Raw genomic sequence first — 112,368 nt, 5'->3', positions numbered from 1 at the left:
GATGGAAATTGCACAGCACTGATGTGTAAATAATGCACAATCACTTAGTAACTCTGACTGCTACTTATGAAACAGAGAACGTGCCAGGAAGAGCCTGACAATAATGCTCAAAGTAAGTTTCTACATGAACATGTACAGCTTCCAGCACCCATTACAAAGGCAGTATGACAATTTGGGAATGGTTTTTTGATGATTCCTTCACCTCTCCTGTCCTCACTCATCACAAGGGGTTTTTTGCAAAAAAAAAAAAAAATGGATGAGAGCTTCCATTGCAGGATGTTCAAATACTGAACTTTTCAGTTGCTGGAGGGAAAATTCACATAAAATGTGAGTCCTCTTTACGTGCAACTGAAAACAAGTACATACACAGTCTAATTTATTTATAAAATCTCAGAAATGGGCATGTGCTGCTGTCGATGAATCTAAAAGAACAGCTGGCTCAAGCTGCATGTTGTGGATTGAAATACTAATTAATGTTTTTCTAAAGGCTATATCTCATACTGAAATTCACCCCAGGACTAGGGAAAAAAGATATTCACAGCAAGAGGTTGAGCATTGCCAGTGTTTATATGCTACTGAAACTTCACTCAAAAGCAGCACAAATTTACCCCAAGCTCTTCCTCTGCTTCCACACCCCTAAATGGCTCTTTGCAATAGACTACAGTGTTCGTATTTGGGGCAAAACAATTGTAAATACAGAAGCCAGTAGGCAACTAGTGTTTTCTATATCCTGATATTTTATCTATTGCCTCTCTGCTCTGGTAATTGCCATAGTGTTGGCAGTGGAGGGACCCCCAGGTAATTCTGCCTAGCAGGAGCATGAAAAACTGTGTTGTCTCCAAGAGGGGCCACATACTGGGGAGTTCTTCTTCAGACCCTCTTGCTTTGGTAAGCAAAATTAACCAGATCTTGTGAAATCTGGATAAAATAAATCCTCTACATATTTTTCCAATTACAGAGGACATGAAAATTCCTTTACTTTCTCTTTGATTTCCACGGATTAACTGGGGGGGACTTAGTTGAAGGCCTAGGTCTTTCTCCAGCTGAGAGCAGTGTTTTGGTCTGTATTTCAGCCCCTGGCCTCTGAGGCACCAGGACTCCTGCCGTCCTGGCAAGTTGCTCCAAAATAAAATAATGCTGTGGCTTTGGTAGCCTCCCATTTAGCTTTTTATTGCCTCACTGGTGAAGTGTCCCTTCCTTGCCATTTGTGGAGGGAGCTTTGACAGCCTCTCTCTCACAGTGTGTTAATAAGACCAAAGGAAGATCTTTCCACAGTACAGAACCCAGAGTTTTGTCCCTGTCTGACATTCTGTCTAAAGAAATTGATGAAGGAATTAAATCTTTCAGGAAGCATCTGAAATATATGTGATATTTGTGTTTGAAGGTGATGTATGTTCATCTCTGAATAGGGAAAACTAGTTCCCATCCAGTGCATTCAGAATGGATAAACAAGTTGTCATGCATAATTTTAATGGTGAAAATAACTTTCTATGGGTGACAGAATGAAGATAAATGCATTTAATATGAAATCCTGGTTTATATATATGGACGTATAGGCTACATTTCTCATACATGATAGTGTAATTTCTAAAGCATTTTTAAGGTTTTTATAGCTCCAAAAAAGAATTCACCAGACCATGTGGAAACTCTCCCCTTCCTTTAAGTGAAGCCTTAAGGCTTAGTACATGGGCAAAAGAGGCAGCTGCTGAAGGCAGGAACCTGACAGGGACAGCTAAAACCCCACAAGAGGCAGCCACTGCCACCTTTGCCTTCAAGAAGAGGAATTGGTAAGGGTTTCGGCTGTGTGGGGCAAGGCTGCTCTGGTGGGGGGCAGAGGCAGCTCTGCCCCATTCTTCAGTGGGAGCTGTATCAGGAAATGTTTACTGCAAGGAAACAGAAGTTCAGCTCTTTCTGGTCTGTCAAGAAGACTTGGTCCAGTCTTGTGCTATCCTGACTCGTGTGAAGTTGAACCTCTGTGGAGGATGTGAGTCTGTGTTTCTAACATTACACTCAGCTCTCAGCTGAGCTCCTCTGGTGTGGTGGGGGAAGCAAATAAAAGCACAAAAAAGGGGCTAAAATATATTTGGAATCTGCTGCCTGATTTCAGTGGCCATGATAGCTGCACGGTGCCATGCTGGAGGCAGCCTTTTTCTCAATCAAAACACAACAAAAGGGACCAACTCTCAATATTAGCACTGTAATTTCATTTCTTACGGGTATTCTACTATCTGAAGCAAAAGCCCAGCTCTGCCAGGGGGCTCTTGCATGGTTTTGACTAATATAAACAAGAATTCAGATGTGATTCTTTGCAAGCTGATCCCATAGTGTATTTACCTAAGCCATTCTCTTCTGGGGGTAGCTTGATGACACACTTCAAGCACAAGAATCACTAAACTAGATTTAGTCATGCATACTTGAGTCACAGTCTTGTGTTACTTAATTTAGTACAGGCCATTAAATATTTTTACCTCTGTACTAGGGTCAGGGTAGGAGAACTAATCAAGAGAGATTCATGGAGGCTTTATGTGTCATACGAAGTACTCAAGCTAATCTTCCACACTCAAACTTACTCCTCAGCACATGTGACTGAGAGAAAAATACACAGAGGTCACGCATTTAATGTATGTACACATGTATTTACATGTGAGTTTGCTGAGACAAGTGTGCATGTGTGCAAGGGAAATATTAAACATTAAAACCATCTTCATTTCAAAGCAAAGCCTTTCAAGGTGAGAACAAAGATGTTCAAGGTGACAGCCAGAGCAGAGGCACAGAATCCCCAGCCTGGTCTGACCTGAAGATGTTTTGTTGATACACCATAGAAGTATTGCAGTGGCACAAAATACTGCTTAGTTCAGCATGGCTACCTTGGAGCAGGATATGCTTGTTGGGGTTTCAAAGCACATGGTTTTTTAATATATTAAGCGATAGTTACACTGGTGGAAACATCCTTGCTACACAGAGGCTTGAAGTAAAAAGACACATTTGGCACAATCATTTTGGAAATCTTAATCTATTTATCCTCTTTAGTATTCATCTTGTTAAACATGTACAGCACTAGATAAATTGGTGCTACTTAAATATTTATCAAATGTCTCCCTGCATGTTTAAATAGCAAGCAGGCAGCCAGTTATAAACATCAAGGTTTTTTTATCATTCCTCCAGGATCATCTACATTTCTTCTTTGCCCCTCGAAGGCTCAGCATCACAGTCAGCCCAGCGCCACAGAGCAGGGAGAAGCCGGGCAGGGTCTGACAGGCTGTGCTGAAGAGGGAGCAGAGCCCGGAACCCCTCGGGGCTGAGCCCCAGGTCCCTGGCACAGCAGTGCATCCCCTGCGTGAGGCTGCAGGGCTGCTGCTGTGCTCGGCCTCCTCGCACGGTTACCCGGTGCTCTGTGGGGCACCACGCAAGCATTTCAGCACATTTTTATTCGGAACAAGTTTTGTTTACCCCCATGATTCCAAATCTCATGGTGGCTTCAAGCTGTTGTATTATCACAACCTTTTTCTGCAAATAAGGTTTAAAAGCCTGGTTTGCATCATTCTCAGGAAGCTTAGAAGCAGAACGAAAAGAAGACAACTATTTTAATATGAATTACAAAATCATAGCAACAACCGTGAACACAATCTTGTCCCACCCCCCTTTTTTACTGGTGACTGCTACATGTTAGCAGTGCTGAAATTTGTGCCAGGTGCACACAAGGAATTGCAATTAGAATTTGCTTCCAGCCACGTTTCACACAGCACCAGTGCCAGCCAAGCACAAACATGCATTCCACTGCCAGGCACTAGAAGGGGAAATCGAAGCAAAGAGTCCTGAGCAGACCAGGGCACGGTACAGACCTGGCTTCTGACACCAACACTGGATGTCCTACAGGTTCACTGGGCCCAGCACTGTTTGTTTCAACCGCATGAGTGATTCCAGGGCCAGAGGCCAACCACTGACATCCTGCGCTGCAATAGCGTCTTCCCCTGAGGAGGCACGCACTTCACAAGCATCTTTGATTCGCTTTTACAGACAAGGAAATCAGTGAAAAGAGAGGTTATAAGAACTGTCTGACATATGTATTAAAAGTTGGGGACAAACGAACCAACAAAATCAAACCTCTCTTACTCCTAGTTTTGTGCTATTCCCAAAAAACAATGTTTAACCCTGCTCCATGTGCAACCAAGAATACTGATGGTGTGTGATTCTTTTCATTGTACTCAACAGGACGTTTAGAATCAATGGTTCAGTGACAATATTTGAAGTTGTTTCAAGTAGAGTTTTTGGGGACCCAATTCTGTGCCTTCCAAAACTTTCCTCAATCCTACAGACAAATAAGTGGAGGTTGTCCTTATAAAATATGCAACTGATGCCAATTTCAGAGACAACAGCAAGCATTTTAGAGAGAGAATTATTCAAAATAGTCTTTAGAAACTGGGAAAGTTCTAAATCAAATATATGAAATCAAATAAAGCAAAGTGAAAAGGAGGGGAAAAAAAATCAAACGCACACCCAAAAAAACCCCAACCCTGAAAATACAGGCCTTACCAGCAGTATTGCATAAGAGATTCTGGATATTGCAGGGACCAATACACACACTGAGTAAGTGCCTACCAAGAGGCAGATTCATCCGTGCATGAAGAAGAGGCTCTTTATGATGTGGGATGTTGTTATGTTGCTTTCGTCAGGAAAGGAGCTCTCAACTGGAGGAGCATGTTTACACAGGGAAACTATATGTTTTAAAGGACACATGCAAATTGGAGAGAGGTCACAAGACAGAAATGACAACATGACTCTTAGGATAGCTTTGAAGAACTGGGCTTTGATCCAGAAGCCAGAAGACCAGGCAAAAGACATGATAACATGTTTCAGTGCATGTTCCAGTATTTCAAACACTGTTACAAAAACGACAATCAATTATTCCCCATGTCCACTGAGGGAAGAATGAACAGAAATTAACCTAATTTTCAGCAAAGAATATTTAGGTTAAATATTACAAAAATTTTCTTATTATGAGCATAATTAAGTGTTGGACCAGACTGCCTGAGGGACACAGTCTGAGGCACTGACTTCAAGGGAGGTGCTGGAATGCAGTTTGGACAAGTGTCTTAGGATGTTCTGGGAAGACTTTGCAGCTGGGAGAGGGAACTGGGGCCTTCCCACTCTGTTTCTCTACACCTGTGGTATTTCTCCTGTTGTGAGATCCACTGTTCCAATGAAATGTAATATTCTTGACACTACTATCTGTCTTAATAGCCATCTGGTCTTCATAGCAGCTTCTGGAGTGAAAGAGAGAGGCTACAAGTTTGCTCCAGCTGATTAAATAATTCAATTGATAAGACTGAATAAAAGTGCTCTAGAGAAATTATTTTGGTCACAAATAAGTTCAAAATTACTTCATACTATGATCAAAGCACTGCTAAATCTGTGCTAAATCTCTTCCTGCCCACCAAGAAGAGCTGACATTCTGCAGGTTTGAAATACAGCAACTGAGGCAGCTTGGATACAAAGGTTAACCTAGACAGATTAATATGAGCTTGTATAAAGCTCTTAATGCTATTGCAAATGCTAATAGTGACTGACATTATAGGGTTTCCTGGGACTGATTAAGAAAGACAGAACTATTTGCAATAAAAGTCAGTTTATCTAACAAGAAGAGCAAGAATTCCTTAACTATCCAGCAATTTAACCAGTTGTGATCTCATTTAACAGAAAAATCGTTTCTAAACATGGCATTTATCTGTGTGATTTCCCAAGACACTGTACTGTACCATACAGTGCTCTTCAAAAAAGGGCTGCAGAAGCACTGCTGAAATATATGTTAGCAGAAAGCTGTGAAAAAAGACAAGTTTTATTTTAACCATTTTGCCAGCCAGTAAAGTGAACTGCAGCAAGTGCAGTGTTTTCCTCAAGGTGAGAAAGAGGGGGACAGACAGACTCATAGTGAGGGGCTTTAGATTCTCAATGTCCATCCCCATGTCTGTTGTTCCAAGCCCCGGGATGGACAGCTCCTGGTTAAGCAGTAAATGATCCTCAGCAGTCTTCAGCACACAGGTGCTCTATGGAAATGCTTTTGAAGCTTTTCAGCCATGCACATTTCTCCTTTTTATTTTGGCCAAACACATAATTTTCCCTTTTCTGTTTTTTTTTTTCTTTTTAGTGAAGTAACAAATGCGAGACTATTGTGAATCTGGCAAAGGCATAACAGGAATTCTGAGAACCTCAGGGAGCTGGGCCATTTCACTGAGAGATATCTTAGCTCACAAATAGAACAGCAGCCCCTGATAGTATTGCAAATCCTTGCTTCAGCAGCAAAAATATCTTGGGGTTTTTTTCCCCTCTTAAAGAAAGGGAGAAAATAATATACTTTAAATCTTTAAGTGCCTCTGCCAAGAAGTTTAGATGAGATGATCCTTGAGGTTCCTTCCAACCTGGTATTCTATGATTCTGTGATTTAAGCTTCCAATTATAGAATACTATCTCCCCTCCTCCATCACAGAAGAACCTCAATGTTAAAAAAAACATTAAGCATCTCAGTAAAAAGCAAAAGACAAGATACTTACAGAAAAGAAATATCAAAATGACTATAATATAAACAAAATTAGACTGGAAATTCAACTGGAAGAATTTTTCAAGTTTATGTGGTATTCTGTGTCATTAAGTATAAACTAATAACATTTGATATATACCAGAATTAAAATTTGGCCGACAGCTAAACACACATATATCTCCTCTTGTTGAGTTCAGTGTAAACTGTATTCATTCCCATCCCAGGGAATGCTTCCTAGTATTTCTGGGAATTTTTGTAGATTCATATAAGCAGGAAATATTTTTGATGTGATCTGTCTGCTCTTTCTTTGGCAACTCTTGGGCAGAATTACTATGCACAAGTTTTTATAACATTTTGCTGGGTTTTGCTCTGTGTATTGAGATATTCTGCAAACTACTTAAATCCAATTACAAAACCACTGCACTGTGCATGTTTCATAATATGAAACAGCTGCTGAAGAAAGCTCAAAACACATCTCATGTGCACTTTTTCATTACATGCTTTTACTGTACCAACTCTCAGCTCATACAGAATGTATAAACTAATACATTTTACTGCAGTGAATTGTGGATTACTTTTTATAGGATGATTGCTTCTACAACTACAGCACAAATTGGGAATTTATTTATTTCCTTTCTACAAATAGCAGAGGGTAACAACTACAAATCTGCAAAAGCAAATATTCAAGCCTGTACAGAGGCAAATGCTCGGGTGAGCAAGGTGAAACAGAAACAGAGAAAGCTTAACCAAAACATGGTGAAAATTACTATCACTTGGCCTATGCCCCTAATTCCCTTTTAAGGCCTTTCTGTGACTGCCTCATCAAATGGGCAGAATGAAATGCAGAGGAATTTAATGAAGTATCCATTTAGTGAGAGAAATGGCAACAGGAGTTTGCAATCCAAGCTCTAAGCTATTAGACCTCAGACCTTCAAATATCTGTAACTCAATGTCCAGGGAATTAAAGAGCAGAAAGACTGCCACAATATGAGTGAGGCTCAGATTTATAGATAAAGCATTAGAATAATAAATAATGGCTTCCAGATTTGTCAAAAGGCCTTTTCTACCTTAGCAGCTGTGGAGGATTTGCAGGCTTCATATGTTGAAGAGAATACTGCTGATTTCTAGTTGGAATTGGCTCCAAAATCCCTATCTTTTATCTGTCATGTCCACTTTGGACCACTGCCTGTCCCAAGTACAGACCCTCTTTTTTAAAACTTCTTTTATTATTTAACATGTTTTTTTCTAATACATAATTCAGAAAAAAAGAGAAAAACATAGAAGTCCTACCTGGCAAGATTCAAGAATGGTGCTACACTATCATAATATCTTCAGTTTGTCAAAGGAAAAGACTAAATAATCTCATAAAGGTCAAATGGCACCAAACAGTGTTGGGCCAAGATGTAGAGGTTAGACTTGAAGACTTCATATCACCACTGAGTTGTACCACACCTTATTCTTTGGTATTGCCTGGTACTCTGGAGCCACTACACTGGTCATCACTATTGTGAGGCTGTTTGAAAGAGTGAAAAATAAACTGGAAAATTAAACTAGACTACCGAGGTCAAGGCTAAAATTTTAGTCTTTAATAATGAGAGAAGATGTTCAGACATTTCAGAGTACACCAAAGTCTACTCTAATCTGAAACCCAGGTACATCTTCCCAGGAGTCTGCCATACCTGCTAGCTTAGTATTGAAACTAGTATGAGTCTTCAGGGATTTGTGTATGTTGTGAATATGAATCACATGCAAGGGAATCAGAACAGTCCTCTCAGTCTTAAAAGAAAAAAAACCTATAAATCAAGGAGCTTATTAAACAACACCTGACCACAGAATGCAGTGCAGACCGAAGAGTGCAGGATTTGACGCAGTCCCTTTTATGAAAGCAGGTGATGAGCAAACCTAATGAAAGTTAGTCTTTGTTTTGCTCAGATTATGTGTGCAATGTCTGTTTTCTGTGTATATGCAGGCCTCTAATCCCAGGCCAAAGGGTGCAGACTGCAGGATGTACTCAGGTGAACAAACTTCACCCCCAGACTTCACTATTCCTCGAACTGTACCAGTCTGGAGACTCATGTGGACTCATACTTATGGAACCAGAGACTGGGCACTTGAGTAAAGAGCAAACAAGCATAACAACATGGATGCGCCCCTGCTGTACTCATCAGCTCAACTGTGAACTCAAGCAGAGAAGGATGGAAGCTGTAGCCTGCAGCAGGGCAGAACCAAGAGGCACTCTGTGGCTCTTGGAGCATGAGGCTGATTCTTGCTCTGCTGCCTGCACAAATGCAGCTGTGTTACCTCTTAACTCAGGCTCATTTTAAGATTACAGATTAACTTTAAAGCGACAAACCTCAGGTGTCCTCCAACATATGTGTTCATATATTCAATACTTACGATATGAAAATCATTTGATATTCTAACATGCAGAAAGATGAAGGAACAGGGTTAAAGCTTTTCTTTTTTATATCTTACATGCTTCAACAGTAGAAATACTTCACAATTTCTTGGTCTCTTATAGCTTATCAACAGGAAGGTAAAATACAGGAAATAATAAATTAATGAGAACATCAGGGAAAGAAAGACCCAAGCTTCACAAAATTCTGAAAATACCTTCCTTGAAAAAAAAAATTAATTACATTATAGGGAAAAAATGTCAATTTGCTTGGATCATGTTATCATCAGGCCTGTAGTCTTTTGCTCAGCCATAATGAACGGTTTTATATCAAACTGGAGAAGACCAAGGAGGGAGCTGGAGCTGTGAGGCAGCAAATGGGAGAAGCTGCACTTCTATGTTGTGTGGTAATAGCTTGTGGGTAGCAGGCTGCTATCCCAACTGTTCAGTGGAAATTGGAAGCTTGGCATGGGGAAGGACAGAAATGTTGGGGGGATTTTTAAGTGTGGAGGTGAACCTGAGGAGAGGGAGGGAAAAGTTCATCACCTAAACCATAAAACCTCAACAATGATAAAAATTGCTCTCTACTCACACTGTAAGAACCTTAGGGATCAGGTACTCAGCACGTGTCTGTGAAGGGCTTATAAAACCCAGGCCTGTGCTACCCTGCTAATAAATTTACAGCTAAGGTATATTCTGTATTAGATAAACTGTTACACCTCATATAGTTCATTTGAGGAGACTTGCACTAGGTGTAAAGTTAATAATAGAAACTAGAGCAAAGGGGTCCTGTCAGGTTAATCCTGCAATGTATGTTGTTTATGAGCTCAATACAAGATGCTGTAGGTGGTGGTGTCATTCTCCCTGAAAACATAATGAACGGATGCCTCCCTTTCTAGTGTTTTGTTGTGTTACAGATTATTTTATACTGATATTAAAAATAACCTTCTACCAATCTTCTTTACTAACGTCAGACAGAATTTACTACAGAGCAAGCAGACAAAAGAAGGTCACTGCAGCAGTTAAGCTCCTGAGGTAGGATTATGTTTTGTGGAAAGCATGGGATAGTCACCCTGTGCTGAGGGGGCTTCTGCTTGTCAGAGGGTCACAGAGATGAAAACTGATCTCTTTTTTTCCTGACAAGTGACTATCCAGATCAATGACTTTGCTTCTGTGATAGCTTTCATGTGTGTACTTGGTTTGGCTGATTAAATATTTCTGTAGTGTTCTTTTCTTACTGACATACAGATACTTTTATTGGATTCAAAGTTTGTGGAAACCATGTATTACAGCACCTCTCACCTCTTCCCAAGCAGTCCATCTCAGGTCCTGGCTTTCAGAAGAAATTTACAAATGCATTCATTAAAAAATAAGCAAAATAAGCAAGCCACAAGAGTGGAGAAGAATCTATCAGTTCTCATCTCTGGCTGTCCATGACAGTAGCCTGAGCATTGTCTAGGCTTGTGCTGTCCCACATACAGCTGCTGGCCACTAGCACCATCTGCTCTGATGAGTTCATTAGCCAGGACTCAACTTTGTGACTGTGCCTGTGCCTGTGGGACCCAGCCCATCTGAAGCGTGTATGTCCCCCACAAGATACCAGTATATCAGAAGAAACAGGTGTACTGGTAGCCAGTGCTTAACTGGTCACAAGCAAGGGATTACCCGTATTGAGAACAGATGTCTCCCACGGCAGTACCCTCCTTTCTGAAGGGGAAGGCACCAAACCATGTGTTCAAGTTTGGTAAACAGGAGCATCCTGATTTAAAGTCTCTTTTTCTATCAGGTGCAATTACACATGTACAGGAGATTTTCAGGACTTCATCTGAAAGTGTTTATTTAAAGCCATAAGTTGCATTCTAACAAACTGAAATGCCCTTGGTGATACGGCCATGTCAGCTATCAGACAACTCAGTACATACAGTTCCCACAGAAAGAACCTTGGAGATGCTGACCAGGACCTTTCGTCACCTGAGCAGTGTGAGGTGCTGAAGCTGGAACCAAAATCTGGAGTGATAGTTGGCCATTGCTCCCCAACCTATTACCAAACTCAGAAGCAAGCCAGGCACTTGAAAAGAATGTGGAAATGTGGGGAACAGCATGGAATGAAGTTGCAGAAAATCTTGCCTTGCTGGAGCCAAAGACATTTTGATTTTCTTTTGGGTTACTAATTTTGTTCTAGTGTCGAAAAGACATGTACCTTTCCCATTTTTGTTTCAAGCATTCCTGACTTTGTAGTTTATCACGATGCCAAAAGTCAAAGCTTGCAAGTAGAAATAAAACACAGAAATGATGGAAAAACAGAATGAGTCTGGGGGGGGAGGGGGGGTGGGGGCTGGTGGTGGGGGGGTGGGAGCGGAGCTCATAGAAGAAGATACAAGCTCCAAGTACATGCATCATGTAATCCCAGTCATTTTGTATCTTTGCTTAGCTGTGAAATCTGTTATAGCAACTACTACTGGTTTGTTTCCTCAGATGAAAAACAGCGACTATAATTTTTAAGTTCCCTGACGAGTTGACATGCAGATCTATCACAGTCACAAGAAAGGGGCACAACAGAGTGTAATGGCAAGACAGGTGTAGCTGACGAAACATCAACTCTCTGAAGGCGTCCTAAAGTGATATAAATCTCCCATTTAAATGAAGGCAATCCTTACTGAAATCATATCCTAAACTGACATGAATCAAAGGTCTACAATGAAAAGTCACATTGTTTTCTAAGCCTGAGAATTAATGTGAGTAACATTGTCCATTTCATTATTTTATTTTTCCTTGGGAGTAGGAAATTAAGCAAATACATGTCAAGAGTATAGCACACAGCAGTCATACTGTTTCCCACCATTTTTATGGATTCCAATAATTCTTTCAAATTTTACATGTTTTGTGTCTAATACAGCAACATGTTCTTCCTGCTTGCTCTAACCCCAGTTCTCTACTCTCACAGAGCCTGCAGAGCCTGGGTGAGCCTGTCTCCAGCCTCAAGGAGTTCACAGCTTGGAGTTCAGGTTGTGAACTCACACAGCCTGTAATCCTTTAAGCCTCGCATCCCACAGAAGAATTAAGGATGAGGAAGGCTGCAGCTGTGGATGCCAGAGAGGGGAGAAACAGTGACGATGGGGAGCTGAGCAGGAGGGCATGGGCTATGCAGGTAGCTGGTGAGTGCTGCTGGGCAGTATTCACTAATTGGGAGGGCTGGCAGAATTCAAAGGGCTAAGCCAGCCCAGAAGGGAAGGGTGGCATTGAGTGGCAGGAGGGAGGGCAGAGCTAGGCAGGGTGCACCATGGCAGAGGAGAAGGAAGGACTCAGGGGTTGTAACCCACAGAAAGCAGAGCAAAGTGGGCAGGCATCGGGCTAATGGGTAGAGATGGTAAGAGGGATAGATACATAGACTGGTTCAATTTTGGGATGCTGGCAGAATGCTGGATGCTGGCGCTCTGCCATGTTCTTGGCTAAGGGTATGTAAATCACTTTCCTCCATAGGCCTAGTGCATGGAAGGCATGCTGCTCCTCTCCCACACTTCCGTGCACCCTTCTCTCCCTAAACAAACATCCAGAAGAAGACTAAACACAATGTAAGAGGTTTAAGAGGTTTTATACCCTGTGCTTTTTCTTTTTGGGAGGTGGAAAGTTTGGAGTTATGATTTAAAACCTCTTCAGGCGATACTACACCTAGCTTGTCTCCAGCTAACAAAAAAGGCTATTTATCTAATAGACCTTTAATCACAAGCTCTACTTAAAAATCAATAACATGATACAACCATTATAGTTAAGCTCTAAATCTCATGTATCTTCCTGTTATCTGAGGATTTTCCTCTGAGATAACAGAGACAATTGATAAGCAGCCAGATTTTCAAATTCTCACCACAGAGTATGGGCCACATTTTTTCATTCAGCTGTTCCTGTTTTGGATGTTTATAGCAGGTTTTTGGAGGCCTTATCATCTACTGTCCTGTGATTTGAAAGACTGCTTCCTCATTTATGTGAGAAATTACGGGTTCAGCTGCCTTGGGAACCTGACCACAGCTCTGAGTGCTGCAATCATTTAAAAGTTTTGGCCATAAAGAACAGCTAGAAGACATCCTGATTAAATTTAGCCCGATCGCCCTAATAAGGCACAAAGGACCACAGAGAGAAGATGATGTATTCCCTCAAGGACAAGTTTTCTTGATGCTCTCTGAGCTTGCTAAGACTCCACACTGTTTTTGCACATTGTGCCTCTCTAATGTGACTGTTCCACATGCAGGCAAACCACAGACCAGCACATCCTTCGCCATGCCCACAGGAGTGGGCAGCTAAGTAAGCCCAGGCACAGCTGTGATTTGGACGCAGGGACACAAGGAGAGAGGGAAAGGGCAGCAAACTGGTGCAGTATTTCCCACTTTACAGTTGTCTGCCTCTACCTGATGTGCAGATAGCAGAGAATAAACATCAAGGAAAGGTCACCAGCTGCTTGGAGTGGTTTCAGGTCAGACACATGCTTGGGGTTGCTAGCAATGTATCTGGAGGCAGCTGAAGAGGTCATGCTTCCATTTACCATCTCACAGTGACAAGCTCTTAACTAGGTGCTACTCAGACAACACATTTTCAGTACCTAATACAATATAAATTGTCTTAATTCAGTCACTTCCAGACACCTTAGGCACCTTTATTTCAGGCTAGATCCAACAGTAGAGAGAAGCTCAGATATGACTGGAAAGCTTTCTTATACTGATAGCAACATCCATGAAAATAAACAGGAGATCTGTCATCCATGGATAATACTAATCATAAAATAGGTATTAGCTTAGTCTGCTGAAGAAATACCTCCATTAGCAGTATTGGTCTTAACTCAGGTTCAATTTTTCTCTGAAAGCTAGTGTCTTTTCCTGTAACTCTAGTTTCATGTCCTTGTTTATGCAAATTACAGGCATTTCTCATCCAGAAGTACTGTGGTAGCCTACCATAAATGGTAGAAAACCTATAACTTGTATAAATTAGTAACTCAAGAGAATAATCTAAACGTCTTTGGCTCCAACAAGTCAAGATTTTCTGCAGCTTTGTTCCACGCTCTTCTCCTCTGCATTCCCACATTTTCTTCAAGTCCCTACAGACTATTCCACCCTTGCAGATATCTATCACTGTAGCCATATGCCTTCTCTCTGCATTTTAAAGTCAGTCAGCTAGTCACTGAGGTCAGAAGGACTTGGCCTTTCTGGTTTAACCCTGAATGGAAGCAAGGGAATCAAATCACCATATTGTCTCATTAACAATTAACTCATTAGTGTTGCACACTCATGACCCATTATTTGGAAGGACTATTCTCATGTATTTAGAACAAGTTTCATCCGAACCTTAAGACAGGAACTGTAATTCTCTTTTTCAGACTATCTGACTAATTTAAGACATTGGTCCATCTGTCAAGGTGTTCTGTTTTCCCCAAGGCTACTGTGTTGTCCCTCTCTGACATATGGCTTAGGGTGCCTATGACAACTACAACAAGAACTTGGACAAGAGCCTTTCTCTGAGCTCTGTACCACTCCATTTTGGGTTGTGCCTTTACATATCCTCCTGCTGAACAAGCCAAGATTAGGTCTGGTCAGGATAACTGTTCTATGTGCAGCCAGAGTGGCAGCTTGTTCTTTGATGTACATTGCTGGCAAATGCCCTGAGCTGAAATACGGGTAGACTTCAGCAACACCAAATACCACCTTGTGGGAAAACTGTTCGATGTTTGGCCAGGCTTAAATTAGCAGTGCAGAGTGCTGCCATAGCTCTAGTCTTGATATGTTTCTACCTGCAAAAAGGAGACTAACTGCTTTCTCCATCAGTTTTTTTACAGATTTCCAAGGAACCAGCATAACCTTGGATATTCAGCAAAAATTCTTGCTTTATCTTGCAATGCATTTGTGATGCTGAATAACAGAGGGTGTAGTAACAGAGGCAAGAATCATGTTTGTATTTTAATATTGCAATAGAGGAACTACATTAATACACCAAAGTTGCAAATAAAAATCAAAAGCACAAAAAATCTGCACAACGCAGAAGGAAAGCACAGCAGCCTTTGAAAGTGTATGTTACTGTACTGCAACCTGTAAGAAAAACACTTCTCATTTTACTAATAAATCCCTGGCCTTCGGGAACAGGGAACACTTAGGAATATAGATAACAGCCCTAAAGAACATGCCAAACCCATCAGGAAATAAGGACACCCCTCGAGAGGAGTAAAACAGGATTTTTTTTTTTCAAAAGCTAATGGGGTAAGTAAGTCATCCTGATGGGAAAAGCAAACCCGCCTGACCTCGAACCAACCCCCAGAGGAAGTGACCAAGGGAAGATGGCACGGCCACGTCTGGGACGGCGAGGAGGGATGTGCCTCGGCGGAGCCCAGCCACGGGTCCCGGCGTGGCGGAGGCCCCTCCCGGCCGGAAAAGGGCAGGAGCTAGCCCGGGATGCAACAGGTCGGCGATCGCCGCGCACTCGCAGGGGTGCGGGTTCAGCCCGAGCCGCTCGGCCGTGTTGGACCAGCCACGGCACAGAGCATCTCCCTATCTCCAGCTCCTCTCGCCCAGCACATCCCGCCGGGGTTAAACCCCCTCACGCTCCTCCTCTTCCTCCCCCCTCCATCCCGGCCTGTCGGGGTGGTCCTGCAGCCCCGGCCCGGGGCAGAGCCCGCCCTCCGTAATCCATGCGCGGGCGGCACCGCCACCACAGCAGCCGCGGCGCTCTGAGGCGGAGCGGGCGGTGCTGTGCTGGCCTCCGGCTCGCTGTCCCCGCTCGACCGGTCAGTGCTGCGGGCGGGGGGGTACGTGAGGAGGGGTCCCGGGGCAGCTTCGCCGGGGCCGTGGGGGGCAGCAGGCGGGGATAAGGCTCCTCCGCCTTCTCCTGCTGCGGGCGGGAGAAGGTCCTGGGCGGGAGAGCGCGGCCCCTTCCCTCGCGGGAGGAGAGGGTCGGCGGAGCTCCGTGGGAAGCTGGGTGAGGGGGGCGGGTGGCCGTCGAGGGAGGCGGGTGCCCGGGGGAATGGGGCTGCCCGCGGAAGAGATCCCGGTGTGCTCAGTAGGCGCTGGGGAGAGCGACCTGTGGGAGCGGCGCGATGGAGGCGCCCTGAGAGCGCGGGGTGAGGCGGGGGCAGAGGGGCGGCCGGAGGGCAGATCAGTGCTGAGGAAAGCCGGGGAGCGGGATGGCGGGAGGGACGGGTTTGGCCGCGGAAAGGGGGCTGCGGCACGGGGGGAGGATGCGGCTGGTCCGCGGGGAGCCAGGGCGGGCCCGCCCGCCGAGCAGAGCGGGGCGGCGGGCACGGGGTGCGCGTTCTCTCCCCGGGGGCCGTGTGTGGCAGCGGCGCCTGGGGAGAGGTCGGGGACGGACAGCTGTGAGCCACCGGCAGATGAACAGAGAGCAGCGGTGGGAGCTGCGCGGGGAGAGCCCCGGAGATCTCCGGGGAGAGGGGAAGCCGCTCCACGGGGAGGAGGAGGAGGAGGAGGAGGAGGGCGGGCGCTGAGGGCACCTGCCCGGGGCGAGGATGGGGGAGGCGGGCAGTGGGGCCTGAGCAGTCTCGGGTAGGCGGACGGGGACGGGGCTGGGGCTGTGCTGTCCTCGAAATCGGCTCGTCAGGGGCGGTGGGGGTAGGGAGGCGAACCCCAGCCCGGGCTCTGCGGTGGATGTGAGCGGGGAGAGGGCCCGTGCGCTCCTGCCGGCTCCCCGCTCGGCACGGCAGCGCTGCGGCGTATGCCGCCCGCCTCGGAGGAGTTCCCTGAGGCGGTGCTGCCGGTGGCTGCTCGCTGTGCACCTGGGCAGACCGCGCCAGCCCACAGGGGCTGGCCAAAGGTTTTGCTCAGCAGAGGGGAGCTGTGGAGTGAGCTGCGGACCTCATCCGAGAGCTGGGGAGAAGGGGCAGTTGTGGTAGTAAACATGGGCTGTGTCTTCCGCACACACATGCAGAGGAGCCGCTGAAGAAACTACCACATCGGTCGGTATTCCCGCAGAGGCAGAGCTGCGGTACCCGCGCTCCTCTGCAGTTTGCAGATAAGGACTAGGCAGCGTGTTAGAGGAAGAGGTCTCTACAGTTCAAGTAATTGGAAAGAAGGTGAAGGAAAGGCTTGGTCTCAGCTGCTAGTGGGAAACGTGCGTCGTGTTGCAGTACCTAGGTGTTGGGACATGTACAGACTGCTCATCGGTATACATTTGCCAAAAGCTGCCTGTTTATGGGCTGGACTTACTGTGTCTTAAAATGTTCTATGTGATGCTGAAAAGTAATTTAACAAGGAATGCTCTATGAATACTGGGGTAAATGCACCACTTAAAATCAAGTTAAATAAATTATTTTGTTTGGTTAGTGAAAATGTACTTTAAATATTTAGGCACTCAGCTGAAAATCAGACCTGCTTATGCTTGGGGGAAGGTATCTCACCTGGAATTTTTACAGGTGTGTTTCTGCTTGCAGATGGCTGTGACTTGTAAAACAGAAGGATTTTTTGATGTTGCTTTTTAAGTTTATTAATTTTGAAATTAGTAAGAAGCTGCTCAAAGCAAACTGGATTCTGAATATCCAGTTTTTCCTGACCTGAGCACATACTCGTTTTGAATATATAGCAGGCAAGTCAGATGGGTACCAGGGCTGCCTTATGTGGAAGATGCTATTTGTTTAGTTTTTCTCAGTGCTGCCAAGCTCTATTCTGCAGTCCCTAGTGCTTATTAGGTTTATTTGCTTCTTAATCCTCCTGTGGCAACAGGTTGTAATTGTTGGTACGCTTAGGGCAGATTTTGTAACAGAAAACTGTACCTTTTTAACCTACCGGTATCTAACTTGGCTTGCTGTATGGGGTCTCTGGAATGGGAAGGTGGTGGTCTGAGTTTGGTTTTTTATGCATACTTAGGAGTTTCAGTCTGCCTGTAAATGTGTTCTTGTGGCTGTTCTAATTTCTCTTCTGGTGATTGCTGGCACTGGTGCAAGGGGATGGTGGACTTGGATTTTCAAATGTGTAATTGGAAAAATGTAACAAATGTACTCAGAACCTTTGTGTGGGCTTCCTATGGACAACTGCGTCTACCACCATCCCAGCCCATCCTGGTTCACTGCCAGCAGGCTCCCCCATTGAGCTGTAGCAGTCTAGCCTCTGGTTGATTGAATTTCAGTTCACGGGGTTAATCATCGTTGCATCGCTGCACTGCAGTGTTGTATTTGCATGGGTTGCAGTGTTTAAACAGAAGGAGGCCAGTCCCATTGGAACAAAGACCTGGACATCATGCTGCCTCTGAGTTCTGTTATTCAGAGCTGATGTATCATGGAAGCTGCTGAACTAAAGCATCTATCTCTCGTTTCCTCTTCCCTTGTTAAACTTAAAGCAGAGGTTGGTTTTGGAAAGTATTTTTAATAACAGGATAAGATATATCTGAGATGATAATGCTGCTGCAGATTTGGGTGATGGTGTTCTCCACAGGTAGTGTTTAAAACCCCAGGAGTTATGCTTAGTGACTTGTATGTATAGAATATTAGTGTCAACCACAGAATAAAATGCAAAGCTTGAGTCTTAAAAATGGACATTTGCAAACCACACACATAGAATAATGAAAATCTTTAATTCATTTTAACTTGTTAAGTACTTCACAGGGTGTGTAGTAATGAAATTGGTAGCTTATTTGATAATTGCTGTAAGCATTTCAAAGTTTCACACAGCTTCTTTTCATTCACTGTTTACTTGAACTTGGGGAGAGTTGTACTGGCAGTTCCTGTAACTCATTGACTGCAGTGATGCCACACTGTGTCTGAGGAAATGAGATGGCCACATGCTGCAATGAAGATTAGCATAAACTGCTATTCAGTTCTCTTTATTTGTGTCACTCCTGTGTATGTCATTCTTGCAGTTCTCAGAATTACAGATTTCATGGATAGATTTTTCCTCTTTAATGCTGTTTGTCTAGCATATTTAACTACAAATATGCTCCCAGCTAAGTTTCTTTTAGATATTAAGAAAAGGAGAACTGCTTGGAGCTTTTTACATCTGAGTTATTTTTAGGTAGGTTGAATACATATTAGATGCTAAGAGGCATGTTAAGTTACAGGTTTAATAGTGTTTCTGCAAGTTCCTGATTATTATTATTATTAATGTAACCCTGAAAATATTAGTGTTTTATGTAGTATAGAGAAGAACTGGTGTCAATCTGGAGGAATTGTCCAGTAAGATTGTATATACCATGTTTACTATGATATATTTGCCAGCAAAGAGAGAGGAAGAACATGTGGTCATAATTCTGCAGATCCTTTGATTTGCAGGAAACTCACCTGAATTTTATAAAAGCTTGACTGAAAACTATGTCGAGTTGGAGACTTACATTTCTCCACTTAGCAGAATATTGGGTTTTTTTGCAGCACACGGAGTGTCCTTGCAATTTCAGTAGTGTCCTTGTCTTAAAACTGCCCACTTTGTCTTGGTTAATACATGACTACTTATTTATGGCAGGTGTAGTGATTGTTTTCCTATATTGGGAGAACATTTTAACAGTGTTTTATTTGCCTGTTTGTGCAATAAGATAGACTTTAAATTGTCTTAAATTTTACCAAAAAAAGTTGTGTGTACTTTTGTACTAGTTTGAAAACAAACCAGTGGGAGGCACCAAGTCAGAATAACAATTTAATGGGGAAATTAAAGAAAAGGAAAAAAAAATAAATAAGAGAACACTGGTTCAGACTGACAGAGTCAAGATACATCCTGACTCCCTGTTTTAGCAGTCTGGTAGAATGGTGGCTGCAGTCCTCTGAAGCGGTGATACTGTAGAAAAGGGTCTGCTCTTCCTCAGGAGTTCCAGTGGTGGCCGTGTAGCTCCTGTCCTCTGGAAATCCAGTGGAATGGCGTCTCTGGTGTTCAGCATCTCAGATTATATCCACGATGGGATGCTTGGTTCCTCCCTCTGGGTGGAGCATCTCACAATGGGGTAATGGGTCATGAGGCCAAGTGTTGATTAGGCTCATTAACAGAAGATGGTCCGGAGGGAGTTATCTCTGAGTCATGCGGCAGGACAATGATGGGCCATTAACAGAAAGATAGTCTGGGGGGAGGAGGCAAGGAGACACTGCCCCACCTGATTTCAACAGCTCATGAGGATGGTAATAGAATACACTGCAACCCAGGACAACTTTATACTAGACTAGAGAGAGGGCAGAAATAGATAACAGAGCACACTACAGAGAGCTTTGCCTTAAGACACCAGTTAGAGAAGTCATCTTCTTCTCAATTTCATCTTTCACAACCACACCTAACATTTCCCTGAAATGGATGCTTTTGTATCAGTTTCCTTAACTTTTGGAATCAAGGCTCAGTTAGCATGTGTGAGCTTTTTCTCCTGACTCACTGAAATGTTGCAACTGTACTTCAGAAATCTCTAGAAAACTAAACCTGACTTAGAAAATTGTTCAAAGCCCTTTTTAAGGAGAACAAATTGAACTGTTGCCTTTGAGCCCCTAAAATCAAGAGCCAAACAAGGTTAAGGTGATAAAAAGTGGTTACTGTTTAATCAACATCCCTCCAGGTGCACAGCACACCAACATTCATGCTGAAAATGTGTCAAAAATGCACACGTGATAGAGGGCTTTTACACTTTTGTAAGTTCAGCAAATTAGCATAGTTGACAAGAATCCCCAATTAGAAGAACAGTTAATGAAGTCATTTCCCCTCTTGGTTTGATCCCCTCTGAAGCCCCCCCTTCCTTGCTACTAGCTCTACCTTTTTTTTGTCTAAAACATGAGAAAATGTCTTGGGAAGGTGGCTCGGTCTTGCTTCCCAGAAGAAGCAAGGTTAGAACAGGCCTTCGGGAATTTGTCTAATAGGAAAAGTACTGGATTTAGCTAGGAAACTATGTAACTATACAATAAAAGTCCACAGAGTTATGAATATATATGAAGAATATATATAAAAGCAAAAAGTATTTTGGCATCAGAGCAGTAGTGTATCAAACTTGCACAATTTTCACTGTTGTGTCATAAAGGCAAAATAATTTTTTTTTCACCTAGTTGTGGTCTTGTCATATTTTATGCTGTAGAGTTTCTGGAGATTTGATAATAAAATGCAGCCTAAGCAGTTTTCACTCTCTGACCATTTCTGTGTCCAGCCTCAGAGCAAGATGTGCATATGATAAAATTTCACTTAAAAGTATGTTTTAGGCTGAAGAAAACTAGTCTTAGTAAAAAATTAAAGGAGGAAAATTAATATTTTGGATCTGAACTTTGTTTTTCTTTCATTAATCTTTAACAGAACATTCTTTTCCAGATAGGGAAATAATCACGGTATTATGTGTTCTAAATTACTGTGTGCTTGTGTTAAGCATATTTCAGAGTGGTTGCTAACATCACCTTTTTGAATAAGGGTTGGATAATTGTGCTAATCACAGCATTATTACTGTTCCTTCTTCTTGGTTTTCACAAGCCATGAGGAGGAAAGACAGGTTCGAGTGTTCCCTCTTAACTCATTTGAACAGTGGAGAAACAAAACTGTCTCTAGGTCTTTGATCTGATCTGGTATTCCTTTATTCCATATTTTTGTTGATCTATCTTTTGAGTGCAGCACAGACTACTAAACAAGCTTACAATGTGATTTTGACTTCTTGCAAAGTACTGGTTTTCAGAAAGGTAGCTAGTGTTTTACCAGAGACTGTAAAGCATGGGAGAGATTTAAGTCTCACTATAGGTTTTAAGTCTTCTGTCTTCAGCATCTCTTTGACCTGGAAGTACCTTGGAAGTCAAGGTATTGGTGTAGCATTGGACTGACTGAAGCCATGAGGTGTTTGTGTTATTTTGCTGTCGTTCCTTGCCAGTGAATGGTCTGAACACCAAGGTGGAGACGGAAAGCATTTCTCTTGAGTAGTGCTGCTGAAAAGGGCAGCAGAGGCCCAGCTGTGCTTGGGAAAGGCAGTTGGTGCTTGGTGCTCCCCAGCTGGAAGTGGTGTCTTGTCATGAGCAGTGAGTTCCCGCACAGCCCAGTCAGTGGCTCTCTGGGGGATCACCAAAGGCATCCCAAAGAGAAGCTGGCCCGGTGGCTGGGAAAGTCGGTGTGGTGCTCACTGGCACGCTCATCAAGTGTGTGCAGCTTCCAAAATCAGAGAAGGGCAGCAGCTTTTCTGTTGCCTTCTATTTGGTTGGTTTCGGTCTGTTTCCTCAGAGGCTGCTATTGCACGCTGAAGTGGAGGAGTCTTACCTGGGTTCTTGTAGATCAAGATGTGGTCGCTTGATTTGTTGGAAGCCCAGGGGTGTGTCTGTTGACATTTCTTAAGTAGTGGTAGATCAGGCTCCTGTGATTTTGTAGATTCAGAATGTTCTTAAACATGTATAACCATCCAAAGTTATCTTAATGACAGTCAGCTTTAGCAAGCTGTAAATAAAAATTGTTGACTTCTTCAATTCCTAAGGAGAGCCTTGAGATAGCTTGAATTAATAGAAGGTAATTGCTGACACCCATTGTCATCTGTCAAGAGGGTGATGTTTTGTTGATTTGGGTTTTTTGGGGTTTTTTTGTTTTGTTTTGGTAACTTCAATGATACATTATTTTTTCCTCAATCTTGGAAGACAGTTAAGAGTATCTACGATTGCAGGTTTTGCTAAAAGGTGTAGATTAAAGAATACAGAGTATGACTTGTAATAATTGTCATCGACTATAGAACCATCAGGTGGTAATTAAAAGCATTGTGTAATTGTTGTGACATGACATATTGTACTTAGTCAGAAGTGCAGTTCATACACTGCTTCTTTAGTTTTGTTTCCCTTGGAGCTGTACCGAAGTTCTGCTTTGTTTTTGAAAACTCACTGACCTGGAACTGTGCATAATTGTTTTTTCCACCTCTTTCAAGTACAGTGTATGTAGTATAACATAGTCTTCGCAAACCTCAGCAGTTTTTTCTTTCCTGTCCTATCTGGCTCACTTTTGCAACTGTTGATATGTTCAATTTCCAGAGAAGATTGCAGGTTGTCTTGCACTTTGCTATTTGCTTGCACACACCTTAATGAGCTGTTTCTTTTTTTTTGCCAGAGATGGTGCGCTGAGTCATTTCCACAAGAGGCTGCTGTACCACTCGGAAGTAAAAATACATTTAAGAATTGAAGGTGTGAGAGTGTACCAGCATTCTCCTGGTTAGAAAGCTACCCCCCAAGTGAATGTTTGGAAGATTTCTAGACTTGGTCGGACAAATATCTCTACCTCCAGTTTTATGAATACTGCTCGCTATGGCAGTGGAACTCTGTTTGCTGCTGCTGCTGTTTTGTGGAAGTACTATTTCAGAGGTACAGCCTATATACAAACCACCTCCTGGAACTTTGGATTTTGGATTTGTACCAGCCAAGACGTATGATACGGGTGCATACCATGAACCTGGGGCAATAGGAATTTTGTTTAAAATAGTACATGCATTCCTGTACTTAGTGCAGCCAAATTCTTTTCCTCAAGGTAAGCAGATAAACTACTTTTGTTTAAAATACAGATTTGCTATTGATGTGTTCACCCTATTGTAGATACCAAGGCCATAATTAGGAAGTAAATTATATGAAGGACTTTGTAAGTAGCATGTGTTACGGCTAGGAAATGTGTACAGTTCTGTGTAAAATAATATTTTTCTGCTAAGCATAATGGGGAGGAGGTTGTTAATGAAAATGAAATGTTGGTGAAATTTCACGGAACTTTGCTTACATATCTCAAAGCTGTCACTGATGCATTTGAGGCTTGTCTTCTTAACTGAAACAGCATGAGATAGAAGTAGGGGATAAGCTGCTTTGTATTTAACGTTAAATCCATAAGGGACAGCTCTCTGAGTTTTGCATATTGTGATAAACAGGTGGTTACAATATTATAAGATTTAGCACAGGAAATTTGAAATAAATTTCATTTGTTTCCACATATGTGCATCCATGGTCAAGTTTTATGTAAGGGCAGTTCCATTACCGAGCCTTGTGTAGCTTCTTGTTCCTCTAAAAGCTGTCAGGTTAAGACTTGAAACTGCACTTGTTTTAATGAGACTTTTTTTTTTCCATTCATTTCCTACTAAGCTGTTCCTTCTAAAGGAAAACTTAAGATGTTGGAGAAGTATGTGCAACCTTATTGAGGTTTCATTGATTAAAAGGTGCTTTTGGAAATAGTGTTTTTGTGGATGTGGTAGTTTTATCAACTTAACTTTTCAACATGCTTTTTGTTTCATTTAGCTCTTAAAAGTGCTAATGTGTTGGTATAATACTGGCATTTAAGTTATATCAAGGTGAACCTTGAATTAAATCTAAGAAGGACTTCGGTTTTTCACTGATTCCTTTTGGAATATAGCAACATATAAAACCTGTATAAAAGGTGTTTATATTATTTTGTAATACAGCTTTCAATTTATTCGCTTAAACTTTTAGGAATACAAAGCCTTAAATTCTTTAGTCTGGTTGGTCACATGCATGTATATCTGTGAACTGCTGTTTGCTTGGATTTTTGACATTTCTTTGTGCATCTCTGACATAACTATAGAAGAATGAGCTCAACTGAACTTGAATGAATGAATTCTATTTAGACAAGTGCTCAGAGTCCCAGGGGTTAACCAGCAGAATATCCTGGCCTGTTTTCCTGCAGGATCTGTCTTCTGAGGAAGTCTTACACAAGGTGTAATGAGGGCAGCTGCATGAAGGTGACAGTAATCTCACCTTTGGGAAGCACTGTTTCCGGATACCTCTGCTTCTTTTGCCTCTTTGCTTCTGTTAAACATGTGGGTGAACTATTTGCATCTCTGTGAGACCTGATGGTGAGGATTGCCATCTGCATGCAGCTCCTTAAAGCAGGCCTCCACTCTGCCTGAAGCCCTGCTTGAATATTTTGTTCTCTTACGATTGTGGAAACTTGATTTCACTGAGACGGTTACTGTGTTTGTATATTACCAAGAATTTGGTCTGTAATCTTGTATGTCAGAATTAATGTCCTGTGTCCTAAGCATGTGAATAATTAGTGAGTATAGACTTTATGATCAAGGTTATTGTCCTGTGGGACTGCTCTTAATAAGTTCTACGTCAAGTAGGTATTGTGAACTCCAGCATTAAAGAAGACATCCAAAAGTAAATTAGCTTGTAAATGTTCTTAGCTTGTAAGCTTTGAACATCTCATACTTCTTCTTACTTCCTTGAAGATACTTTTTGCCAAATCGGTTCTTTTCAGAGCTTTGGCTTTGTTTTTTGCATTAGGTGAAGTCGTGTTCCCATGGCCCCTCATACTTCACTGCGAAATACAGATTTGATGGATCATGTCGGTTTGAGTCATACTGTTTAATTGGCTAATCCCCATAATCTCTTTTGCCATATGCTGTTCTATTTTCACATTCAGCGTATTAATGGTGTATTTACATATTTAAAATGGTTGTTTTGTTTGGTTTGGTTTTTTAAATTCCGGCTTGAAATAGAGTTAATTCTGATTCAGAGATGAAAATAAGCGTAATGACAAATGGGCACAGAAAGCAAGCCTTTTGATGTTTCTATTTCAAACTTCATCATTCTAATGGGACTGGTGCTCCAGAAGAGTTAGCTCCAGGTTGATGCCCCAGTGTATTGCATATAACCACAACATAGAAAAGTATCATTTGTGTGCAAGCCTTGGCAGCAATCACTTAGACCTTTGATCTTAGTAGTCCTGTATTTTTTCTAATACTTGGAAGTACTCAATGTTCAGTTTTCTAATCTATTAGTACTCTTAGCTGGGAGGAAAAGAAGTCATAGGATTGTCTAATTGCATATAGATATTCCTGCCTTTGCAAGTCATCTTGCAATAGTGCTCTGATGGTGCTGAATATGTTACAAGATAACATTCATACTCCTTCAGTCTAAAGTATGCCTTTTAGGAAGAAAGCCAGTGTGAGCTTTATACTGCTACGATAAAACAAAATAGGAAGTACATGAGAGTCTTTGGGAAACGTTATTCTTAATTTCATGCTGCTAAGTCTCAACAGTTGAAAGGGATCACTTCATTTAATGAAAAAAATCAGTCAAGAAACATTTTATAAGATGGTTTGCTTTTAGTTACATCTAGATAAGTAATTATTTATTCCCTTCTAAATTTGTTCATGCCATCAAGTTTGTGGAAGTACAACTTTTAAGTTTAGATTTAATATGTAAGTTATTAATTGGATTAAATACAGTTCTTACGTAAAGTACTGTAACAGAACCAGGGCAAGGAACTGTAACACCTTAAGTTTTTTTAAATTGCTGAATCTTTTAAGACCAGCACTGTGCTCCTTGGATATGGCAAGAACCTAGCTCAGAAGAAATGAATTAGGATATCTGATTGCAGTGCTTCAGTGAGTCTAAATAGATTCTGCTTTCAATGCCACCAGTCAAATATGTACTGCTGGAAATGGGAGTGAGTTTACTTAAGTGTAAACTTATTCAGGGAAGCAGCCTCCACTTCGAGTTAATGATAACACTGGAGAGGAAAAGACTGGTCACTGGTCTGCTACCTGAGGCTCAGCAGGTCACTTCAATCTCAGTGTGCCTTTGTTCCTCCATGGTAATGATTGCGCTGCTACTCCTTTTGTTGAGGACTGTTTAAGACAGAGGCATCGTTTTCTTTCTTGTTAATAATACCACTTAAAATAAAGAGATGATAATAGGAAAATTATAGTTGCTTCTATTACTTATCTAAGAAAGAGGACATCTAACAAAATAAATAATCAGTTTTTCTTATGTAGAAATTGTCATAAGCTGCAGCATTGATTTATTTATAAAGTTGTCACTTCATGGTTGTGAGGTGGTGCTTGTCGTCTTTTGTGTTGGAAACCTTCAGATGTGAACTTGGTATGGACAGGACATGGTCAGTATGATGCTGTGGCTGCTATGAATTATCATAGTTTTGTCTTTGTTCCCATGGAAACAGTTGTTAGTTGCAGTAAGAGGATGTTAATCTGAGATTCCAGTTGCCAGCAGGATGTGCCCAACAAGTCTTCGGCTTCACAGCTAGTGTCTTGTAACAGAAATATGAGGAGTTCACAAAGGAAAGAAGCTGGGAATAATAAAGCTCCTGCTCCTATTTTTAGGTGAAATGAGACAAAAACTTACAAGCCTGTTTACCTTACCCTACGGTACCTGAACATACTGCAGGACAACTTAACTAGTAAAGTTACAACTGCTTTTCTCCAGCTTCTGACTTACATTGTAGGTAAGCGTTTCTGCTGAAGTGGGAGTACAACTTTTACATAAAAATCAACTGTTGAATGCAGGTACTTTCTGGGCAAAAGATAGTATGAAGAGTTAAATGTACTGTTTGCTATGGGGAACACAAATGAGCTGATTTTTAGATCTGGACTACATCTTTCAAATCTTTCTGACTGTGGAATCTTGCTTGCTGAACAGTTTAATCAGACTGAAGGTCAGAACTTGAATATTTTAATATCACATCCTGTGTCTGACCCATTTTGGTCTTTCTTTCTCCTCATCTAGTCAGCCTTTAAAGCAGCTGCAGATTGTGAAGTTCAGCAAGTTAGTCTTGTGTTATCTCAGTAATAAAGCACGTGAGTGTATTCAGCAATTAAATTATTCCCAGATATTTCAAAGAAGAAACTTGTAACTTGATCTGAAAATAAACTGTATCTGTAGTTAGTATAGCTGTAATAGAAAATGCACAGGAAAACCCTGTTGTTTTGGGTAGGTTTGATGAGCTCCTAGGATACTGACTTTTGAAATTTACTGGCTGTGTTGAGTGTGAGGTTCTAAAGCAAGTAATCAAAACACTTTATCACCCCCTCACTTAAACTCAGTAAGGCAGAATTACTTTTTGTGTGTGTGTGTGAAGCTAGATTCTCTGCCTATTAGTCTTCCACAGCTCCCCTACAAAAACAAATGCATGTGTCTGGATCTTGGAAATAAGCTCAGTTATATATAGTTAGTAGTGCCCTTTTATTTTTAAACTTAAGATTTTCCCAGGAAGGTTAGGCATGTCTGCATGAGGTTAAAGGACGGTGCTGCGGCTCTGACTCTGCAGGTGCTGCAGTCCAGCACCATAAAATTTTGCACAGGTACCTGTAGCCATTATGATGTTTCATAAAAACATAAATTAGGATATCCTTTTTTCCAGTTGTGTGAAGTTTCAGTTTTTGTTTGGATGTGTTATACTGCTTTTTTGAGCTAGTGTTTGATAGCTACCCCCCATGCATGTGGGTTAGTTTTCTTGAAGCTTACATCCTGGAGCTGGGTTGGGAGCCCAGGTAGAACTGTGCAGGAACTGAGAAGAGGGAAAGAGCAGTATCAACCCATTAGTAAGTTAGCTGTTAGATTGGCTAATTTCTGTTGTCAAGTGACAGTCAGTGCCTTCACCACATCCCTCTGGTGTTTTTCCACAGCTGTGAGTAGAGCTGTAGTGTGAATTTAGAATAGTGGCTGAAGTGTGTATATCAAAAATGCAGGTGTGACAGGTACACTGCAAAATGCAGTGACAGGTGTTATACACAGTGGTGGTGGGGAACTGGGATAGCAGTGCTCCTTTGCTTGGTAATATGGTGTATACACTGAAAGAAATTTCTTGTGTGTAATGTTGGAAATACAGGGGAAGATGGAGCAGCAGGAAGATATGAGATAATTTAGCCTCTTCTTTTCTCTGCCCACTCATATACATTTAAGGAAATAGTGTTTAAAAAAATCACTGCTCATTTCATGTTGGGAACTTAAGAGCTGCTCTGCTTGATGACATGCCCATGTAAATGAGGAACAGCCTGAGAACATTTCTGAAGCAGATTTAAGTCTGGCTTTTTAATTTTCTTAGGCACCAGAAAAGTAATTCTTTTTCCCCTGATTTATTCAAAATGGCAGGCTAACAGATTGCTTATCAAAAGGACTTTCTGCTGGCAGGGAGGAGATAGGTTTTAGGGAGGGGAGGCTTACATAGATTATCTACTAGAGGCTATCACAGAAAACTACAGTTGCAAATGTTAAGGCTTCTCTGATGTCTTCCTGCCCACTTCTTTTGGATTACATCAACAAAGAATCTCTTTTGCAGACAGGTATTATGTGGAAAATACAGAAGTAATTTTTAAATCAGTGTTGCTTAGCTGATCATCTGCAATTCTTGGTCTTTATGCTCATCTGGAATCCTTTCTCTAGAGTATCCTCAGTGCTTGCCCTGATCTGGTATAATACTGCCTGCCAGCTGTGCCTAGGTGAAAAAACATACTTTGACAGCAATTGGAAAACATCAGTTCAACTTTACAATTTTAACACTGTTAGGACAGAAGGGAGAAACTGACAAAAACAAACCTCAGGTAGAATTTGAGGGCATTGGATTACTTTCCATGGAAAGGGCACTTCAAAGTGGCATTAGCACAGATGGCTGTGGTAATTCCTGCAGGGTACTTCAGACAGCCATGCCTCTTGGAGTTTCATAATAATCATAAATTAAATAGGCTTACATTTGTGCGGTATTAAGACAGCTCATATCTGCCAACTCTAAACTGCCTTCTCCCCCTTCCAAATGAGATGACTACATGATGTCTGTGGGAACATCTCTGGCAAGTGAGTTGAGCATATTTGGTATGGAGTACTGAGGAACTCAGGAAACCTGCTGATAGTTACAGCATGGACAGTCCTTAAAACTGTCCTGACCATGTTCTGTTTGCCTGGGGATGTTAGAGGGAGACAAAAGGTATAACCAGAGAGCTGATGAGCGGCATTCCCTGCTTCAGGGCACAGGGGATAAGTTCTGGATGCAACTAAATCCAGAGGTGCTGGCTACGAGGAAGGGAAGGGTGTGAGTACCGTATGGTATTGTGAGTGAACATGGCCTTGTTTGTTTGTCATTCTAAGTAAAGAGTCTTCATTGGTGGGGTTTGCATATTTTTAAAGAAAAAAAGCAAAGTTACCGTGTTCTAGAAATGCATATATTTAGATAATTACCATTACTGTACTTTTAGTACCACTAAAAGCATGATAGCTTGTTTGAGACTTGCAGAGCATATCTGCACCATCTTCTATAGTGAGAGGTGGTGTGGAAGGTATCTTTTCAGCTTTATACCGGCTAGCGCTTGTATTTCAATGCCTTAGAAAGCCTCGAGCAGCCTTGAGAGGTAGCAAGGGCGATCTAGCACTTTAGTAGCTCTAGAATCGGTACCTGAATCAGCTGCAGAGCAAATACCATCAGCAGAAGCAAAGAGGGAGAAATATAGCTCCCTGCTCGCTCAATTCCCTGCAGTTAGAAGCCTTCAAATGAGACAGACGACTAGAGATGTTTACAGGAAAGTAGCTGAGCTGAGAGAGGGCGTTTGTCTCCCCTCGACCATCTTTATTAGGAGAAGGGGAAAGGGGCGGACTGGGGGCGGACCCGGGGTGAGCGGCCAATCAGACACTGCTGAAGAGTCTGAGTTACATTTGACTTTGCCCGCGCTTGGAACAAAGGAGCTCAGAGCACATGTCTTTGGGAGGGGGGAGGGGAAGATCAGAACAGGCAGCAACAAGGTGGGACAGAACAGCTTTTGGATCAGCCATATTGTCTGGTAATGTGCACCTTGGGTGAACCTCTTCGAAAATTACCAGCAACTGCAAACATCTTATGGGTTTTCAGGCAACTCTGCTGAGGCACCATCCTTTTCTCAGCTTAGCAGTGGTTACTACTTTGCTGTCCATCCTGCCTCTTCAGTTAATTTTTACAGGCTATCCACATAGTGCTGAACCTCATTCTCATTTCTAACTTGTAGCTCTGGAACTGATGGGGAGAGAGACGGGGGGAGATGTCACTGAACTTACTGGAATTATGTTTTCACAACCTTCTAAGGGACTTCTCAGGTCTTTCATCATCTTGGCTGTTATGGAGCATTTTGAGTTAATTATGTGAAATACTGTACAGAGACTGCCTGCTATTGGAAAAGCAGTCATTTGAGCCGCTCTTTTCTTTGTTACAGACCATCATAATAAGATAGCACAGCCTAGCCCTCTTATGTTTGTCTGATAATTTGCTTAGGTGGTTGTTCACAGAAAAACAAACTCCTAAGTCTTGTTCAGTGATGGCTTTTTCTTGAATGATGTCAGCTGAAGTAAGGACAGCTTGATAGATCTTTGCAACAGATCTTTCCACAGTCCTTGTAGTCAATGCTTCATTACATTGAAAATGATGACAGTCAGTATTTTTTCCTCTCCTTTTTCTCACTATTGTTTTTGCCTCTCAAGATGGTCTGTGTAACTTTCAGATCTTAACCGAAGTGGTGTCTTTTCCAAGTGAATACGCAATATTCAAAAATTGCTGGAACAAAATAAATGTGTAAGTATTAATTTCAGTGGGTTTTGTAATCCTTTTAACAATATTAAATTTTTCCATACATGTATTAAAGCTTTTGAGTATACTTCTTCCTTTTTCCAAATTGAGTTACCTACATGTTAGAAGAGAAACCAGGTGCCACAAATGTCAGCCAGTGTACTGCACCCACCAGACTGCGTTAAGTGGCCTCCCAAACTTGGACTTTGGCTAAGAAGTTCCTGACAATATCCCTGGCAATGGGATCGTTCCGGTGGGTGCAGTATAGCACTGCAGCAAGCTCACTCCTTTCACCCGCGCAGCTGTAAGGCACGGATTCACACACACACATTCAAGCCGGATAGCTCACGCGTTATCAGAAGCAAAGAGTCAGGAGGGCTCTCCCGTATGGTATTTCACGGATGATGGTTTATTGCATCCTGCTGCCAAGGGAGACCAGAGGCGAAAGAGACCGACCCGTTCAGGGTCCAGGGTTTTTGTACTGGAGCGGGCGAGCATCAGGAACCAATGATCTGAGGGCACGGGGGCGGTACAAAGGCGGGACTAGGGAGAGGGAGCCAATGGGGAAGCTCTGGAGGCGTGGAGGGTAGCGAGCCATTCAAGCAGACCAAGTATATACATTTTAGTGTAAGCCTGCTGGTTATAAAAAAAAGCCCCACAAACCTACTTTGATACCATTTTTCAATAATCACATAGATTTCTTACCTAAAAACACTTGTGTGATTAAATTATGAGTTGTATTGCATCATAACGTAGTTAGGATCTTTCTTTTGACTGAAAATATACCAAATTATTTTATTTTGGTGAACTTTAAAATGTGATTACAGTTGTGAATGTGAATATTGTTACTACTATTAAGTATTGCTTTTGCTGTTTAACTCAGCTGAAAGATGCCTGGCTGTACCTGTACTGAATAAATCCAAGCATCAGGCCTAATTAGCTGTCTTCAGAGTAGCAACCATTACTTTTGCTTTAATTTTTGAGTGAGCCAGTGGTCCCTGTAGTACTTTGAACCAATGTGTATGCCCCAGTTATCAAACATACATGGAAAGTTGTGGCCCTTGCAAAAATGGGGAAGCAGAGGAAGGGAATTCTGAGGAGTCTCAGGGAAGCTGCCAGAATGACAGTCACTGAGGTAATCTGGTCAGCAGGGCTCCAGCATGTCATTCCCAATTAGTTATCTGTGTTCATATTTCCAATAATCCAAGTTATGCAAGAGAGGATTTTCTGTGCTTTCCTCAGTTTACAGCAACTCCTGAGGAGATAAAGGAAGAGGAAAAATGGTGCTCATACGGTCTATTTACTGCTTTGATCAAAGTTACAAGTCCAGTATGTCTACACAACCCAATCTATCAAGAAGCTGCTCAGCCTGTGCAGTGTGCTAAACCAGACAAACGTACAGTGCAGCAAGTTAAATCTTTGCTTGTAATCTGTTGTAAATCCTTACCAGATGGTGGCCTAGGGAGAGCTTGAGGTAGCTACTGCCAACAAAGCAAGTGGCAAAAAATAGCTGTCGTGGCAGAAACAGTGTGCTACAGAAGTTCTGTTGCCTTCAGAAAAAGACAGAATGCAGTTTTCTGTGTGGAATACCTCTTCAAAGCTTTCGACTTCATTTTGTGTCTGCATGATGCATGCAAATTCATTGCAGCCTCCTAAGGAAGGATTTTTCTAAAGGCTTCTCTGTCTTTTTTCTTCTTCCAAAACTTCAGCAAGAACAGAACTTTCTTTGTACTGAGGAACAACTAGAAAGCCCCTGCAAAGCTTGTTTTCAAAGAAGTTTTTCTTTCCATGCATCCTGTAACGGTCGATATTGTGGCTATTTCTTTTTTTCTTCAAACATTTTCCTTGGCCAGGCTCTTTAATGTTGTCAGTGCATGTCAATGGAAAGCAGAATGTGCCTAAACAGAAAATGTGGCTGCACTAAAGAGTAACCTCAAGGTAATAACCTCAAGTTTGGGGCAGCTCTAAGGTGTGAAGATTTTCTGTGGAAGACTTCAATTACCTGTTTGGTCTTCCTGACTAATAGCTTCCATTTTTGGAAAGTGGGGAACATTTTTGTGTTCAGAACGAAGTTCATTGACTGTTAGTCTTATCTGATCCACTGCTGTATAATTTATTTCTTCAGTGGCCCAATGTTATTTCCTGTGAGGAAGGGTGGGACTCTCCTTAATTTCACGTTCTAGTTACCTTGGAAGCTGTTGCTGCTGTGCAATTCGTTGTCTTCAGCAGTTCCACCATGCTCAGTCCTACCTGTGCTCTAGCTAAAGCTCTCCCTGTTAGGCCACTCCTGCAGTTTCAGCCCTGCTTATGGCTGTTCATCTCTTCATTATCTGCTTCATATTGCATCTCTGCTGCCTGCTCTCTCTCACGTTGTCCCGCACTGCATGCAGTATAATCTAAGGTGCATTTCTAGGTGGTCTGGTAGCTTGTCCTTTCAATTATAAATAAAGCAGCATATGCTTTACCGGTCTGCCGAGACCTTAAAAATGTATTTACTGTGTTTTTGCTTGTGTCATATTGTGTGTTGTTGGATTTTGTGACAGCCAGAGTGTTGTAGGATAACAACATGTAATTAAAGAATGCAGTCAAAGAATGGGAATGGACAGTGATCCTGCTGATGAGAGGACACTGTATACAGAAGGCAGAAGAGGGTGACAAGACAGATTGCCAAAGCAGATGAGAAGGTAAAATACTTAAGCAGTTTAGTATGTATTTGTTGGGTTTTGACCTCCATTCAATCAAGTTATTCTGGGTATTGTGGAATAATACTTTCTATGGCTTTGTTTTGCAGGTCAGTGGTGAGGTACAGCAGCAAAGTTCCTTTCTTACTTGCCTTTTTTTCTTGTCCAGAAGGCATGGTGATTTTTTGCTCATTATTCTTTAATGCACGTGAATAGACAGGTGGTTGAACAGAGAATTTCCTTTCACCACATCTGTAATGGAAATAGGTGATCTTGTGTGTGGGCTACAGAAGCAAGGGAAGATCAGTGTGTTGTTCAGGAGCTGTGCTCAAAGGCAAGAGGGTCGGAATGGCCTCTTGCAAGGAACGGGAGGGTGGAAGCGGAATCAACCTGATGTTCCCAGTAACTCAATGGGGAAAAAAAAAAAGTTAATTGTATAGAGAGAGACCTTGCCTAAAAAGAGGGGGGAGAAATTATCTAAGGAGGCTGGGTGTTTCTTAGTTAAGGACAAGGGCTGTGTCCCAGGTCTGTCTGAGGAAAATATTGTGAAGAGGGGAGTGAAGCTTTGCAATCTGAAGTTGGAAAGGAATAGTCTAGACTATATGAGTGAATGCCTGGATTAGATTCCTTTTCTGTGGACCAAAGTGATCTCTTATTGTGTGGGAATTGGGAAGATCTCCTTGTCTATGAGACTTCCCACTTGTCCTACAGAGTGAGTTTTCTTCCTGCTCTGCACAGACAGGACAGAGCACATGGGATGAGCAGTGTGTCAGGGCCCTCCCTCTCTGCAGTCACCAACTGTGCATGATGGATTCTTCAGCCATCAGCATTCCTGAGCTCTCACCTTGCTCTGCAGTGGAACCAGAGAGAAGCGATGCTGTGGGATTTAGAACAGCAAGAGTGAGCAGAGCCGTAATGGAGGTAGGGACAGTAAAGGGGACCAAAGGTATCCTTGGGTTACTTTATGAAGGAGACCTCTTCAGTGGGAGCCAAATCTGACCCTGGTAGAGGCTATTGGCTTGAGGCTTTGGGGAAGCAACCAAAGCTCCACTCAAGTCAAAGCAAGTATTCTAAAATGTCAATAAACTGAACTTGCCATAAAACTTGCTTTAAGATACTTGGAAGGTTTTTGTCTCTGTTGAGTCTGAAAGGCTTTCCTGGTTTTCTTGGCTTTGTGGGAGATATTCATTAGTGTGACTCATAATTAGGAAAACAAACAAGTTTGAAGTAATTTTAATTCATTCATTTCAGACTAATTGACCTATATTCAGAGAAGTTCTGAACTGTTCAGTGTGGATGTAGTCCATTGACTCTATTTATTACAGATGAACAGGAATGGACCGAAATACTGTTTTATACATGAGAATGAGATAGCAATAAAGTAGTTACTAATTGATCATTGGTATTATCTATGTAATTCTCCCCTGTTGTTCAGAAAAAATCTCCTTTTAGTGCAGTATGAGTGCTTCAGTCATGGTTCTTATTGACTTGTTTGAAGACCTTTCAGAATAGAAGCCTAATACATTATATTATGCATAAAAAGACATTAATTTCTGGCATAATTTGATTAATGCTGGAGATGCACTACAGCTGAACTGGCTCAATAGAATTTTTTGAGTGAAGTGGAAGCATAGCATTCCCAAAGGTTTTACTCCAACTATTTTCCTGTCGGCTAGATTTGAAAAGCTTCCTTGGCAGAAGAATTTGTAATTAATTTATGTTGGTACTTAATAGACAGACAGCTTATTTTAAAATCTCTATTATTTTTGCTACCCCTTTCTGTAGACCAATTCTAAGAAGCACACTTAGTGATAACCTCATTTTCTTGCCAGAGTAATGAGATATTGAGTGTATATACACAGTACTCTTGCAATTCAGGAGTTAGTGATTATGTTTTCTTAACTGGAGATCCTCAGAGGTACTTAATATTTCTTCACAAATTGCATTGGTAAATTAACAGTTCATCTGGCTAGTTAGATTTACTAGGGCAGATGGCACTTCGCATGTGTGATGAGAGCAGGAAGGAGTCAGCAAAGCAGTGGTGTGATTAGCCGTGTGAATGAGCCTCACAAGGTAAATCTCTTTAACCCCAATGATGAAATGTGTTCTGTGCTAAAGCCGAGGATTACTGGTCCTGTGAAACAACGTGTACTGGTCAAGCCAAGATTTCAGAAGTAATCCAGTTAATTTGAAAATAAAGGACACCACTTTTTATGACACCTTCCTAACACCTTTATATTTGAGACAGAAATCAGCCTCAAGATGGTACTTTGCCAATAATGAAAGAGAGGGTTGTGTGGTGTTACCTGAATTCAATTGTAAATAAAAGCTTATTTGAATGCTAGAGATGAGATGTTCTAGCTAGGGAGGAAAGATGCTTCATAGAAGCAGACCAGAATCCCAGGCGGAATAAAATGTGAGCTGAGCTGTCTTTTCATTGTGCTACAGTGAGCAGTGTTGCCACATGTAGCTCCTGTTTACACAGCACCAGGCACAGGATGTTCCCCCATTTAACCCTTAAGCTCTGCAGTAGTAACTGTGATTGCCATCAACGTGCAGTAAAACCTGTAGAATCGCAACGGTTTGGGTTGGAAGTGACCTTCAAAGATCGTCTAGTCCAACCCTCCTGCAATGAGTAGGCAGGTTTTTCACCAAGGCCTGTTTTTACCTACAGATATGTGAGTAACTGCAGGCACTCTCACTTCAGTTCTAACTAAATTTGTTTTTTTTAAATGGGAATATATACAGCTTCCACATTTCATTTGAAATTAATAAACTGGGGATACATCTAATCATGTTGGTATTGAAAGCTATTGAAATAATAAATTTGTGGTAAAGACTGGTCAATCACTGTGTGCTGCTTGGTTAGAAAAACACCCTGAAGCATCATGTTACTTCTGAAAAATCATTGCAAAGTAATTTTAGTGAATCTTTATTCAGCAGGGCAGTCTCACATTCTGGAAAATTAAGGGAAAAAATGGACTGTGTAGCAGCCATTGTGTTGTGCATGAAACCTGTATTGTTCTTACTATTAAATTTAATCAGTCCATGTGGGAACCTTTTGTACCTATTTTCAGGCTTTCTTGTTTATTGTTAAACCTAAAGGTGTTTTACCTTGTGATAAACCACCTTTAAAGTCTAAATTTCAAAAAAAGTTATGAAGTGCTATTTTCTGCATAAGTTTGTCATAGTATATTTAGATTGACTTCTGTAATATTTTTTTTACTCACAGACTATAAAATATGGAAACAGTATAAATAAAACTGTGAATCAGCAACACTGAGCAATTTAAGCCTATCACAAGCAATCAGAGCAAGTTTTGGGTTGTTTTGGTTTGATTGTTTTAGTATTGTCTCTTCTACTTGGAGATACTCAGAATCTGACTGGCTGTGGCCCTGGGTAGCCTGTGGGGGGTCGGTCACTGGCCTGAGCTGGAAGGTTGGACTGGATGATCTCAAGGGGAACCTTCTGATCTCAACCATTCTGTTTCTCTTGAGTAGTTACTTTTATATGCATAATTTATGCCTACAGAGGGCCATAAATATTTGTGTGTGTGTGTTTATACACGTATGTAAAACTTAATGTAACATGTTAGCGAATTTTTTTTTTAATGTTTAACTTATTATGGGACGAGATGCTCAACTAGGAGAATGGGTAAAAGCATTCAATTTTTATTTAACAGGAAAAGCTAATGCTTTTAAGATTTTTCTTGTACCAATTCCCAACAGTAGGAAATGTATCAAAGGACATTTTTGTCAATAATAAAGTCTTGCTTTCTTAAATGCTTCCTGGCAGTGTTTTCACTACTGCACTAAATAATTTACAACAGAAAGTCATTATGATTGTCGGATAACTTTAGAATAATTCACATTGGAGGGGACCTTCAGACATCATCAAGTCCAACTGTTTTCCAAAGCAAAATGAACCTCGAAGTTAGGAGCAGCCTAGAAATGAGAGGGGGTTGTTCGGGGCTCTTCTGGTTCCCTTCAGAGCAGCATCAAGGAGAGTGATGCCACAGCATCCTGGGCAGTTGGCTCCTGCATCTGATCACCTGCACACAGTCTGTGCTGCTTCATGCACTGAGGATCACAAAAGCTTTTCTTTATTATTCCATCATATCACATTCTGATTGAAGCTGGTCAAAGTTTCTCATCAGTGGCTGCTACACAATGCTAAATAGCTGAATCAATATGTAAACAAGAGAGTTGTTTTCTCTCTTTTCCTATATGCTGAAAGCCATCTAGCTGTAAAAAAAAAATTACTGCATTTATTATTTCATGCAGCCATATTTCTTAAATTTACTTATGTAGTATAGATGTCAACAGGAAGAAAAAAATGTCACCTCTGCTGAAGAAGAAAAAATTGTCCAACAACCAGTGTGAATTACACTGCTGGGGTTTGTGCAGTTTTGCCTCACCTGGCTTTGTATCTCCTTGTTGCTGAAACTTCCGGAGAAACACAGATGCTGCCTGGGATGGTCTCAATGCAGGGAGGACTTGGCTGGTGCCAGCGTGCGAGATGTTTTAGAGTTGCAGCAGTGGATCAGTTGTGTGTTGCTCATACAGTGGTGTGTGCCCTTTCTTTCAGCAGTCTCATGACTCCCAAGATGCAGAGCGTGAAAGGAATTGCAGGGATCATAGCTCTTTTGAGCTTCCCAGGTGCTTATTCTGCATATGTTTTGGTTTTATTTCTCTTATTGTGGGATTCAGCCTTATCTTGTACTTTATATATGGTCTTTCCAAATTGAGGTTACCTCAGCATAGAGTCCTTGCTTACTTACTACCAGCACTCTGTGAGTGTTTTGGAATGTACTCCCCAACCAAGGAATGATTTGTGGCTTGGCACTTCAGTGATGCATTAACAGATTTTTACTTTTTAATTGGCAGTCTTGCTAGCTGCAGCTCCCTTGCAGGGACTACCTGCCTTAAAGCAGCAGTTGGTGCTTTGCTGTTGTGTGTTTTCTTTCCATGGATACAGTTTTCTGTGAGGAGCTCCTCAGGATCTCTTCAATCAGTCAAGTCCATGTTCCCACTGTGGGATGTTGAGGAGGGAGAACTAACGGGCACTGCTTGCTTAGGAATTTGTTTTCCTGAGCCATGTGTGGGGTGAGAGAGGAGTGAGATCACAGCCCCTGTGAGCTCCTTGAATATACTTCACAAGTGCTACGATAAATTCTGAGAGGCCTTAAATTTTTGGGAGGAGAGCAGTCAGTTTTCACACCTTCAGGTCCTTTATGGATCCCCAGGTTGGATAGCTTACTGGAGGTTTTTATCAACTTCGTTCATTTGCACATGGGAGACTAAAAACAAGGCAATAGTAGGATGAACTTCAGCTCTGTGGGAGTGTGGGGGGTAGAGTTCCTCCTTGAGCTCTTTGAGGTGTAGAGTGCTCCTTCCTAATGTGCTTTCTCTTCATCAGAGGAGACCAGAAGCTCAGTCAGTTATTTCTCCCAAATGTCCAAACGCTGTTGCTTTTACACAGCCTAGCATGGAGCATGCCCTGGGCCACTGGTGCTTCTCTGAGGCAGAGGGTCTGCAGAGCTGGTGGTGCCTCGCTCCTTCAGGTGCAGGGTGTCACAGCAGTGACCAGGAGCCACAGTTGCCGGCTTAGTTCCCATAGGGTTGCCAAAGCCTTAGTTATGGTAGGCTGGTGATGTCCCAAGAAGGGGATCCATTTGTTGCAGCTGCCAGGGTTTACTGAAGGTGGCACTAGTTGTGTTAAATTCCTACTCTTTTTTTAGAGATTGCTGTATTTTTTTTTATATTGTGAGTAAGTTAGTATGAGTGTTGGATCGATGCACAGTAAATAGTAACATGTTAGGCTTTCTGATTTGTTTTGGTGGTGTTACGTACTCACTGTTGATCCAGAGATCAAAAAAGAAAATATAAAAATAGAAAGGGGAAAAAAGATTGGGATAATGTTGGCAAGATAATGTCTTCTTTGTACCCTTCAATCAAGAAGTCATCATTGGCATGCTTGTTTTGTGCATTATGTATCTGATGCTCTGTTTATGTCTATATATTTATGCGCTTATGTACTTGGCATAAATGGGAAGCAAAGCTGATAGCCAAAACATTGTCCAAGTAATTGATACATTTGTGATGAACTTTTAATAATGATTTTATGGTGCAGAGGATGACCTCAGCAAAACCTTCACTGTATTTCAGTGGCAACTGATTAATTGATAGACAACCTGGCTATATTCTTGTGAACTCATAAAACGCAGTTGAGGAGAGATGTTGTTAGTAGACAGATTTATGGGGACACTTACATACTTGCCTATGCTGTTGATTTCTGTTCTTAATTTCATCTTGTCTACCTAATGGTAGAATTCATACTGTTCTCTTTCCTCCCCCTTTTGTAAATTATGTTGTTTAAAACTGTGGAATATTCTTGCTTATTTTCAGATCTCATCAGAAAACTAGCACAGCAGCAGTTTGGAAATTCACAGGGCGATTATCAAAAGGTAAATTGTCTATGTGTATCTGCATAAAATAATGAAAACTATGACTTTGAAATTCGTGTTTTTTTCTAAACCAGGAATTAGTATTTTAAAACTGTATGAACAGGATACAAACAGGAAATTTTTGAATAACAAGTATGACATTTTCATGAAAAATGTGGGACCAATTACAAAGAAAATTCCACAAACCACTGTTAAGAAACTATTCATAGTTAAGGATGACTTAAAAATTCCAGCTGTAATGTGATTGTTGCACAAAGATTGAAGACACTTTGTATTGAAAAATACTGCTTTTATTTTAAAAACTTACGGAGAACTATTACTGCTTAGCTCTCATGTAAGCTTCAGCTATTGTTCTCAAAAAGGTGAATTTATATTATAAATATGCTATTTATATATTAGTAAGTAGATGGAATGGAATGTGCATCTGAGTTTTGGGCTGTTCTGGAGCACAGTGTTCCACTTTCAAATCAGGAGCTGAGTTTCTGCAGTAGGAATTTAACTGTGCCCAGGCAATGGACAAGTTGCTTCAAATGAGCGACTTGCTTTTGGTCCCTGCAGTATGGTGTACCTGTCAGGAGGATGAGTGTGGTACTTGCACACAGACACTGAGCTACTGCTGTCAATCAGAATAGCCTTACTGGTGCTTCCATGTCTTCCCAGTAACAAGCCTGTTTCTCCAGTAGCTTGATAAGTTCTGCATGACATCCTGATGGAGGGGTTATGTGTGTGTTGTTATGCTGCATCAAGTGACTCTTGCTGATCCCACCTGCTTGATGGGGCTCTAGAGAGTGGTGCATCACAGATTGTTCCTGCATACCCAGGGAAGAATGTAAGATAGGGCTTGGATGGGAGAGTCTCAGAACAAAAGTGTTAGACTCTAGGGGGTATCCCTGACCACAAGCAGAGTATTTAGTAACTAGTACATGAGTCATGAGAAATCTGAGACTAGTCCTGTGTAGGGGATGTGATTATAGGGTAGCAGTTAAAATATTAGGAGTTCTTAAGAAGCAGGACAGATACAGGCCAGTATCAGTCCAAATTCTGACCTGAATACGGTACAAAACTCTGAAACAAATTTGGAAAATGAAAATATATCAGGACAAGTAGAGGGTACTTCAGAAGACAGAAACATCAGCCAGAGTCAACTGTGAAACAGCCAGCATGACTATAGATGTGCCCCTGGAAGAATTTCCAATGGAGATAGGGAAGTGTGAATACCGCTAAAGGGTGTGGATAAGTAGTTAGAAATGTTTGCCTGTGGTTTTGATCACTCAAATTCAGGGAGAATGAATTCAGACTAGGATGAGTTCAGGAAGTGTCCATTAGGGTGATCTGGGAAACCTGCGGGTCTTCAGAGGAAAATGGAAGAGTTTGTTTAGCTTGGGAAAAGAGTTGATAAGGGGTGTGATTAGTCTTTTAAAATATATACGGAGAGGAAGCGCCAGGAAGAAGGTTCTGCTTCTTGGGCAAAAGATAGTTCTGGCACAGAAGCAAGGGGGCTGGAAATGGACATGTGCAAAGAAGACTTGCTCACACCAAGCACTGAGAACGGCCCTTCAGTAGCAGGAGCAGGAAATCTGCTACTCCTATTTATCCTGTTAAATTTCTACTGTCATTCCTCTGTATCACTTTTTAAACCTATTTGTAGAATGTGTTAGTGACCCAGGAGGCCCTTCCCACTTCTGTGCTGTGTGTCCTAGTGTTCCCAGTTGGACTCTAACCATGAACATCTCCCTGTGCCCTGCCAGGGGCAGCAGTGTGCCAGAACAGTCCAGCAGCTGAGCCGTGCCTGCTCAGGGGAGCCAGCTCGCTGCTGCTGCCATTGCTTTGCTTCTGCTGGGTGGCTGCGTGCTTGAAACATCATGATTCAAAATCATATTTGGTACCAGATTCTTAAGGGAGGGGAAGCATTATCTTTCCATTAATACAGAAGAAAATATGATTTTGAACATTTTAAGTAATATTGTACAGTAGAGGTTTCAAAAGGATGTGTGTGATGCTGATTAAAAAAATCGATAAAACTTGAAAATTTCTGATTCTCACACATCAGACTTTGGGCTGAGGGGTCTTGCCAGCTTTAGCTCATCTGCTTCTCTTCCAGTTAGGAGAAAGGGGAAAGCACTATCAGCTGTGAACTTGGCATGCAGACATGAAGGGGAAAACACAAGAAATTAATTTTCTACTGTGGAAACAAAGGGGAAATTGAGTTCTTCTGGAATTCTGTCATTGAATATTTAGTTTTCAGTGTTTTTCTGGTTTTACAGATAAGAAGATAGGTAAGAACTGTTAAATAGATTTATTCCGTCTTTCTTGAATGCCTTTTCTTTTTTTCTTTTGAATAATTTAAATGGAACCTCTACGTGGTTAATTAAACATTGAGGGTGAATATTTTGTGTAATGTGTTAAGATCCCAAAAGTGCTACTGGACCTACTAAAATAAAATAAGCACTGAGAAGAAAAAGTTAGTCAAGAATATCACATCAGTTATGACAGGGGGAATTCATGAAGAAATCACCAAACCACAAAGTAATGCAATCTCTGGCCTTCTGTGAGGTATACTGGGAATTATATGAAATAGATGCTCAGTGTGGAGGTAACTGGTCTGTCATTGTTTTAAGATGGAAGGATTTGTTGGACAAATCCTGGATTCCTTTCACTCACCAAGGATACCAGAAAATAGCTGCTATGTGTTTTATTGTAAATATTTTTCCATAATTATTTAATGGTGCTTCTGTGCATTATTTTACTTTCGTGGCTTGTTTGTTATTGTTTCTGTGTTGTTAATTGTTATGGTCTAGTCATGGTTAATTATTCATTATTCATGGGATTTGTTTTTTGTGCATGCTGCCTGTGTATTATACACATTCTCCATTTGTTTTGACTTCCGCAGCCAGAAAATGTTGTCCTGACTCTTCAGGTAACGTCTTATGGTAGATGTACAGCTTTGAAAAGAAACTAACCATGTCTGCACTGCTTCTGTTAAAACATCCATAACCATTTTTAATGTTACTTTAAATACTGTTTTTCCATCTAACCTATCTTAAAATAATGTATGCTGTCATATAATTTTTGAAGTGTTCAGCTAGCTAGAAAAAACCCCAGTAACTCTTCCGCAAAATCCAGCCAAATTCTTCTTTCAAGCATGTAGTTCATATTCTTCAGAAGGAAGCACAGGTTTTAACCAGCAGTTAAAAATAATAATTAAAAGAATAGTTTTCATCCTAGAATTGGTAATTAGGGCAGAAATTTGCAGCTCTACTAATGGTGATAGTTGCTGTATTTGGCTCAGTTGGTAATTAGGGCTTGTGAAGAAGGGCATCAGCAAAGCTGGAACTAGAGCATGATTGGATACCTTGTGAGAAATTGTAACTTACTTTGCAGGACAGTTACACAGCCTCAATTTCATCCTTTTGGTGCCAAGCTGCCCTTGTGCTGGTGGATCTGTAAAACAGAAGAAGACTCAAAGTACTAGTGTGAGAATTAGTTCTCCTAAGATTGGGAAAGGAAAAGAGAAGAGAGATTTTTCAGGGAAGAAAGACCCCTGGGACGTGCCCACACTGTGCTATCTCTGTGTGCAGACACCTCCCTGGTCCGGTTTCAGCTGGGCTTTGTTTTCAGCAGAGGGAAACAGCGTGGCCAACTCACACCTTGTCCTCTGGGAGCCTCATGTAGGGCTGTGCCAGGGCTGCCTGGCCCAGCTTCTTGGTCCTGGGGCTCTTGCAGTGTGAAAACAAGTCAGGGTATTGCATTGCATCCTTCCCTTTCACTCCTGCCAGCTTTTGAAGGTATCCTTTTAGTTGCTGCTGCTTTGCTGTTTGGCAGCAGAATAAATGTCTTTACCTGAGAGGTCTTAAAATCTGTCTGCTTCTTCATGTTTTCCAGTCCCTAAGCAGTTTTAAATTCAGGAGTTTGGAGAAACCTCTGCCATTGTAATCGATCATCCAGAGAAATACTTCCCTTTGGGGTTCATATGAATTTTTCTACTCTTAACTGAATAAAAAGGAGAAAAAGCTAAGCGTCCTTTTCCCCCGATGAGGTGTTGCTCTAGTTAGCCTTGCTGACATTTGTGGAGCCTTTTTGGAAACAGATGTGAGAAACAGTAAATTTGTGGTCTGAGAGTTCAGATGTGTTCATTTTTAACCTGTCTCCATTGCATTGATTCACATTTACTTCTTGTGAGCCTACTGCTCTCTTAGCACTCACTCTTGTAGTTTGCCTAGCTAATACTCTAGCCAAATAATTATTAGCTATCAGTATCTACAATGTTATGTATCATTTTGTTAGAAAAGTTGTCAATTATTGACAAAATATACCAAGTCCTTAACCTCAGTAACTTAGTAGATGGTTTAGTCTGTAGTTTGATTTTTAATTATTTGCTCTATATTGATTGCAGTTACTGTGTGATACCTGCTATTACCACTATTTTTGTCTGAATTACAGGCCATCTACTATGAAATCGGTTTTATAGTCTCCGCAGCCTTGGGATTGCTATTTATTTTGTTACTGCCTCTTGTGGGACTTTGCTTCTGTATGTGTCGTTGCTGTGACAACTGTGGTGGGGAAATGCATCAAAGACAGAAGAAAAATGCTGACTGTCAGAGGAGCTGTTTTGCAACATTTCTTTTTGTTGCTTCTTTAATAATAAGGCAAGTGTGATAAAGAGAATGATATAAACCTTGGTATAGCACTTATTTTGCAGTGTCATATGACAAATAATATTGTATTAGCCTACAGGTGCAGAAATTATTTTCTTAGACTAAGTAATATTATTGCTTATTAAAGAAAATGTAACTGTATTATAAAAATGCTGCTACTGTTGCTATCCACAGGTCATTACATACATACTTAGGCAGAATGTAGGTGTGAAACAAACAAAAAACTTATGTTTGTATTTGGCAATTGACATTTTTGCCAGTCTCAAAACAGCAGTTGCAGAATGTTACATTAGAGTTGTGAACACGAGAGACTGTGTCCTATGTTCAGTTCCCATCCCATAGAGAACCTCAGATACCACACACTGCTTTGTTCTTGGTAGTGTTGTAGTGGTAAGAAAAGCAAGTAAGTGACTTCCTTCAGTATTTGCAGTACTCCAGATAATATTACTAGTTCAAAACAATGGGTTTTCTTCTGGGTACTGAGTTGCTTAAACCATGCATGCACTCCTTGTAAATCCTGGAGTTTGCAGACATTTTTGCGCTGTTGGTGTTAAGAGCATATTCCTGTGCTGGGTGTGTAATGGGTGATGAGGAACTACAGTCAAGACTTTTTCCTGCTTTCAAAATATGTTGTTTGCTTTCAGGCTTTCTGTTTTCCTTTAGCTGCTTCTTGCTTTCACCTGCCAACTATCCCTATTTTGTGATGATATTAAAAGAAGAAACAAGTCTTTTGATCTATACAGTGACTGTTCAGTCAGATAGGACGTATTGCGTCATTTCACTGTAATCTAAATTTTTTTTTTTCTATTACTGTGTGTCATGACAAACAGTGACCTTGCTTATGCTCAAATAGAGGTCAGGCTGGTATCAGATATGGGAATATGCTCTTTTCTCCCAGACATCACTAACAAACATGGCTCTCAGGAATTTGAAGACCTGAAAACTGAATGGTGTATGGTTATAGGTGCATCCCTGCCATGATGACAGGACAAATCTTCATAGTTCAAGGGTACCTTCAAGACAGTAAGTTAGTAAATTACCTCTCAGCATGTTGAAACTGGAGGTAGGTCACAGAGCCTGCCAGCTGTTTCTCCACCACGTTGCAGGATGCTGCTTTCTGGCTATAATGGCTGAGGAATGTTGCCTGTTAGTAGAGAAATTAAGAGATTGTCCCCCTTGTTGGTCTCTTTAACTTGTGCATTTGCTGCCAGCTATCCTTGTAGGATTAAGAATACCCAGCACAGGCAAATGCTTCTTCCCAGGTCATGATTAGCAGATCAGTGATCCCTAGTGATATGCTTTCCAGAACAAAGGAAATTGCCTCTTTAATTTCTTTTTGCTTTTTTTTTTTTTCTTTTCTGTGAGACATGAAGAGTATCAGATGCTTACCCTAAGGCAGAGGTTGGCCTGAGATCAGTCTGCAGGTTGAGTGGAGATGATGTCATACGACTTCCTGGTTAAGTCTCTAATGCTGTGAACGATGTGCGTGGCAAGATAGAACTTTACAGGGCTAAAATTATTGATCCCAGACTGACTGAGGGCTCAAATCTCCAGTATGCCACTGCACAAAGGGAGATTTTCCTGCCCTTCCTGGATCTTCTTTCACAAGGGAGGAGAAGATGCCATGCCTGGATCTATTTAAGCCCATGTCAGGTTGCTCACTGCTGTGCTGTAACACAAAAGGACAGTCTTACTGGCAGCTATTTCCCCACAAAAAATACTGGAGGAAGCCTGAGGTTTGCTTAAAACTGTTTCTACATGTCTTGTACTGTACTCAAAAAGCCTCCTTGTGGATTTACCTGCTTTCCCCCAAAGTTCCTATGCAGTTTCAGCTTAGGTGGAAGGTTTACCTGCAGTTCTTCCCAAAATCACACTTCTCAAGGACTGTGCCAGAGCTGAATACATAAGCTGTGACAATAGCCAAAAGAGTTTAGTCCTGTGCGAGTAAAATATTTATGGCTACTTGCAGACAGAGCCAAAAGAACGAAAACTTGAATGATGTCCACCAATGCAGGGTTACACTGAGATGTGCAATGAAATTACTAAGGCGGGTCCTGTCATTGTTTGGGTATAATTCAAGTTCATGCAGCACAGGAGGCCACCTTTGGGAGTAGGTCTTCCAAACCCCTGCCAAGTGACTGGAATGTCACAGACTCCTTCACCCAGAGCTGTGCTGCTTCAGAAGATGCATTTAGCAAGGCTGGCATCCCTCAGAGTACTGTGAACCCACGCCTCTGCCAGCAGAGCTTTGCTTTACAGGCACTCCTGTGGAATGTACATGTAGACAGCTGCTGGAGGGACTGGTAAGGATTTCTAAGGGGATGGACTTCTTTAGGATTACCATCTAAGTGTATGTTCTCCATCTTTTCTCTCTCTATTGCAGTGCCAGACATTCTGGGATTATCTCATTGAGCCTTTTTTTTTTCCTTTTTCTTTATTTTTCTAATTTTTTTTTTCAGTCCTTGATACAGAGAAATGGTTCCAAACTGTCTTTCCTTGGCTGGGAAAGACAGGTTAAATGCACAGTGGAGAGTATTAGTAGGGGAAAGACACTGATTGTAGAGCTTGCAATAGACTGTGTATCTAGGCAACAGCTCTAGAAAACTCTAGTAACATGGGGATGGTTTTTCTTGTGTGTCAGGATGCAGGTTCACACTGACATATATATGCTGTTAATGTAGATTTTGGAATATTTCAGCTAGTAGATTTTCATTATGATGAACATTTCTTCTCACTTTACCACTGATGTAGTGCTCTGGTAATTAGAATGAGGTTTTAGACTCAGCTTACTGGAGTGATGTGTAAAGGAAATGTAAGTTTGGGGTTTTTGCTTTCAATTAAAAAAAAACCTCATCCAGATCTGCTTTCTGCAGGTGGGGCTTAAGGTGAGAAGTATGCTTTCCTCACGGAGGGGTATAAGAAAGAAGTCAGAAAACCTGTGATTACATATGCAGTTGTTTATCTTAATAGGCCTTTAGGGTGTCATTTTCTGTTTGAAATACTTCTTTATAGATTGAGTCAAAAATGCAGTGGCTTTGGTAGTTCACAGCTTTTATATATAAACGTTTTCTTACAAAGTAAGGTTCTATTGCTAAATAGCAGGGGATGTAGAAATAGCCTATCAAATACATAGCTAAGCAGATTTGATATTCCAGACTTATCATGGAAACAATTATATGCTTTTCTTCAAATGTTAACTGAAAGTTTAGGGACAGAGGCTTGCTATGACATCTTACTTGCTAGTCATCTGCAAGCTTAGGCAAACATGTTTTCTCTGGGAAAGAAATGTAATTTCATTGGTTCTGTACATTATAAAGGCAAGGGAGGAACGTTTGATTTTTAAGAAAGCATATATTGCAATACCAAATTTTCTGGTAATAGAAAATGTCCTGGCTATTGAATAGAGGAACACATAGTCAGTTTTCTGTGCCTCCAAGAGAGCTTGTGTTATAACCTCTTTCTTGAGGTGATGGATGTTAGGGAAAGCCAACTCTGGAGGAACAGAATGGTGTTTGGCATCTTGGCAAGTGCCATCAGGCTTCACATTTGTCCTCTTGGCTTTGTAGGATTGGTAATACATGTTGTTCAGAACCTGGAAATCAACATTATCTGAAAGAATTGGTGGAAAAGTTGAAACAGAAATCTCTATCCCATTATCTTCTTAAATTCATTATCTGGTAGCGAGGAAGGGGGTATTCTTTTAATATGCGAATCAGCTCAGGGTTTCTATTCTGTGACTTGAAATTTTTTGCGAGCTCAGCTAAAGGAAAAGCTTGGGTTCCCCCCACAACTGGTTTAGTAACATTTATATCCATCTGTGAAACCTGACAGGAATCTTGAGTGTGGAATATTGGACTCCTGAAGAATTGTTTTAACAATTTGCTTAACCTGTTAAAGAAAAGGCATGTCCTTCTTATTCTGCTGTATGACTTTCTCCTCATAGCAGCTTATTGAATTTTGGCTCAAGGCTCAGTTACATAATAAATAGGTTTTTCCTCTCATGTTGTATATTTGTTTAGTTACATCCTGAGTATAGTCACAATTGTTCTGAGTACCTTGGCTGCTTGAAGTATCTCCACTATCTTGTTTCCTCCCACTCCTTCCATTTAGGATGCTGAAGAGAAAGATGGTTGTGCTGAGCTCTTACAAAGTACTGTTTTGTTAGCTTCCAGTTGACCTTTCTGATCTCTGAGCATAACATTGAAAGGACATAAAAACACTCTCTGTCTAAAGAAGGAGGATGTGGTTATTAGCTCTGAGCCTCAGCAATGTACAAATGTTTGCTTTTCCTGATAGCTTGAGATAGTTTGTCTTCTAATTAACAAAGAAAAGCTAGAAGAGTTTTGGTAGTAATTGCCATCACAGTAGAGTGAAAAGAAATAATATATTGCCTATGTCCAAAATTAAACTACTTGCTATGCTTGTCATAGAATTGTAGAATGGTTTGAACTGAAGGTTACTCAGTTCCTTGGTATTTAGGCATTCTCAGTTCTCGTTCCTCGGGAGGTAGCTGATAATAGGGGCTGCTTGAGTGTTGGTCATAGTAGAAATAAAACTATGCCATTTGCTGTAGGTTAAGTAGGAGGATATATCTGTGTGTCCCTTTGTTCCATAGTGACTTCAAGGGAGGTTAATTAGTAGTCAGTTTTGAAGATATAGCTGTGAAATTTTGGGTAGAGAAGCAACCTCTTTATGTCAAACTCTGTCATCCTGTCATGCATATTTTTGTATATTGAGAAAAATGTTAGTAAAGGAATCCTAATAGACCCGACCTGTAGCATGTAGTCTTGCCATCTCTCCCTGTAACCTGCTTTAAAATTAGGCTTTTCCTTCAGAGACTATTTTTTAGAGCAACAAATTCTTGTACTTGAGACCAGTTTTACCAGGAGAGCAAGCCTTTACATTGTTTGGAAAAGCTAAAGTAGGAAAAGCAAAATAAAGATGAAGGTTTAGTTTTGAGAGGAGCATCATAAATCAGGGTGTTTGCTTCTGTCTTGCCAGGATACACAAGTAATGTTATTTTAGGTTGGCTCTCCATCATTTCATTTATGTGGCTGTATTATGGCTTCCTTTGAATGAATATTCTTTGGAGCAAGAGTTATACTTATCATGTATCTTTTTCCCCATAGACAGCCTGGTTTAGGTTTTCCTTAAGTCTTATTTAAAAATACTAGTATCTAAGTCTTCTTGACACCCCAACTTAGGAAATCTGATAGTCAGGCAGGAGTACGGTACCATTTGTGTTAGTGATTCCCTTCTCCTGTGTTTGGATGTCCATAATGGCCTTTCAGGGTACTGCCTCTCTAGTATTGAGCTGGTGAATTGCAATACAAAGTAAGAGACTGAACAAATGTGCCAACCAGAAATTGCCTGTAAAGCACCTGACTGCGGCCTCAAGGCAGTGTCCGCCCTTGAGGGATAAATCCTGCCTGTGGTGACTGGATCTCAGATTTCTACTGGTTAAATCTCAGGGTTAGGGCTTAGCCCATCAGATGGGTTTGTAGTCAGCCTGATTTTCAGGCTATTACCACTCTGGTGGTTACTCTTGTCTTTTCTGGTACTTGTCTGCAAGGTTAGCTGTTGTGAATGTGAGATGTTTAAGAACAAAATTCATCCTTCTCTTTAAGTCTGTTTTACACCAAATCTAAACAAAAAGGTAAGGTTCATGTATGATAAGAGAGCTTTGAAGTCTCTTATGGGACCTTTAATTGTCTTTTTACTTACTGTTTGTGCAGATCTGTCGTGCCATAATGAGAACTTTATGGTAAGGGGTGATCAAATACAAAATAATCATCATTAGTGCTGACAGGAAGTCTAGCTCACTTTTGTTTCAGTAGCAGGAAATGCTTATTACTTTAGCATTAATAGGGACTACTTGTGTGCTTTTGAAAGATCCATGAAGTTACGTAAATAAATTGTGCAATTATGAATAAATCTTGCTGAAGTTATCAAATGAAAAATACTGCTTTTCACAGTTAACTTAGAAGCATTTGTCAAGGTTAATGATACTTGTAAAAGAGCCTAATGTTTCTAAGTCTCATACAATTTACCTAGGCTATACACATTTTCTGACAGTACCCATGCAAATGGATTCGTAGCTGTACATTAATAACTTCAGAAGACTTTGGGTAAACATCACTTTTCCTTTGTTTTTTTTGAATTAGTAGTACAATATTGGCCCTTCTGGCTTAGTCTGCCTCATGGTGTATGTGAGAGCCTGTACTAAGAAAAAGAGAATGTGTAAATTTCTGGAGACCTTTCTTTCTTCTGATAATGTTGAAGTTTTTCTGGCTATAATTTTTTGATTCTGTTTTATGTTAGAATGTGCACTTACATTAACAAATATCTGTTATGTATGTTTTTTGTAGTGTTGGAGTGCTTTGTGCATATGCTGCCAACCAGCATTTAACTAACCAAGTCCGAGGAGCAAAGAAACTGGTTAACAGTAATTTTAAAGATCTGAAAATTTTCCTTAACGACACTCCAGCGGTAAAGAATTTTTCTTTATGGGGAATGAGGGTGGGAGGGAAGACGTGTAAATAAGAAATATTGCAGAAAATTATTCTTTCTTTCTGTTTAATATAAATCACACCTAGAGCATTTTGTTTATTCTTTGTGTGTCGGTCTCACTAAGTAAAATAAATGGTGCAAGGTAAGATGTTTTCACACAGCAGTAAGTGCTTGGGAGTTACCCTGATGGATCAGCATTCCTTGAACAACTTCAGAGCTGTAATTTGGTACTGTGCTGCTGTGATGCTTGTAGGCCCTTTTCCTCCTGCTGAACTAGTGTAGATCACAAGCAGAAGATAAATAATTTGGAAAAATAAGGTTTTGAAAGGGGAACATAAAAAAAAATGAATTACATGAAAACTTGGATTCCTTGTTGCTCTTTCCTGTTTCCTTTTATTTTGGGCATACTTCTGTGTGCTCTGGGACAGAGCCACAATAACTTATTTGCCAGGAATATTTTTGACTGTTTTTTGTAAACCTGAGTCACACTGTACTGAACAGGAAAAATTCTTTTCTTTCAAATTTTCCTTAAGAGTCCCATAAACAGTCCTCTGCATATCTTGTTTTGTGTTTGGGAGAAAAAAAAAAAAAAAAAGAAATGCTAGTTAGGAAGATTTGTAGACAATGTGCAATTTCAATTCTTAGTGAATTTGTAGGGGGACAAAAAGTTCTGACAGTTCTATTACCTTGAATTTCATTAGTTTTAATTATTTGAATTTAATTTTATTAATCTGTTTTAGTTTCACATGACTGATAAATTAACAATAGATGGAATTCATGCAGTTATGTGGAATCCACAAGTGTGGTAGCATCTCAGTCACAGTAACTCTGGCTGCTTTTCTGCTAACCAGGGCTGTGTGAGAACAGGAAACATCTGGGGGATACCATAAAATGTTTTCCTATCTGGAGTTGTTCCCCAAACTTGTTTGCGCGTGGTGTTGTGCCAGATGGGTGATGGAGGTGTATGGCAAGAGGTGGAGGTCATGCCAATAATCCCTCTTGAAGCAGGGCTTTTGGTCAGTCTGGAGCTGATGCTGGGGTCAATTCAGTCACATCAGAGAACACCAGAGTCCCCTTGACAGTGTGCTGGGTGCTGACAATCAGGAACATCAGAAGAGAAAATCTGTTATGTAGAAGTAACCACCTTAATAGAGAAAAAAGCGGACAATAGCTCAAATGTTAATAAAACCACTGAATGACTAAATTTAAAAGTGTCAGGACTTGAGTACTTTTGCCAGAGGTTAGTCAAAGTCTCACTAAGTAGTTTTTTAGTTTCAGCGTGGAATTAGTACCTTTTCTTTTTTAGACATGGTGCTGATGCAGTCATCAGCTGTATCTCCTGAGTCATTTTGCCAGACAAGGTGCATGAGTATCATATATACACACACATTTGTAAGAATTTCTTGAAAGGAGAAGAATTTCAATTTTTTGAAGAAAGTTCTAGTATCCAACTAATAGGCTATAAAGCTCTGAAATTCAAACTGATGTCCTTGACTCCTTGGTATGAGGTGTGTACAGCATGTAAGAGGATTTGAAAAAGAAGTCCTGTGTTAAGAGTTCATGTTACAGGAGATTTAGAGACCCTGAGTATTGAGCTATAACACTATTAGTTATACAGAATCGCCTTTTGTCTGTGACATTGTTGGAGACAATGCTAAACCTGTAGCCCTGCAAAATTTTAGTCCTTTGGTTAACCTAGGTAGACCAAAAAAATAAATAAGCAAAAATATACCTACAGCCTTCTTAGAAAGAAACTCACTTTTTTTTCTCCTGTTTTAAAAAAAGGGGTCCACTTCATACTTTGTAATTTAATTAGATTCACTGGGGTATGATCAATAGGTTGTTTTGAGGGTGGATTTTTTGCCTTCTTTTCTTTATTTCACAGAAAGTTTGAGACTGCAAGCCAGCTACACTTTGGTACACATTTGAATCATGCTTAAAATTGGAAATCCATATGTCCAAGCATGTTAACCTTTACATCACTTTAACTCAGCTGGGGTAAAATTCATAGTGCATTATTTTAACCAAGCAGAAATCAATAAGGTTATTTAATGTCTTTTCAAAATTAGTATAGATTTCCACTTGGGATTGTTTTTTATTAGCCTTTTCTCCAAACCCAGGATTTGGTGGTAACTGAGTTGCTGGTTTATATTGTTATGGTGTCTCGGTAGAGCTCAAGGCCAAATCCACTTGGGAGTAAGGAAAACCATTTGTATTAAGACAGAGCAGCTGACTCCTTTCCACAAGAGAAGCTCAGAGAGGCTGCCCAAATACAAATCAGTCTGGTTGGTGAATTGTTTCAAAATTGCCACCACATCAATGCCGTGTCTTTCCATGAAGGAGGAACTAATGCCACGAGAAAATCAAGTAACAGAGTTGAAGACGTGGAAAACCTTCTTGGCCTGACTGACTTGAAGCATTCATAAGGCCGCAGTTCCTGCTACTTAATATTTTTGAGCTGAATCATTTGCCACAGAGATATTCCAATTAAGTAGATGTCCCATTTAGACATTTTTTTTAATGTGCAGTTCTACTAAGCAAATAAAATACTTAGTTGAAAACAGAAGGCCAGTGTTTGGAGAGGTTGCACAAATATTTTGATTGTTTCAAAGTGACAATTTGACACATTGAAAAGCATTACTTCTTTTTTCAATTCTTTTAATAGTTTTTTTTAATCATCTTCTTCTCAGCAAATTGACTACTTGGTGAGCCAGTACAACACTACTAAGGATAAAGCACTCTCTGACCTAAATAGTAAGTACTTTTATTTAAAGGGGGTTAGCAATGTGTATTTAAAAGCTTCAGTAACATGATGTAATTAGCTCATAGTGCAAAGCAAAACTTTATTTATGAGAATACGGTTTTCAAATGGAAGTGCTATTCTCAGTGATAAGTGAGACTAAAATCCTTTTCACATACAGTGTCTCAGAGATGGTATAATGTGTAGTATTTCCCAAAATAAATGTATTTTATTGAATTATTATGCAATAATCCAGGCTAATATTTTATTTTCCTTTTAATTGGTCAGTAGTCACTAATACTTAAAGCATTGGTTGAAATATTTTTCCTCAGTTTTTAAATTGGAGCCAAATATCAAGGAACAGAGCTACTAGCAGTTGTGATAGTTCCAGTGAGAGAGATCTCTGTGTATTTTTCTTGTTCTACCTTTGTCCTCTGTTTAGCTAGGAGTTGAGGTATAAGCTTATCTTCTTTCTAAAGCTGCTTAATGTATTTGCCATTTCAGAATGAGCAGCTGAAGAGCAGGAGATAAAACTTGTAGTAGAACTGCTGCACTTTCCCCTTCAGCACAGTTACAGTATGAGGCATCACTTTTAAAGCTCTCAGTAAACAAAAACAACCAGAAAACGCATTTCTTTTTTTTTAAATCTAAGATTCACTTTCCAAAATTCCCAATAGAATGGGCTGGCCATAGTCAGTACACATTATGATTCAAGGTGCATTGTTAGCAGTTGGTAATAAATGCATACAGGTTTGCATTGATGAAATGAGGGATTGTTTCTGGGCTCAAACTGTGCAACTGTGGCATTGTGCCACTTACAATAAATTGAATTCTATGCCCAGAATCTCTGCTTCTGTGTAGGTTTAAAATGTATTTTAAAGGTAGTTTTCAATGCAGCCAACTTGGCATACCCAAAGGTTAATGTGTCTTATCTGTGTGAGGCTTTATTGCACACTGAATATGCTTGTGAAAGTAGTAGTAGCAGTAGTTAAGTAGTCTTTCTACTTAGTTCTCAGGAGGAACACTCTGGTCTAAAAAAATAGATGTAATCTTTAAGTCTGTGATAACAATGACAATAATAATAAAAAATTGATATTTGCATTTCAAGTATTAGCTTGAACCTTCTTAGCCACTCCAAATGGAAATTTCAAATTAAATGTTTATATGTTCTCAAGGCCAATTTATGATGTTAGTTAACAGAACCTAGGGGGATCTGTTATGAGAGTAATCAACAAATAAAGATAGCTTTTATTTTCTTGAAATACCAGGATTAAGTGTGTGACACCTGGGGTGCTTTTTCTAAGGGATTTTCTAAGGATTTTTTTTCTAAGGGAATCAACAGTAGCAGAAACCTCTAGAGAACTGTAGATGAGTTCAGTTTGCCCACCCTAAGGAAATGCTGAAAAGTGTTTTCTGCTTGGTAAAAATTCTCATCCCAAGCCAGACATGATAGTGCTGACAGTAAGGGATGCTTTTGTACCATGCAATATTCCCATCTCATCAAAAGGAAAACAACTGAAAAATCAGTTTACTGTGATCTGAAAATGGAGAGGACCCGGTCATCACCTAAAGGATGCGTCACATAAAAATGTTTCAGCCAAATCTGCTCAGTGTTTCTCTGTTGCTTTGCTGAACTAAGGTTTATTTCTGTTTGTGGGCAGTGAGACTGGAGGGTTTGGAGGCAGGGGTAGCTGTGTCTGTGAGTATCTGTGCTGGATGTACTGCATGAGGGTGCAGGGGCTGGGGATGTGGGCTTAACATGCTTAAGGGATTTCAGCAGAGCTAACTGGCAGGTCTGGCTTGTGGGTGACCTTGATGTTGCTGGATACACAAGGAACAGGAGAAGGGAAAAGAACCCATTCTTTAGTTTCTCTTGCGCTATGAAAACACAGTGTATAGTGAAAGAGTATGGCACAAAATTCCTGTCCAGATGCTGGACCTCTTTAAGATAAATTGTGGAAAAATCCTATTCCCAAAAAAGTAGTAAATGTAGTGAAATATATATTGTGGAGTTTGTTGAAACTCTTGTGTGTCTTTACCTGCGTGGTCAAGTGTTGCTGAATATTTTCCACCATATTTTGATTTACTACTTTCATTTATAGGCCTATAGCTAGCTAAAGCAGAACTGCATCCCTGCATTACCTTCTGTCACTTTAAGTTCTGACTGTCAGGCCTTAGAAAAATTTCAATAATATATGTATATTTATATATGTATATTTCTTCATATGTGTATATATATATGAAATTGTATGTATAAACATACATATATGTATGTATACAGTATATGTATTTGTTAAGTAAGAGTCTGACAGCATGTAGTTTGAGACAGTTTAAATTGAACCATGTATAATGTGGGGGTTTTTTTATCTCTCCATACTACAGATGTTGGACCTGTGCTTGGAACCAGAGTTCAAGAACAGCTGGGAAAAGAAGTACGTCCTGCACTCGATGCAGCTCTGACAATGGCAGGAGGTAAAGGTGTACATGTTGTTGTATAACGTTCTGTTGCCATGGTAAAACAGGCACAGCATGGAATAGCTTTATGCATGAGTCAACTTACCATTTTTCTACATGCCTTGATGTTTCTTTGAAACTGAGGATTTCAGACATCTTAAGATTCATAAATACCTTTAAAAACTAAATCAAAATTTACATGCTATTGTTGATACTTAGTTTTGGCAGTCATTGAAAAGAGATGAAATTTGAATTTCCTGCTCCAGGTTGCTGTCCCTTTCTGTTGAATAATAAGGGATGCTAGGAAAACTGTCCTTTCAGAGCTACATAATTACTGTAGCCATAACTATTTACAGATTAGTGTTCGACAGGTCAGGGATTTTCTTCTGTACACTGCCAAGATTATTACGAGGCTGCTAACCAGCATTTCTTCATTGTATCTTTGAGTTTGGCATTACTCATTCTTAGTTCTCTCTCCCTTTGAAGAAAATATTCCTTTACTATTTTTCCATTTAAGGCTTCTTTTTTCAGGAATCAGGTACAGCTTACAGAGCAAAGGGAACACACCCATGAACTTGAGTCACTTTGGTTTTGGTTTTTTTTTTCACCCATGAATTCCTTCTCATTCACTTGTCATCGTTCTCCTTTTTTTTGCTTTATTTCTCTTATTTGTCTTGAAGTCAAAGTGGAAAGGGCTATCAAAGGTAAAAACCATGATAAAACCTTGTGTGGTGTGAAGTGCACTTTATTTTAGTAACTTTGTGTATTTTTAGTAGTGTCTGTGTGGTTCTTCGTCTACTAAACACCTGTTCAGTGTTTGGGGTACTTTTCATTTCCTTTTGTTTGTTTGGTGTGATTGGGACAGAATCTAAAGCCAGATGCTCATTAATGCTTGCCTGATGCAACATGATCTCCTTACCTTTCATCCTGCAGCTATATGATTTAGGAGTTGAATTATAAGCAAAATACTGAAAATCCAATTTGATGGATATGGGCTTTTAGTTTCTAATGACCAAATGTTAAAGTTCTTTACTGAAACTGCTGAGGAAGGAGAGATGGGGAAAGGGTAGAAAAGTAGGAAGTGGATGAAATCTCAATAAAAGTAACAACCTGAGCACATTAATTCTTTGTAGGAAAGCACAAGTGATGTGTTCTTATGTGCAATAAAACACATGTAATAAAGTACATATTCTGTGCTAGAGGGTTTTTCTGGGAGGGAGGCAGTAATTTAAATCAGTATTGTTAAGAAGATCGTATCATTTATGCATATACCCTTTCTCTTCATATGTGTATCTCTAGGCTGCTTTCTAACAAAAGCATTTTTTAAAAAATTTCATATCCTTGCAGCCATCAGAGAAACGAAGGAAGCTCTGGAAAATGTGAGTGTCTCTGTAGAGGTTTTGCAGGAGGGAACAGAGAGACTTCATGCCAACTTGACAGATGTTAAAGTGCACCTAAGCAACACCCTCAGTGACTCTGCATGCAATGCAGCTCAGGCTGCTTCAACTTGCAATATCATCAGAAATTCATTAAGTCAACTGAACATCAACGCCAATTTTAGTGGGGTAAGATCTTTTAATAATATTTTTCGGACTCTTAGAGTGTGATTGCCTTGAATAAGCCCATTAGTATTTCTGCAACTCAGTGGCTTGGTGTGTGCTGTCACTTCTGAGATAAGTGACCTTCCCTTTTTCTGTGTTTCTGGGTAATTCCAGTCACTGTTTTCATCTTCTGTGTAGAAAAGGATAAAATGTGTGTGTCTTGGGGTGACTAAATTTGTTCCGGTTTGGCCAAATTTAGAAATACATCCTCTGAGAGGAGGCAGGTTACAACCACACACAGGAAAACGATAATGATGCTAAATAATAAAACCTCTCGCTCTGCTGAGAGAAACCTGGGAAAATTTCAGAGTCCTTCCGTAGATGTCTCTCTCCCCCTCCTTGGAGCTGGGACGGTGTGGTGGACCCACCTCGAGGGCCAAGGCCTTGGTGGAAAATCCTCCCAATATATTCTGATGTTGAAACAGTCCAGCAGAGAAAAAAAAAAAAGGAAAAAACAAATTCCCAGGAAAACAAAAATTCAGCTCTCTGTCTCTCTCCAGAGAAACAAAAAGGAGCTGAAAAAACTGGTGAAAAGCAAACGGGGTACTTTCCCCACTCTCGCTCTGCTGCCGCAGCTGAACACAGAGCCGTCGCTATCTCTGTGTCCTTGAAAACATGAAAACAAACTGCTTAGAAAGTTCCCTCGGTTTTGTCTCTCCCTGCTCTCAGGCTCGGTTTAAAGGCACAGAAAGGCACAAAATTAATTTCTGGACATGGGGCAGCGATAGGGGATATACATCACAAAGTCACTCCAAGACAGTGTGTCAAGCAGCTATGTTAAAGTGCTGCTCTGCGCAGTGAAATAACCTGCTCTCCCAAAAACGCTGAGGGTTGGGCTTTGCTTTTGTACAGCAAAGGTTTCATGAATGTTTTAGGAAGATTCTACTACAGATCACTCTAGTTTCTTTACCCTTTCTCCTAACTTTGAAATATTTACTGAATTAGCAAAACTGCTACTTCGATGTGATTTAGGCATGCTTTTTCCTTCCTAGTTGCCGGGTGTGAACTCACAGCTTGCAAAGGTCAATGATGTCCTTAAAATAGACCTTTCTAGTCTAGTTCAAAAGGTATGTTTCTTGACAGATTTTTAAACTGTTAATTAATAAACTGGGCTATGTGTATCACTTGTTTCCCCTTAGTTTCTCAGGCAGAATTCTTTTGTTGCCACCTCAGCCTGCTTCTTGGTGGATATCTCTCATTGTTTGGCCAAGATTTAGCACTTGAAAGTATGAATGTAGTGCATTGTAGCTCCAGGATACTACAGATCTAAAATGTATTGTCAGTTGTCTGCTTTAAAGAACAGTCCTTAAAAAATGAAAAGGCAGACACGTGGATCCAGTAGTATGCTCTCTACTTTTTGGTTCAAGCTAAAGAAATAAAAAAATCCATGATCTCCTGTATTTTTATTGTATTGATTATTGTATTTTATTGATAAAATTATACTTCTGTATAGTTTTATTGTATTCCAGCTATTTGAAATATTTATTTCAAATTCTTTATGCACATATTTAACATTAAATCTGGTGTAATGGACCAAGTGTAATTGCTATTAGTATTTTTGCAAGACTTTCCAAATAACACTGTGATTTTCACCTAGAAAAAGAATGGCTTAGTTTGAGCAGTTGAAAAATCTAGGAATCTGAAAACATGTGCTAGGAATAGAAAGCACTTTCTGAAACCAAAGGCTGTGTGTCGGGGTTGAGATGCCTTCCTGCTTCTGAAGTGATCAGGCTTGCAGGGAGTAAGGCTTAAAGCATCCACTGCAATGGCTTCTCCTTTCTGTCCAAATGAGCTACTGAGCTTGGCCCCCATGGTGTGGACCCCTTCTTTCCCCTTCTCACTGAAGAAGGCATTGAAATATCTTTAGAGGCAGTTGGATTTCATTGTTTGTAATATGCATTTCATGTTTGGAAGGCACAGACTTGCAAACAGGTGTTGGGCTGGTACAGAGTAACTCCTTTCACTTTAACTCCTTTCACTTAGTGAATCCTCATATGTATGTTCTGGCTTTTAGATGAGATAGATCTGGCAGGCAACAAAATTTGAGATGATTGTGACTCATTCATATGTATTTAAATATAGATTTTTTTTTTTTCCAAAGAATATTCTGGAGACAAAACTGAATCTGAAATATACTTAGAGTTCCTATTTTACTTTCACCTTTTCTAATATGCAGTAATAAAACCATATTTTTCTTAGTATTACCATATACATTTTAGTGTGTGTGTACTTTTGATCCTTGAATAAAGGGAAAAAAAACCTGCAAACAATTTGTCACTGAGAAATATGCCATATTTTTTTTACCTTTTATTCCCAGGGTTATGCAGCATTTAATGATACTCCAGACTTGGTGGTGAATCAAACCAGGAACATTTTATCGGGTGAGGACAAACTATCTTTTCACTTTATTTAATGTTTTTATTTTCTTTTATTGGTAATATTTCCTTGGCTAAATATCATTAAAAATGGAAATGTAGAACTTAATTTTCTTTTAAAATTTGGTGCTAGAGGAAAACAAAAATGTAGAAAGCAGCTGTGTCTTGGTGAGGACCCTAAATTAAATCTAAAAATAGACCATATGGTATTTTATGGAGGAGTTTCATCTGTTAGGTTTTTTACTGCTGAAGTAATGAGAAATCCTGTGATCCTCACTTTACACTGATGCTTTATTTGGTTGAAAAACTAATTTTCCTTGACTGATGCGTTTGTGACATATTTAGGAGTGTGATGTTAGAAAAGCTGAACCCCCCTGCTGCTGTATTAAAATGCAGTGGATGGTGAAGTGGAAGTCAAAATATGCCTTAAGGATAACTTAAATGGCTGTCTCAGTTGTTTTGTTACTCGGGCTTTACACTTTTTGCTCTTTGACTGTACCTGTGTGGTAGTACAGCGTATGTATACTAACCTGTTTTAATTTTTGTTCTTGCACTGTGGACCTGTTCTGCATTATATAAGCAGCTGTTCCTTGTAAGTTTTTCTGGCTTGTTTTTTTTTCTTCCTCTCCTGGGCACAGTAAAGCACAGTATAGATATCAGCATAGTGTACTGTGTGAAGTTGCCTGTAATGAGCTGGTTTTCTAGAACTGAATTAGGAAATTACACTTTGAATTAGGAAATCTAGAGCAGATTTACTCATTTTCCATATCTGAGATGTGTAAACACAGACAAAACATCTTAATTTATCTTTTTGTAAATTATTGGGGCATTGCTTATATAAAAACTGAGTTTGAGTTACAAAACTGAGTAAAATAAATAGGTTTACTAGAAAAAAATTGCATTTATCTGTTAAACTAATTGCATTTAACTTCTAAAACAACTGTGATTTGTTACCTGGTTGGATTTGAGGGGTAATCATCAAAACAGACAAAAACTTGTCCAGTTGTTTTTTGAGAAAGAAGGAAGTGTTGCCTACGACAAAATTACAGCCTGCAGTTACGCATCCTGCTCTTTCAAGTATGTTTCCAGTTAAAAGAAGGGAAGAGTATAGAGAAACTCCATTTTACACATTGACAATATGTATAATAAGTGAATTAATCGTATCTTTGTATATCTAAATAGTGTCTATCTAAACTGTAAGTAGAGGGTAGCATGATTGGTCATAATCTGTGGGCAAAATGGCTTAATGGATTGTTACCTCAGGAGTGTTGCTAACTAACTGGAATGAGTTCATTAAGTAATCTCTTTTAATAGAATTGAAAATAACTAGTATAGATTCTCAATATAGACAGTCCAATTTCTTTCAGAGTGTTATATTCCCAAGGCATGGAATTTGAATAGATTTTGTTCTTCACCTTTATAAACTTAGTGGCTAATTGTCTTGTTCAGTGTTGCCATTTGCAATATTGCATGAAAAGCAAGATTTAAGTTGGGTAGATAAAAAGTGACACATTCATTACAATGAGAGGAAAGAGGAAGAACTCTGGCTCAACATCTACATCTTTCATCGTTAAGCTGAATGCTAAAAACAAAGTGTGCATTTTGAAATGCCATTGTGCTACTTCAAAGCTTGATGCTTTTGTTGCCTGCTTGTGTCTTTCTTACATTTGTCTTTATGGCTTGTTTGTTACATGTGGCAAATGGCTTAATAGCATTTTATAATGCATACATGGAATGTAAATTTCCTCTATGGATCTGTAACAGTGAAATATGTTTGTTCTTTTAGATATCAAAAGTGTGCTGGAATCCATTGGTTCAAATATTACTACCTTCACAAAAATGCTCCCTGTTCAGAATATTATAGCAGATTTGATGGTGTATCTTACACAGAGTGAGGCATATGTTCAAGATTATTTTCCAGTCATGGAGCAGTACGATTTCTACAGGTATGTACAAGAAATGACGCAGGACTGAGGCGCTACCCACTGTTAATACTTCATAATATTTTACTGTTCTGAAAAGGCAAGTAAACTATTAATGATGAACACAGTGAAGAAAAGTTGCTATAAAGCAGTTGTTTGGTACTGGCATTTTGGTAAAAGCCAAAAATGCAGCTAATCAATATCTGGGTTCTGTTTCACCACAGAGCAGGAGGTAGTTTCTACTCTGTAGACCTTCGGGTCTTTTTCAGGAACGATAGATACAGGTAGATGTCAAAGATGTAACACCCAAAGGAACTGATTGTTTCATAATGCCAGGGTGACCTTTTATCTAGGTCTTGTTTTCGTTGAGTTGCTGGCAAATCGTGAGGGTGTAGGACCAGAGAGGCCTTAAAGCCCATCTGTTGTTACTGCACCTTTTGTACTGCAGAGGAGGAGTAGCAGGGATTCCGCTTCACACCTTGTAAATCTTTGTGCACCTGTGCTTGCCCCTACTGGTGTAGTACTTGTCTTTGTGGTTGATTGCACCTTGAGAAAAACATACTCTTTGAGACTTTTGTGTCTCTTATAGTTGAGTAACCTCATATTTTGAAGTGTAAAGCTTTTCATTTCATACCATCTGTCTTTGTCCAGTTTAGTCATTTCGGTCCTCAAGTTCATCAAATTCTCCCTACATTTTGTTTGATACTTGAGTTGACTTTATAATCAATACTTGCTTCTGTGTTTGTGTCATAATCAGTTCCACTGCTGCAGAATGTGTGTTGCTGGCTTTAATGCTGTGATAAATGAAAGTGAACAGAAGACTGAACCTTTAGAAACTTGCTTAGAATCTTACCTGTAGCCCATTTCTTATCTGACAGTTTTTGTGGTGAGCCTTAATTTGACAAATTTATTGATATTTTCTTTGAAACTTATTCTGCATTTAATCAAATAAACATGTTGTTTTATTCTGCTACAGAGAACATTATCTCATTTACATGGCATGTAAATGCCGGTTTTGTCAAACCTAACCTAACAGTACTTCAAGTACAAATGAAACCAATAAGCCTGTAGTTGTTCAAATTACTTTCTATCTATTCCTTTCTTAATTACAAGTGCATTATATGTAGTTCTTAATAAGTCTCCTTCTATAAATATGCCTGTCAGCATTCATGTTTTCCTTCTTATTGGCTGTGCTTGTTCATTACAATATTTCTTTTACAGATTTTTCTCTACAAAAGTACAGGGAAGAGAAAAGGGAACTTAAAAAATAAAAGCTGGAAGAAGTGACAACAGAAGGGAAAAAGAAATGCAGAGGGAATTGGGAGAGGATGAAAGGATAGATATGTAATGTGTGAATAGATGGATATTCTCCAGCTACCTGGACAGATTGAACTGTTATGTGATGTAATTAATAAAAATGAAGGTTCATTTCCTGTCCAAGATTTTTCTCCTGATCAAGTTCCATTAACTGTTTCATACACTGATAGCAGTCCAGCACAAACACATAAAGCCTAGGTTTTTACAAGCTTAAATATAATTATTTACAATTACAAGTCTGACACGGTGTGCAAAATGTTAGTAAGCCTCACAGTAAGAGCAACTGTGTACTTCATGACCAATGGCCAGTCCACATGCATAAATTTTTCCATTGATTGTTGAATTACCGTTTGAACATCTGCTTCCTCTGAGTAATTGTGTGCTCCACTTGGAGCACTTTGACACTTCAGCACAGTCCACCTGCAGTAACTGGGGTTGGGAACACCTTGTTCCTGTGGCGTTTGTTCCCCAGTCCTTCAGTAGCAGCTGACTGCGATCCAGCAGTGACTGTGGGCTGGCCCAGAATACACGCTAGTGTAGCAAATTATTCTTCTCTCTGCTGACACAGAACCACAAGTGGGACATTTGGGAATAGAGTATTGCATGATGTCTCCTGAAGGTCTCCAGCATGTTCTTTGTGTGAAAATAACCAAGACCTTTATGTTTTATTCCTTAGGTGGCTGGGTTGTCTCATTCTGTGCTGCATGGTGGTCCTGATTCTGGTCTTTTACTATCTTGGATTGCTATGTGGCACCTGTGGTTATGATAAACATGCTTCTCCAACAACCAGAGGCTGTATCTCCAACACTGGAGGAAACTTTCTTATGGCGTAAGTTTCACTTACCGGTGAAAAAGGGAATAAAGGCACCTGTAGGAGGTTGGTTTGGTTGAGTTTTTGAAGGACACAGATATGAAAAGAATTTGGTTTGTTACATAGGTATATCTGCAGAGAAAAAATAGAAATAAATATTGATTTCACATGCTTTCACTGAGGGACTTGGGGATTTGGGGTTGTTCTTTCATTGAGGATCACGGCTGAAGGATAAAACCTTTGAATCTACCATTGTAAGGTGAGTGCTGTGGCTAATGAATTTCTGTGCAAGCCTCTTTGGAATCTGTAAAAACGGGGACAGACAATAGAGTATATTAGGGGAAATCCAAAACTTTTTAGTAGACTTGAACATTTGGTCAAAATTTTAAGAAAAGCTGTGCAAGGAGACAAAAGCATTTGACCTTCTGAGAGCGTTTCTGGATGTTTGGGGTTGAAAAGTGCCTTGTAGTGGTTTAATGTAGTTTCTGCTGAGTGCAGGGGAAGATAACATATGAAAGTCTAAAATTTTTTTGAGAGCACAAGGCTAGATAGTTGAGTTTAAAAAAGAAAATTGTATGGTTTTGTGGCCCTTAAATGTAATTCCTCAAACAGTTTGCATGCCCAATGCTAATGTGAGGTTTCAAATGCATTTTAGCTGAAGACTTTACAGGTCTGAAACATTTAAGATGTTTCACAGGGCAAGAACGTATTTGAAACAGAGCAATTTCAACCATCAATCAGTTTTCATATCTGTTATAGCTGCTAACTGTTGGCTTCACTATTGCCCCAAGTATGTATATATATGTGTATGTATATGTATACACACTGTGTTCTTATAAAGCAAAAACTTCTTTTTCAGTGGTGTTGGATTCAGTTTTCTTTTCTCCTGGGTGCTGATGGTTGTAGTGGTGCTCACTTTTGTCACAGGTGGAAATGTAGAAAAATTGGTCTGTGAGCCCTTTGAAGATAAAAATTTATTCAAGGTGAGATTATTCATGTTATTAAACAATTAATAGAATCCCCATGAGTCCCAGTGGTCGTGTCAGTTCTTTATGGCATGTCGTTTCTATAGGACGCTTAGAGTGAGTTTGGATCTGGTTTTACTTCCTCCTTACAAACCAAATAGAGACATTCATCCTTTCTTGGTTTAATTTACTTTGCATGCCTGTCTTCTTTTGGAGACAGATTTTTCTGATTCAGTTGTTCCTTGGTAATGGAGAGGTTTAATATTTGTTTTCTGCACCAGAGAGTTTGAATTCACTGTTTTGCTTGTATTTTCCTTAGTGGGTGATAAGCTTATATGTGGTTATGTGTCAAAAGACCACATATGAATAAATACTTAAGGAAACTTGGAATTATAGTAACATTATTGAATTTTGTCTTCTAGGTTTTGGATACACCTTACTTACTAAATCAGCACTGGAAAAACTATCTTGCTGGCATCATCTTTAAAAATCCAAATGTTAACTTGACTTTTGAAAAAGTGTACAGGTATTAGAGTTATGATTAAGATGTAATTCAGTTCATATTTAACTCTTTTTTATTCCATTCAATTTACACATACTGGTTTTATGGTATCTTTTATGCTTCATATTTCAGGCACATCCAAAATTCACACATGTTCCAAAAGACATTCTGATTTTCTAGTGATTCACAAGCAAAAGCAATTTGTTCCTGTATATGAGTTATTAGAGACAGTCAGCATAGTACTGTATGACAATACAGTCAAGCTATTTGATAAAATACTTTGCATCTTTCAGAAACTGTTAATCACTTCTCTTATTGACTGAGCTTCAAAAAATATAATCAGTATTTTTTTTTCTAAAGGACTGATTTTCTTAGAATAAGAAAACATTGTTAATCATTCTGTTAATACTTGATCCTCAAGGTGTTTTTTAGGCTGATCTGTGTATTTGTATTTTTTCAGTGATTGCAAGGAAAACAAAGGAATTTATACTTCCCTTCACCTAGAGCATTTGTTTAATATCAATGAGCTTTTAAATATTAGTATGGTAAGTAAAGAAACTATGAGTGAGTGCATGATTCTGAAGGATATTGGCTCTTAAAACACCATATAGCACGTCGTGGTTTTACAGGATTTTGATTTTTATTCACAAAACATCCTGCAGGGAGGCAAGAGCTGTTCAAGCTAATCTGAAAGAAGGAATTCTACTTACAAATGAAGTATTTTTTACTAGTCTCAGTGGGCCATGGAAGATTTTCTGATGTGCTTTTTTTATGTGCTGATAATAATGGGTTTTTTTAACTTTGAAACTTGCATGGAGGGTTGAAGTCTGTTTTCCAAAGGCTGCTTATGGTGTTCAGTGACGGTCTTCTTTTTATATAAATGCCTGTATTGGTGTCTTCTCCTCTGATTCCAGTCAGATTTATGTTGATCCAGGATATACCTTGGTTCTAGAAATTCTGGTGTTGGTTGGAAGTAGTTGGGATAAAATAGTCTTTTCAGTTAAGCTGTAATGATATATGACTACACTGTCATTACAGAACTGTACTAATTTTGGGGTTGCCTTTAATACCTGTCTTCATTACAGCAGCCCCCTGGGGATACGTGTTCCATTCTGCCAGGCATTATACCCACCTAATAGATATAGTGCCTGCCCCAGATAATATATGATGAAAATGAACAAGGAAGATTCACTAAGAGGGAAAATTATTTTGAGTTTTCACGATGGACTAATGGAGGAGGCTGCAAAGGAAGTCAGATTTTCAGACTCCTCAGCTATAGCTCTGCAGCCTCTGTGGGTAACGTAGTTTGGGTGCAGTGCAGGAGGAGTTCAGGTAACATTAACCAATCATGTTTAGTCACCACTAAAGGTATTTAGAGGAGTGTCTGTCCTGGCCACAACTGAGATACTGACTTCTCTAGATTTCCTTACTTAGGGCCAGGGGTAGAACTTTGTATTCTTAAAGGATAACCTTTCCTGGAGAGATGTTAGTTAAAACAGAATGGAAGGCAAGTAATCCATTGGTATGAAAGACGCAAAGGCTGGTTAGAACATGGAGTGGCTAAGTACTGTGGATACTGCAGGGAAGGGAAGAACATTACCACCAACATTACTTAGTGGATTCTGTTGAACTTAATTACACTGACGTGAGCAAAAATCAGTGTGTGCTTCTTCATGGAAATGAAGAGTCAGCAAAAGCAGGATGCTTTGGGCAGGGGCTATAGCAGAATCTGTGCTGGTTGCAAGCTACTTTTGTACTTTCTTTTGTTTCTCTCTCAGTATACAGAAGATGTAGCACTTAGAATTGAACACATTCAGATAAACCTCAGCAAAATCATTCTGCTGGATGAAATTGGGAAGGAGAATCTTCTGAATTTCAGCTCTTCAGGAATAGATGGGATAGACTTCTCAGCATATTTGACAGAGGTGAGACTGTAGTCAACTAGAGACATGACTGGGACAAAATATAAAGTAAAATGTTTGTTTACCAGCAGGCAAAACAGCAAAATCTGCTTTAGTGTGAAACATCATGTTTTGGAGGATCATAAAAATTGGGAAAAAAGCACTTGAGAAATTAAGGTCAATATATATAAAAAAAATAAAGAGTAGACAGAGTAGGTGGTGTAGTTAAGTGCAAACTGTCTATAAATGCAATAACAACATACTCCTTTTCTTACTGCTCACATCTTGTTTCAGATCAATAAAAGTGTTACCAAGGTTGACCTTCTCTCATTTGCTAATGATTTAGAAGCAAGAGCAGACCAGCTGGTAAGTTCAATTCAGCAATATAATACATAAAATGTATCACTTATATACCATGTAAGTATAATAACATGGCAAGATAGACTTTATATGAGAGAGTTTTCGTACTTCAAACATTGAGATACATGGTATAATGTCATGTAAGGAAAAACACTGAAGAACAGTGTAGCAAATGAGCTGTATTTTAAATGTTGCTTTAAATTGGTTTTTGTATCCTCTTGTACATTTTCTGCTTTGAAAGTGTATTTTCCTAAATTCCACTCTTTGCTTGAGAAATGAGGGGAATGCTTCATTTCAGTATTTCCTATTACGGTCTTTACATTTTAGAGTCCCATTTGGAAGAAAAATTGGCTAGCTCATGATGAAAAAGATTATTTGAATTAATTTTTTTTCAGTTAGTGAGCAGAAGATTTTGCAATTAACACCAAAATTAATACTGTGGCAGCTTGTAAGGACTTTAATGAGAACTGGAGCCCTATTGTGGAGGGAGAATGCACAGAGAAAACTGTCTCCTCTGAAGGGCTTTTTGAATGCCAGGACAGTGATCAGAGGGTTTTGCTACAACATTGCCCCCAAATGAATCTGCAAGTGGCACAGATCTGTGTTAACAGATGGTGACTGTTCAGTTATCTGATTGTTATGTGTGTCAGGATCAGGCCATACTCACTTTTCAGAATGAAGGTCATGGTCTGGACGCTGGCCCAAGACAGATTCCTCCACTGCGATGCAACAGGAGGAGTTACGTTGCACATGTGCTACAATTGCTTGGATCGCTGGGGGACACAGCAGAGTGAGACCACATTGTTTGGAATGTATGAGATATCCATTCCTCAAGTGGAGGAGGGCACCAGGCTCCTGGTGTGCTCGCTCCACCTCTTGCATAATTTGATCATACTTGTTGCTGGGTTTTTTTGTTTGGTTAGGGTTTTTTTCCTGTCACGCCTGCACTCATGTCAAGGTTAGACAGCTTGTGGGTTTAAGTGAGAGCTGGGGTTCTTCAAACATAGTTCCATAAAGGAAAGTGTATTGTGCTGGTAGGTTGCTTTCACTATTTTTTGTAGAAGAAACTTAAGGAAGCATCAGAATTGAGAATAGATCAGACAGAGTAATTTTTTCATATAAAAGACAAATAATTGTGTATATAAGTAAATGTGTTCACTGTTACAGTGTATGTTTTTGTTTCTTCCTTGTGATGCTATTTAGTGTAATATTGAAATGTCTTAAAAAAAAACCCCAATAATATATGTAATGCAAAAGTTAGATTGTTAAAAAAATGGTACTGGTTTCCAAGGATATTTTATAATTTCACTTTCTTACTAGTGATAGCTCTTAGAACCATCAATTAAAAAATAAACTAAAAACTTACGGAATTAATCAATTTTGGGTGTCTAGTTTGCATCTTTTGGCACCTTACAAAAAATTGAATGTAGCTTTTTAGACTGGAAGAAGCAAATGGAATAAAACTTGGATCAAACCAAGGGGTCAAGGTATGGAGGGGGGAGCAATACCACCAACATGTGGTGTTAGGTAAATGAATTCACCTTGTCAGTAAAGGACATGAAGCTTCCTGAAACTGCACAAGTGACTCAGCTTAATGCTTACATGAACACTTCACAGGAAGCAAATACATCTCTGAGCACTGAGGTCTGCTATTATTACGTATCCAAAATGGAGTTAGCAGTGTGTATTCAGTGTGTATGCAGGGAGCCAAATGGTTTTGCCACCAAAAGGAAATGGAAAATAAACTTATATCTGAGAGTAAAACCAAGTTTTATAGGATTTGGCAATGGGCATGAGCTCCAGACAGGCATTTGGACTTGAAAATCAGAGCAGAAACTCTTATCTTCTGATTGAAAGGTGGGAGCCACAAAAATAGGAAATATCCTTCACAGGTGCCCTTCCAAGTGACTGCTGAAAAATACTTGAAATTCTGTATCCTTCAGAAAGCAGAGGGTTCCTCAGGGTGATGTCCACATTTCCAAAACTGAGAGATGCTTGTCCCAGCTGGGGTGCAGTGCTGCAGGGTTCTTGCAGTGAGGTTTGGCTTGTAGTGAGTGTGAGGGGGATGTGCTCATTCTTCTGTATTTAAAATGACTTAGTGCACCATGTGAAAATTCTCTTCAGTTAAATCTGTCCTGATAATGTTAAAGTCAGAAAAGCAAGGTAATATATCTGGTTTGGTTGCTGAGGTTTGAATTATTCATACAGTGACTTGTTTCCCCTCCTTGTGTTGAGGAATTCCATTTGCTATATCCCATTTTTAGCATGAGCTGTTCTGGAGTGGATGTGTAACTTTCATTGTTTTTGCTATGTTGGAAAGCTTTGAGGTTACTGAACAATACTGCATAATTGCATTTTTTGCAGCCAAAAGGAGCACTGGAAAATGCCTTAAAAGGACACGCAAACAACATTCGAATGATTCATAACCAGCAAGTCGTTCCACTGGAGCAAGCTATGGTAAAACATAAAAGCAATGCTGAAACCTACTTGTAGAAAATACAAACCTCTAAGGTTAGAAAGCTGAACTGCTGTAAGCGCAGATTGTGTCAATGAAGAGTAATCTGGCTAAAGTATGTGTTTAATAAATAATTTTCCTATTTAAAATGCTGCCGTTTTATAATGCTGTCTAAAATACTGGCCTTTTTCTTTCTCTTTTTTTCTATAGCTGTTTGTGATTATGTATGAATAGAAGAAAAAAGCAGGGGAGAACTTTACAAAACTCTAACCCTAAAACCCCCTAAATCACTAATTCTTTTTTTTTTTGCTTGTTACTGGTCTTCAGTAATAAAAGCCATTATCACTTTGACACTTTATTTCTTGGAGCTAGCAGTTACCTAACAGTATTAAAATTGGAAACTCCTGAGAGTATATGAAGAGCCAAAGTCTTTTTTATTGATGCTATGAAAGATGTGAAAGAGCTGCTTCTGCCTGATTTTGACACAGACTGCATAGTATCAAGCTGCGACTCTCCTACATGTTAGGTGTTGCTTTTTTCTCTACGTAACATGAAGAATTTTCGTTTATCCTAGCATCTGATATAGTGTGTCTGCCCCACTTATAGAAAAATACTAGGTCTTCTGGTCCACTCTGATTCTGTGCTGTTCTTTCCTAATTAACTCCTAATTATTCTCATCTCTTTTTTCTTTTACAAAACTGACTGTCAAGAAATATGTTAAAGCTAGGGTAAGTGCTTTTTCCCTTCAGAAATTGCACAATATAGAATCCTCTGAACACTTGGGTCTGAGTTTAACTGTTCTGTCTTGCCTCCAACTAACTCTTCTTAGTTTGTTACATCTAACTTCAGTTAAATCAGTGCTGTTGGTGAAGTACTGATTCAATGATTAAACCCACAATGCAATTTTAATGCAGCTGTTGCTACTTTTGTATATAGTGTGATACGTAGTATTAATAACAAAATAATCTATAGAAGATCAAAGCATGAATATAAGCTTGAAACAGGTGGGCTCTTACCTGTAGTAATGACTTGAAGCTTTTTTTCTCCCTCCTTTCCAATAGAGCACTTTAAATCAGAGCATTAGGTTACTGAAGAGGACATCATCTGAACTTATGGTAAGCTTTTCTTTCTGACAACAGGAACATTTTTGTGTTTTAAATCCTTCTACTGCATATGCAGAGCATATATTTTCAGTACCATTTTCTTCTATTTCTCGCTGTTCTGTTACTGCAAGAGATTGTAAGGCCTTGAGGAACTAACAAGGATTTAGATCTTTCTTCCGCGTAAAAAGAAAAATAAGAAGAATATTTGGGATGTTTTTGGGAGTATAAATTGTAAACTGAATTGTCAGGTGATAAAATAGGCTTCAGTACCATTCTATATAGTGTGTTACTCATTTTCCTCAGAATGTAGGGGTTTTTTTCTAGAATCCTCAGAATGTAGGGGGTTTTTTCTGGAATCCTTGAAAGCAAAACTTGGGGAGAACAACCACAAAACACAGTGCAAAAGTACAGCTGATAAAAGAGAGCTTTGTGATTCACATCCATAACCACCTTTTGTTCCGTGCCCAGCTCCCACTGTGGTCTGTTTCTTTAGGTTGTACTCGCTATGTTCCTGCTTCTGCACCATCAGCCTTGCTCTGGGATCCTGGATCTGTGTACTAGTTTGAAAACAAACCAGTGGGAGGCACTAAGTCAGAATAACAATTTAATGGCAATTAAAGAAAAGGGGAAAAAAAAAAAAAAAGGGTAAAAGAAAACACTGTCAAAGTGACAGAGTCAAGGTACAACCTGACACCCTGTTAGGCAGGGTGGTGGTAGCAGTCTGGTAGAATGGTGGCTGCAGTCCTCTGAAGCAGTGATCCTGTAGTAAAACAGTCTGCTCTTCCTCAGGAAGTCCAATGGTGGCTGTGTAGCTCCTGTCCTCTGGAAATCCAGTGGGAAGCCGGTGTCTCTGGTGTTCAGCCTCAGCTTATATCCACGCTGGGATGCTTGGTTCCTCCCTCTGGGTGGAGCATCTCACAATGGGGTAACAAGTCATGAGGCAGAGTGTTGATTAGGCTCATTAACAGAAGATAATCCGGAGGGAGTTATCTCTGAGTCAGGCGGCAGGACAATGATGGGCAATTAACAGAAAGATAGTCTGGGGGGAGGAGGCAAGGAAACACTGCCCCACCTGATTTTAACAGCTGATGGGGATGGTAATAGAATACACTGCAACCCAGGACATTATCCACCCCTTATTCTATTACCATCTACATTATCCCAAATCAATACCTTCTTAAACTCTAAAACACACATACATATATATATATATACACAGTGAAACCTACACACCGTTCTCACCTAAGATTAGGTCTCCTTGTGGTACACAACGGGTTTCCCCATCTTTCTGCATTACCCACCAAGTGCAACCAGGTCCTTGAGCAAAGACAATCCCACGGATGGGTTTGTCTTTGCCTGAGGTGGGATTAATCCAAACAGTCTTTCCTAAAATACCTCTCAGGTGTACCACAGGGACTCTATCTCCATCCACTGTGTGCAAGGGTTCAGACTCGGCAGGACCAGCTCGATTGATGGACCCTCGGGTATTGACTATCCAGGTGGCCTTTGCTAAGTTCACTTCCCAATTTTTGAAGGTCCCCCCACCAAGTGCCTTTAGGGTAGTTTTAAGTAGTCCATTGCAGCGTTCAACTTTTCCAGCAGCTGGTGCATGATAAGGAATATGATATATCCATTCGATACCGTGTTCTCTGGCCCAGGTGTTGATGAGGCTGTTCTTAAAATGAGTCCCGTTGTCTGACTCGATCCTGTCAGGGGTGCCATGTCTCCACAGGACTTGCTTTTCCAGGCCCAGGATGGTGTTCCGGGCTGTAGCATGAGGCACAGGGTAGGTCTCCAGCCATCCAGTGGTTGCTTCAACCATGGTCAACACGTAGTGCTTGCCTTAGCGGGTTTGGGGAAGGGTGATGTAGTCAACTTGCCAGGCTTCACCATATCTGTACTTTGACCATCGTCCACCATACCACAGAGGCTTCACCCGCTTGGCGTGTTTGATTGCAGCACAGGTCTCACAACTGTGGATGACCTGTGAGATGCTGTCCATGGAAAGGTCCACCCCTCGGTCACGGGCCCATCGGTATGTTGCATCTCTCCCCTGATGACCAGAGGCATCATGGGCCCAACGAGCTAGGAATAATTCTCCCTTGTGCTGCCAGTCCAGATCCACCTGTGATACTTTCACCTTGGCAGCTCGGTCCACCTGCTCGTTGTTGCGATGCTCTTCATTAGCCCGACTCTTGGGTACGTGCGCATCCACGTGTCGAACTTTCACGGTCAGCTTCTCTACTCGGGCGGCGATGTCCTGCCAAATCTCAGCGGCCCAGATGGGTTTCCCTCTGCGCTGCCAGTTGGCCTTTCTCCAGCGATCCAGCCATCCCCGCAGAGCATTAGCTACCATCCATGAGTCGGTGTAGAGATAGAGCCTCGGCCACTTCTCTCGTTCAGCGATATCCAAAGCCAGCTGGACGGCTTTAAGCTCTGCAACCTGACTCGATCCACCTTGTCCCTCGGTAGCCTGTGCAACTCGTCGTGTGGGGCTCCATACTGCAGCTTTCCACTTTCGATTAGCGCCTACAATTCGGCAGGAACCATCAGTGAAGAGGGCATAACGTCTTTCAGTCTCCGGTAGCTCATTATATGGTGGGGCTTCCTCAGCACGAGTCACTTGCTCTTCCTCTTCTTCAGAGGATAATCCAAAAGTCTCACCTTCAGGCCAGTTTGTTATAATTTCTAGAATCCCAGGGCGATTCGGGTTTCCAATACGGGCACGCTGTGTGATGAGGGCGATCCACTTGCTCCATGTGGTGTCGGTGGCATGATGCGTGGAAGGAACCTTTCCCTTGAACATCCAACCCAGCACCGGTAGTCGGGGTGCCAGAAGCAACTGTGCTTCAGTGCCAATTACCTCTGAGGCAGCTTGGACTCCTTCATAGGCTGCCAAGATTTCCTTCTCTGTGGGAGTGTAGTTAGCTTCAGACCCTCTGTAGCTTCGGCTCCAGAATCCCAGTGGTCGGCCACGAGTCTCACCAGGCACCTTCTGCCAGAGGCTCCAGGACAGACCATTGTTCCCGGCTGCAGAGTAGAGCACATTCTTCACCTCTGGTCCTGTCCTGACTGGGCCAAGGGCTACCGCATGAGCGATTTCCTGCTTGATCTGAGCAAAGGCTTGCTGCTGTTCGGGGCCCCAGTGGAAATCATTCTTCTTGCGGGTAACCAGGTAGAGAGGGCTCACGATCTGGCTGTACTCGGGAATGTGCATCCTCCAGAAACCTATGGCGCCTAGGAAAGCTTGTGTTTCCTTCTTGCTGGTCGGTGGAGACATCGCAGTGATCTTATTGATGACCTCAGTGGGAATCTGACGTCGTCCATCTTGCCACTTTACTCCCAGGAACTGGATCTCTCGGGCAGGTCCCTTGACTTTGCTCCTTTTGATGGCAAAGCCAGCTTCCAGGAGAATCTGGATGATTTTCTCTCCTTTCTCAAACACTTCCTTTGCTGTGTTTCCCCACACGATGATGTCATCAATGTATTGCAGATGTTCTGGAGCCTCACCCTTTTCCAATGCAGTCTGGATCAGTCCGTGGCAAATGGTGGGACTGTGCTTCCACCCCTGGGGCAGTCGGTTCCAGGTGTATTGCACACCCTTCCAGGTAAAAGCAAACTGGGGCCTGCATTCTGCTGCCAAAGGAATGGAGAAGAAGGCATTGGCAATGTCAATAGTGGCGTACCACTTCGCTGCTTTGGACTCCAGCTCGTACTGAAGTTCCAACATGTCCGGCACAGCGGCGCTCAATGGTGGCGTGACCTCATTCAGGCCACGGTAGTCCACCGTCAGCCTCCATTCTCCACTGGACTTACGCACTGGCCATATAGGGCTGTTGAAAGGTGAATGGGCCTTGCTGACCACCCCTTGGCTCTCCAGTTTGCGAATCATCTCATGGATGGGAACCACAGAGTCTCTGTCGGTGCGGTATTGCCGACGGTGCACTGTTGCTGTGGCGATTGGCACCTGTTGTTCTGCAACTCTTAGCAGTCCCACGGCAGAGGGGTCATCTGAGAGGCCAGGCAATGTACTCAGTTGTCTGATATCTTCTGTCTCCACAGCAGCTATCCCAAAAGCCCAACGATGTCCTTTTGGGTCCTTGAAATATCCATTTCTGAGATAGTCTATGCCGAGAATGCACGGGGCCTCCGGGCCAGTCACGATGGAGTGTTTCTGCCACTGATTCCCAGTTAAACTCACTTCAGCTTCCAGTACAGTCAGCTGCTGGGATCCTCCTGTCACCCCAGAAATAGAAATGGGTTCTGCTCCCACATACCTTGATGGCATCAGAGTACATTGAGCACCGGTGTCAACCAAAGCCGTGTATCTTTGTGGGTCAGATGTGCCAGGCCATCGGACCCACACAGTCCAAAAGACCCGATTCTCCCTTTCCTCTACCTGGCTAGAGGCAGGGCCCCTCTATTCCTGGTCATGTTGCATGTTGCTCCCTTCCGATGAATACGTTCCTGAGGTCCCTTCAAGAGGATCGGTCATATTATCATTCCGGTACCGTCTGGAGTTCTGTGTGCGGGAGACCGGAGCAATGTTGACTCTAGATGCGCTTCTTGTGGTAGTTGTCCCTCTTTTTAGTTCACGTACCCGAGCTGCTAAGGAGGAGGTGGGTTTTCCATCCCACTTACTCATGTCTTCTCCATGTTCCTGAAGGAAAAACCAGAGGTTACCTCGTGGGGTGTATCCTCTCTCCCTGGTTGGGGGTCGCCGGCTCCTAATGGCAGAGACTCTTGTTGGTTCTGGTGAGACCTGGTAAATCTCTTCCTTAAGTTCCTTTTTCAATTTCTGATGGCCTTCTTCAATCAAGCTCCGGACTTGCTCAGCCAAAAGACTTGTTTCCACGGATGAGACATGGGTGCGAAACGGGGCTGTGACGGTGTCCTCGTAAATCCTCAGTTTGTTCACCAAGACGCCCACCCTGTCCTCACCTTCCCTCCATTGCAGCGTTGCCAGGTAACGGGAGTATATCTCTGGTCCAAGGCGTGCGAACCTCAACCACATCTGTGACGTGCACTGGACACCATCTGGGCTCTTAGGAAATCTCTCATCTTCTGAGAAAATGATCTCCAGCACAGCCAATTCCCTCAGGCACCGGATACCTTGTTCCATTGTGCTCCATTTTCCTTGGTGCACCTGGAGGTCTTCTTTACAAAGGTACCTGTCCCTTACACTTGTAAGCAGTCGCCGCCAGAGGCTGAGGGTTTCTTGGGTTCTCCCGATCCCCTGGTCAATGACCACATCCCGGGACAGAGATCCCAGTTGCCTGGCCTCACTTCCGTCCAGAATGGTGTCATTGGCTGCAGCGTCCCAGATGCGAAGCAGCCAGGTCAGGATAGACTCGTTTGTCTGGCGGGTGAATTCCCTCCGCAGGTCACGCAGCTCACCCAGGGATAGTGATCGAGTGATGATCTCCGGTTCTGCTTCTTCTGCTGGGTGCGAAGGTCCTGCTGCATCCTCGTCAGTCACTATGCGGACTGATTTGCTTTTTGATTTCTTCTTCTGCACGGGGGCAACTGCAATCGGTTTAGGTTGTTCTGGTTCAGTGATGGTTTGCATGGGGACGCTGACAGTGCTTTTGGTTCCCTTCTCCTCTGTGTCAGTCTGCGTAGGCATGGTGTTTGTTGCTCTGCTCTTTTTCCCTCCCTCATCCTGAGGATGCTGTGCCATAGCTCTGATTCTAAGCATGGTGTACATGGTGCAGGCTGTGCAGAGAAGACAAAGCAGAACTGACAGCAAGTTTATGCCGTCTTTGACATCCAGAGGGAATTCAATATTTTCAAAAACTGCTGTGCCTGGCCTGAAAGGCTGGAAGAAACCACTCTCTACTCCTCCCACCAGGGGCTGGGTGCGATTGTTGAGGAGATCCCAGACATAGGAGCCCAGACTAGGACAGCCAAACAAAACTGAGTATATATTCCGAATGGTATTCATCGCCTCACAGGTTATTATGCTGTAGACATAATAAACCAATAAAGCAATTCTCATACCATTTCCTGGTTTTAACAGGAGTAATACAACAGGCAGGTAGTTCCCCATGTGAGGAAAAATATAGAGAGCAAGATACAGTACCCATGCAGACCAGCTGAGCACCATGGTGAATAGATTTCTGTTTATACAAAATTGTAATTCTGACTTTTTCTCAGAGCAAGCCCCACGTTGGGCGCCAAATTATGTACTAGTTTGAAAACAAACCAGTGGGAGGCACTAAGTCAGAATAACAATTTAATGGCAATTAAAGAAAAGGGGAAAAAAAAAAAAAAGGGTAAAAGAAAACACTGTCAAAGTGACAGAGTCAAGGTACAACCTGACACCCTGTTAGGCAGGGTGGTGGTAGCAGTCTGGTAGAATGGTGGCTGCAGTCCTCTGAAGCAGTGATCCTGTAGTAAAACAGTCTGCTCTTCCTCAGGAAGTCCAATGGTGGCTGTGTAGCTCCTGTCCTCTGGAAATCCAGTGGGAAGCCGGTGTCTCTGGTGTTCAGCCTCAGCTTATATCCACGCTGGGATGCTTGGTTCCTCCCTCTGGGTGGAGCATCTCACAATGGGGTAACAAGTCATGAGGCAGAGTGTTGATTAGGCTCATTAACAGAAGATAATCCGGAGGGAGTTATCTCTGAGTCAGGCGGCAGGACAATGATGGGCAATTAACAGAAAGATAGTCTGGGGGGAGGAGGCAAGGAAACACTGCCCCACCTGATTTTAACAGCTGATGGGGATGGTAATAGAATACACTGCAACCCAGGACAATCTGCATAGAGGCTTTTCCAGGGCTACCCATGTTTCCTCTCTAAGTAGTGCCTGCACCACAGTGAGACCAGCTGGCTTCGCTCTGCCAGAGAGTGAGCAACAGGATGGTTAATTCCCTGGAAGCAAAGCTTTCTGTTGCCACCAGCCTGCCTTGGCTCTGGTAGCAAGAATCCAGCCACACTAGTGGTATAGTCAGAGTCTTAACAGCTTTATGGGCCAACCTACCTCACGGCTTCCCATTACAGTTTTCACCTATCCACAGCAGCACAGCAGCTAGGTATGTGTTAGAATCTGTGATTTGAAACTGGATGAGGAGGGAAGAAGCCATGAAGTAAAGTGTTGTTAAGAAAGGGATGATGTTTGACTCCAAAGTATATTTAAGAAATATCTGTACATTTTCAGGCTCTGTGTACACCATCCTTTGTGTGTGTTCTGTGAGAGAATTTATGGGGTTGTACATATATTGAAAAAACATCTCAGTCCTTCAGGATATTGATTAGGGGTGTATTCTGGCTGTGCAGAGTCCTATTTCAGTCATCAAGAGTTGTTGTGGTAGTATAAGGCCCACTGTTTTCCTCCTGTGCACTCTGTGTGTCTGTAGTGTATATATAGACATTGATTTAAGTATTTCTACATTTACGGGAAGGAAAGAGAGTGGAAGATAAAACCGAACCTCATATATAAATTTGTTTTGTAGGATCTGGGAAAACATACCAGTACGTAACCACTGATACATCTTTTTTCAGTAATGACAGAATATTGAGATGATCATGAATCCTTAGGCAAGCTCCTGTTCTGTCTGGAATTGCATTTTTTGTCGAGTTTTGACAAGACAGTGGCACTGGTTTATCAAGAGAATAGGTTCCTGGCAGTGGCTGTAAAGCCATTGCAACAGCCTGAGGGGCATTTGTTTATATTAAACACCATCTTTTCCTCTCCAGGTTAAGGTGAAAAATGTCATTAGTGCTGTTAATGCTGCCCAGAATCTCATAAATAACAACGCTTCTCAAGTTATTGTCCAGGTAAGCTCTACTTGATCAAAGTACGTTAATTTATGGTGTCATGGAGATAGAGATTAACTTGCTTTTGTTCTCTTTTATTTGTCCTAGGAGACAAAAGAGTACATGGATACCATAATTGGCTACTTTGAGCAATACATTGAGTGGGTCAAGGAGTCGGTAAGGTGCATTTACTTCATTGAGAGAAGCTATGTTTAAAAAAAATAAGAAAGCTAACCAGTAGTAGTAATAAAAAGAATAATATTACTTTTATAGTGTGTTTTATAGTTTCGGGTTTTAATATGTTTGTACTTACTGTAAGTGGGAAAATCAGTCTCCTGTAGTTCTTTTGCGTTTGCCAAATGGAAGTGATGAGTTGTGTTGGTTGGAATGCAGTGCAAATTTAACAGTATCATTTTCAGGGCTAGCCTGAAATCCCCCATTTGTGCTAATACTGCACTGAACCTGACCCCGCGTAGTCCAAATTGAAGTCATTAGCATCTTGTTTTATTTTTCTCTCTTCAGCTGCAGCCTTTGAGAAAGTAAGCTGATGTGTAAAAGACTTTTAGTTGATAGCATATCCTACTGGTATTTATTTTGAATTTGGATAGGGTAAGACATAACAATTTAGTAAACTGTAATTGTAAGCAAGTTTAGAGATTCTTATTTTATTCTGTTAGGTACTTAAAACTGTAATTTTTTAATCTTTTTTTCAGATTGCCATGGAAGTAGCAGCATGCAAGCCTATTGCCAATGTGATAGATACAGCAGTAGATATTTTTTTATGCAGCTATATAGCTGATTCTGTGGTAAGAAACATTTTGTTACTCAGAATTGGGGCATCAAGGGGAAAATTCTTTCAACATACATCTGCATTTAATTATTCTGGCTAGACTATTCTGAAGAAAGATAATAAAGTATCACATACAGAGTTATGCAAGGAAAATGTTCTGATCCTGGATCAAGCCCAAAGACAAACCAGTGCTGCACTTTCTAGGTTTTTGCTAAACTTAAGGTTCTATTAGCAAGAATTCTGTAAAATTAACTGATTCTTAACCACTTTGAAATGGAAAATGGAAAAGCATAAAGATCTATCTGCAGCTTCATCTGTAACTGTTGCTAACTTGCAGGGTTAAAGGGTGAGGTGTGGGCAGGAAGCGAGTGGAAAGTACCAATGGAAAACTTTTTCAGGTATCTTTCCCGAAATCTAGAAAACCTGAATGAGGTTTTATCACTAGACTTGCAGCAGACAGATCTTGACTAATTTCTGTGTATTGGAGACATTGAGCATGACTTGTAGCAGGATAGAAGGGCAATATTGGCTTTTTCATCTTGCCAAAAGAGCTTGGAAAGAAGCCAGCATGTATTGAAGGTAAAGTAAACAGTTTGTGCCTGGGGAGTAATAGCCTCCTAGCTATTACTTAGCTTTATGGCACTTTTAGCCAGATCCTAATCATACTACTAGTAATACGTGTAAGCAGTCAAAGCCAAAACACTTTAACCTTGATAATGCTTAACCATGAAATGTTTCATCTTGATAATGCTTAACCATGAAAACCTCCTAATCTATGTTGTACTCATTGATTAGCTCATAGATTACAGAGCTTCTGTTCCCCTTTGTGGAGCCATTAACGGTCTGGTGAGAGATGGACCATGATTTTCCTGATGATAGAACTTAGCTGAGTCACTTCCAAGTCAAAATGCCTCCAGGCAATACAAATCAAATTTGAAAAATCATCATTTTAACATCAGGTGATAGCTCAGTTCAACTGTATAATAATGAAATTAGTTACACAAACAGGGCTGCAGTTAGCAAGTTATAAAGTGCCTTGAGAAAGTGCTGGAAACTCGTATTTTGACAAGAACTGCAAGAACTAATTTCTGCTGTGTTCTTTTGGTAACAATGGTTAGAATATCCAGCAAGGGCTCAGTACTTTACTGATTAGTTTTCTCCATGATCTCTTTTTCCTTGATTTTGCTTTTGCTTTTGTTTCAGAATACCTTCTGGTTTGGTTTGGGAGGCTCTTCAATGTTTCTAATTCCTGCCATAATTTTTGCTGTAAAACTCTCTAAATACTATCGCAGAATGGATACAGAGGATGTATATGATGAGTAAGTATATATTCCAAAGTAAGCTAAATGGCAAATGGATTAAAGTGATTTTTCTGGTGTTTAACGTGAAGGCTCTACGATCCTTAAACCTGTGCTGCCAGATTAGAACTGCATATTCATGTGTAATGCTGCAGGTTTGGGTCAGTGCCTGCAAAGTGGTTCATGCAGGTGGCCTTTGGTAGCCTTGACTTGCCATGACTGCAGATAGTGCTGGCTCTGACTGTGGGAATCTTACGCCAGAATGAGGTTGTCAGAACTTTGTGAGCACCATTTATATAAATAAGTTCCAAATGTGCAAGTTATTAGCTTTGCAAAGTAACCTGTTAAGGTGAATTGTGCCTGATTTGTAATCTCCATGAATTAATTATTTGCTTTCTTGCTGTCTTAGTTATTCCTAACCAGTCTTTCCTTTTTCAATTGCAGTTCCTCTGTCTCAGGGACTTGGCATTTTACTTTATGATAACTATTCTTACGTATTTTCCTATCAGTTTTTTTTTACTGTTTTCTTTTCTACTCCTTGTTTTGCTCATTGTTCAGTTAGCCTGTGCACTGCATTTCTCACATTTCACAGTGGCTGTTTTTCATTGCATGTTCACAAAATCAGTAGAGCGGAAACAGGCATGTACAGCTGAAATTACTCACTTATTAGTGTCTAGTTAATTACTCCTGCTTTTCTGTGTTTTTTAGTTTCGAAAATATACCCATGAAAACGTAAGACATTTTTGCTAATATTTATTAAAATTATTTTATTAATGTGGGAGGGTTTATATTTTTAATGTAACTTGTTACCTCAAAAGAGGTAACACGTTCTGTTTCATCAGATGTGATAGATTATATTAGAGTCTCCAACTCAACAAGAATAGAAAAATAATTAATTGATTTTTGGAGAATATAAAAATACTATAAAATGTAAAATTATAGTTATACCATAACTCTTGAATGTTACAAAGGAAAAGTTATATTCTGTTGTACAGACACAGTTTATCTTTGCATATAATACATCATCCATGTACATGTCAGAAGCCATATTGTGCATAGTACATCTTATAGTTAACATGGTCTTTCTTGGTGTATTTATTTTATTACAGTACGGAAAATGGTAATAATGGTTATCATAAAGAGCATTTATATGGTATACACAATCCTGTTTTTACAAGGTAAACGAAGTCTGAAACTGCATGCCTTCATGTGTCCTTACTTCAGCTTCTCTTTCAATCACATGTTCAATTTTCTTCATGCTTTAAAGTGAATCTCTTAATTCTCTGTTTGGTTTTTTGCATGATTATTCACTGTAGCAAATGCTGTATGATGTATATTTTTCAAATACTCTTTACATAACAGCAGATATAGTAGTAATTTCCTGTTACAGTGGGGAAACAATTTCCTGCAACTTAGCAAAGCAATTGCTTAAATTTGATCTCAAAATTCATGAATCGGGTATTTAGTCAGCACAGTGGGTGGTCCTAAAGTGACAAACCTATTAAAATGCTCTGATAGCAGATGAAAGTGATAGGATGGGAATGCATTTGTACTCCTGAGTAGTTTTATTTTTTAAATGGTGAGAAGAGATCTCCTGTGCAAAAGGCAGGTGATCCAGGTATGCAGAAAGCATGAACATAGAAAATGGGTGTTTGTGCATGGGTAGGACTAGGATGTGCCATCACAAAGGAAGAAGCTCAAGTTATGTTTAAAAAAAGGAGGACATTGTGGTTCTTTTCTGCCTCTACAGCTTCTGTGCTGTAAAACATTAGCTAGTTGTAAGACTCAGTTTCCAAGGGGCTAATATTCTATGTCACACAACCTCATTATTTGGGTTTGCAAAATTTGAAAGTTGCTTAAGGAAGGATTAAATTTGTGATTGAAATTTGTAGCTCACTGTGCCTTGCAACTTCATGACTGAATGTATAGGTTGAGTATGTGTAGAGAAGATACCACTATGCTTTAAATAACAGGTAAATACAGAGAGCTCAAAGTTTGGGTCTTGCCAGAGTTCATGGTTACATCTGATGATGATGATTATGATAATGATGATGGTTATTATGATTTAGAACTGTATTTTACAATAATTATTTACTGACCCAATCTTCATTCCATATCTCCTTCTGAAGGAAGTCTTTACGTAACAATGTTTTTAGTGATATTTATGATCACAGTTGTTGCGGTCTGTTCTGCAACTTAAGGGTGCTTACTCCCCACATTAACTGACAAGGAGTTTAAGTCCAAAGTGCTCTCCACTGGCATATCTAAGGACTGTCAGTTTTAAGGACATTCAATATTTTACAAAAGAGAAAACTAATAATTTTCCAGGCCTTAGAAGTCCTTTTCTGATCTTTGAATCCTTAATATGACTGTTAATATTCTTGAGGTTCATAGCATGTTTTCTTGTGATATTTCAATCATTGATAAATAGTTTAATTCAGCATTGCTGAGCAACCTAAAAATTACTAGCATAAAATAATCTTTTACACAAAGATTCACTTGTTCAGTCCTGATTTATTTTTCCTAAATTTGAAGTTACTCAAAATGGGCTTCCATGATAAATTTAAAGATTCAGTGTGAAGCAATGCTGTCTTCTGATGTGCTAACTGAGGTAATTTGAAAAACTGATAATTGTGGCATACATGCTTTGAATTTCTCAGTATGGCATTCCCATATGAATAAAATCTTAATTTTAATTTTCATTTCAGCATACTCTTTGCTTTTATGCTATCCTTTATTTTTCTCATTTCCTACAAATTATTTTTGGAGATACTTTGAGAGATACGACTTTGATTAGATCTCTGTACACCTATGCTTTTGCAGGTTTAAAGAATCCCACAGGGTTGGATTTGGGGTTTTTTTATCCTTCAAAATCCACTGGATAATTTTGCTGAAAAGAAATGCAAATATTTTTATAACACTAAGATATGTAAGTACAAGTGAGAGCTGTATGAGGTATATGTGTCTCACACAGGTGTTTTTGTACACATGTCAAAGACACAAATAACCTCAAATCCAATGAGAGCAAAATACGAGGCTGGATTAAATTCATAAAAGAGGGCAGTCCAGGTATTTATTTCGATCATGAAGCAAAGATAACCTGAAAGGTTGGTGGAGAAAACGATGAATCTCTTTCCTCTTGTTTGGAAAACTCTTGATTAAATGAGTAAAAAATTGAGACTATCTTGGGCCAACTGAGCTTGTCTCACCTAAGTTAGACACAGTATTTCTATTCCGTTTGTGGGCAAAAGAATATGACAGATTTGTTTGGTTTTTTTTTCTTGTGTAGCTCTGTGGAACAGTGGTAACACATACTGGAAATGTTAAGGGGTAAGTAATAACCTTCAGTCAATTCTAGATCTATTACTACTTTACTGTTTTAGGAAGGCTTCTCTGATTTCTGCAACATGAGTGTGCTGTAAGGTCTGAAAATAAAAAGTTATTCAGTCATATTGATGTTTGTATGAAAATTAAAATTCAGTCTTTATAAATTTTTTCCTGATTCGTTTTTGTTATTATTTCCAGGCTATATAAATGAGGCTCAAGACTCATCTGTGGGAGTACATCATTATTCTTCCAAGTGTATAGGCATTTCCATTCATCTGACAAATCCTGAGCCACTTGTTTTATGTCAGCTGTACTGTAAATCCCAGATGTACTATTGAATGTTATGCCATAAACTACTGTACAGAATATTTTGTGATCAGGGCACTGCCTCTCGAATACCACTGTTCAAGGCTTGAATTAATTTTTTTTTTTGTTTTTTTACTTTTTTACACTGGGCTTTCTACCTTACATCACAGTATATAAATTAATTAGATTAACAGCCTTTGCCTAGAAATTCTCTGACAATTGTTCAAGTTCTTATCTTAAATTGTTGATTTGTGTTAAATACAGTACATACACGTTTACATAAAAATACATTTTGTATACAGAAACTTTTGTATATACATTTTTCTTAAAACTTCTAAGTGTTTAGTTAAGATTTTAATATTGTATAATACTCTTCACAAATGAATTTACCAGCATGATCAGTGTTGCTGTTTGGTGCTCTTGAATGACTACATTGGGCTAAATTTGAATTGTAATGGGGTCCACGGTGTCTCTTTGTGTGTCTGAGAAGCTCAGTTGCAGTTTCGTTTTCTCCCTTCTCTTTTTTTTTTTTTCCCCCCTAATTATTTAATACTTAGTGGGTTTTGCTGTATAGATCTGAAAGGGACTTTTTGGATAAGTTTGTTTTTAAACTTTGGGTGGGAGGGTCGGGAATGTGCGGGATGCTTAATATAGTGAAAAAGCTAAGCTTTCTAGAGTTCAGTAGTATCCATAAAGAGCATGAGGGATGTCCTGTGTTGGCGATTTTTAGAATGCTTTACATCCTCTGTCTTCCTTTTCTTCTTTCACACCCACTTCTGTAATGTCCTTAATAGTATCACTGTGGCTCTTTTGGAGGCTGTGATAGTATTTTTGCTAAATAATATTAAACTGTGATTTACAATATTGGAATTCAAATCTGTTTAGCAATTGGAGTTAACATTTGTACTATTAGAGTTATTTCCTTGAATTTAGGCAGATGGTTGAATTGCTGAATTAGTTCGTAACAGAATTTATCAACAAGGCCAAAACTATGTTACCAGTGTAAAACTTTCCAGCAAGTGAAGTAGTTAATATGTTGATCTGAAATAGTATCTCTTCATCTATCAGCACTGTTAACTTTGTTTCAAACAGGGTTCAATGTCTTGAAGTAGGGATAATCCTGTAAGTCATTAATACAATTTTAAAGAAATGCTGAAAGGTGATACCAGTCTTTAATCCAGAATAACCTTAAATTTTTCATTTTTATGTCATAAATGGAAACATTTCTAATTGACAGTATGTAGCATATGTGTATATGTAATGTTCAGAACTGCAGATTTTTAAAAGTTTCTATTTTTAATTTGAGAAAATGTTCCCAGTTCATTTAAATAAAAAAGAACTTGCTTAACTACTTTGTGTTTGGTTCTCCCTTGTTTTGTTGCACAGACATCTCTCAGAAGAGTTGCACTGAGTTAAAATCTTACGAGAGTGAATTTCTTTACCCTGATTAAAATTTTTTGCTATATTTGACTTTTACTTGTGGAGCAGGAAGGACTGAAAGAACTTCGACTCCGGGTGAGGGAGCTTCCAGCTTCCTCCAAGGATGTGAATTAAGCAAAGATGGTAGTATTCAAGCTAATGAGCTGTGCAGAATATCCTGTAACCTGTTTCTGTATAGCACTGACAGCAGAATTAGACATTTGCTGGTACTTCCCTCCCAGAGTTCACTGCTGGCATCCTAGCTTACCTTGTAAAAGGACAATTGTTTTCTACTGATATGAGAGACCACAAACTGTTTAATCTGAAGCACAGGCAGACAAGACTGAAATGTTAGATGGGAGTGAGACAAACACTTGGTGGTAACCTAATAGCTGTAACACATAAATGTATTTGAGTCCAAGCTTTGATATTTCTCCTTATCCTTGTAGTTTATTTGTTTTCATGATTGGACTTGAAAAACTTTGAGAACAAGAGATCTGGAACTGGTATAAATGAATTTTTAAATTGTTTTGGACTCCAGCAGTTATTACAACTAGAGAGACAGATGTCTTTAGTTTCTAAATTCTCAGTACTGTTATGCATAACAAAGTGTAATACATTTGTCAAATATTAGGGGGTATTTGAGTGCTTGCAGTAGGGATTTGAAATCCTTGAAATTAAGTGTGAGGTGGGGAACAAGGTTATTCTGGCTGGCTGGCTGAAGGGTGAGAAGACTCCCCAGAAAACAACAGAAGAATGAATTTTAAGTCTTAAGTAGGCTTATGCCATTGTTGTCCTAAGACTTGGCTGGAGCCACACCACTGTGCCTTGAAAGAGAGAGGAGGAACTAATGGAAAGAAGCTAGACATAAGGTCTCTGCTAGAAATGTTATTAAAATAGTTGTAGAGAAGGAATGAAAACAAGGTTGTTCTCTCTGTCAAATGGTATTTAGTCATGGGAACTTGGTGGCACATTGAGTGGAAGAACAAGGTTGAGGATACGTGGAATGGCTGTTCAGGTGGCTACATCTTCACGCAGGCAGCTTTCAGGTTATCTGGGCTGCCGCAGCAACAAGGGGCTCTTGTCCCTCTTCTATTAAAGAAGCTTTTGGTGGTGGTGGTGTTCTGCTTTGCCATCTGTGTTAAAGGAATGTTTTTGCCTTGGTATTTTGTTTAGCACTACCTAGTGAGTGACTAAATACACAAAATGCTGTTCTGTTCCATTATGTAGGCCAGTCTTAAACCCAGGGTTTCTAGCACCCCACAGTTACTGAAGCACAACTAAACAATCCAATAGCCCTTTCCAGGAACTAGTCAGGTCAGGCTGGCTGTAGCATACGTGTCTTTGGAAGAAGTGCCTAGTGGGGGTCTTAATAGCCAGAAAAGTACTGTGGATTGCCACAGCAGGGATTTTTCCTCATGACCTTCCGAATGCCAAGGGAGTTATCGGGATTTTTCCTTAGCTCTGTTTTTAGTCACTGCAGCAGAAACTGCTAGGTCAGGATTCTGCACTACAATATTTCTGTTCTCCTGCCTTTGTTTTATGGCAGTTTTACAGCTCACTTGTTATAAAGAGGAAAATATCTATAAAAAAAAACCAAACCAATGAAGCACAAATAATCTGTCTGACATGCTCTGTGGTCTGTTCCTTGCTGCTGAGACCTGTGTAAGTCAGTTCTGATGTCTTGCTCTGTTGGCTGAGTGACCTGTGGTGTGAAAAATGATGATAAAATTTCCAAATGTTTGGTGAATGTTTAGGCTTGTAATACCTTATTTTGTTCAAGCTTTATTTCTTTTCTTGCTTACGTATTGCTTCCATGGCTCAAAGAACATGCAGTTGATCCTTCCATGCATCCCCACTGCATGTCATGTGCGGACAAAAGAAGTGCTAAAGTTGCATCCTTACTGTGAAAATCCACAGAAATCTTTTTTTACTTTGATATGGTCTTTTTTTACTTTGATATGGTCTTACAAGCTCTAGCATGAAGATAGCTATAAAGCAGCTGGAGAATGGAAAATATCTGTTAAAAATCAAATATGACATGTTCATCCTGGATAGGAATGTGCTTCTCAGTTATACAACTGTCGTTCTGTATTTAACTGCATTTACAAGACTTGTCTTGTTACCTTCTTAGGAGTTCACACTCCCAAGGTTATTTGACACTCCCTCAGGCTATAAATTATGAGTACTTGCCTACTGAAGTGTGATTTATTATTTCTATAAAAAGGCCCAACCCTTATATTCTGTATTTTGCTGGGAAGAGGCTTCTTTGTGCACCAAGAGTTTAAATTGTGAGCAGCCATTTACTTACTGCTTGCACTTCCTTGGATTGTGTTGTTCAAGGATCTCGGTCTGCTCCTCTCAGCATGAAGAGTTTTGCTCTCCTTTTCCTGGTTGTGATCTGTGGTGTAGGAGGATTGGGACAGAAGCTGAAGCCAAAGAAAAGAAGCAATGGTGAAGAAATCAAATTTCGGACTAAAAGCAAAGATGTTTGCACAATGACCATGAGTGGTGATGATGAGGAGATGAAACTTAGAATTGAATGCAAAAGCCAAGGCATGTCCTACTGGTGTGAGTTCACTGGCAAGCCATCAGTCTGTCGTGCTTTCAGAAATAATCCAAAGATCTACTGGAATCAGATTGCTGCGGAACTCAGAAAGATCCCACATGCTTGTGAATCCATGGAAGCATTGAAGACCACCATGTGCCAAAAGGCTCCCCCAGAGGCTCTCATGAGGCAAATAGCTGCTGGTGTGGAGCTAGAAGATCTAGCAAACCAGGAAAAACCAGTCCAGAAAGCTTCCATTCCTGTGAGAGAAGCGGGGCAAAACTCTGACCCAACCCAACATGGTCAAGGGTCTGAAAATGAAACAGAAGCAATGAAACTGGCACGGGAGCATTGCTGGGAATCCCTGCATGGCGTCTGCTCCTACCTCATTGGCATCTTTAGGGGTTAAGGATTTGCTTCAGGTAAAAGTAATCTGGAAGCACAGTAGAATATACCTAAGAGTAATTCTATTGTGCTTTGATTTTGGGCGCCTCTCAGGGATGTGGACGGGGAGGTGCTAACCTCACTTGCTAAAATCTAACATTACAAAGCCTGTTTTGTGGCTTTTGAGGGGCTAGGCAGCTTAAATTTCCAGTGATCTGTATTGGTTCAGGACTCCCTTACAGCCTCCTGTGAGGTCTTCAGTATGTACTGAGATGTTTGCCTAATCTGTTGTTAATCTTACAGTATTTCAGTTCTAACTGTTGGAATTGGGCTGATTTTTTGCCTTCTGTCACTCCTTCCCTCTTGTGCTGACTTCTGGATTTACAACAGGGAAGTAAGATAAATAACAAATGCATCAGATCCAGCCAAATGTATCAGTTGGAACAAACTACATTCCAAAACTGAGAAAACAAAGCTTATCCATCAAAACTGCTAGTTAATAATTAAATATTTTAATTTAAAAAATTAGTTCATAAACCCCTTGCAGAAATGAGTAAACCCAAGTGGACTGTCTTGGTTTGTGAGTCTGTTACTGTAGAGGTGATAGGAGATCACATTCAGGCACTTGTCTGATAAGTCTCAGGTTTTCAGCCAGCATTTAAAAAAGCAAAGCCCTTTATTGCAGAAGTGATAAGTTTTATACCCCTTCCATTCCAACTCAGAAAGCCAGGAGCTGGTGAGTGAACCTGGCAAACTTGAAAGAAATTGGAATATATACAGTATGAGCTGGCAAACGTTTAGGCTGCTAAGGATAATTTATGCCTAGTACAGCAAAGTGACTGATTGTTTTCTCTTGTTTTGTTTTCATTTTTTTGTTTTTGTTTTGCAGAGCAAAGTTACTACTGCTGAAGAATGGTCCTTGCTGCATTTTAATAATTTAGAAATAAGAATTTTGGTTTAAAAATGAGTAATTTCTATAAATCTTTTTGCTGTTTCCTTTTTAAAGAAAAAATGAAACATTTTAACAGCACTGAAAAATGCTTGAAACTGGAGTGACTGTGCTTAAAGTGTTAGTATGAACTAACTGCCCCTAGGCGTGTTACACACCAAGGCATTTATGTAACCAAGGAGCTGCTTGACCTTGCATAGGTATTTGTGTGTACTGACTTGCTTCAGTTTGTTAGAGTTGAAAGCTGTTAATGATGATACAGTTAGTGCAAACAATAAAAATAAGGTTTTTGAAAAGGTACTTGGTGTGCTTTCTTGAAATTTTAGCTGGTGCTGTTTGTATAAAGTCACAGTATTTGTTGTCACTTGTTTCTTAAGAGATTGTTGGTAGAATGTGTAAGAGAAGTTACAGGTCTGAGTCATTGCTTTCCCACTGTGAACAAGTTTTCATGAATATTAATATTTTCAATGTTACGAGGTTTATATTACAATAATGAGTTTCAGCCAGCAGGAAAAAAAAAAGTAGAAATAAGAGAGTAATGTAGTAATACATTTCAGAACATAGCAAATCAAAAGTGTTCACCAGTGTTGCAGCTGCAGATTTCAGTGTTACTGGACCTGTTAGTGGCACTATTAATGTTTGGTTTCAGTAGATATTCGGAAAAGTAACTCCCTTGGCAACTTGGGCACTTGCCTAAATCTCCTCAAAACACAAAACAAGACCTAATGGCCTGTTGTCAGATTACAACACAATTGTGTTCAGATTATTATTTAACAATGATCCCTTTTGTTCCCAAGTGAGCTTTGCAGCAGGGATGTAACTGGAAAAACTTCATACTGTAGAATTTAATAGTGCTCTGTGTTTGCCTTGCAAAGTTTCTGCAAGATATTGTTCACTGAAGTACTTCTCCATCTTTACTCACAGATTTGTAATTCTCACTACACAATTCCAGATCATGACTGTCCAGTCATTAAACTTTGTGCCTTGTACCAAAAAACTTGAAATAATTTTCTTCAAACCCCTTGAAAGATATGGAAAAGAATAGTAAGATATGGAAAAGAATAGCAAGTCACGAATGCAGGATCAGTGCAGAAGATCGTATGTACAAGGCAGAAATGTAATTTGAATGCTAATAAAATGTGTAAGCTGTATTTTTCTCTGCCATGAATCCAATGTGGTTAGTTTTCATTTGTGATCTCAATTGCTATTACCAGGCTCTTGTGCTGTGAATAAAAAATGTAGTAGTACACGTACTCACCTAATACTGTCATAGAAATTAATATAATTGTCTGATTTGCAAACATGCAGAATGCATCCAAGTGATATTAGGGAACTGTTTGCAATGTTCAGGGGAGGTTGTGGGTTTTCTTGAGGTGTGCTTTTAAATATTTTAAAACTCCTGTTACAAACGATGCAAAATCCACTCTGCAGAGTGAGTGTTTTGCAGTAGTATCCACTACAGCAGTAATGACCTCAAAAATGAGATAATGCCTTGCACTGGCAGAAGTCTGGGAGAATCGGTTGCCCACCATACTGCTAGCAGGAGAAAAAAAGGAGGTTTCATCAGTTCACCAGAAGAACATTTTCCCCTTTATGCCTTTATGGCCTTTTCTATGTGTATGCAGTCAGCTCAGGAGGTGGCAGAGTTGTGTGATGCTTTGTAGAATTCTTGATACAGTCTAAAATTCGTGGCAATCACTAATTCTGCTCAGCAGAGGACAAATGTCACACATGCTAGCATGCTGTTTCCCAGGGAGCTTGTATCTCATTTCAGTAGAGTAGAGCTGTGCTGCAAAGGGCTCCCTGTACTGTGCTGCCTGGAAGGACCCCCTGAAGTTTCACCGTTGAAAGCAGAAATCAAAGTCTTGCACCAATGGCCCCCCTTTAATGAAATGCTTTTTGTAACATACTCCGGATCATAGTTAAGCACCACATTTTAGAAAGAGGTGAAGATTTTGGGACCAAGGTGATGCATGCCATGGATTGCATTTCATTAGGCAATGCTATGCACCCTGAGCAAGTCAGTTAAATATAATGGTCACTTTCAAAATATTTAAAAATTGGATGTTAACTGAAATACCCCACTTCAGTGTAAGAGCACCATGACTGTTTTGGCTACATTACCATTTAATTGTGTTTAGCACCAGAAATTTACAGTAGTGACAGTTCCGTTTCCTTCTGAGTATGAAAGTGCTATTCATTAATGAAAGGATGAATTGAGAAGTGTTTGTGGTGGGTTTAGTGAAATCTTGAGATACCTCATGAATGAATGAGACCTGCTGTTAGTTCCTTTGAGGTAAACTAGTTAGTCCTGTATATGTAAGTACCTCAGGAAGTCCATCCAAGTGGAGGTGGAATTTGTCTTTATTTTCCTGACAGAGGAACAGCAGACAAAAAAGTTTGTCTGGATTCCTGCAGGTGAGACCATTGATACCCAGGCCTGCTACTTCTGCTGATAATTCAGTGCAGTGTGAGGTGTCCGCCTGCCTCAGAATCCTCATGTTTAGGTTGCCATAGAAGCATCACAAGTATTTGCTATTTTGATAAGGGAAGCCTCCAAGAAAAGCAAAATGAAGCATTTGGAGAACCTGTGAATTTGACACACATAGTTAAGACCCAAAAAAGACTAGAGTGAGTCTAATGGAGAGCTGTCGAGATGGTCAGGACTGGAGCACCCTCCTGTGAGAAAAGGCCAAGGGAATGGGTTTTGTTCAGCCTGGAGAAGACTTGGGGAGGGAACCTAATAGTTGACCCTCAATCCATATGAGAAAGCCATAGAGAATACAGAGCCAGGCTCTTCACTGATGTATGTGATAGGAGAAGAGATCCTGGCCAAAAACTGATAGAGGTGAGGTTCTGACTAAGTGAAAGGGAGAACATTAAGGAGGATAAACACAGAAGTGGGTTCCTCGGAGCAGCTCTGGAATCTCCATCTGTGGAGCTTTTCAAGATCAACTGGACAAAGTTTAAAGCAACATAGTCTGAATTGACTACAGCTACACAGTAGTGCACTCTGGTGTTTTCCGAGAGAATTGTTTAGGTGTGTTCTCTGGTCATTGCGTTGTTTGCAGCATTACATTTTTCATTCTTGATTTTTCAGCAGATGTCATGGTTAATATTTCATGGATTTTAGGGATAGAGGTCTCCCACAAAAATAAAAGGACAAAGGAAAAGCTAAAATTTCCCAAAGCTACCCATTGCCATTCCTGCTTCTGTATGGTTGTCAATTTCTTTTTTCTGTTTCTCTTGCTGTTGCTTTTCCCAGTCTCTGCTTTCTTCTCGGAAGAGGAGTCAGACATAGCACAGGAGGTTTTTTTTGGAGTTCTCTGCTTTTCCCCTTACAAATGAGAATTGTTCTAATCGGACTTCACAGACCATTTTACAGTGACGAAAAGTATGTGGTACATACGCAAGAACAGGAGTAAGAACTTGAAGTGGAGGAGGTGCAGTCAGTAGATGACAAGACATTGGTGTTACCTCATGGACATGTTGTTCACTTTCCCATCATGAAAACAAATTAAACGGCTTGAACAATGGGCAGGAGGCCAGGTCTGGATTTTCTGAGTAGCTGTGCTACTGTATGTCCAGAGAAAGCATAAAATTAAGGGGGTGTCTGATTTGGAGTGGAAGTTTGTGTTCCCCTCCCTGCCGTCCTCCTCAGCAGGTTATAAAACTGTTAGCATAACCCGCTGCTCGCCACAGGCATCCCTTCCATGGTGGCTCCTGCTGCCTCAGGGCTCACAATGATGGTAGTCAGGAAGGGAAACAGAGGTGTCCTTTTAGATTCTGCTGGCTGCAGACATAAAAAACTCTGCATTGCTCTGTCACTACTGCTGTGGCCTGTAAAAATTAATGTGGCAGTGGTGACATTGGTTGCCCCTTTATTTCTCTTACTGGTGCAACGTGAGGGCCCTCCAACAAATGCAGCTGTAATAAAGTGAAGAATGTGGTTAGGAACTGAAGAGGGCTAGAAGCTTCCCGATGAAGGTTATGGTGAGCAAAATTCAGGCACTGACCTCTCCATTTCCTCTGCCAACCAGCACAGTAGGAGGGCAGGAGTGCTGCCCCCATCCTCCCCTCTCACCCCGCTCCAAGGCAGTGCAGACCACATGGGTGCTCTCATCGAGGTATTGAGATGACCTCCTGTCTTCCATACTCCAGAAATTTAGCATGGGAATCCACAAATGTGTGTTTGCAGCTGGGGAAGGTTATCTGGTGCCCTCAGAATAATGTGGTCAGTGGGGGACAGTGACAGGAGTAGGACCATGGAGTAGGGTTTCCCCATCTGTGTGCAGAAAACATTACCTGAGCCTGTCATGGCTGTTTGGTGCCTCAGATGGCACAAATGAAGCTGAAGCCCAAGTGTTTGAGCAACACCTGTTTTTGCGTGGCGGGAATTCACATGGCCTCCAGGCAGGCTCCTCCAGAGCGAGCTGCCTGGCCCAGGAGCGAGCAGCTGTGCCGGCCCTGGGGGCTGCTCCTGGTGTGCTCTGGGGCCCTGCTGCAGTGCTGGGCCGTGGCTCTGGGGTGCTGAACGGTGCTGAGGATGGGGGTTTGCTGGGTGTTGGATTCTGGCTCTTCTTCAGGGACTGTCTGGGAGCAGCTCTGCTCAGGGGAGGGGTGGCTGGCAGGACCCTGCCGGAGCATGGGGGCCACAGCAGGAGAGACACCAAAGTCTTTCAAGTCACGTTGTTGAACTTGGGCCATGGGCAGGTGGGTTTGCCCCAAAGGTGAATGCCAGAGCAGGTGGAGATGAGGTTTTTCAGAACAAGGTGTCTGTCTTTCCCCAAGACCTTCCCCAAATACTGCTGTCCCCCGTGACCCATCCCATGCCACTTCCTCTCACCAGAGAGATGCTCCAAGAGCTGTTCTTAAAGCCCGTCTGTACAAACCCACACAGTGTCTGCATGAAGGCAAGCTACTCCAGGATGACAGGAGGTATTTTTCACAATAGACCAGACAAGGAGAGGTAAGAGCCATTAAACTACAGCAACACAGAATATCACCTGCAGTCGTGTGTCTCCCCTGCCTTCTTGGGCCTGAAATCTTTTGCATAGTTGGAATCAGTTCACTATCCTTTGGTTTTGCTTCATATTGATCACATGGCATCTGGACATCTTCTTGGCTCAGGGTAAGTCAGCAGCTGAAAGAAATCAGAAACACCATTTCCCTTTGCCTTAGGGAACTATAAAACTTTTTATAGAACTCTACATATTTCACCTCAGCAGCAGCAGTGTTCTTTGGCAGGAACATACTTCATCTGAAGCACAATAGAAACAATCATAGTGATTTGAAGGAACCAGCGATTTTTTTTTTCTTCCTCACTATTAGTCTCTTTTTTTCACTTTTTTCTTTTTTCTTTCTTTTTTTTTTTTTTTTTTTTTTTGGTGGATGATTGTGTCATAAGTATTTCTGACTTTGAAAAAACACAGGATCCAAAATTAAAGATTACTTTTAATCTTTGCCACGAGACAAATTATTCTGGGTATATCATGGCTCTTTTAAACATCTACATTTTAGTTTAACTCAAATAGCAAAGAGTAGTATATGACTACCTTGCAGCTACAGCATAGTTTGCTTGAGCAAAGAAAAGTCAAGGACTTGAGCAACGAAAAGTCAACTGTCTTGGACTAGAGAGCAGTGTAGAAAACTGACTGACTTTAGTGTCTGTGAGAAGAAAGGTACATTGTAAATATCTGAGAGACAGGAAGAAATCCACCTGAAAAGGACATCCTCAGACAATTAATTTTTAATGTCTGTGTTTCTTCTGCATTATATAAAATTTATTTTAAAAATTATTCTTGCCATATAAAGACACACAGAATATTTTAATTGCTAGTGTGCTTTCTACAGCAGCTTTTGTGAGTGCATCACTTGTCAGTCCATAGACCTAGAAAGGAAAACTTTATGCAAAGGAACACTGTTCTCAGCTACAAATTTCTCAGCTGTAGATATTGTTTAAGATTGTAATGCATTTTATTTCCACATTCCCTTTTATTCAACATATAACATTCAGGATGTTTAAAGAGAAAAAGCATATAAATGTGGCTTCTTGCATCCGTGTGATGTAGACATGTATCGTCATCAGTCTTTAAAAGGTTAGGAAAAGAGATATGTAAGGGAGCCTTTGACAGCAGATGTGTCAACAGAAACTGGCATGTTGAACAGTACTATGTGTGTATTTAAGCAGAAGCAAAAATTTAACACACAGTTTTGTAATTCTGCTCGATGAGTACACTCATGGGAACTAAGCCTGTCCCTCACATGGCGCAGCTTTAGGCCTCAAACATGCAGAGAGGGCTCCCAGGCATTTGGCTCTGTCATCAGGGGCTGATGCACATGGATACAATACTGCCCTGCAAACCATCACTTTCTCAGGTCTTGCTGCTTGCAACTGTATCTGCCTGCATATCTGTTCTTCCAAACATAAATGTGTCATGCTGCAAAGTGCAGATTAATGTATATAGTGTGCCATTAATATATATGTTGTGCCCAGTGAATACAGACCTGCCTATGTGTGCCAGCACAGTTTTATATAAATCTCCCATCTGAATGTAGCAGTGTTTCTTTGGTTTAGTTACGTTTATACTTAATTAAAACCATTACTCTTCACTTCTTTCTGTTCGTTACCTTAAATACAATGATTTGGAGAAGAGAGAAAAAGCTGATAAGGAGAGGAGCAAAAAGAATATTAAACCTAGTCTGCGTTTTTATATTTTAAAAAAGCTTTGTGCAAATACTAAGCAGCTGGTCTGGAGTAGCTGTATCAACAGAGAACATACTGATGAGTTAACAGGAAAGGGCCTTTGATGATGCCAAGGTTTCATTGATTATTCCAAAACTAAAATTTACAAGTGTCTATATGGCAAGAAGACAGCAATGAATAAAGTGCCTTTTGCCATGTGTGATTATTTTATGTAATGCTTAAATTAATTATGGTTTGAAATTATTTTCTGAGATCATTTCATGGATTTCGTTGACCTTCAAAAATCTTTTTGTTCTTTCAGAAGCTGTCCAAATGTTACAATTTTTATTCTTGATCCTGTCTGGTGCACCCCATCTCACCCCCTACCATGGCAGTGGGTCAGCCTTTGACCCCTCTTCTGGTGTAGACCATAGTTACACAGAACACTTCAGTCAGCAGCTTGTCCTAGCTTGGAGCAGTTTTAGGCTTTTAGTGGTGCTGAAATGAGGCGGGTCTAAGGGTGCTTTGCTGAGCTCAGCTATACTGCCGTCAAAAGGAATTGGATAGCTCCATTTATTTGCAGATCTGAGGTCAAATCCTGACCCAGCACCACTGTGTTCACCACTAAACCATATCCCCAAGTGCCACATCCACATACCTTTTGAACACTTCCAGGGATGGTGATTCTACCACTTCTCTGGGCAGTCTGTGCCAATACCTGACCAACTTTTCAGTAAAGAAATTTTTCCTAATATCCAATCTAAACCTCTGGCAGAACTTGTGGCTATGACCTCCTGCTCTGTCACTTGTTACCTGGAAGCAGAAGCCACCCCCCACCTGGCTACAGCCTCCTTTCAGGTAGTTCTGAAGAGTGATTAAGGTCTCCCCTGAGCCTCCTTTTCTCCAGGCTAAACACCCCCTGGATCCCTCAGCTGCTCCTCATGGAACTTGTGCTCCTGACCCTTCCCCAGCTCCACTGCCCATCTCTGGAGATGCTCCACCACCTCAGTGTCTTCCTTGCAGTGAAGGGCCCAAAACTGAACACAGGATTTGAGGTGTGGCCTCACCAGTGCCCAGTACAGGGGAACAGTCACCGCCCTGGTCCTGCTGGCCACATTATTTCTGATACAGGTGTCATTTGCCTTCTTGGCCACCTGGCCACAGCTGGCTCATGTTCAGTCACTGTCAAACAGCACCTGCAGATCCTTTTCTGCTGGGCAGCTTTCCAGACACTCTGCCTGCAGCCTGTAGCACTGCCTGGGGTTGTTGTGACTGTAGTGCAGAACCTGGCACTTGGCCTTATTGAACCTCACACAGCTGGCCTCTGGCCCCCTGATCCAGCCTTTCCAGATCCCTCTGCAGAACCAAAGTCGTTTGGACTGTGCCATCAATAATACACAGATAATATTCACCATCTAGTAATTAAAGCTTATGTTAAATAGTCTAGGGCTCCGTTTCTGAAGGCTGTTGGAAGGCAATGTGGGAAGTGCTTATGGGAAGGCTGTTCTTTAATGGATACAGCTTTCAGTCCTGTTCCCAACCAGCAGGTCCATTAACAAGGACTTAGGTCCTCTTTACCCACATACAGGAGAAAAATCCCTGAATTCCCTGATGGCATGAAGTAGGACATAGATGTGAGATTCCTCTATAGGCACAGAGGAACAAATAGAATTAAAAATGAGTAAAAGGTAGCTTGGTGCAATTCATGTGATGTCAGAGGCGAAAGCGGTAATTTAAACTAGAATTGGAATTGTAATGCTGCACCTTCAGCAGTGACGTTCTGATGCACTGCTTTTCACCCATTTTCAGAAAAGTTCGGGCTGAACAGGACTGAAACTTCTAAAAAATATCCTAAATATTTAGAATATTGCTAATTCTCTGCAATCCCATCAAGAAAAAAAGTATAAATACCTAATGTTTAGGATAATTAATTTCTTGTCTGTTGATGATTTCCACATGGAGGAGCTGTAGAGTTAGAAATGATCCAAGAAAAAACACTTCAGAGACATCATATCTTCTCTAGGTTAACAGAGCAACCCCCAAATCTATCATAAATGCTGAGGTATGTGCATCCTTTCAGCTTTTGCTAACCATAACAAGTTGCACTAGAACTTGGAAAGATGGATCAGGAAATTTTTTACTTTGTTAGTGGCTTTGATTCATTACATACCTGAACCTGCTGAGATCACTAAAATGAAAATGGCAAAGAAGATTTGTCTATTTCCTTTTTCCTTTCTCTGTGCCTTCAGAGGGTTGTGTCAGATGTGAAAATGCTGAGTGCTGCCAGCCCACAGAGCAGCTGTGAAATGCAGACCTTTACAGTCATCCTTCTGACTTGCTGAGCTTTCAGCAGGAGTTTTCAGAGCTCCTTCCAGATGTGAGCTCTGGAGCCTCACAGCTTATACTTACTAACTTTCAAGGATAACCCAAGGATCATGGAGGATAAACCTTACGGCTAATCCTGTCAGTGGATAGGTCACACTTTGGGGCTGATGTGCCTTGTGGAGGCATGGCTTGTGTTAGCCCAAGACCACTTTTTTGGTGTGTCTGAAATAGCTTCTTCAAAAGAAGAAGTAATAATCTAACTCAGCAAAATAGTTGTCACAACTGTGGCTGCACTTTCTTGTTGTCTTTCCTGGGATAACTGCTGTGCTTTAGGAGCCAAGGCAGTGTCAGTGTAGCTTGGACATCAGTATTTTCAGGGACAAAAAAGCCCTGGGAGTGAACTCCGTGTTGGTTCCTTTTCATCTGGAATCCACTGAAGTAAAAATTCCTGTTAGTTATTTGTAGTATTGAAGTCTGTGTGGGGGGTGACCCCAGGCACCAGTGAAGCCTCCCAGCAGCCACTCACTCCCTCTCTCCAGAGGGATGGAGGAGAGAACTGGGAGAGAAATGGAGAGGAAGGAATGTGGGTAGAGATAAATACACCTTAATAAGTGTAGGGAAAAGGGGAGAAACAACAGCAAGTGATGCAAAGACATTTACTTTACACCTCCCCCAAGCAGGCTGGTGCCCAGAAAGTCCCCAAGCTGGGGTTACTCTAGAAGGACCACCCCCAGTTTTACTGCTGTGTGCAATGTCATACAGTATGGAATATCCCTGTGGTCAGCTGGGGTCAGCTGTCCTGGCTGTGTTCCTTCCCCGTCTCTGGCACACCCCCAGCCTCCTTGTTGGAGAGGGAGCACAGTGAGAAACAGAGAAGGCCTTCGTGGTGTTTAGTGACAGCTAAAACATGGGTATGTTATTAGCACTGTTCTAGTTACAAGTTTAAACACAGCACCATATGGGCTGCTATAAAAAGCCAGACCCAGCACAGTCTCCTACACCATGAAGTCCCTGGTTTTCCATTCCTCTTTCCTGGTTTCCTTTTCCTGGAACAATTTCCTGGTTCCTGTTTCCATTTTCCCACTGTACTTAAAAAGTGTGCATGAAACGAATGTTTATTCCTTGGCAAGGGCTAGAAACACCTTGCTGTGCTTGGAACCAGTGCTAAACTTTGCAGAACTATCAGGCACTGATAAACTCACGAGGGTTTATGCAGTATAGTTTCCTAGTTGAGGTGGAACCATCCATTCTTTTGTCTCCACATGGAATATGCACCACTCTTTTCAACAAATATACAAAAAAGACCCCTAATATTAATGAATGTAACAGAAATAAAGGAATTATTCCATGCTTATTACAATATTTTTATATTGTAAATATACAATATTTATAAATATAAAAATATTTATAAATAAATATGCTTATCATTATATTATATGATATTATATTACATTATATTACATTACATTATATTACATTTTATTACATTATATTATATTATCAGCTGTGTATATATGCACATGTATATTTATTGATACAGCTTAATTTATTTACATACTTTAGCTTTACGGAAAGGCTCATAAGAGTAGATGAAGACCAGAGCTATCACTGATATAATTACCAGACTTTTGAAAGCCCATGTATTCTGACCAGGACTGCATTAGAGAAAAATTAGAAAGGAAATCCAAGCTGCTTTGATTTCTGAAAGTAAAAGGTTCAGATCACGTGTGGTTTACAGAAACCCAGAAACAACCTCAAAAAAGTGGTCAGCAGCTAGGAAAGGGTGTCCTTCTAATATACCACATCTTGGCCTGTACAGACTCTGTCTTCAACTCCATTCATGTTGGTCCTGTGACACTTTGCAACAACAGCACAGTGTGGAAGAATTTCACCACTGCTCTAGTCAGTATTTTAAATGTTCCACTCTAAAACCCTTTGCTGATCTTGGTTCCCTTCACCTAGGCAGCATCAATTAGTATTCCTGCTGTTTCTACATGAAGTAATCCAGTACTGACCAGTGTATACATCAGAAAAAACCCTAAAACAAATACCTAAGTTATTTAAAATTCCCACTAAGACAAATAAATCTTACCTTTATGAGAAGGTAGATTATAACTAGAAGAGGGCTGAATCTCATCTCTTATCTTCATCCTCCTGAAGTAACTCTACAACTATTGCCTTAATGCAAAAATGTTTTTCTGCTCTTCAACTGCAAAAGCATATGGGGGCTTTTTCACCGCAGTGCTTTAAAGGGAGCTCAGGCACTCATGACAGCTGAAAGGGTTTGAAGCATCAGGCTCAGTGCTTATGGCAAGCAGGACAAGCCCTCGTGTTCTAGCAATACTGTCTGGTGATTTCATGTGATGTGTCCATTTCTGCCTTCTCCTAGTTATGCATGACTTGCAATTACCCTGAGCAGACTCAAGGCAGTCAGTAATTTACAATGGCATCTTTTTGTTATTTTGCTCACTTTATCTCTCTGTAAGAGACCCATCCTTTGTTTGACTGTATTTCTGAAGCTTTTCTGGTCAGACAGACAGGCTCTTGCATTTCTCTAAGCTGTGAAAGTCTTAGCAGACTAAGGAATTAGTCAATAGTTGTTTCTCCTGACTGCCAAACCAACTTGAGCATGTCCTGAATATCCTGAATCTATGCTAATAAAACTGGCAGCCAGCCTGCTCAAATAAAACCACAGGACTTTGAAATGACTGTTCTTGGAGAATCTTTAGCGGTTCTTAAGGTAGAGAAGTGATTAACTTGTATTAGAGCCAAAAGTAAATGAAAATATATAAATTCAAGTTTTGAGGCTAAGTTCTTCCTGAGATTGGAAAAATCACCTTGAAACACATTTCAGTCTAGTATCCCTTTATTTCATGGGAGTCTTTTCTGAGATTTTTTTCTTTTTATGTTAAATTCCATGTATTACATGAAAGATAAATCCTACAGAAGAAGAAAAACCAGTTTTTTACTCTCAAATACCATCTCTTATTTGGTGATCCTGTAGCATTATCAGAAGCAATCAAAATCTTAGGGCCTGCTTAGATTTGGATATGTTTACCACAAACTCTTGTGTTTCATATACTAACAATCATTTCTATCATGGCATCAGCATTTAACATCCTGTATAAAATAGGGTAATCATGTTTATCTAATGGCAAATATTTATACTTCTTTGAATTGTTTCAAAGTCAAGAAAAACCTTCTTTAAGGTTGGTCTGACACACTTTCACAATAAAATTAAGGGAGAGAAGACATCTCAAATTTCCCTTGTTTGAATTCAGAAGGCCTCCTCCTGCCAAGATGAAACATTCTCCATTTACCATCAAAATGTAAACTCCATTTAGCATCAAAATTTTGGGTCTTCTGTATAATATGTGGTTTTTTGGTCTGTATTATCTCATTAACAAGAGGGATTTCCTCATTATTTCAGAAACATTCCTAATGGTCATGCTCCATCATGGGCTTGGATCTGCTTGAGTTAATTAAAAGCACTTATCTTTTTGTGAAAACACTGCTATCCTTGCCTACAGGGTTAAAGCAACGCTCTGCAGGTCTGAAAGCAAACTCTGCCTTTTCCAGCTGCATGTGACAGTGTTCAGTGAGCAGGTCAGTAACAGATTAACAACTGCTGACTGCCAGGCACGAGCTGGGAGCCAAGAGGGCTGAACTTCTGCTGAACAGAACCTTGGCAGTAATGAATTTTATCATAATGTTGCCAACATAATGCATCAAGTAAACAAACAAACACTGCAAGTAAAAACTACTGACTTCATAGATGAAGAAGGTAAACAGTAATACCAGACATGGACATAATGGATAAAATAATTAAGCTGTTAGTATTACTTAGAGATAACCACTGCATCAAGCAGCAGTGTTCAGTCAATTTGCTAATGTTTCAGGATTTTAGTTCTTAAATGCAAATGTGAACCTCTGCATGAACTGTAGTTTGCTATAAAATACCCTTACTATTTAATCTTGTAAAGTGCTCTTTTTTTATTAGCTTAAAATATAAAGCAATCATATGGTTTCTGTTGTTCTGTGATTAACTTACAGTTAACACTTGTTTGAATTAACTAGCGTTTGTTTCTTTTTATTTGGGTTTTGTGATACTAGCTTTCATTTGGATGCTGTTTTGCCAAATTCAGTTGTCAGTTTTGGCCAGCTTGTGAAATAATCGGACAGTGTTAAGGACTCAATGAAGAGAGAATCTGGTGGCTTTTTTTCATATTTATTTAACTGATACGAATTTTACCCCAGGTCGGAAGTAACTGAAAATTGTTAACTGATGAGCTTGCTTCTACTTCTTTCAAATAATTGTGCCTCCACATAGAATAATTAATTAGCAGATCTCAGTGCACTGAAACCATCACCACATTTTAAATTAACCAGACTCTTCCAGAGAAAGGCCAGTAGTCTATGGAATATTCTTCTGAAGTGTTGGGCACAGGCAGTGAGATGCAGAACACTGGCAATGGTGTCACTGCCTGTGTGACAAGTATTTTGTTGCTGTGTAAAAGGGCTGTTGGCTTACTGTCTTCTGTAAATCTTTGACTCACACAATCAAGAAGGAAATCAAGTTACGAGTTCCTTGCCTGAAGCTTGTTTACCTAGGGGTAGGAATGCCGTGCCAGAGCTCAGCCCACAGTCACAATAAAAAGGTTATTGCCCTGGGAGGTAGAGGTGTGACTGCCACATCTGTTATTTAACAGGCTTAGTCTTTCAGCAGGTATTCCCACCAAAATGATGCACACCCACAGCCTGTGCCTGATTATATTTTGTTAGTGAACAGCACAGGAACAGGCTACTTTGTTTTAATTACAGTAACAATTCCATATTAGTGATGTGTGTACTTATACACCAAAAATTGCTTGAATGCTGCAGGGCAGTACTCATGGACTTTAATTTGAAATGTAAGTAGCTCTTCACATCACTGATGCTGGATCCATTTTAATTCAGTTTGCCTGTGCATTTGCACAGGGAACAACATCCTGTTGTCCACACGTATGACTGACAAATAGCTGATATTCTATGGTGCCATATTTGTAGGTGGTCAAAGGAGTTCAGTCAACCATTTACTATTCATAAATCAAATTAAAAATTTACTGTTGTTATATAAAATTTAGTTTTTATTCCATTATGAAAAAACTACGAATGAACAGGAGCCTCACGATGTCACAGAGATGACACCACAAGAAACTGCAGTTTGCAAATAATGCACCAATGCAACTAGTAGTATAAAGGATAATAATTTCCTATATAAAAAATACGTATGTGTGGATAATATTTAAGCAGCAATAAGAACTGAGAAATACTATACTTCTTCCACACCAATGAATCATAGCTAGGAATAAGGATAAAACTTCTTCTCATTGCTTAAACAGCAGAAAGACACTGTCTACATTTAATTGTAACAGTTCTGATGAGAACTTAAAGATGCTAATTACCTGTCTGAAGTTTCAGTCAAAAGGCACAGGAGAATCTCTGGACTGAGATTTTTCACACAAAATTTACACTGGGATTTGGGTATCCATGCTTGTAATTCTCAATGATTACCTCTATTTGCTAGTATTGCCAATTTTTTCCTATGTCTTTCTGTTTTAATAACTAAACAGGTCTTCATAAATTCTACCTTGCCAAATTAGCTGTTCAGGTTTGCCTTTTGTTACATGGATCAAATTGTCTTTTGATGAATTGTCGGCATTGTTTGTTCTGTGGCAAAACTGTGCCTGCAGTTTACAAGCAAACAGCATTTCATCTCAGCAAAGGGCGCTGAGGTGTATTTTAAAATGTGCATGACAGAAAGAAAAAAATGCTTTCTTGGAAATCATATAATAAACAGATTTTTGCAGCAGCATTTTCTTGGCAATTAGGTGCTAATTAAGCACCTAAGAAATTGAGCTCATACTTTAATTTTGTGTACTTTCTTGTCAAGTTGATAGTTGAAGAAAGTGACTGTTCTTATCACCTGATAGGACAGCTCCCAGAAGGATTTCTGGGGTACAGGATCAATATGTACTATATGCCCAGGTCAGTAGAAGACATCCACAAAACATCAGTTCATATCTAATGAAAAAACAAACCAAAAAGATATTCTGAAGGCATAGCAATGAAGCTGCCTGATGTCCAGACCAACCTCCACAGAATAAGGCTGTCTTTTATGCACCTAAATAAGTAAATCTTGGTTTACTGGGATTTTGAAATCATCTAGGCATGTCAGGCAAGAACTCCAGCTGGCTCAAGACAGATTATGTCAAAGATGATAGTGCCCGTATCAACAAACACTTGACTGCAGAATTCTCTACAGAAGCTTCTGCATGCTAAAGACAGGAAGAGCTGACAAGTCCAGCTTGCCACAGCCTTGGGGAGGGAGCAGCAAAGAAGCAGAAAGCAGATCTTTACTTGTGCAGCCTTTTCTCTGCCTGTCCTCTCCCATTTTTATGAAGTAGTAGGACTAGGCTGCTATGTCCTATCAATGATGGGGCAGCTGAACTGAGATTGACATTGAAACTTATTTTGCTTGTCAAAGCCATCAAAATAGGCAATTTTGGAGGGGATGAATGGTGGAGTGCTTAAATATTTTCAATACCTTGTGGCTGGTTTCAACAATAAATGGCATTTTGTAAACACCACCAAAAAAAATCATCGCAACATCATCTGCAAGAAAATTCCCTTTCCAGATGAAGACCATCTGGCATCTCCTAGTGAATATCTCTGAGAAAGTCTGTGACAAAGCTGGGACAGGAACACACAGCTCCTTTCTGTAAGCCTTGTCTGATTTCCCATGGTTCCTTACATATTTGTAACCTTCCTCTCTTACCTATCTGGAGACATTGTTCAGCCACAGTAGGAAGAATGTCTTGATGGTTTGGTGAGGTTTTTGGCTTTGGCAGCTCCTTGACAAGGGAGCAGCTTGCTCAAAGCTCCTACAGATGAACCTATACCCTCATTTGTCAAAAAGAATCAATTTATAGTATGTTTACCCAAGCAATTGGGCATGTTAAAACTGTACCTAAATTAGTAGCAGAACATGAGGTTAGCATAGCCCATTGGCTTTATGCTGTCTCCAGAGTAATTAGCCTTGATGAGAGGCCCATTAGCTACAGCACATAGCCCCACTAATGCAGCTGCACAGTTTTGAGGATCCCTGCTAAATACTAAATACTTCAGATGGTACTGTGCCACTATGTGGTATTAGTTTAGGATTCCCAAGCATGACAGTGCCTCCCTTACTTACCTCTTACATTGTCATACTCCTCTGATTCCCTTCCAACCTGACACGTTATCATATATTTTCTGATCCCTGAGTCATCCCTGCCCCTAATTCATTATCCCTTGCCAGTGTGAACTACAAATCTTTCACATTTAGTGGACTGCTGCGAAGAGTTTCATACATCCTCATGCCAATCAAAAGTGCTCAAGGCAGATCTGATGGCTGAACTCGATCAAAACGCATCAAAGGCAGCTGCACATACATAGATTAGGAGATAGTCCTGATACACGGATCAAACCCTTTGGATTTCAAGTAAATGCATCCCATTCTCCGCATTTCTGTCCCGCACATATTGCAGAATTGCACTTTTTCTTCCTAGTTTTTGTTTGATTTTTTTACAGAGTTAACAGTCTCCTCATTGCATTTTGTAAACACCACCAAAAAAAATCATCGCAACATCATCTGCAAGAAAATTCCCTTTCCAGATGAAGAACATCTGGCATCTCCTTTTTGCCAAACCAGTCCAGGCAATGCCTTGCCTATAGCTCTGTCCCTTTGTATTATTCCAAATACAAATGGGAAAGAGTCAAAGAGGAATACCTGCCTGTATCTTAGACTAGTTTCTGCTTTTCTCTCTTGCATCCCTCTTTTATTCTGGTACTTCCCAAGCATATACAACTAATACCTCACATTTCTTCAGTAAAACCAAGAAGCTTCTTCAGAAGCAACCAAGCTACAAAGAGGGATGCCAATCCCCAGCTCTGAATGTGTTTTTATATTTATCTAATTCTTGTTCTTTCACTCTGGTCCCATAATGAGCGCTCATGATGTAGCACACTTCTTCACATACACAAAAGCTGGCAGAGAGGGAGGAACATAGATCATTGCTGTGCAGCTGAACCTTAGACCTCTCTGTCACTAATTCTGCAGGAGCTCGAATGTGTTTCTGAGTGTCATGCTTATGACCATCTCACCATAATGAACACTGTCCTAAATGCAGCCATAGAATCAGAGAATCCTAGAATGATTTGGGTTGTAAGGGACCTTAAATACCATCTAGCTCCAACCCACTGCCATGGACAGGGAACCTTCCACTAGACCAGTTTGCTCAGAGCCCCGTTCAGCCTGACCTTGAACATTTCCAGGGATGGGAAGTCCACAGCCTCTCAGGGTAACCTATCCAGTATCTCGCCACCCTCATCATAAAAAATTTCTTCCTCATATTTAATCTAATCCTAACCTCTTTCAGTTTAAAGCCATCGCCCCTTGTCCTATCATTACATGCCTTGTACAAAGTCCCACTCTGGCTCTCTTGTAGTGCCCCTTTTGGTACTGAAAGGCTGCTGTAAAATCCCACTGGAGCCTTTTATTCTCCAGGCTGAATCTCCAGCCTCAGCCTGTATTCACAGAAGAGGTGCTCCTGCCTTCTGATCAACTTAGTGGCCCTCCTCTGGGTTGGTATTACTGGCTACTTAAATAGTTACTTATTCTGGGTTTTTAAAGTTCTTCAATACCTTTTTTGTGACACAGAGTAACAAAAGGTTCAAAAGGTAACTTTGAAATGCTTTGTGGAATTGTTGTCATTATCATTATCAATTTCTGCTGAACACGATGATAGTGCAACATGTTAAGGGCGTTGCAGGATACATCCTTCAATAGCTGGTAAAAAATGTTTTAGAGAAGCTCATGATCTGATAAAGTTCTTACTGTTGTTCATGAGGAGGGAAGGACTTGGCTAAAGAAACACCTAAATTATGCAAGCACACCTTGTCACCCCCATAGCCGCACTTTTTTTTGTTCTGAGAATGAGAACTGGCACTTTTCCAAGGAGGTGTGTCAGAGGTAAGTGAACATGGCACTGAAGTATCCTATTGTGTTGTAACAGTCTTACTGGAGACCTGAAGGTGTGTCCCTGCCTTTATAAATACCGCACTGCTCTTCCAACAAGCTCCGGCTCTTTTGAAAAAGGGGAATTGCATCAGGAGCTGTGTTTGGGTGTCTCCGAGCCCTGTGCAAGGTATGTATCTTAGTTATCTTACTTTTGCACTGTTCCACTTGCAGCAGAAGGTTACTGTCAAATCTTTATTCATTTTCATGTTATTATTTTCTGTGTTTGCAACAGAAGTGTAAATACCATATGAGGTTCCCTAAAGAGGGGTTTATGGAGTGAGAATTTGTGTATAGGATAAGGCATGAAGCAAGTCAAGTAAGAACTAAGTAGGGCCTGCTCACACAAGCTGTTACCAGTGTATTCTACATTCTAAACTTATTTAACTAAAGATATTTGCAGGTAACTGAATGTTGAAATAGATTCCTTATTAGCGTGGCTGCACATGAATTGCTGCTTTCGAACACAAGAACTTGGTTACAGAAATTACTATGATGGAAACATCTAAAAATATATCTAGGGATTTAATCATCATAATGCCAGATTTAAACCCCTCTTTGATTCTCAAAGCTGCTTTATAAAGACAAACACCTACAGAAATAAGCAGGGATCAGCAGATAATAATTTGCAGATGCAGGGATCAGCTTGATAATAATTTGCTAACTAGCTACATTTCAAAACTGAAGTTTCACATTTATCCTTGGATTTGGTGGCTTTAAACAGAGCCCAGTATACCTCAGGTTATCTTCAAAAGCAAAAGGGTAGTTCTGTTTGTTTAGCAGTCAAGGTGGAAAAGAATACATCAGTAGTTACTTTTTGATGTCTGGAACTTTTTTTCACAGCAAATTTGAAATACTGGCATAACCAGTGAATTACAATGATTTTCAGGATGCCTTCAAAACAGTTTTCCTCAACTTGAACCAAATGGTTTCTTTTCTGTCTGGCATATTTTCGAAGAATAACCAGAGGTTGGAGTCAAAAATGCTTATGAGTCATTTTGCAAAATGGGAGATTGTGGGAACAACTGCTTTATTGTTATAACTTAAGATATCCATCTGAAATTGACAAATCCCAGGTTCAAATTCCTTCTCTGACTCCAGAAGAGATTTTAATTAAGGCACCTCAGTCACTGGGCAGCAGCGTGTCCTGGGAGTGATTTTTCTGTTCCCCATTGCACAGATAACTAAGTAACTGGAAGTTACTCCACACCTACTTACAAGGATAATTCATAATGGTATTTAAACCGGGTATTATTTACACAAAGGACAGATCATTTTGCTGATATCATTACTTTAATAGGTATCAAAGAGCAGTGCGATGCCATATCTGAAAATCTTCAACTGTCAAATGTAATCCAGCATTAAGTGAAAATGTTTTTATCTTTTTGTTTGTTTGTTTGTTTCGAAGGCAGATAACAAGCAGAACAGAGACCATGAGGATCAAAAGCTTTGGACTCCTTTGTGTGTTGATGCTGGTCTCCCAGATGCTACTAGCGAACTGTGAAAGACAGAAGGAAAGAAAAAAGGGAAGACAAGGCATAGAACATGGTAGAAAAAACCAGAAAGAATCTAACCAAGGAAATGAAAAAGGGCAGAAGTCAAAAGGAGGAAAATCATCTCCTAAAGGCAAGTTTGAAACCAAAGAAAATGCTGAGTGCACCTGGTCAGTGACGGACACAAATGCTGTTACTGTGCACGTACAGTGCAAGCACGGTGACAGTGAGTTCTGGTGTGAATTCTCTGGTGAACCTTCTAGCTGTGCACAGTATGCAGCAAACCAGAAATCCTACTGGAAACAAGTCTCCCGATCCCTAAAGAAGCAGAAGCAGATCTGTCAAGACCCCAAAAGTGTACTAAAATCTAAATTATGTAGGAAAGGCCCACAAAGTGCTCACCTCAGGTTGACTCACTCAAGCTTACTAACAGCAGTGGGTCCTGCCAAAGAGAACAAAATGCATCACACAAAAGAAGTTGCTCAGACTCCAGCAGATGCCTCTGTGACTGAAAATAAGCTAGAACACAGTCCTCAAGACTGTGTTGAAGATGTAGATTACATTGACCAGAAAAAGGTGGCTGAGGAATACTGTCCAGAAAGCTTGCTTTCCTTCTGCAACTTTTTTATTACAATGGTCCAAGACAAACGATGCTGAGGAGGTGTTTCCAAAGCTCTGAATCATGAAGGTCTGGTCTCATCTGAGTTACTGCAAACCATTCCAGATTTTATTCTTATGTTATTATTAGTGTATATAAGCAAGAAGGAATATATTTTTCTGATTTTGTATATACACAACAGACTACACTTAACATAGCTGAAGATGTTATAGATGTTATGTGCCCACAGATTGCTACCCAATGGATGTGTTACCAGTGGATGTTACATACTCTGTGCAGAAGTGTATCAGTAATCTCCTTGGCCCTCTTTGAGGTGTGCTAGCCAAAGTGATGAATTCAGTGCCATGCACTTATGCACTTCTTGGTTATGTACAATGCCTTTGACCTAAAAGTTATTAAGAAAAATAAACTTCAAAATACATTCAAAACTGCAAAATAATAAAAATAATAAACTTCAAAATACATTAAAAGTGCTCCTACTCTATCTCTCTGTTTTTACTAGATTTCTCTGAAAGTGCTACACCTTTGTCAAAGAACGATCTTTCACAGCATCTAGGTGAAGTGCTGTTTATAAAGTAGCTTTAAAGATACTTCTGCAGATTTGCAGATTCAGGTTTTGATAGCGAGCTACATTGTGGTTAGATTTTCATCATCATAGTAATGAAGGGCAATAAGATTTTCTGATTTGTCAATAAGTGTGCAAATCTTCAGTTTTTTAATCTCACCAAAGGATGTCAGAACACTTTAAAAATATAAACTCCCTCTTTTCTCCTACAGTCTGAAGCACATTGTACTAATTTTCTGGTAGGTAAACAGAGATGCAGGGATAGAATGAGTTATACAAGTTGGTACACGAGCCCAAGTCTGGATCCCTTATTCAACAGCTAAAGAACTCATATTCAACACTGCCTGCATGGTATTTTGAAATTTTATATTCTTTTATCTTCCTGTATGGACGACACTAATATTTTTCTGTTCATTAAACTACATCTGTATTAAAAAATCCAAACAAACAAAAACCCACAACAAAAAACCCCAGCCAAAACTCCAAGAACAGAGATTTTAGAAAACGTAGAGTTAAATAATGACAATTGATCTTAGCTAATTTTTGAAACTTCAGCTGGAGGAAATGTAAAATACAACTTACACTTTTCTTGTGGATCTGAACACAGAAGCATGGTCTTCTGCTAGTGGTCCACTTGAAGAAACTTGAAACTCCATGAAAAACAATTTCCCTGATCATTTCTAGCAAATTAAACTAGCATTTCTGTCTCTTGAGAAAATACAGCCTGTTTCCTTCTGTAAATATGCCATTGCTAGAATATTTTTAAGAGGGGTAGTTATGAGTTGAATGTGGGATACTGCTATTAGTCAGGCAAACTGTGTTTGAGAAGGATTCAAATGTATTTTACCAAGTACAAATG

At 40.3% G+C, this 112,368-nt stretch overlaps 3 protein-coding genes and 1 long non-coding RNA gene across 22 annotated transcripts; 3 read left to right on the top strand and 1 right to left on the bottom strand.

Annotated features, from left to right (window-relative positions):
- The first annotated feature begins 15,401 nt into the window (after positions 1-15,401).
- PROM1 (prominin 1) lies at positions 15,402-88,117 on the top strand. Of its 18 annotated transcripts, none has more exons than XR_004240082.1 (30): positions 15,403-15,690; positions 22,919-23,332; positions 40,218-40,276; positions 43,167-43,193; positions 44,717-44,922; positions 51,300-51,420; positions 54,132-54,195; positions 56,564-56,653; positions 57,316-57,339; positions 57,983-58,200; positions 59,229-59,303; positions 60,554-60,617; positions 61,195-61,203; positions 62,398-62,557; positions 64,527-64,679; positions 65,521-65,644; positions 66,049-66,152; positions 66,589-66,673; positions 67,907-68,053; positions 68,324-68,395; positions 70,754-70,846; positions 71,546-71,572; positions 71,906-71,959; positions 79,645-79,725; positions 79,813-79,881; positions 80,418-80,510; positions 81,698-81,813; positions 82,237-82,970; positions 85,082-85,122; positions 85,318-88,117. XR_004240082.1 is itself a non-coding variant. In XM_032108687.1 (30 exons), exons 2-29 carry the CDS (start codon positions 23,113-23,115, stop codon positions 85,098-85,100), a joined length of 2,643 nt encoding a protein of 880 aa, XP_031964578.1. In that variant the 5' UTR covers positions 15,403-15,690; positions 22,919-23,112; the 3' UTR covers positions 85,101-85,122; positions 85,318-88,117. The 18 variants fall into 18 exon arrangements, 17 of the variants coding, with proteins under 17 accessions (XP_031964587.1, XP_031964578.1, XP_031964584.1 ...); XM_032108687.1 differs by having other exon boundaries at positions 82,902-82,970; XM_032108692.1 differs by having other exon boundaries at positions 15,404-15,690; positions 71,555-71,572; positions 82,902-82,970.
- A 1,093-nt stretch (positions 88,118-89,210) lies between these two features.
- Positions 89,211-89,801, top strand: FGFBP2 (fibroblast growth factor binding protein 2). The gene has a single exon (XM_032109180.1). It carries the CDS (start codon positions 89,211-89,213, stop codon positions 89,799-89,801), a length of 591 nt encoding a protein of 196 aa, XP_031965071.1.
- Positions 89,802-92,256: 2,455 nt separating this feature from the next.
- On the bottom strand, positions 92,257-102,338 carry LOC116443884. The gene is made up of 2 exons (XR_004240083.1): positions 101,828-102,338; positions 92,257-95,868 (listed from the first exon to the last, which is right to left on the bottom strand). It is a non-coding gene; the product is annotated as an uncharacterized LOC116443884 (long non-coding RNA).
- A 6,517-nt stretch (positions 102,339-108,855) lies between these two features.
- On the top strand, positions 108,856-111,759 carry FGFBP1 (fibroblast growth factor binding protein 1). Of its 2 annotated transcripts, none has more exons than XM_032109664.1 (2): positions 108,856-108,962; positions 110,241-111,759. In XM_032109664.1, the coding sequence occupies exon 2, from the start codon at positions 110,266-110,268 to the stop codon at positions 110,980-110,982; it is 717 nt and encodes a 238-aa protein (XP_031965555.1). In that variant the 5' UTR covers positions 108,856-108,962; positions 110,241-110,265; the 3' UTR covers positions 110,983-111,759. The 2 variants fall into 2 exon arrangements, with proteins under 2 accessions (XP_031965555.1, XP_031965554.1); XM_032109663.1 differs by having other exon boundaries at positions 108,869-108,962; positions 110,245-111,759.
- Positions 111,760-112,368: the final 609 nt, after the last annotated feature.

This window comes from Corvus moneduloides, chromosome 5 (genome assembly GCF_009650955.1).
Source record: "Corvus moneduloides isolate bCorMon1 chromosome 5, bCorMon1.pri, whole genome shotgun sequence".
NCBI lineage: Eukaryota > Metazoa > Chordata > Aves > Passeriformes > Corvidae > Corvus > Corvus moneduloides.
Note: the sequence above shows the minus strand (reverse complement) of the source record. Positions and strands in the feature narration are given on the sequence as shown.

Bases quoted from the DNA above. Each gene is read 5' to 3' on its own strand.
- PROM1 (XM_032108687.1), top strand. From the start codon at position 23,113: ATGGCAGTGGAACTCTGTTTGCTGCTGCTGCTGTTTTGTGGAAGTACT. The intron at 43,194-44,716 runs GTAACGTCTTAT...TCTGAATTACAG, and splicing joins ATGTTGTCCTGACTCTTCAG to GCCATCTACTATGAAATCGG. The intron at 65,645-66,048 runs GTGAGATTATTC...TTTGTCTTCTAG, and splicing joins AAGATAAAAATTTATTCAAG to GTTTTGGATACACCTTACTT.
- FGFBP2 (XM_032109180.1), top strand. From the start codon at position 89,211: ATGAAGAGTTTTGCTCTCCTTTTCCTGGTTGTGATCTGTGGTGTAGGA.
- FGFBP1 (XM_032109664.1), top strand. From the start codon at position 110,266: ATGAGGATCAAAAGCTTTGGACTCCTTTGTGTGTTGATGCTGGTCTCC.